This window comes from Lissotriton vulgaris, chromosome 7 (genome assembly GCF_964263255.1).
Source record: "Lissotriton vulgaris chromosome 7, aLisVul1.2, whole genome shotgun sequence".
In the NCBI taxonomy this organism is placed as follows: domain Eukaryota; kingdom Metazoa; phylum Chordata; class Amphibia; order Caudata; family Salamandridae; genus Lissotriton; species Lissotriton vulgaris.
The window spans coordinates 104,021,409-104,165,587 of NC_141695.1; the positions used below are offsets into that span (position 1 = coordinate 104,021,409).

Here is a 144,179-nt window from a genome sequence, read left to right on the forward strand (position 1 = left end):
GGATCCTTACCTGGATGATGTCAGTTCCCTTTAAATATAAGAGAAGGACAGACTGCTGTTTAGTGACGCCCGGGTTCTTTACAAGGTAGACGGAGGCTATGGGAACGTGATCTATGGGTAAGAATGAGAAGGCAGAGGAATCAACCTTCACAGAGGAAGGGTACTTCACAGCAAAATCCTGCAGCGGGTACCGTTTACTCAAAAAACGCGGAAAGGAACCCTTGTCAATCAATCAATCAATCAATCAAAGGCATTTATAGAGCGCACTACCTACCCGTAGGGTCTCAAGGTGCTAAAGGGGGGGGGGGTGCCGTTACTGCTCGAACACCCAGGTCTTGAGCTTCTTCCTGAAGGCGAGGTGGTCTTGGGTCAGGCGCAGGTCAGCCGGGAGGGAGTTCCAGGTCTTGGCGGCCAGGTAGGAGAAGGACCTTCCTCCTGTTGTCGCTCTACGGATGCGTGGGACGGCGGCGAGGGCGTGGCTGGCTGATCAGAGGTGGCGTTTGGGAGCGTAGAAGTTGATTCGGTTGTTGAGGTAGCTCGGGCCTTGATCGTGTAGGGCTTTGTGTGCGTGGGTGAGGAGCCGGAAGGTGATTCTTTTGTTGACGGGGAGCCAGTGCAGGTCTCTCAGGTGTCCGGAGATGTGGCTGTTTCGTGGGATGTCGAGGATGAGTCTGGCTGAGGCGTTCTGGATCCGCTGGAGTCTCTTCTGGAGCTTGGCGGTGGTTCCGGCGTAGAGGGCGTTGCCGTAGTCCAGTCGGCTGGTGACGAGGGCCTGGGTGACGGTCTTCCTGGTCTCCGTGGGGATCCACCAGAAGATCTTCCGAAGCATGCGCAGGATGTTGAAGCACGACGAGGAGACGGCGTTGACTTGCCTGGTCATGGAGAGGGAGGAGTCCAGGATGAAGCCCAGGTTGCGTGCGTGGTTCGTCGGTTTGGGTGCGGTGCCCAGGGCGGGGGGCCACAGGAGTCGTCCCAGGTGGAGGGAGAGGAGCCCAGGATGAGGACCTCCGTCTTGTCTGAGTTCAGTTTCAGGCGGCTGGCCGTCATCCACTCGGCTATCTCTTTCATCCCTTCGAGCAGGTTGGCTCTGGCGGCGGCGGGGTCGTTGGTCAGGGAGAGGATCAGCTGGGTGTCGTCGGCGTAGGAGATTATGTTGAGGTTGTGTTGGCGTGCGATGGCCGCGAGGGGGCTCATGTAGACGTTGAAGAGGGTAGGGCTCAGCGAGGATCCTTGAGGGACGCCGCAGATGACTTTGGTGGCCTCTGACTTGTACGGTGGTAGGCGGACTCTCTGCGTTCTTCCGTCGAGGAAGGAGACGATCCATTCCAGTGCCTTCTCCTGGATTCCGACGTTGCTGAGGCGCTGCACTAGGGTGCGGTGGCAGACCGTGTCGAAAGCTGCGGAGAGGTCAAGGAGGATGAGGGCCGCTGTTTCTCCGTTGTCCATCAGGGCTCAGATGTCGTCGGTGGCGGCAATGAGGGCGGTCTCGGTGCTGTGGTTGGCTCGGAAGCCGGACTGTGAGGGGTTGAGGGATCCGTTCGTCTCGAGGAAGGCGGCCAGCTGTTTGTTGACGGTCTTCTCGATGACTCTGGCGGGAAACGGGAGCAGCGAGATGGGGCGGTAGTTCTTGAGGTCGGTGGGGTCTGCTGTGGGTTTCTTGAGTAGAGCGTTGAGTTCGGCGTGCTTCCAGCTCTCGGGGAAGGTGGCGGTGTCAAAGGAGGTGTTGATAATGTCCCGCAGGTGGGGTGCGATGATAGCGTCGGCTTTGTTGAAGACGTGGTGAGGGCAGGGGTCGGTCGGAGATCCGGAGTGGATCATGCGGACGGTGTCTTCTGTGCTGATCGGAGTCCAGGCTCGGAGGGTGGTGGTGGGCGGCGTTGCTGTGGTCGTGGCGTGGGTCGGTTGAGTGCTGAAGCTGTTGTGTATGTCCGCGATCTTGTTGTGGAAGTAGAAGTCCACATCCTTCCATTCATTATCCAAGACCTTCAAAACAGAAGAATGAATAGGTAAGGAATCAGGCCCAGGACGCTGATATTGTGAAAACAAGTCATCTTCCAGAGGCAGAACAGATGCAGGAAATACCAAGTTCTCGCGAATGTGACCCAGCACCTCCTTCAGGTCGGCACCCTGCAGAAAGCGACCCCTGACATCAACGTCCTCTTCATTGTCAGAGTCAGCAGCAGCAGCGCCGTCAACCCTCGCCTTTTTATCAGGAGGAACAAGCACCTGACCCTGCAATGCAGCAGCCACAGCAGAATTAATCATCTGTTGCAATAATTCCATAGACAGCATCGTCACCCCTGAACCAGAAGCCTCATCTAAGGAACCAAGAGCAGGAAAATCGGAAGAACCATGCTCCATGACAGCCACACACGAGTGAACGAGTGTAAAGAATGCAGGCAATGAATAGAACAACATGCCCGGTAAAAAAGGTCCTGAGGTTGCTAGGCAACCGTACAAACCACCCCCTGCATGGCTCCAAACATCATAAAATATGCAGGAAGACTCGCGCGCACACGTAAATACAGCCACAGACCGTCGCGTGTGTCAGGAGCAACGGAGACCCGAAGGCACGCCTACCGCAGCCATCGAATCCCCACAGATGCGGCAGCAGGTAAACAAACGCGACCGGGAGTCTCCGGCCCTCATAGCAATCGCACCCGGCCGGCTCAGCAGGACGCGCGGCCGGCAAAGGGATCAAAAAACATTCAAAGAACTGGCATATCAGGACTCCAGGCGCCCCGCATTGCGAGCCCTAAAAACGACCCCAGCCGCAAATAAACACCAGGAAAGTCTGCTAGAGCAGGACATGAGGCGTGTAGGCAGAAGAAGGGGGAAAATGCAATTAAACCAATACAAATGCACCAATATACACACAAAAACACTACTTCCCCCAAACTTGATACCCAAGGACATAAGGGGCTGCTCAAGCAAGACCCCAGCCCCACTCACCTGTATACCAGGGAGACAGCACTCGGAACAGTGCAGAAACAAAAGAACAGGTCGTTCTGGTGTATTCTGTGTCCCTTTATGGGATTGGCTGGAGTCACTGGGGGCCACCTTGGAGGAGAGAGAGGGAGACTAGAAAAGAGAAATTTAAGCTTGGAATTTCTGGGGAGCCGGAGGCTCATGTGTAAGTACTGTGGCGAGGAAAACAGGACGAGGAGGTAATGTGCTATTACTGATCTGCAGAAAACAAGAAAATGTATTGGTTAATCTGACTCCTGGGTAATAAAAGTTCTGAATTTGTTCAAGCAGTTCGTTTTGAGCCTTGATACAGGTAATCAGAAATGTATAAGTGTTAAAGGACATACATTTTGTCTTCTTAATGTTCAGTTTGAACCCCTTCTCAGAACACAAAATTAGAAAATGATCCATAAGCGGGAGGCTTAGAGATGAGAAGTGTGTTATCCGAAAACACTAGTGTCAGATTTTTAAAAACACCAACTTTTAGAGCCTCATTGCTAGGGAAGTCTACGTAATGCACTAAATCATTTATGTATAATGTAAAAATTATTGGGGCCAATGCACATCCTTGGCAAACTCCTCTCCTTATTCTGAAGCAGTTAGACATCTTATCCCTGTTGAAATACCTTACTAGGGCATAATTTGTTTCATGTTTGTCTTATTAAGACAGATAAAATGGTGTCTAGAACACATCAGAGTTTGTGGCGAGGGATTAAGCCGAAAGTTGCTTTTAAGTGAACAAAAACCACATACAGATGGCCCTACTCCAGTATCACTGTTTCCTCCATTATATTCCACAGAAACGAAAAATCTGATTTATTGTGGTTATGTTCTGGTGAAAACCTGCTTGAACATCTGATAGGAATTTGAACTCAGTGGCAGGACAGGAGGGGGTGGAAGACCCCCCTCAGTAGACTTTGAAGGACGATCTACCCCGACATGTAAGAAATTGTGCCTTTCTGCACATTCCAATGCCTGACTTTCATTCACAGACAGAGGAGTCCGAGGTCAGGCAAAGGAAAATGGGACGTCCTAATAATACACCGCTTCAACTGAAGCTTCTCGCGCCTCTTTTAACGGATGGTGACGTAAAATGCAGCTGTTGGATCTGTGCAGGTTCAACGGGTTTTCAAAGATCGCGACCTGTGCGCTTCTCCTCCTCCCTTAATCTGCTTGCAACCTACTGGCTGGTCCCGTCCTCGCCCCGCCTCCCACTACTTATAGAAGCTACCGCGTTCGGCTCAGCCTTTCCTTGTATTTGTGCAAGAGTGGCACAGCGCGGAGGCGAGGGTTCACCCCCCCCCCCCCCTTTCTGCAATGAACCCCTTTACATTATTTCTAGAATGTTTATCCACGGTCAGCTTTCCCACCAGAGACCCCTTTATGCTAGGGTGACCAGGCGTCCCCGTTTTGCCAGGACAGTCCCAGTTTTTAACCAGCTGTACCAACACATTTCAGGAAACTTAGTTTACATCCCGGTTTTTAGAGAGGGTCGACTGAAAACTGCCAGGTTATTTTATGTTTTACAAAGCGGGGATAGTTAGCAGTTGTTTAAAGAAAGCAATTTAATTCACAGGCTAGCTTCTGGGCTTACAAATTGCATTATATGTATGTTCTTACTGCGCCTGTTCTCTGCTGAGGAGCGCTCTCTTCGCTTGAAGTAAAATTGTAGTCCTTTTTTGTGAAATGTCCCGGTTTTTGTCTTTAAAATTCTGGTCACCCTACTTTAGGCACACAGGCGCGACGACGTAGTGACACCGTCTTGGGCGCTTACGGAGAGCCCAGCACCCCAGTGTTCAGACTCTGCGCGTCAGCACCCTTGCCACAGAGCTCCCTCGGCGGGCATCCGACATGAGAGCTCCTGCACACTTGCGCATGCACATGGATGGGCAGCGGTGCGCGCTGGCACACACAGCCAGGGTCACTAACACTTTTTACATATATTCGAGTGCAACTGCCTGCCTCGTGCATGCTCGTCTGAGGGCACCAAAATGCTCGTCTGATCGCACGTTTAAGGGCAGTGCCCACTTGTCTACACTCTTCCCACGGGCACGAGAGCTCTTCGACGAGAGAGATGGCAGACAGCTCCACTCTGCCCGATTCCTTAAAGTTGCACCCCTGGTTTAGTGTATTATTTCTTTTAACGCTGGTAGGACTCTGCTGGGAATTGTTTTGGTTTTATCTTGGCGTTGCCATCATTCTCAGTTACAAATAAGCGAGCATTTGTTTTTAGTTTCTATCCGTGCGGTGCAAGCGAGTTACATCACCAGAGAGCAACGTGATAGGTACTAACCCCTGCCCCGTGTTCGGAGTGTATTGGAGGACGTGGAGTGGGGCGTGGAGTACTAGAAGTTTATAAGGAGGCGCTCGTATAACTCCGCAGCTTGCACTGGACGCGGTGCTCTGGGAGGGGGCGGGGCTATGAGCGCCTCGGGGTATTTTTTACTCGCAGCGTGGGTGGAAGAAACGCCCATATTACTTGGGATGCCAATTTGGGCACTTAAAATGTTCCATGGTAGCAGAACTTTTCCCCCCACGAGAGTTTTTACCCCAGAGGGTCCGGCACAAATCCGAGTCCACGTTTCACCCAGGGAAAGGATTACATCGCGTTGTCCGACAGCGCAGCTGCATCACCGGGCGCTACCGTCTCACATCTGCCGCCGCCCCGGGTGCTCTTGTGAACAGTGAGTCCCTCTCCCTGCTCGGCCATGGGGGCCCCCGAAGAAGACTCACTCCCTGGAGACCCGGAGCTTGCGACCTTGAGCGGGGCTTGCACTGAGGGGGCAAAGTCTGAAAGGAACCTTCACGCACTGCCAGGTAAGCCAAGGCCCTCCAGGCTCCAGGGCAAGTGGGAAGAAAAAACTGGTGGGAGGGAGGAGTCATAAAGGGGCGTGGTCGGTGACATTAAGCTGCGTGGCTTAACCCGGAAGCTAAACATTTGTTGTTAGCATAGTGTGCTGCCTGACTGGTATCTTGCTGCTTCCGACCTTGCATCCTGATATAATACAGCAAGTAACTTTACTGCTACAACAAGCTACAACTGTGGGCTTTCTCAATGGTTGTTAGTTAAATAATAATAAATAAGCAACAACTTTCTCATCCGCTTTCAGGCAATGTTTGAGCCTTCGCCTCAGATTTCGGCCACTCATTGTGGTCCGTTATAAACACTTTGAGGGCCTCTCTTCAAAATAGGCACTATACAAGAGTAATATGCTCCATGATAAAAAATATTCAGAAACACACCTTCCTGGAATTGGATAACACTCCAAGGGAATCACAGGGCAGGTACAACATGTGGAAAGGGCTTGGGAAGAGTCCCATTGGGAAAACCTTAGAGATGCAAGTCACAGCAAGGATGGTAACCTGTTCTGGTCACTGGTTAGAAAATCATCTGGGTGCAGCTCGAACCAAATTCCAAATCATATCACGGACAACGAATGGTTTGAACACTTCTCCAAACTCTATGGTGGGAATGACCTGCCGGAGCCCCTGGGCATTTGAGCGGTGCTCCGGTTGATGGTTCCGGGCGGCTCGCGCCAACTAGAGTTAATAATAAGGAGGTTCTTGCTGCAATAGCCAAAATAGTATCTGCGAAAGCCCCAGGATAGGACGCTGTGCCCGGTGACCTTTTTAAAGCTAATCCCGACGGTTGTGCAACGTATTTCGCCATCCTAATAAATGCATTGATGGCTGGTTCACCGGTCCCTAACTCTTGGAAGGCGGCTGAGGTGATTCCCATTTACAAGAAGGGCCCTAGGGAGAACCCTGCCAACTACCGCCGAATTAGCTTAATAGACGCTGGACAGAAATTGGTGGGCCGGGTTCTCCTTGAGAGGATCCTCTCGTGGGCCGAGGAACATAAGATCATTTCCCCTTACCAGGCTGGGTTTACGGCATACACAGGTACAACTGACCAAGCGTTCAGGTTGTTACTCCTCCACTGGAAAGTGGTTACCATTGGCAAAGGCGGTCTTTATTTGGCATTTATTGACTTGAAGACCGCCTTTGACCTGGTTCTTCGAGACTGCCTGTGGACTATATTGGAGGAGATGGGGATTCCGACTCCAATCTTAAACCTTTTGGCACGCATGCATGATGGTACCTATGCTCGTATTAGATGGGGCTCCCAGGGGCAAAAAACAGATAAGATTCCTGTGAAGCGTGGGGTACGACAGGGGTGCGTGCTAGCCCCAACACTTTTTTCTCTGTTTGTGAATGGTGTGGTCTCTTTCCTGCTTGAAATAGACGCAGACGCCCCGGTCCTGGCGGGCGATAAAGTGCCCACCTTACTTTTCGCAGACGACACCTTGTTGGTTTTGAAAACCCCTGTGGGCCTGCAAAAGTTGCTGAATCGCTTCAGTTTGTTTTTTGAACTTAGGGGCCTTGTCATTAACACCTCGAAAACTAAGCTCCTCTACTTTAATCCTAGTAAGTCCTCCAGGTCCACCCTCTTTCTTGATGGAGAACCATTGGAGCGTGTAAGAGAATTTGACTATCTGGGAATTAGAATTTCCCAAAACTTGAAGTGGCCGGCCCATATTGATAAAATGCTTCTGAACCATAAAAGAGTGGCTGGTGTCTTGGGGCGGGAACATCGTATGTCCACCTCTAAGCCCGTTGCCCCTGCCCTGGATATATATGCTGCTAAGGCTGTGGGCAGTGCTCTCTATGGTGCAGAGTTGTGGGGCTTTTAATGCATTTCCGGTCTCATCACTTCAGAGAATAAGTTCCTTAGAGAGTTGGTATCCCTCCCAATGGGCACCCCAATCAAACCATTATTGAGCGATCTGGGTCGCCGCTCCAGTCAGGATTTAGCCAGGCTACGACCGCTTTTATTTTGGGCTAGACTTTGGCGGACCCCTGAGCTTTCTAAGTATCTTGATGGTTTGATAGAGGTTATGAATCTTAATGGCTCCCACAAAGTCAGCTGGATTCATAACATTAAGAAGCTTTTGAACGACATCGGTTTGCCAATTAATTGGGAGCTTGGAGTTCCCCTATCTAAGCCTGAAATTAAGCGAGTCTATTGGAATTGGGTGGACAAGCAAGATCTAAGGGACCCAAACCAAGGAAGGCTGACTCAAGAGTTTAAAAGCATAAACCCAAGCCTTGCTTGGAGCCTTACTTGGATTTCATAAAAAAAAACAAGGGATAGATCACTGTTTATTCAGTTCAGGCTGGGAAACCTACCCTTACATGATCACACCTGTAAGGGGAAGCCTCCGTATCAAACCCAACCTGACTGCCCAATTTGTGAAGGCGTCACTGAATGCATCGCTCATGTTTTTTTTGTATGCCCAGCCTATGCAAAACCGAGACAGAAATGGCTAAAACCTGCCTGTCTATTGCTCGAAACAAGGAATTATTCCGTAGCTTTAAGAATACTTAAGACCGACACTAGCACATCTTTAGTCTGTGGGGTTGCAAATTTCTTAGCTGAGTATGGGCAATTCGAGCAAAAGCTATGAGATGACTTAGTTTTTACCTAAATGTTTAAACTCTCCAAAGCTGCTAATGTTTAATATGCCTCTTAACTTATTTATTGTAACACAAATGTTTTTACTGTAACTAACCCTGTAAAATGTAAGGTTTATGAATTGTGGTTCTTTTTTTAAAAAATTTGTATGTGCTTTTATGATATCTTGTGTGTATATCGAAATAAAGCTTTGGACATGTGGAATGTAAATATGAATTAAATCACTGACAACATTTTTACATTGATTTATCAGTCGTCAATGAGTGTTTTTAGCTCCAATGTAATGGGCACTGAATATATGGTCCGATAGGGACCTGTTTCAATGTCCACTTTTAATTACTACCAGTTCTTATACCTGGACAGACCCGGCACAATTTAAGCCCTGGCCAGTGGACGTGGCGGTAGAAAGTACTGGAAACATACTGAGTGCTTTTGATGAGATTGGAATCATGACTGGCAGATTTTGTTTTAGGCCAAAATATAACAGTTCTTGGCTATGCAAGAGCTATTGGCTTTGTCAATTGTGTTTTAGCCATGGTGTACACCAGTGTGGCTGCTGTTCTGCATGGCAAAAGTTGGTGGAGAAGCATAATGGAGTAGATTGTATGGATTAGAGTGGAGTGTGCGTTGGATTGGAGTGGATTACGTGGAAGTTGTGGTTTGAAATGTATTTATATTCTTACAAACACATTCATATCGCACTCCAAAACATACTCTTCTCCAGTTTAGCACACATTCGTGTATATGCTGGTTTGACATGCTTCATGCAAGCACGAGAAATAAATGCAGTTGCGCTACTTCGGACTAGTGCAATGATGTCCTCTGTGGCTGTCAAGAACTGATGCAGAGTTTGATTGCAGATCTGCACCCCAGCATGCGATGAGGAGAGAGGTGTCGGGGAATAAAGCCTTGTTGTTATCACCCTGATATCTTTTACAAATGCTGAGGGAAAGTGTCCTTCCAACGTTGACATGAGCCGCTGAAGAGATAGCCATAATAACATGATTGACGGGACGCAAAAGTGACCAATGGCAAAGAATGCTGCAACAAAAAAAGAAGAAAAACTACAAAAACACTATTGAGGGAGAAATGGGGGGGGGGGGTACCTCAAGCAAGCCTGGAGCATCGGACAGCCACTGCTTAAGTTGAATCTATCTGTACTTGGTCCAAGCCCCACAGCAAATATCAGAAATTATGTTTCGCCTGGGCTAGCCAATGATGAGGCTGTAAAAAAGGGCAACAATGAAGGCAACAAATGGTAAGTAAAGGACAGCTGAATATCTCCTCAGGCGACTCCTAAAATGTGTGGAAAAACTCATATTTTTGCTCTGCCTCAGCTAGACGGACTTCTGTTTGTTTTGTAGATCATGAGTGGACCGCCAGTGTGAGAAAAGCGCTGAAAGGAGTGACCCGATTCCACGCGGCGCTGGGGCTTGCCGCTGTGCTGTTCCTCGTCACAGCAGGTCTCGTAGTGTACATCATAGGTGAGTATCGATCGCTTCAGTTCATGGTTCGCCCTTGGTAGGCGGACATCGTTGATGTAGGACGTGCGACACCTAGCGGCCGTTGTCGTCTCTGCTCTCAGTTTATGGAATGGAAGTGTTTAATAAACATCGTGGCTGGACAATATTTGCAAATATGCAAAGTAAACCTACGTGTGTGCATTTTTTGTTGTTAATATTTTTTTCGAATAATAGCATAACGCACATTTTCTGTCTCATTCACCGAAAACAAAGCTTAATATTATACTGGCCTCCCATTAGAAGGACCCCTATCTTAAGTATTACAGAATACAAAAATACCTGTGAACTGAGATCGGAGCTGCTCCATTGATGGGGCTTGTAATGCATATATTTGCACTACGTGAGACGCGTTTTCACACATTTTCTTGTATTTCTGTAAGGGAATCCAACACATGTATATATTCCAGTGTTTTAATTTGAAAGTTGTTACTGTGTGCGAGAATGCAAAATCAGTCCGGTTACATTTTTCTTATTACACGGGTGACAAAATAGTACAAAATCACTTTACTGTAGCTTTGAAAGATACTTTGTGGTACTTGTGTCTCGGTTATCCCTTGTTTAAATGGCGTTTCTTAATTTTAATTGATATAAAAGCTGTTACATTTGGTTTCACAAACCCCTTTCTCCATCCTGTCCTTGTTCAAATATCTGTGATATCGCCAGGAGGCACCCTCCATTAGTTTACAGCAACAGGATGCTAAGGCTTGTTCAGTTGGATTCCGCCCCAGTGCGCAGGGCTCTCAGTACCTTCTGCCCCTTCCCCGCCTCCACGGTGCCGCTGCAGCACACACCTGTCTTTCATTTCACCCCAGACCTGGGGTAGAGGCTCTAAATTACAAAACGTGCCCGTGGCCATCTCAGTAATGGAGTGTTAGCTTTGGCTTGTGCACCTAACCCAGTTGAGTCAGGGTGCCTCTGGGGCCAACCACTCGGTTAACTCTCACACTGCAGTGCTTTCAGCACGTACTAACTCACACAGTTAGCGCAGGGGGCACGCGAGTGTGTAGAAGACGGACTCTCAGATAGTTGCACCAGAGCTGTGTGACCCTGGGCCCTTGCCCTAACGGGACCGGGATGCTACCGCGAGGGAGGTTGCACCCTGTAGTGTCCTTCGAGACATGTTCTAGTGTCTCGCCAGACACTGGTTTAAAACCACTCCTCCTATGGGAGTGGGCACACACACCCCACACCCATCCACCACCAGCGTCAAGAATGACGTGACCCGGCTAATAAATGGGCCCGGGTGCACATGCTCATGGCCAGTTAATGCACCATAATACCGAGTGTTCGTATCTGTCTCTCATCACCATTTGGGCTCTCATCACCATGTGGGCCTGAGGCCCAACATCACACTTGTGACGAGCAGTTCTATCCTGCGTGTGCAGCCGCGGTATTCCAGTGGGTGAAGGGGGAATGTGCATCCCTTTGGCGAGGGCAGACCTTGAAACAGGTGACTACGCCATCGAAGCCTTAGCAGGGCGAGTGAAGGGCCCCACAGTGAAGTTGAGGTAGCAGGAGTCCACCCCGCGTATGACAAGCCTGCTGCCCCCCGCCCCCGTATGACGAGTATGCAGCTCCTACCACAGACGTGAGGTAAAGCCCGGTTAACGCATAATGAGTGCGGGCGAGGCCGGACTGCTGAGATGCCAGCCGCCGCGCAAATTGCCACGAGGAAGAAGTGAGCCTGTCCTGCGATCATGCCACAGTGAGCCCGGGATGGCAACACGTGCTGGGCTGTCATGGAGCCCCGCAAAGTAAAGGGGAGCGGCCGTTGCTGACCGGAGAAACACCGGTGCACAGCAGTGTCCAGCGAGGACTGCAGGGACAAAGGCCGGCCACTGTGCAATCGAGCGGAGCGGGAGCCCAACCCGCCTTTGATCCGCCGCCAATGCCCTTGCATAAGGTGAGCCCTGGCTGCGGGACATCGGGGGCAGTGAAGAGAGCGTAACATGGGGAAATTAGGAAGTGGAGCAGTGTCCTGCTCCGTCAACTGCTTGACGAAGACCATCAGTGACAGTGCCCCATAACGGCAGCAGCTCCATCGGCCACATGCATCAACCTATTTAGGAAGTGCAAACAGTGCGAATCGGTAAATTCGGCGGTTTGCGATTCCTAAATAGGTTTTTGGGATGCATCAAACATTTTTGGAAAAATCGCTATTTTTAGCGAATTCCAAAAATGCGGTTGCTTTTAAGGAATTGCAAATTTGTGGTTCCTTAAAAGCAATGCATGATTACTTTTAAAATTGCGAATTCGCAATTAGGGGGTGCAAATTACCACGAGGGTGAACCTCGTGGTAATTTGCGAAAATGTATTAAAATGCTCAAAATTGCATTTTAAAACAGTCATGTTACAGACACACATGTCCATGGGACATGTGTGTGTGAAACATGCACTTCAAAATACATTTCAGGCGTGCAGGGGGGTCCTTTGGACCCCCCCCCCCGCACCCATGGAATGCATTAACATTTTGCAAATCGCTAATTGAAATTCGCAAAATGTCAATGCCTTCCCATTGATTCCTATGGCCCCATCGCCCATAGGAATCAATGGGAATTGCGAAATCGCAAATTAGAATTCGCATAATATTTGCGATTCGGTAAAAATTTGCGATTTTTACCGAATCGCAAATATTATCAGCCTGATTCATCAAGCCGAAATCGGCTCGCAAAGGGCCAGATTCTGAGAATCTGGCCCTTTGCGAGCTCTATTTTTGCATTTGGGATTCATCATCCCAAATGCAAAAATCGGTAATAGCGATGTCGCAATTTTGCGAGGAATTACATTTAAGGAATCTCTATTTGAGATTCCTTAAATGCAATTCATCATCCATTAAAAAATTGCGAATTTCGCAATTTCGGCCCGCTATTTACTGCGAGGTCAAACCTCATGGTAAATAGCGAAAGCTTAGAAAAATGCTTTTAATTTTTCTAAGTTGCATGTTGCACACACACATGTCCTTTGGACATGTGTGCGCGCAACACCTGTTTCAATTTGCATTTAAGGGGTGCTACAGGGTGTCCTTTGGACACCCCTGACACCCTTTAAATCGCTATCTTATTTGCGATTAGCTAATTGCCAATCGCAAATAAGGAATACTCCCCATTCATTCCTATGGGCCTTTTGGCCCATAGGAATGAATGGGGAGATATTCCTTATTTGCGATTAGCAATTTGCTAATCGCAAATAAGGATTGTGTAGGAATCGCAAATCTTTTTGCGATTCCTACTTGAATCCCGTTTTGCGAGTCTGTAATAGCGATTCCTTATGAATCGCTATTATAGACTCGCAAAACGGGTCTATGATGAATCAGGCTGTATGCGATTTAAATCATGCATCCCAATTTGCGATTCCTTATTTGCGATTCCCTAAAAATCGCAAATAAGGAATCGCAAAACCGGACTTTGATGCATGTGGCCGTTAATCCCCAATCCCCACGCAGCGTGTGAACTGCGAGGCTGCTGCGGTGGGGTGAAGTAAGGAAGCGACCGCGTCCTGCCAGCCGACGATCGGAGCACCGCAAGTGCAAGCTCTGCCCAGGCGGCCGTCAATGAAAAGTGCCGAAGCACACGAGGGCTGCCGGGCATGGGAATCATCGCAGCTGAGGCGCCCCCTTCAAATGTGCAAATCTAACCGCAGCATGCAGGGTGGCTGTGGAGCCACGAGGACCGCTGGTGCAGGGCACTGAGGCCCGGGAACGTCCAGTTGTGTCTGCAGTTCGGTGGGCATAGGGGCTGTAAAGAAGAAGACTCCACCCACCACGAGTTGCCTGCCCTGCATTCCTCTGTTCCCTCGAAACCCGCGAGTACAGGATAAACGGCAGCATCACGGAACCCAGCGTGGTTCCAGAAGGAAGGACAAGGACTGCAGACAGCTATATTTTGCCCTGCACTGCCATCTAGTGGCCGTTTTGCGCTACCGCGGTTAGGAAAAATCATATGAACAAGCATGCAAGCAAAGGGAACCCATTGCTGCAGCATGCAATAAGTTCCAGCCAAGAACGTTACCCATGTGTTAAAAACAAAATAAGTTAGAGAACACAACCAGTGCCAGCAGCACAAAACTGGTTCTTCTAGCACAACACAATTCAGGGACAATGTTGCAATAAAAAAAGAAAAGAAAGGCAACACTGGACAAGTGCACAAAGTGAGTGCACAAGAAAGCAGTTTAACAGGCAAGAAAAGTTTTTGTGGAGCCAATTGTCGCTTGCGAATTAATAATCAATCCCGGCAAGTCTCGACATACAGTGTATACAGATTAATATGTAAAATGAATTTCATGCAACACTGTTTAACAGGCTCCACAAAAACTTTTCTTGCCTGTTAAACTTCTTTCTTTACTTAACTTCTTTTCTTATTCTATGGTTTTTTCTATTTTTCGGGATAGGTACAGGATTGTGCCCTATCTAAATGTTCTTATGTGACCCTCTTTAGGTCAACTAAATTCTTATCTCTAAAATAAAATATTTCTCGCCCGGCTGGGTATGGAAGCTGAACTATAGTACTTATTGTGGTCTATAGATTTATTCACCTGTCTATTGCAACTCCTTAGGACCCCTGTTCCCTCTAATATAACATGGTGCATGTCACTGCCTCAGAAGAAGAAAAGTGGAAATTGTATTACCCAGAAGATCTGGACTCCCACAGGTGCGTCAAAGACAACAAGAGGAGAATCACAAGGACTCGTAGCACCACAACTCAAGAACACCTCCAAAGACACCAGACAGACACCAAGATGGACCGACGGCCCTGACGACAGCACCAAGGACAACCACACAAAAGCGGCAGCAAGTGAGAACTGAGTCTCATCACACCACTTCCCCAGGTGAGCGCCAATCGGCGTCTCTGGATACAGCCTCAAGGGAGAACTAAGAGTAAGCCACAGCGAGCGCAAACTGAGTCTCATCCCAATCCGTCCCCAGGTGAGCGTCAATCGGCGTCTCTGGATACAGCCTCAAGGGAGAACCAAGAGTAAGCCGCAGCGAGCGCAGACAGAGTATCATCCCATTATTTCCCCAGGTGAGTATAATTCGGCGTCCCTGGATACAGCCTCACGGGAGAGCTGAACACAAGCCACAGCAAACGCAATCCGTGTATCATCCCAACGCATCCCCAGATGATCATCCATCCCAGAGTGTCCGCAGTCTAAGTCAAACGTCATCCCTGATCCTGACTGCAGATGCCACGGGTGAAGCTCGGTATCAAGTGTCTTACCTCACACCGCCTCAAGACGGAGTCGGCGGTGACCCCAAGGCAGGCAAGAGAGGATCCACACACTAAGTGTCACGCCGTCACTGAAACTCAACCTCAGCAATGCGGAGGCACAGGGCTACCAAGTCCCCCCTGACATCCAACTCTCTCAGCACGTCACCACCACCTACCATCCGGAGTCACCACATGGCTGGCAACCGCCATCACGCCAGCCATCACCACATGCGTCAAACACCACTCCCAGAGTCTCGATGGACTGGAGTCACACACTGTTGCCACACCAGCTGAAAGAAGAGACCAGAGGCTACTTGTGAACCGGGCACACTGAACCACGGTAGCGAGAGCAAGCATCGGCCAAGACACCTCCAGCCAGAGGGTTGTGCATGCGACCAAGCAACAGCTCCTAGGTGGTCCTGCAGTTGCCCCAGTCGGCACACAAGTGGCCCCAGCGTAGCCTTCCTGCAGTCCCGCAGCAACCCCGGCAATGGGCCTCTCCAGTCGGGAGAGTGAAAAGAGACTGTGCCCCACCAGAGAAACGAACTCCTGAGGCGGAAGCCGGGAGAAAACTCTCGTTTTAAAAATATTTGTATTTACTGCATAAATTGCTTTTACCTGTTGCGCACTGCTCCCTGGGCACTCCCGCCCCCCCACCCCCCCCCCCTCTTGAGACCTGCTGGATATCCCCGCGCAGCTCGTGATAACGCTGCCGCGGGTTGGAACACAAAACTGCCGCCATTAGCCTCGCAAGCCCACAGGCCACGCCCACTGCCGGGAGGCCACGCCCCTACAAAATATGTGCATGTTTTGAACGCGCAGCGGGCGTGCCGCCACCGCGCCGAAGGTGCGCTAAAGGCAAGCCCGTCTGCGGCTGGCCGGGGCTAGGGGCCACCCCCCCAACAACCTCTCCTTCACTCACAAGAACAAATAGGCAATACAGCATTGATACCCTCTACCAGTTAAGGCACACCGATAAAACCAAATGCGGCCAAACATTCTATCCCTTGGAAATCCCCCATCAGTGCCCTCACTGCAAGACAGAGCTCTCCAGCCCTCTGCAGAAGGATGAGCTGCGGGAATACCAAATGCTGCTGCTAAACTGCAGATCCCTCCCCAAACAGTCTGGAGATTTCAATGCTGCTGGATGAGCTCATGCCAGACATAGTCTTCTTGACCGAAACATGGCTTCCGAACCCGACCTGGTCCAAGCACTCACACCAGGCAACCAGATTGCCCACCTGGACCGCGCCCAGGGAAAAGGCAGGGGGCTCGCCATAATCTATAAAGACGCTTACACCTGCCGGTGTACTTCAGAGCCCATCGCAGACTGTGAAAGTTTGCACTTTGTCATTAAATTCTCCCCCAACAAAAGCTTCACAGGCATCCTTATCTACCGCCCCCACCCCCCCCCACCCCCGGAGCGCCTAAACAGTTCCCCGCCGCACTACCTCATACCATGGCCGAACTAACCACCTCATCGGCGAATTTCACAGTATTAGGCAACCTTAATATACATTTCGACAACACACAGGACAATGTCGCCAACGAACTAATAGCTAGTCTAGCGGCAATCGAACTAGAACAGCTCGTTCCTTCCCACACCCATATAAAAGGCCTCTTACTAGATCCCGTGTTCAGCAACTGCACCCAACTAGCAGTTGGCACCCTTGCTCGCCTCCTATGGACTGACCACTTCCTCATTCCACTCACCTGGACCACACGCAAGTGCGCTCCATCCCTTCACTTCCCCCTTAGATGAAGGAACTGGTCCAAATTCTGTCTGGAAAAATGGGCTAGCGATCTCAACACAACCAAACCTGTACTCAACGGCGACCCCTCAAAAGGCAACATCGAGTTCAACAGCTGGATCACGAGCTCGCTGGACTCCGTACTACCCCTTGACACCACCGGATCAAAGAGACATCCTAAAACAGCCCCCTGGTACTCGGAAGAGCTCTGAGGAAAAAAACTTACCTGTAAGAGGCTAGAAAGGAAGTGGGGTCTAAACTACATGGCCACGGATAAAATTACATACAGAGAGGCCATTAGAGCCTATAAATCAGCAATAAAACTGACTCAATCAGCCTACTATGAGGGTAAAATAATGGCAGCCAAGTGCGAGCCCAAAGAAATGTACTGAACGGTAAAAAGTCTCACTACGCTCCCCCCCTCAACCGTTTACCCGGTTGAACCCCCACGATGTGACGACCTAGCTGAGTTCTTTTTTCTCAAGATAAATAACATCTACACATCCTTTCCGAACACTGGAGCAGAACCTTCCTCCAAAAACTCTTCCTCTGCGACAGAAACAGAGGTATCTCTCCACCCTAGCCTACCTCCCACAACTAGATTCAGTAACACTAGACTCGCTAATGCACCAAATAAATCCGGCTCACCCTGTGATCCTGCGCCACCAAACACACTGATCTCGGTTGGACAGGTAATTCTCCCCACATTACTGGAACTGCTGAACTCTTCGATAACAACCAGCACAGTCCCATTAACATGGAAACATGCCAGGGTACGTGCACTTCTAAAAAAAAAAACCTAATCTCGACCCTCGCAACCTCAATAACTATCAACCCATCTCACTACTCCCCTGGGCAAGCAAACTCCTCGAAAAGCATATTAATACTTGTCTAACTAAGTTTTTCGAGAGCAACCATCTGCTGGCTTCCAGCCCAAGCATGGTACTGAGATGGCCCTGGTAGCGGTTACAGAGGAGGTAAGGCTGATCTTAGATCAGGGAGGAGCAGTGGCAGTGATCCTCCTTGATCTGAGCACCACTTTTGACACAGTGAACCATCAAATCCTCCTCCACCGTCTACTAAGTCTGGGAATATCGGGAGAAGCCCTAGCTTGGCTTAAATCCTTTTTAAAAGACCGTACCTTCAGTGTCTTTGAAGGAGCCTCAGTCTCCTCAAGCAAGCCTTGGGGGTGCCACAAGGCTCCTCACTTTGCCCCACGCTTTTCAATGCATACATGAGGCCACTTTCTGAGATTGTTCGTCCGCATGGCATTACGATCGTTACCTATGCGGACGGCACTCAGCTAGTGGTCTCTCTTGCACATAATAACAGCCAGCAACCACAGACCAACCCGATTCCCTGTCTGGAGCAGGTAAAGAGCTGGATGACAAGCTCATGCCTAAAGCTTAACGAGGACAAGACAGAGCTGATGCTCCTCGGCCCTCTGGCCCCCCCCCCACCCTAGAGCTTCTGTGGCCCCCTAGCCTAGGCGATCTTCCTGCACCCAAAGACAACATTAAGAGTCTTGGAGTATGGCTAGACGAATCCCTGACATTTAACACGCAAGTCACCCTAGTGTCAGCAACCTGCTTCGGTCTGATTAGGCAGCTGAAAAAAATCCTACCACTCCTCCCTTTTGAGGCAAAACCGGTAGTTATCCAGGGCCTAATCCAGTCTCGTATAGACTATAGTAACGCCCTGTATTTGGGGTCCCCAGAATACTGCTTAAACAAACTTCAGCGGATCCAGAACTGCGCTGCACGCACCCTCCTCTGAATTCCCCGTAGAAACTCTATAGGGCCTGGTCTGAAATCTTTGCACTGGCTCCCTGTTAGGGAGAGAATCAAATTTAAGGCCATGTGCATCACCCGCCAAGCCTTCTGGAAATCTGGGACGGCGATCAATCACTCCTTGATCACCCCTACCATCCCAAAAAAGAACTCCACTCATCGAAAGCCTTTCTAACTGTTGTCCCACAGATACGAAGAGCCAGATCAGTAGGCCACTCCTTTTCCTATAGCGCATCCAAGTTATGTAACTCTCTCCCTCTTCATCTAAGATCCAACCCCAACCTGCTCACCTTTTGCAAACAACTGAAAACTTTCCTCTTCAACCAAAAAAAATCGAATTAAAATCACCCCACCAGCGATCCACCCCATCAGAAGTTTCTTCTACCTACCAGCGCCTGGACGCCTCAGGTCAACTGTTTCACGCTTTATAAAACTCCTTTTCATTTCATTCATTCACCGACGGCTCAGTGGTTACAGCCAAAAGGGTCCACAGAGACAAGTGATCAGGCACACCTCCACGAACCGTCACCATGAACTCCGTCCATGCTCATGACGCATCCCATTGAAAGAACTGTTTGAATTCACCACAGACCATCACCGACGTCAACAAAAGGGAAGTCATGTCGCCATGCAGTGGACGTCTCCAAGCCAGCGGTCGTGTCCTGAACTGTTCAGGTTAAACTACGAGTGCCAACCGGGAAGGTCCTGCTGCAGGCAGAGTCATCAGCCCACGTCTGGCGTCTTCCTGCCACCTGTCTCAGAAGACTGATGGACCCTGTGGTGTTTTAGTTAATTGTTTTGTCCCCACAGGGTGGATCAACATTTTGTTTGTTCTTTAATAAAGTTGGAAAGGAATGTAGTGTCCTGCGAGACATGTTCTAGTGTCTCACCAGGCACTGGTTTAAAACCACTCCCCCTATGGGAGTGGGCACACACACCCATCCACCACCAGCATCACAAATGACGTGACCCGGCAAATAAATGGGCCCGAGTGCACGTGCTCGTGGCCAGTTAATGCACCATAATACCGAGTGTTCGTATCTGTCTCTCATCACCATGTGGGCCTGAGGCCTAACATCACACACCCCAAGCCTGCTCACACCACAGGATGATATGATGGCTCCTGATGTGAAGATAGTGACAGTGCCGCCGCCCCTCCCAGAAGGTTCTTGTTTAGCGCTTGACCCCATGTCTTTTTGGCTTTACCCTATGCTCCAATAATGCAATCTTGGGCCCAAGTTAGAGGGATTTCCCCAGGCTAAGGAGGTATCTCCATATTTTAAAGAATATCAGCAAAAAAGAATTGTACCTATATTGATTTCACAATTTTTTACACCATTTCAACGATCTGAAGGTACACACCAAAGTGCACTTTACACTTTATAAATGTTGTTGCTTCTGTATTTGGTGTGCTTATAATTAAGCCTGGGCAGAGTCCGCGAAGTGCAAAAAAACACCACTGCGCTAAGCGGAGCTCTGCAAGCGACGGAGTTTCTTTACATAAATGGCTTTCGCAATGTTTTTCAGTGCCAGGTGTTTGTCCGCACTGTGCGATCATCGTGAACAGCACCATGCACAGCGCAAGTGGGTACTGCTTACTTTCTGCCGCTCGAGTAGATTTTTACTTGAGCAGCAGCTTTCTCAACGCGAGCAGTTGCGAGCACACACAATCACTCGCAATAAGAAATCTGACCGTCCGCGCTTTGAAATCTCACCGGGAGGTTGATTTCTCGTGCTAGCCAACTTGATGTTGACTATCGTGAATGAGGACAAATCTTGCCAGGAGTTGGATTTTCCTCACTTGCGCTCGCCAACTTGATGTTAATGAATGCTACACGGAGCAGAATTTTTCGGAACTCCACGAGCTCTGCGTAGTCCCGAAAATTCAGCGAGCAGAGTTGACAGCCCAGACCTAATAAGCCAATTCCTTGTGGGCCATTTTACAACACCTGCAAGGCTGAGTAGTGTGCCAGGTTTGATTGTAACATGCATCTTGGAAAGTCCATGCATCTTTAGTTTAAGGGCCCAACCCACCAAACTATCTCATCTGCTACATTTGGCAAAAGTTCATATGCAGGAATTAAATGGTTGCTGCAGCTGAACCCCTGAATCCAGCTGCCTGCCTGTTTTACTGTTCTTCCATTTCATGCACAAGTGTGTTCTCCCTGGACCCAGATTTCCCATTGCCAGGGCTCTTGTGTTCCGATCCCGCCCCTGAATCAGCCTCTCCTGGTGACCTAAGAGGGGATGTCACACGAGAAGGACTCCTGTGTATGAGTGTTCCCCCAGAGCTGTGCCCTTGTGTCTTGAGAAATTACCCGCATAGAATCTGCCTTGATCACCCCCATAGAGCCTGCTCTTGTGTTCTCAGCGCCACCTAGCAGTAATCTGCCTTTGTGTTCTGAGAGTACTGGCCCAGTGGTACCCTGCTTTGCCCTGGTGTCACCCTACACTTCTGTCTAGAGAGTACCATCAAAGAAGTAACCAACCATTTCCCCGAATGTAACCCAAAAGCAGCCTCTCCATTCTGTTTTCATCCATCACAGCTACCCAAGGTGAAAGACAATCTCCCATGCCAGGGGTGAAACTCAGATGAAAAATAGCCCCAGTCACAAAAATAAAAGTGTCCCTCATTGGATGAAACGACCCCTAAAGAACAGGCCAGAGTATGAGCAAAAAGGTTCTTTATTAGGACACGTATGCAGCGTAAGAATGTATTTACATTACAACATGTGATCAAAAATCCCGCCTCAATAATACAAATTCATAACATCCCTCTCCCCCACCCAACCAACAACCATTCGAACACCACCCCATTCATTCTATTTGCCTTCCTTCCCATGTGACCCACCATTGCTCCCCTATATTCCTTCTGCCAAGCGCTGCCCTGCAAGGTCCCAAATCCTTCCGGCCTAGCACGAGAAATTTCAATTCTGCCATCTGTCCTAAAGCCGACAATTCTAATTCACGGCAAACCAGCAAAAAAGCAGAAAAGCCAGCCCTACCCACATGCCTTCAAAAAATCGCTCAGACAAGGGCAATCACCAGTACCCTATCCCCTGTAACCTCAGCACATGACCTCTGTGGCCATGTGTTCCCAGAGAGCGTTGTTACTTCAACCCCCTTCCCTGAAGGCCTGTATTAGAGGGGTTTGGGGGGGGCAGCTGACCCCGGGGAGGTCCTCCCCGGGCGGTTTGGGGGGGCAGGGAGGTCTTGCAGTCTCCCGGGCATTTTTTGAGTTTGGGCTGGTTTTCCCTACTAGTTATAGCCCAAGTATAAATTCTGGTGACTCCGCCTCTCGGACACCATTTTAGGTTCGGTGACCTGGTGGCCGGGAGTTTGTCTTTGAGAGAATTTTTCCCCTCCCTCCCTATTTTTCATATTTTTTCGGTTTCCGTTTTATTTTTCTTCAATTTCTCCCCCCCTTTTTTATTCTCCTTAGCTTTTTTCCTTTTTTCAATTGGGGCGTTTTTCTGTTGGAACAGGTGGACATGGGCTCTGTTTTATGTTATACTTGTCGCTTGGAACAGGTGCGGTGCGGGGTTCAGTTGTTTTTTGTCAGGCTTGGTAAGTTTGTGGTTGTTTTTTTACTTGGTTGGCACATTCGGCAGGGGGAATTGGGAATGACGACTGTTTGGGATGGTTGTATAGGTTGGGGGACCAAGAGGGGTTTGAGGGCAAACAGTGGAGTTTGTTTTATGCTTTGGAAGGTTTGTAAAGTTGAAATGTTTATGCAGGGTTTTTGCATTGTTGGATTTGTAATGATGTAATGTTCGGGTGGGGCCGGGGTCAATGACGTGAAAGGGGTGGGAGCGGGCTGGGGGAAATTAAGGAAGTTATTATTTAGTGAGGTTTAGTTTTGGAAGGCATTGGCCGAGGTTTTAATTTGTTAATGTGCACCTGTTTCAATAAAAGTGGCCTTTTTCACACACATATACTTGTCTGGTGGTCTGCTCACTCCCCCCTCGCCCCTCCCTCCCAATGTATTTGTTTTGCAAGGTCTTGAAGACTGCATGGATTTGAACTTCCAGCAGTCAATGTCTGTTTTGATATCGGGTAAATTGACAGTAACAACTGGCCTAGCAGAGTATAAAACAGGCCCACAAACTAACCTATGAGACGAGCCCTCCTGACACTGCCTGCCAGATTGACCTATAGGACAGACTGACCCTGTCCACCCAAGAGAATTTGAGTACGCAGTCCTTGCCCACATTTTATAGCAGTGCTCACTGTATCCTCCCACAGATACTTATGGTTATATATTTTTTTTAATTCAATTAATGTTTTACCAGTTCTAAGGAGCCGGCCGTGCTCTGAGCAAATCCAGACCGAGGGTGATGCGGCTGCTGTTGGAAAGTGCGGTGAAGTGCTGCCCCCTTGCGGTGATGACTGGATCTGGTACCGGAACAAATGTTTCTATTTCTCTGAAGCTGAAGGAAACTGGACGGAGGCCAAAGACTCGTGCGCTGCACTGAACTCCACCCTGGTGATGATTGACACCCAGAAGGAACTGGTAAGAAACGTGGAACTCTGATGTATCTCCTACTTTCTTTAATCCAGGAAAGAAAGATCAACTTGGTGGCGGCAGGTGTGAGTGTGAAGAGCAGGTAATGCAGGGGAGATGGCGTCGCCTAATGGACAGAACTGTCGACCTTGGAGCTGGGGAACCAGGTTTGAGCCTCAGCATCGGCTTAGCTTTCTGTGATTATGGGCAAATCGGGTAATCTCCCGTGCCTACCAATAAATGAATGTGTCCTTGTGTAACGTAACTGGTGCTCATGTAAAGCACTTCAATACCTTCGGGTCGGGTTTGCGCTATATTAAACTGCAAATAAAAAAAAATATGACCCCCTGGAAGCAGGGTTGGATTGGGGATAAAAATTGGCCTGGGCACACTAAAAAAAAAAGTGGCCTACATTTGCATATTGCCTTTCCACAAAACACTGTTTCGGTGAAATTTTATTTGAACAAAAAAAAAATGTGCGGGTAAAAAAATGCAAGGATTATTTTACATTAGTGAAACACACCTGAAGATAAGTGAGGCCACTTTTGCCAAGGCACCCTACCCCCTCAATATGCATATATTAATGGACTGGCCCAGCAAGAGAAAGGGACTGACACCTCTGCCCGTTGATAAAAGGGAGGTAATGGACGCCCATCTGACTCCAGAAAGGCCACTCAGGCACCCACAGGGCCGCTGGTTGTATCTTAACAACGCAGAACCGCACAGATCCCCCCACCTCCTCCCCCCCCACACCCGGCAGCTCAAAAAGCAGCCCCTCAGGCATTGCCCAAGTGCCCCGTTACCAATCCGACCCGGCCTGGAAGCGTGTTCAGTGGTGTGTCTATGTGGCTGTGAAGAGAAAGAGGCACAAGGATGAGCAGTGACTGATGGAGAAGAGAAGGGGGACCCCCACCGTCTACTGCCAGCGAATTAAACGCAATGTATTTATCTTGTGTTGATTTTCAAAGCAAAACCTAGCAGTGGTGGAAACAAGAAGAAGAGTGCAAGGAGGCGAAGTGGAAGTATGAGGAGAGAAGCATTCTGTGGGTGGTGACAAATAAAATTTACAAGCACAAAAAAAAGTAAAATACAGAAAATCCAAAATAATGCGTAATCTGCACATCACTATCTTGACCTCATTTAGACAATTTCTCTGTCTCTCTGTTTCTAGAGCTATGTTAATGCAGCCCATTATAGGCAGACGCTTACATCTGCATCTGAAACACAATCTCTGCCCTCTCCTCCACTGGGCAGTTTAACATGTGACTGTCTTCTAAAAACAAATTCACACATGACATTTATTTCCCTTTTCATACAAGTCAAAGTCAGAAAGTGTTGTATAGCGCACAGATCACGTTATGTCTCAAGGCGCTTGCTGACCATTTCACTACCCGAGTCCTTTCTCATTTCATTTAGAGAACAGCCAGATTTTGAATTCCCTACAGAAACGTCAATTGTCTGGGATGGACGTGAGGTAGGGCGGGAGCTGTTCCAGAGGTGGGGGGCAAGATAAGAAAAAGAGGGGCCTCCGTTAGGCACAGTGCGAACCCGCAGAGGAATTAAGAGCGTTTTGTAGCTGGATCTCAGAGTTCTGGCGGGCTGGTATTTTATCAGTTACAAGTGAGATGCTGCTCCATTACCCGAGGTCATGAAGCATTCCTGACGTTTTAGCAAAGGCAAGTTGCATTCTTGGGCTTGTCGTTTGTCCTAGAATTAGCTGAAGGAGTTGCCCATGACTCTGGGTAGCCATGCTTTAAAATTTTACAGATGCTCTTCCCGTTGCACACATTCTGCTGGTTTCACATGCAAAACCGGAAGTGAGCTTGGCTTGTATATTGTCATGCATTAACACAAGCACTTGCAATGGCAATTATTTTAGCAGTTTTTGGTAGCAAAACACCTTACCACAATCTCCAGTAGTGCACAGGGCACTAAGGTTAATTCAAGAATAGGTCTGAGCAGCAAGTGAAGCGGCACAAAGTTTTCACACTCGGAACAGGTAGTACCAGTGCAAGCTTTCTTCCCTTACAGAAAATGCACAACTGGGGCTGTATTATACAACTGCCCCGGGGGCGCAACAGGCGTTTGCGCCCTCTTTGCGCGCCCCAGAGGCACATTGGTATTACAGAATGGGCCTTCTGTATTACTTATTGCACTGGCACACTTAAAGCACCAGCACTATCTTCAGAGGGCGTTCCCTCATTTGTATACATTTTACTTTATTGCACCGGGTGCTCCTTTTTTCAATGAAGGAAAATGCAACACATGTATAAAATGGCCCCTGGAGCATTCACAGTGCAAACAGCTCTCCCTCATAACAGCGCCGTAGACAGTGGCAGTGAAAAGGTTATTTCTTCATGGAGCAGTGCAGCAATGTGAGCATCCCGCTCACTGAACTGGTACCGCGTGAGGGGCAATAGTGCAAGCTTCCTCCTCACAGAATATGCACAAGTGGAACATATACAGCGCACACTTCTCCCTCCGTAACAGGCACCGAAGGCGATGGCAGGGAAAAGGTTACTTCTTTATACAACAATTGTAGCAGTGTAAGCATCCCACTCTCACAGAACTGGTACAGCTTGAGGGGCAACAGTGCACGCTTCCTCCTCACTAGAGGAGGAAACTTCAGTAGAAGAGCTCATTCTTCTTAGAATAGCAACAATATGGCGGCAGCAAAACCAGCTTTCCTCTCACACTGATAGGCAAACGTAGTGCAAGCTTCTCTTCCCTGCGGAATAGATCAAACACTGCAGCAGTGGAAGTGCAAGCTTCAGTCGCTTACAGAACGTGTACCGTCAAGGTATGAGTGACCAGTAGGTTACCCATAGGTGACTGGAGCAGGTTCTTCATCCTCAAAAGTGAGTGTATAGAGGTGGTTTAGGGAGTGAATACGCGAGCCCTGGCATCACTCTAGCTTCAGTCCTATGTCTGCGCATGTTCTGTCGCTTCTGCTTCCGGTGTGATATTCTATGCGATGTTTCTGTCGCATGCGGATGGTACTGCTGTAACTCCTGATGGCCCATCCTGTAGTCTTGCTTCTGTCTCGTCCTATAGATCCTCCTACTGCCATCCACTTGGACTTCTGTCAATGAAGGTTGATGTTTGATGCCCATTACATGCCAGGTGTGCTTTATAACATAGGATAGAGAAACTGATATTGACCCTTCAAGTTTTTTTTCACCCAAAACAAGTAGATGAAGTAAGACTAAAACCAGGAATGTTCAGGATGTGTGAAATTGAGAGACATCACTCTCACATCTTGCGCATCCCTGGTTTTAATCTTAATGAATCCAAATATTTTAGACATAAGCACTGTGAGTTCACACTATGTTATTGTTGCAGTTGATGCTTTTAGTACAGCGGCTTTGCCCGGACATGGGTCTCATGTTCACTCTGCCACAGGTCTCAAGCTATACCTCAATGCTCCAATTCCAGTCCTAACCTATCAGAGATTTAGTTCTTTCAAGGTAGACTCTTGTGTCCATTCTCACCCTTAATGTAGGCAATCAAAAAAACCCAAGTTGTGAACCTGGGGAGCGGGGACACACAGCAAGATGCCACCTTTAGAAAAGTGGAGGATCCTATAGATTTCTAATTTGTTCAAAGACCAATATATTTTTTTCGACAGATCTGGGGGCACCCTTCTCTTGACCTGTACAGTTGAGTATTACATTTGGCGATAGATGGATCTTTTTTGCACAATTAATTAAAATCATTATAATCAAAGCCCCCAGAACAGGGAGAGGAGTACACAGAATTAAAAATATAAAAGCAGTGACAAAAGAAACAATAGAGAAAAGTAACAAGCTTAAATCGATGCCTTAAAGTTATAAATAATGAGCGGCCAATACTACTGTAGTCTGAAAGACTCCCCTTTGTCCCTCTTCAGCCGCTGCTCGCAATCCAGGTGAGGGCCGGATTGGTTGAGAAGCTTTCCTAACACTGACAAAACTATTGCTTTAAAAGTGTGCACTTCAGTATGGAGAAGGATCAAAGACCTGGGGGGGTGAGATTGCAAACAGAACAGCTACAGATTCAATAAATTTCACAAAACGAGCTGCTAACTGAGTTGAATCACCCTTCAAACAGACTTCTATGGCACCTCAACAGGACCCAACATTTTAAAATATGCCATACCAGCCAAAGACTAAACACCCTTAGCGGGAGCAACTTATCATGATACAAAGTACGTGTTAATGATTTCTCTCCCTTTGCACAGAGGCAACATTGTCTGTCAGAGTCCTTCGTCTGTACCAATAGGATTTTAGTCCAAATCACATGCCCATTAGCTGAAGTTTCACGCTTGAGCTAAGGGACTGAGAGAGGTAGTATGGGAGGATCCCTGCCTCATACAACGTTCCGTTGATAATAGCGTCACTTCTTTGATCAGCAGTTTGGAAATCAGGGCCACCAGCTGGCCAGTTGTCCAGAGTTCACTTGCCTCTGGTGCCTCTAGGGCAGTGGTCTTCAAACTTGTTTATTCCACGCCCCCCCAGTGTAGAAAAACAATTTACCGCCCCCCCCCCCCTCAAAATATTTCACAATTATTTTTTTATCTGGCAATGTTTAAATATGTCAAGACTTATTTAAACATTGCAGCTAAGTTCTGTCACTGTTTTAGAAATGCAAACAAATACATGATTTCCAAACATATTATTCCGGTGAGGCAGGCCTTACTAATGTGCAAAAAAACCAGTGTGGTTATTCGAAATGGCAGTGTGGGTCTTGGAGAAAATTTGAAGTCCCTTAGCTTTTGACAACCCTCTCCCCCCCCCCCCGGCCAGGATTTAAATGACAAAGGATGTTAATGATGGCCCATTACAGGCTTGCTTACTGCTGCTCATTTTTTTAGGCTGAAAACAAAGCATATTGTTTCTTTTGGCCAGAGCCTGGCACCCCCCCTGGGATCACTTGAGGCCCCCCTAGGGGGGCCTGCCCCCCCAGTTTGAAGACCTCTGCTCTAGGGTGTGATGTAGGTGAGTGTCCCAGATTGTTACTGGATTGCTTATCATTTCCCAGATGATGCTTATTAGCGTATTATTCTTTTCCTGCTTGACTTTAAGGCGGTGGTGGAAAAAACTTTGCTTTTAGTATCCAGTCTAGCGAGGTTAAGCCAGACTCTTGTTGAATTTGGGAATGCGAGACACAATTTCGGAGCAAGAAAAATCTTCGATAACAGTGGGACTGTGCCCTGTTCAGCCAGTTGGCCAGTCTGTCTCTAAATGTCATTGCCCCTAAGGCGATAGTCTGGAGGAATTTGTATCCCATTACCTTCAAGAGAGGGCATGCATCTGGGTTCTTCAGTTATTTTTCCAGCTTGAGAATGTGCATTTGAGGGATTTTGGCACCACATATTAATGCCCATCGGGGGCAGAAAATGGCCTATGTGGTCCAGCCATACCCCAGATACTTAAAAGCATCAACCACTAAAATGGCCTTTCCCTTAATAAACCCCCACCCCCTTTTTTCAGTTTGCGAGAGACTATCACCACCTTCGTTTTCAGTACAATTATTTCCAGGTTGTTGTCAGGGAGATTTGGCATCAGCGTAATTCGAACTTTTCAGTCCCTTCGGACCCAAGATTTTGTTTAAATATCTGCATGTGTAATGGGTGTTCCACAGGGACAGTTTCCACATTGATGCCTCAAGTGCCATCAAACCACTCTCTGTCGTTTGGAGCCTACGGGCTCAACAACAACATTAATACCACCCAGTTCTGGGTGACTCATGGTGCCCTATTTTCAGTCCTGAGGAAGACCTGTCGCAAGCACTTGAACAACCTACTTTGTTTCTTGGGGGTCGAAGCGTCAACTGTTTCATTGTCACATGCCAGTTGGATCAACAGTGCTTTTTCACTGTGATATATTACTCCAAATCATGGCTATGTATTTATTTTTATCATTTAACTGTGTTGCTTAAAATAAACGTGTTTCACTGTGAATAATTAAGTGATGAATAGATTGTCACTACTTTCCCTTTACAATTTTCCAACCCACCCTTGATGCACAATACCTTTTCCATATCCTTTTCTCCCTGTAACGCGGGGCACTTGTTTGGTACAGCTTTTTGAGTAATTTGTGCTGAGTCATTTGCTGATTTACAAGCATTCAAATATGTTCAATGTGAATAAATAACATTGTTCTATATATCCATAGTGTATTAGTGTATTCATGCCTACTGAGTTCTAATTTTGTGTGTTCTCAAGAATTGTTCTACTGGGACCAATTCTTTACTGTCCTATTTCCTACCCAGGTCCTAGTGGCTTTATTGGGTTTACCCCTTTTTTGTAACATTGAAGCATATTAGGCTGGTTACAGTCAGGACCGATTGGATTGATGAAACTGCTTCTGACTTTGCTTCCACTTCTGTTATTGGAATTGGAATAGTAGTCTAATCCAGAACTATTCTGGGAGTTCCTTAGTTAGAGAAAAGAAGGATCATCTTGTGAACCTTCCTGCCTAGCATCATCAACTGCTTTCTGCGATTCCCAGAAGGGTTTACCACGTTCCCCCGTCACCCGCCATATCTTGTTTATCATCGTTTTTGCATTCTTCGGCTCATGTAAAAAACTCAACATAGGATATATATCATTTGAGGTCACATCATGGAGGCACTCCCAGTGATATCCCTATTCAAGATGTCACGGGGCCTTCTGAAATGTATCTTTGAATTGGATTGAGTTTGAGTTCCTCAAAGGCGCCCCACGGGTAAAACATTTTTCCAGAAGATAGAGGTGTTTCAGGAGTGAAAACTTGAGCATAAGCATTTAGCCTTGTGGCTGGCTTTGGGAATCCCAGGTCAGTGGAGTTTGCTGGACTGCCCTTCATATAACGGCTTAAGATGCAGGGCCTGATGTTGAACACTGACTGTTTGGCCAGCCTTTTTAGGGAGATTTGAGTACAAGTTGTTTGGAATATCTCCTTGGAGCAACTGCTTCATATTTTGTAATGGTACAAATTAGGTTAGCAGGAGTGTGGACAATGTAATTCCCATGGGTTGGTCATTATGGGGATTGAAATGAGTATTGCTTACCTTTCATAGGACTTTACTGTCCTAGCACCATCCCAGCACTATCACCTTCCATCTTTTTGACTATTAATCTTTCCTTCAGGAAGCTGCTACAAACACTGATGATGGCTTTAATTTACAAATATCGGCAATTGGCCTTTTTGATGAGTTTTTTTAAATTGGTTACTAAAGAAAACACAGATTTATGTGGGCATAGGGTTCTGTACATGTCTTACATCCGTGTTTCTTAACTTTGAACTTCTGTAGATCTCCACTTATTCATTACTGGAACATGGGGACCCCCCCCCCCACTTATTCACTGGAATCCGGGGACTCCCACTCGCACATTGCTGGCATCCAGGGACCCCAGGCGAAGTATAATCAATGAATTGGACCACTAAACAATACACAATGCATTTAAAAATGAGCAGTCATGAAACACATGCACAAATGATCAACTATTTTATTTAAAACATAAACCAAAACATATACATTTTAATTGGAAGGTTTGGAGCTTTTCTAACTTCAGTTGAGCCAGTCCTCTTCCATACTATATTCTGTGTGATGCATTTAGCCTGCTCCCACATATCAATCTGAGGATACTAACCTAATTTTTAGCCTCCAATTTCAATTTCCTTCACATTCAAAACCTTTTAAAGCCTTTCAATTTTGCTTCATTTACATACACGTAATTAATCGGTTAATATTTAATTCTCAAACCAGTTGGGAACCATCTGCATAGGCTTAATGGCCCCCAGGGTTTCTTGGACCACATAGTAAGAACAACTGTCCTAGATATTTGATCTAAATAGAAAATTAAAAAGGGAGCAACCAGGACCAGTGAATCTGTTTGCAAAGTTTTGTTCTAGGAGCACGCTTCTCTGCTGAATGTTGCATTTAACGCAGAGCACTGAGGTTGGTTTGACCACTTTTGTGTAAATTGGTTTCGGTAGCAGAGATAGCTAGTAATGAGGGTGTAGTAATTGTTACAGAATCAGAACATTTAGATGGAAGCAGAGGATTTATGTTATTTAGTGCTATTAATGTTTAAAATCCTTAAATAAATAGTGGATAAATGCATGCCAAAAACAATCCTTCATACTTTTTTGGGGGGCTCTTGGGGTCTTTGCTTGGAGAGTATAAGATAGGTTTTGGTCGTTGTTTTTGATGGTGCTTTGGACATTTTTTCAACAGGATAGTGAAGTAAAGTGTGAATTAAGGCGTTTGAGGCAAGTATTATGGTTTTCGTTGGTATCGCAGACTTCCTGGTACTATGTTTCTTGATGAGGGAGTTGCTCTTGTCCCGGTAAATTAGAGTCCTACATGCTTGGTCTAAACCAACTAATTTGCTTGTGTTTGGATTTCAAAGAGGATGCTCATCGTATCCTCTAACGCCACTTTTTCAGTTCTAGGTAAGCCTGGGCGGTGTTTGCAGAGTTCTGCTATGCGGAACTAAGCGAAGCGCAAAAATACTCCACCGCGCTACGCGGAGCTCTGCAAGCAGTGGAGTGCGTTAGAATAAATGCAGTTCGCGGTGATTTTCAGAGCTACATGCTGGTGTGCACTGTGAAATCATTGTGAACGGCATTATGCAAAGCACAATCGGGCGCTGCTTCCTTTCCGCTGCTCGAGTAGATGTTTACTCGAGCAGCAGCTTTCTCAACGCGTATGGTCGCGAGCATACGCCACCACTTGAAATGAGAAAGCTGACCGTCCGAGTTGAGAAATCCCACCAGGAGGTTGATTTTTCATGCTCGCCAACTTGATGTTGATGATCGCCAATGAGGAAAAATCCCACGAGGAGGTGGATTTTACTTGCTCGCGCGCATTGGCGAACGTCAGTTTTTTGGGACTCTATAAGCTCCACTTGATGCGGAGTGCGGAAAATTCCGCGTGTGGAGTTTACCGCACAGACTTCGTTTTAGGCCCTTTCACACAAGGATCCCCAACTATCAAAAGTCCTGGAGCTGAGGATAATGGATTTTTAACATGAATTTGTTTTTGTTTGTTTGCATTTGTTAGGCACGTCACACACCCTTTGACAGCACAGCTGAAGCCATCTACATTTTCTTGAGGTGGAGGAATATGTGCTGATCATACTTTAGAGTGATGTAAACACTCCATGCCACTCTGGTTTCTGATATTGCAAAAAAAAAAAGTGATTCACTATGGATAATACATGATGTTAAAAAGGAAGAATCTAGTCTAAGAAACATTATAACCAGATAATGTATTTATATACCAAGGCAAATGTTAAAGTAGGCACAGAACCTGAATTTTTTACTGCACATTTTGAACAAAGTGGATAACTCCACTCTAGACACTACGGCCTCCGTCTAAAATAGTAATTCCAACTACCTACATCTCTTATGCTCCCTGAGATTATGACTTTTGAACGACTTTTACTAAAAGATTTTGAAAACAAGAGTCCGGTATCAATTTATGCCACACAATATTAGCATTGATGAAAAAAGACCTTATGGGAGCTCACTGCTCACAACAGCATAGTGATCAAGACATGTGATAATGGTGATGGCACAGTCATTCAAGATGAAATATGATAATGACATTCTCCCCCAACTTAACAATGATCAACACTACGAGCTTCTCACTCAATACACAATTGAGAGAATTGTCAAGAAAGCAGAGGACAATATAGCTTAATTAGCAACAATGAATATCCTGTTTTTCAATAATAACAATCCCCAGACCCTGGTCTAATACACGTTGCCCAAAATTCACAAAAGCTTCATCTCACCCCAGGCAGATCCACACTATTGGGATGCGAATCCATAGTAGATAAATACTTGTTTTCCTTTTCTTTTCTCAGACCTGGTATTAACTACCACGACCTATGTAAAAGACGCTACACACTTCATCAATCTGATAGACGGAACATTTTGACCCTAACACAGAGTTCTTGGTAACATAATATATACAATTTTTGTATACCAACAGCCCCACATCAGGTCCCAACAAACTTTATCATCTCCTTCCTAGAAATAGTCCTGTCTCATAACTATTTCCTCTTTAACGGTAAGTGAAAAGAAGAGTGTTCACAGGTTTCAAGACAATATTTTTGGTAGGTTTATTGTCAATACAGCATCCCAGCACGGAGCAGCATCTTACATCACCAGTGCTCTCCAGTAACTGTCTATACTAGAATTCTTGTATGAAAACATTGTGTAACCTAACTAGGCAACAGTATCCACAGTAGAAATGCCAACTAAAGACATATCTACAGTAAGATTTGAAGACAGCGTAAGGACCATTCTAAGGATGCAGTTTTTGCCCCAAACTTTCCTATACTCTTTGTGGATAATATGGAGAGAATGCATGACCTCAATGTCACAAATCCTTACTTTACTAAAATATGTATGTGCAAAAGGTACATCGATGTCTTCCTCATATGGTCAGGTGAAAAATCAAAACTTACCTCTTTCTTCCATTGGTTTAACAACGTCAATTTGATATAAAATTCACATACCAGTGAAGTAACACTGAAATTGATTACTTGCATGTCACAGTCAAAGTACTAGATGAACACCTATACACTACACTGTTCCGTAAACCCACCGAGCGGAACATATGGTGTAATACATGAGCTCCCACCCTCTGAGAGATGGACTACCTTATTGTCAGTTCTGGCAAATTCGTCGCCATTACAGAATTAAGGGAGATTTCTTCAGAGAAGTCACCACACTATCGAAGAACTTGAAGACCGAGGATACCTTAAACACATAGTTAAATGTTAATTAAAGCGTGCACAGTACTCACATAGAGTACTATTACCAAAGTAAAGCTCGCCAATGACAAGGATCACATGTGTAACCACGTTCCATCCTATCAGCAATGAACTAACTAAAAGTATTAACAGACATTATGGCTCAGGGGTTAGAGGCAGCAGACCCGGAAGCTGAGATCAGTCCTCGACCAGGGTTCAATTCCCCGCCTCGGCGGGTCTTGGGCTCAAAAATTCCACGGACTCGATAATTCTCGTTCCGGTGCCTACTCGACTCACGGGTTCACACTCTGCGACTCTGGGCAATAGCTTGCTTAATCTCCACTACGGCCCCTCGCGGCGGGATGCCTGGCTTTCACCTTGTGGATACCCTGGGGTTATCTCACAGGGGAATACCAGGACGGGTTCCCAAGGCAAGCGCCTTGATGCCTTCGGGTGATACGTGCGCTATACAAATCGCAATACATTGGAATGCACTGTCAACTGCAAACATTGCACGGGAAACACCATTCTCCTTTAGAAGTGTGCGTAATATCAGACCATCTAGTAAGAGCACATAAACCCAAACACCTAGACCACACCATTGACCCTCTCCTTGGTCTTCCACCAGTTCTAGGACATTACAAATGCGGTAACTACATGACGTGAAGCTCAACCATAACACAAACACATTTGAATATGCAAATGTGCATCAAAGCCTTCTATTTTTCCCCAATTGTAATTCATGTAATGAAATGTATCGTATACTCTGCCCGTACGATCTAGCCCACATAGGCCAAACTACACAGAAGATAAAGACTAGGATATCCCAAATCAAAAGCAGGATCTGATGCACAGTTACAAAGGCACCACTTTGTCGAGCATTTCCTGAGCAATGGTCATACAGAAAATGACTTCTCATGGCAAGTGATTGATATCCTAAAACCAGAACCAAGAGGTGGTAACCATCAAAGGTTACTGAACAGAATGGAATGCAAATGGAAGACCAACAACTCTAATGGTTGCGATACTGCTTATCTGGATTTACGCCTATCACTTTTTGCAAGATGCTCTTTTCCCCCCAACTCCCTTTCTCTCCCTCCCTCCCTCCCACCCTCCCCTGCTTCTGTATACATATAAATGTGGGTGTATTTTATGTAATTCAAAAGAACAATCTATGTGTTTTCTTCCTTTTGCATGTAACTATTGTTTAGGTCCATAGCCAGACGTATGTTTGCATAAATTGTTCAGTTGCCGGACAGTGTTTTATACATCACAAAGAGTAGTACTCTATCCACAGACCCGGAATTATTCCTCTTTAAACACATTTTGACAAAGGTGTTAACACTATGCAACCCAGGTGAGTAAGTGGAGGTTCACCCAGTCTGCACTCCCTCCCATTGAGGTTACCCAATTCCTTGCACCTTATTTATAGGAGCACCTATGATAAGGCCACATACAATAGGGCCATAACTTTAAGTGTGGCCCTTTTTTTATCAGATCTAATAAATACTTTGGTATTACAGTGCATTCTAATCCAATTAATTCTGCTCTATACTACCCATACATTGCACACCTAGGTGCTTAGCCACAGTAAACTGCAGGTTTGCGGTCTAGCTCTCTTGGTCAGATATGAACATCGGGATCCTTATCAGGAAGGCCTCGGTGTTTACAGCGCCCTCACCATTCTTCCGATCGCCACACCTGAAGACTCCGTCCGGCCTTGACACTTGATGGGCAAAGACCAGTAGGCATTATAGCACTGGCCCATGAGTAAGTCTTTTCAATAGTCCATATTGATCAGTTTGAATTATTCATAATTTGATTAAATGCACCCTCTTTGACTAGAGAGACTCATCCTTCCCTGTGCCTCTTTCCCTTAGGTTTTAATACATTTTTTTGAGCCCTGATGTCGCCGCCTCTTTAAAGCCCCAATTGTTGTGCATACGTTCAGCGTTCCACCGGCTTAAGTAATATTCCTGTAACATACCATTGACATATGTTTTCACTCTATCGGATCCATTCCTAATGTCTCTGTCACTTTTTACTTTCTAGGTTTCCAGCTTAACTCTGGTTATAATATTGTGTGCCTTGGGACTGTTCAATTGTAAATCATACCCTTGCAAGTTTTGAAAGAGGAAAGCTCCCCTGCTGGACATCCTGTCCCTCTGCAGGTGAATTGAAGTAATTACTTTATAGGGCAGCTCTGGCCCTTCCACCTTAACCCTTCCCTATCCCTCCCACTCCACTCCCTTTTTCTCCTCCTACCCCCACCATCCCACTCTCCACCCTCTATTTCCCTTTCCGTTCCACGTCTATTCCGTAACTCCACAAGTTTGGCTAACCTCCTCATTTTTCCTTTCAGGAGCTTTGATGGCCCAATTCAAGGTGTCCTCCCTACCGGGACAAGCCTGGGTGTAGGTGTTATTCTAAATCTATTTACCAGGCAAGTCTGTCATTATCTTGCCCAAACCGATCCGGTTCTGATCCCAGTTTTTCTTATTTCTCTTAAATACTAGGTCCTCACACTACTTGTCCTGATGATAACCATCCAATCTTTAGAGGTTGAAACACCGTTGACTATATATAGATACTGATTCTTTGTTTACTGTATAAAAAAAACAAGGAGTCATACGTTGTTCTTGACTTTTCACTGCACGTTCTTTTCACTTAACTGTGAGCACTGGATCTTTTTTGATACTATTTGATATTCTTCAAAACAAAGTATGCAAGAAATTAATTGCAGACAAAAATACCGGTTTTGTCCCTACTTCAACATTTGCCATGGTGTATTATTTATCTAGGAATAATGTTCCTTATACCAAATTCTTCCTTGTTTACATGATTTATTATCCACCATGAACCATTATTTGTTGGTTGAAAGCTTTATTCGATATGCAAAGACATCTTACAAGCATAACATACATTATTTGTTTATGTTACAGTTTATAACCTCAGGTTCTCTAAAAGGGTTGGGGTCACCCTTCTTACTGACTATCTGGTTTATACAATGCCGATGATTTAGTGGCAAGACCAGTCTTGGTAGTGATTTGATGCACCCACAGTGCCTACTGTACCAGAGGAGGCCTGCATAAGAATAATTGACAATGATAATTATTCATAGTTGATAGAGAAGATATTTTTATTTTCTGTCCCCTGAAAATTCATGTTGTCTTTCTGAAGAAGTGGGTTTGGCAGCTATCATAATGTATATTCTTGCGTGTATGAATTTATCTAAGAATTGGTTCCATCTGACTGGTCAGGTTGCAAGAGAATCTCTAGCACTGAGTTAATCTTTGCAGCCCTTAAACAGCTCTCTCAATTTTCTTTCCAGTATGCATCGAGATTTGCCTTCTAGGAAGGGTACCTCTTTTATCTTGGCCACCCATCTGCTTGTCCACATTAGGTATCCTTCTTACGTCGGAATTTGTTCCCTTTTTGTAATTTTTGGGAAGTTTTGAAAAGAGGTTGGCCTTGCCCAAACTATCTGCTGTCTTCTGTTAATCACTCTGACAATTTGCATGAGAATGTAAGCAATTTATTTATGTTCCCAGGCCATTAAACTGTGTGGTGCTTTGACTGCTCATGGGAGAGTTGTTTAGGTTTTTTACTAGTTGCAAGTACTGTGGGAATCTTGCCCACCGTGTTTACACTCTCATCCCGAGTTACCCTGAATGGCATTTTCTACATTGATCAGTAATCAGAAGTTATGGAATTAACTTTTATTTTTTTTGCAAAATTAGTTTTGTACTGGTCACTGCATCTTTCTGTGAGTAAGAACTGCACATATCTGGGCTTGCTTCTAAGTTTGGATCAAACTCGTTAGTTACATTGAGATTAATCTTGGGTTTTTGTCAGTACCATGTCTTGTTTGTATTTTTGTTGTCATTTATTTTGGGAATTCCTGTCTCATTAGATCTTTTTAGGTCTCCTGTGCGTTGCAGCGCAAAGCGCTGCTCCGCCTCAGCAAGAGATTTTGTAGGAGAGCGCTTTCAGAAAAGGTCTTTAAGCCCCGCCCCTCATTTCCATTGGCCGGCTTCACCGTTTATGGTAAAAGGTGGCCTGCCATTGAAAATTAGGGTTTTCTGTTCACGCCCTTTGTCTCCGAGCTGGACTGGCTCGCCTGCTTTGTGTCTGACGTGAAGACATTTCTTGTTAGCTTGTTTATTTAACAAGCTGGTGAGAAATGTCTTCACAAGAGCCGTGAAGGAGCATGTACCAGGCGTCCTGCAACCACTCTGGCTTCACACCTGGAGCATGCGCAAGTCAGCTCTCTCATTGGTCTGTCGGCGTCCAGCATACAGAGGGCCCCACACAAGGAAGTGGCTATGTGTCTCAAAGGAGGATACTCTGAGAAGATGGGGCAGAGAACGCCGTGGAGTGGACCTGCAGGTCTGTGTTGAGAGACCCACTTTGTGAGACCCAGCTGCTCTGCAGGCAAAGACGGAAAACACCAGCTTGTTATATGCTCTGGAGATACCTCACTGATAATAGGAAATGTGCCAGGCACGGCCTTCCTCCAAAGGCCGGGACTCACAGATGGATAAAAACTGAAACAATTTCAAGAAAACTGGCTGTCAACAAGGCCGATGCTGCTGGGCACTGCACCAGCATGCGAGAATATTACAGGTCAAAGCTGGAAAGGCTTGAGGGGTGGTATTAGATACCCCTGCCACACCCACCACACACCTCTAGATGCCACAACATTCCTGGAGCAGGCAGGCCTTGCACACATCCCTCTATCACGGCTAGAAATGTTGATTTACCCACGCTATACACGAATGGCAGTGTGTGTGTTTGTGTGCATGTGTGCATGTGTCTGCGTGCCTCTTTGTCACGGACACAACAAAACATAGCATAACAATGCATACCATAACATAGCATAACAAAACAAAGCATAGCATAACTAAACAAAGCATAGCATTACAAAGCATAGCAAAACAAAGCATAACATAACAACACATGCAATAGCATAACAAAAAAAGCATAGCATAACTAAACATTACAATGTATAGCATAGCATCACAAAACACAACAAAACATGGCATAGCATCACAAAACACAAAAGCATAGCATAACAAAACAAAGCATAGCATAACAAAATAAAGCATAGCATAACAAAACAAAACGCAATAAAACATAGCATAACAAAACATACTATAAGAAAGCACAACAAAGCATAGCATAACGAAGCACAGCATAGCATAACAAAACAATGCATAGCATAGGAAAACACTACAAAACAGCATAGCCTAACAAAACTTAGCATAGCATAACAACACACACAAAAACATAGCATTAAAAAAATAGCATAGCAAAATATAGCATAGCATAACAAAACAAAGCACAGCATAACAAAGCATAGCTTAACAAAACAAAACATAGCATAAGAAAACATACCATAAAAAACACACCAAAGCATAGCATAACAAAGCAAAGCAAAACATAGTATAGCATAACAAAGCATAGCATAGCATCACAAAACATAGCACAGCATAAGAAAACATAGCATAACAAAACATTGCATAACAAAGCATAGCATAACAAAACACAAGACATAGCATAACAAAACATAGCTTTACAAAACATAGCAAAACACAAAATATAGCATAGGAAAACCGAGCATAGCATAGCAAAATACAACATAGCATAACAAAATGTAGCATAGCATAACAAAGCCTAGCAAAACAAAACATAGCATAACAGCATAGCATAAAAAAATTGCATAACAAAACACAACAAAACATATCATAGCATAACAAAACAAACCGTAGCAAAACAAAGCATAACATAACACAACAAAACATGCCATACCATACAATAACAAAACATAGCATAACATAGCATAACAAAGCATAGCAAAACAAAACATAGAATAGTATAACAAAATACAACATAGCATAACATAACCAATCATAACAAAACACAACAAAACATAGCATAGCAAAACGCAACAAAACAAAGCAGAGCATAGCATAACAACAGAATGAAGCATGACATAAAAAACACAGCATAACAAAACATAACATAGCATAAAAAAACCATAGCATACTATTACAAAACATAGCATAACAAAACACAAAAATAATAGCATAGCATAACATAGCATAGAATAACAAAACATAGCACGGCAAAACACAACATAGCATAGCATAACAAAACACAACACAACAGAGTAGCATAGCATAACAAAACACAAAACAGCATAGCATAACAAATAAAACCTAACAAAACATAGCATAGCACAACAAAATATAGCATTGCATAACAAAGCATAGCAAAACATAGCATAGCATAACAAAACATAGCATAACGCAACATAGCATAACAAAACATAGCATAACCTAACAAAACTATGGTAAACAGCATAGCATACCATAACAAAACACTACAAAACATAGCATAATATAACAAAACAAAACATAGCATAACAAACAAAACATAGCAAGGCAAAACGTAGCATAGCATAACAAAACATAGCATAGCATAACAACACACAACAAAACAAAGCATAAAAAAACATGGCATCGCATAACAAAACATAGCATAGCAAAACGCAACAAAGCATTGCATAACAAAACCGAGCATAGCATAGCAAAACACAGCATAGCATAACAAAACAACAAAACATAGCATAGCATAAAACATATAGCATAGCTTAACAAAATATAGCATAGCATAACAAGACATAGCATAACAAAGCATTGCACAGCAAAACAAAACAGCATAGCAAAACATAGCATAACAAAACACAACAAACAGCATAGCATAACAAAGCATAGCATAACATAGCATAGAAAAGAAAACATAGCATCACACAACAAAGCATAGCCTAACACAACAAAACATAGCATAACAAAACACAACATAACATAGCATAACGAAACACAACAAATTAGCGCGTAGCATAGCATTAAAAAAATAGCATAGCATAACAAAACACAACAAAGCATAGCATAACAAAACATAACATAGCAAAACACAACAAAACATAGCATAGCATAACAAAACATAGCATAACAAAGCGTAGCATAACAAAACATAGCATCGCATAACAAAACAAAATGTAGCATAGCAAAACACAACAAAGCATAGCATAACAAAACATGGCATAGCATAACAAAACAACTAAACAAAGCATAACAAAGCATAACATAACAGCATAACCTAGCATACCAAAACATAGCATAATAAAACACAACAACACATAGCATAACAAAGCATAGCATAGAAAAGAAAGCATAGTCAAGTCAAGTCAAAGAATTTATATAGCGCACTACATACCCAGAGGGTCTTAAGGCGCTTAGGGAGGGGAAGAGGATTACTTGTCAAATATCCACGTTTTAAGTTGCTTTCTGAATGCTAGGTGGTTCTGGGTAAGGCGAAGGTAAGTGGGGAGTGAGTTCCATGTTTTAGCAGCCAGGTATGAGAAGGATCTGCCTCCCATGGTTGTCTTGTTGATGCGAGGTACAGTGGCGAGGGCTTGGCTGGAAGAACGTAGTTGGCGGGAGGGGGTGTAGAAGGACAGTCGTGAGTTGAGGCATTCTGGTCCGATGTCGTAGAGTGATTTGTGTGCGTGGGTTAGCAGTCGGAAAGTGATCCTCTTATTGACGGGTAGCCAGTGGAGGTCTTTCAGGTGACCAGAAATGTGTTCGTTACGCGGGATGTCTAATATGATCCTGGCTGAGGCGTTTTGGATTCGTTGGAGTTTCTTCTGGAGTTTAGCGGTAGTATCTGCGTAGAGGGTGCTTCCGTAGTCCAGTCGGCTCGTGACCAGAGCATGGGTGACTGTTTTTCTGGTTTCGGTGGGGATCCAGCGAAATGTTTTTTTGAGCATGCGAAGAATGTTGAAGCAGGATGAGGATACGGCGCTGACTTGTCTGTTCATTGAAAGTGAAGAATCCAGGATAACGCCTAGGTTCCGTGCGTGTTCTTTCAGGATGGGTGCTTTTCCAAGGGCTTCCGGCCACCAAGAGTCGTCCCATGCAGAGGGGGATGTACCTAAGATGAGGACTTCTGTTTTATCTGAGGTCAGTTTCAGACGGCTGTGTTTCATCCATTCGGCAACTTCTTTCATTCCTTCGTGTAGGTTAGTTTTGGCGGTGCTGGGGTCATTGGTGAGAGATAGGATCAGTTGAGTGTCATCCGCGTAAGAGATGATGTTGAGGTTGTGTTGGCGTGCGATGGCCGCGAGGGGGCTCATGTATACGTTGAAGAGGGTGGGACTGAGTGAGGATCCTTGTGGTACGCCACAGATGACTTCAGTGGCCTCGGACTTGAATGGTGGAAGGCGGACTCTCTGGGTTCTTCCGGAGAGGAACGAGGTGATCCATTCAAGTGCTTTTCCTTGTATTCCGATGTTTCTGAGGCGTTGTAAAAGGGTGCTGTGGCAGACTGTGTCGAAGGCTGCAGAGAGGTCGAGGAGGATGAGGGCGACTGTGTCTCCATTGTCCAGTAGAGTTCGAATGTCGTCTGTTGCTGCGATGAGGGCGGTCTCAGTGCTGTGTTTTGCTCGGAAGCCAGATTGTGAGGAGTCGAGGGATTTGTTGGCTTCGAGGAAAGCGGCGAGCTGGTTGTTGACAGCTTTCTCGATGACTTTGGCCGGGAAAAGAAGGAGTGATATTGGGCGGTAATTTTTGAGTTCGGTGGGGTCCGCTGTGGGTTTTTTCAGAAGGGCGGTGAGTTCAGCGTGTTTCCAGCTTTCCGGGAAGGTGGCGGAGTTGAAGGAGCAGTTGATGACGTCTCGGAGGTGCGGTGCTATGACGGAGTCTGCTTTGTTGAAGATGTGGTGAGGACATGGGTCTGTGGGGGATCCTGAGTGGATGGAGTTCTTCAGGCGGATGGTGTCCTCAGTGGAGATTGGGTTCCAGTCGTTAAGGGTGTTCAAGGGGGGAGAATGTTCATCATATGGTTGGGTGGGTTGGTCTCCGGGTTGGTTGTCGAAGCTGTTGTGGATGTCTGCAATTTTGTTGTGGAAGAATGAGGCTAGGGAGTCGCAGAGGGCTTGAGAGGGGGTGATGTCGTTGGAGTTGGCCGAGGGATTGGTAAATTCCTTGACGATGTTGAAAAGTTCCTTGCTGTTGTGAGCGTTGTTGTCTAGTCGATTCTTGAATGCTGTTTTCTTGGCCTTTCGGATTAGTTGGTGGTGTGAGCGGGTGGCGTTTTTGAAGGCGTCCTTGGTGCAGTAATGCTGGGTTCCCAAGGCCTACACGCTCCGGAGATAACCCACTTACACTCAAGAACTGTTGGCACGGAAACTGTAAAAGGCAAAGAACAAGTTTATTAAGACCCCATGGGGTGGTGGTACACTCAAACAGCACCCTTCGGTAATGCAAGAGGTATCACACCGAACATCGGTGTGACCCCGTTTATATACAGTTTGGGGCAATAAAAGATAGGCGGCACAAGTTAAAACACATTTTTAGGGACATATATGGTCATGTTTTGGAATACTGCCAGCTCATTGGAGGGGGCACAACTCCGCTGGTCAGTTTGGTGCACATTCCTGAAGGTTTACGGGTCAGTGGGGACTGCGCATGCGTGGCTTGACCAGTACTAAAAATAACCTGTTGCTGGGCAGACAAGAGTGGTCAGTGGAACGGACAACGGACTAAAGGGCACGCCGGCCACGAGGCCGCTCATGGTCTAAGATGGCCGCCACAACATTCAAAATGGCGTTATCGTATATAGCCAAGTTAAGGTGGACAACGTGTAGGTTCAGCTAATCGCTAATGTGGCCGGGCCAATTACGACAGACGACCCTTTTAGCGTTTAGCTGAATCTACCTCATAATGAACATAATCAGGATGTTCGTCCTCGATGTCTATTAACATAATTTGTGTCACCTCTTTGTGCAGCATCATTTTGTCATGGGCAAGAGCTCGCCTTGATGGTAAACAAGCTGATAAACACATCGAACATAAGGTTGGGCCACATTGAATACATAGGCATATAAAAAACATTGCTCCCACAAGTATACAAAGAATTGTCAACAGTTTCCAGCCCCAAGTTGCAATCATAGACCAGAACCATCCCGAAAGTGTCCAAGTTCCATTGTCCGGGTGTATTTCAGCAGCTATTTTATGAAGCTTGGAAATAGCATCATACACAGATGGAGAATTGTCCGGAACATATACGCAACAGCTGCTTCCGATAATTCTACATGCCCCCCCACGATCAGCCAAAACAACGTCCAATACCATTCGATTTTGGAGGGTGACAATTCTGGAAATCTGTAGTTCCTCGGTAATATTCCCCAGAGCAATAGCAGTGTCATTCGCAACAGCCTCGACAACACGTGTCAATCGTCTGATTTTCCGGCTGTTCAGTGCGGCCCCCACAAAGGAGAATAGTCCCAGATTAAAATCCACATACTGTTGTAATGCAGTGTCCGTTTGGTCAATGTCCTCCAGGGCAACAGTTCGTTTAACCCTATTCAAAACGAAATCATGATACAATGTATAATCGTTGTGGTACATCGGGGGAGCAATGAATACAGGGGGTAACACAAACGATACGTAGCACGTGCCCAACCACCCCACTGGAAGCTGATGGTATCCCTTTGTTCCACAAATAAAGTATGTATTTCGTGATGCAACAAATGAAATGCCATTCGGGCTATCAAACGTGAGAGTAATGTTACATTCGCTTTTTCCCACTGCAATCGAGCCCTTATTTCTGATACATAAATCGGCTTTTGTAGCAATGACATTTATGACATGAGCACTAGATACATTAACGTTCCGCTGATTGCTGTATACACGTGGGGCAGATACATTGTCAGGCCTATACTCCTCCCATTCGAAACGAGTACCCTCAGCCCGGGGAAACCCATCCTTGTCATGGGAACATACCCTATTCAAACGGAAAAGCACCCCCCCTTTAGTTGGCCATCTCAGAGTAAAAAGGAGGGTGTACCAGGCGTTGCATGACCCATTATGTGAAAACGGGAGTGGAATAAGTGGGGTGCCCCCTCTCTTTTGGTGCCCAGGCAACATCCCACACACCCAGCAATTCGAGGTATTGGTCATATTATGTGTGTGGTGAAGGATCTGAATGAAGCTGTTATTTAAGTACGTTTGGCGATGGCGCTCTTCATGGAAAGGCAGTGTAAAATGAAAATGTTCAGACGGTGCCGGGGTAGTCGGCAGCAAATGTTCACGTACAGGCACCACAAGTTCGACTACCCAGGCTATAACAGCTATCACCACAATAGTCAAAACAAAGAGAAAGGCACCCAATATTTTTTTATCACGAGATGCCGTTGATGCCATAGTTCAAGAATGTTCGTGCAAAGTCTCAGATGGCACAAATTGTCATAAATTATTCACAAAGTCTCAGATACACGTACGTGTATACCTAAAAAAAGAAAAATGCGGTGCTGAACTCCGAGGTAGCCGTTGTTTTCTTCTCCGGGCCAAGACGGGTGTCGCTACTCTGGCAGAACTGATCCCCCCCCCTTGGAATTCCCGGTTTCCGTTTCACAAACCTGGAGCGGTAACCAACCAGTCATTAAAAAAAGGAACAAAAAATCTTCTTATCGTGGACGCAAGTCGTAGCGCTCTCTTCCGGTAGCAGATTGGTCCGGGAAGGCTCCCTCCACTTCGGCCAACATCACAGCTGGGCTCTTCTCTTTCTCCAAGATCTCCTTATAATCAGTCAACACAGCAGGAGTCACCAGATCCGGAGAGACACGGCGACAATGTGTCGAATGCACCCACCGCTTCCTGTTTGTCACTCGTACTGCGGTACGGGTCGCAAGGAGGACCTGCTCGGGGCCCTTCCACCTGGGCTCTAGACTGCTTGCTCTCTCAAACGAGCGGACCATTACATGGTCACCAGGACGAAGATCATGGCCCTCTCCAGTAGAGTTGTCAGGGAGCGCTTCTCGAACCTGTTGATGAATAGAGAGCAAATCATTTGTTAATCGTGCCAAATAATCATTCATCATAACACAAGGCACATCATGTATTAATCGCGGCTTGGGCACCCCCCAGATATTCATAGGGCGGCCAAACACCACCTCATAGGGCGTAAGGCCAGTTCGTGAGTGGGGTACTGATCTAAGAGATAATAGCGCTAGCGGCAAAGCATCTGGCCACTTCAACGATGTAGACGCCACAATTTTGGCCAGCTTAAGCTTCAGCGTGGCATTGTACCGCTCGACCAAACCTGCTGACTGAGGGTGGAATACAGCGTGGAACTTCTGCTGAATCCCTAACCCCTTCAGTACGTATTCCACAATCTTTCCAACAAAATGGGGCCCATTATCGCTCCACAAAAATTTGCAAACTCCAAAGCGAGGAAAGAATTCCTTAAGCAACACCTTAGCCATTGTCAAAGCCGTATTGTCTTTCGTGGGGTAGGCCTCAACCCATTTGCTAAAAGCACATACCACCACTAGGACGTACTTCAGGTTATTGCAGCGCTCGAGTTGGATGTAATCCATTTGAAGCACCTCAAACGGTGCAGAAGGTGGAACGAACCCTCCTTTCGGAGTATGAGTCCCCTTTCCAGGATTGTGTTGCAAACATACCAGGCAGGTCTGCACTACTCTCTTTGCAGTATTAGCAATCTCGGGATGTTCCCAAACTCGTGTTAAAAGCCGAGTGATTGCAAGAGCTCCGACATGAGCCAGTCCATGTGTCATCTGGACCATCGCCTGTAAGTAAGCCGCAGGCAATTTCCACTTCTCCATGTCTTTGCTTCTCCAACAACCCTCGTCATCTAGTACCCCATCTGCTGCCCAAGCCGCAAGTTCAGATTCTGTGGCTGATTTTTGAATATCCCGTATTTCTGCTCTAGCATCACTCCATCGCTCAGCCTGTGATTGTACCACGTACATGGGGGAGCTAGTTCGGGACATAGCCGTTTGCCTTGCTATGCTGTCTGCAAAGGCATTTCCTTGACCCACTTTATCCGTAATCTTTTTATGGGCACTGCACTTCACTATCGCAACTTTCTTAGGGCAAAGCAACGCATTTAGGAGATCACGCACTAGCTCTCCGTGCATAATGTGCTCTCCGTGTGATGTCAGAAACCCGCGTTCCCTCCAAAGCAGCCCGAAGTCATGGGCCACTCCAAAGGCATACCGGCTGTCCGTGTATATGTTCACACATAATCCGGCACTCAATTCGCAGGCTCTTGTTAAAGCTATCAGCTCTGCTGCCTGAGCCGATTTTTGTGGTATCCTAGCTGTTTCTACCACTGTCTTAAGCGTCGTGATCGCATATGCTGCGGAAGTCGTACCATCTGGCAGCCTTAAACACGATCCATCAACCCACAGTTCCCCATCCACATCTGGAAGTGGCACATCCTGTAAATCGACACGACCCTTTGTCTGTTCCTCGGTCAGGAAAACACAGTCATGATGTTTTTCTTCCTGACCCTCCTCGGCCGGATAGGGCAATAAAGTGGCGGGGTTCAAAGTAGCGCATCTTTTCAGTGTAATATGTGGCGCTAAGAGTGTTAGCTCATATCCTGTTAGCCTTGCACTCGTAAGGTATTGAGTCTTTGTTTGGTTTAACAGGGCATCTACTGCGTGAGGGACTAACACCAACAATTTGTGTGATAACACTATGCCCTCACTCTGCCGTATGGCTACTGCTGTTGCTGCTACCGCTCGAAAACACCCAGGCAACCCTCGTGCTACAGGATCCAAAATGGCAGAGAAGTATGCACATGGTCTCTGCTTATCCCCGTGTAATTGCACTAACACTGACAACGCGCACCCATCATTCTCGTGCACGTACAATGTGAAAAGTTTCGTGTAGTCTGGTGTACCTAACACGGGTGCGGAACAAAGGGCCTGCCTCAACTGCTCAAAAGCTTTCTGACATTCATCTGTCCACTCAAGAGGCATCGGTGTAGCTTTGGACAGTAATGCTAGCAAGGGTTTTATGATATGTGAAAAACCCATGATCCATTGTCTACAAAAGGACGTTCACCCTATGAAGGCACGCACATCTCTCTGCGTGCGGGGGACTGGTGTGTCTAAAATTGCTTGAATTCGATCAGATGTTAATGCACGCCCCTCCTTAGACAACAGATGACCGAGGTAGGTCACCTGGGGTCTGCAATATTGGAGCTTTTTCTTGGAAACCTTGTGATTGTGCTGTGCCAAAAAGGAAAGCAACGCAAGCGTACTCTGTTCACATTGCGCATAGGAGTCAGCGGCAAGCAGAAGGTCATCCACGTACTGTATGAGCGCAACGCCAGACTGCAATTTAAAGGAATCTAGTTGCCGTTTCAAAGCCTGGCTGTAGATGCTAGGGCTTTCAGTATATCCTTGGGGAACACGACAAAATCTATACGATTTATTATTGAGTGTAAAACCAAACAGGTATCTGCTATCAGGGTGAACAGGGATGGAAAAGAACGCATTCTTTAAGTCAATAACGCTAAAGGTGGTGGCCGTCGGTGGAACCAGGGTAAGCAAGGTCGTAATATCAGACACCACCGGGTATTGGGGAATGACAATTTTGTTTATCTCACGCAAATCAATAATAAATCGATAGATCTTGCCATCTGAGTCTCTCTTAAGAATCGGTAGAATAGGGCTGTTACAAACATTATAAGGGACCTCCTCCACCACCCCTGCAGAAATCAAATCCTGAACAATATGTGTCAATGCAATTTCACCTTCTCTCGAAATCTTATACTGTGGCACTCGTGGTAGAGGGGCCCCCTCCTTAACAGTAATGTGTATTGGTGGAATACGCATCTCACCCACATCCGTATCTGAGGTCGCCCACAACGTGTGCGGTAGAGAGGCCAAAGCAGGGATGTCTAGAATGGCATAAAATCTGTCAGGGTCAGGGTAATTGTCATTCAGAATAACCCGCACTCCCTCTGGAGCGCAACGTATTGTCGCTCGAAAATATTTAAGCAAATCAATGCCCAGGATATTGTCTGGGGTATGGGGAGATAACAAAAATTGGCCAAAACTAAAGTATTTGTCAATGCATAGTGCAAGGGGCTTGGACAATGGGCTGGGGGAGGGTGTGCCATCAAACCCTACACACGTAATCATTTCGCCAGACAGGGGAGCCCTCGGAACCAAGTTTTTCGACAGAGCGCTACGAGTAGCCCCTGTGTCGACTAGAAATTGATCAGTAGAACCCAAAATACCCGCTGTTACATATGGACCTTGCTGATCTACCGGCACTTCAACTGATTTCTTACCCCATCCTACGCAATCCTATGCATGCACATAATCCTGGTGTTCTACATTCTCTCCTTCCGAAATCTGATATTGATTCCGTCTATCAAACGTATTTCGTTCGTCCTGGCCACGGCCCCTCTCCTCAACCTGTCTACGATCACCTCCGCCACCTCTCGTTCCCGTATAACCTCCTCTTGACCTTCCACTTCCTCGACCACGCTGACTACGCTGCTCACGAAGTACCGGACAATCTTCGGCCCAATGCCCGAACTCCTTACAATAAGCACACTGATCCTCCGCAATGTCCGTACGACCATACGATGCGTTTCCTCCACCTCGTCTACCTCTATCATTCCCTCTACCCTGTGTTCCCCGAACCTGCGCCAACATCACCTTCGTTTTCAATTCCTTCGCCTTTTTCTCTACACTTTCTTTAGCCTCCACTTCCTGCCGCTCATAATACTGAGCCATAGTTAACAAGGACGCAGGGGTCGCCGTGGCCCAGGAACTCTCACTCGACTTCAATCGCTTTGCAATCTCCGGTAGGAGATTAGCTACATACTTATCTACAAACAAATGCCGACCCGTATCGTCAGTTAAAGATTGACCACTGTAATCATGAAACGCCTCCTCGAAGCGTGTAAAGAAATCTGAGACCGTTTCATCGGGTTTCTGCTTGCACGACGTTAACATAGTCCAATCAATCTTTTTGGAGGGAACGAGCGTTTTTAATTTATTTAAGATAGCTGCCGGAAGGTCTAGAATTAACTGACAAGGCTTACATGCTGGTTCTCTATCCAAATCTGCAGCATTTATGTCTTTCCATGTCCCCCCCAATATCGTTTCATCATTATTTTTACGAATTTGCCTCTACATATCAGGTGGTAAAATTAGTCCAAAAAACAAATCTATATCCACAAGAGTCATCACACAAGACGATATAGCCCCCTCCACCCCCTCATAAAATGCCGCTGGATTCTTCCGAAGATCAGGTAAAGAATTTTTCAATGCCATGACATCTGCTCTATTCCATCGCGTGTATACCCAATTATACACAAAATACCCTTTCGCATCCTTCGACAATTTATCATCATCCGTACCTTCCCCTTTTGGTGGAACATACAAAGGCGCGGCTTCACGCATAGGCATAACATGCAATGCAGAACTCTTATCTGAACCACGGAGAGAACACTCCTTAGCCCGCCCGTTATTCTCCGAATCGGACTCCTTTTGCCTCCGTTTCCGCTCCTCCCGCAATTGGGTTGTCTCATCCCGCAGCTTGATCAATTGCTTGAACAGGTCGTCAACATCTGAAAGATCAAAATCACCTTTAGCTAAATTCTCACGATACACTGACAACACTTTAGGCTCTAGCGTATCAGAAAGTTCACGATATGCGTTTACAACTTCATCCGCCAGACTGGACAGAAAATACATTAATTCAAGATCCGACCACCCTTTCTTTTCTGTTAACAACTGCTCCTGAGTAACACAATGCTTATTCACTTTACGAGCCCAACTGCGTAAATGAGCGGACCTCTCCGCAGTAAACCTGAGAGCCGATACCCCCTTCTGGCTCAACTGATCCTGTCCATCATCCTCGGAATCCGCAGCCGGAGCCGTCGGCGAAACGTACGGAGGCGGTGACCGATCTAACAAAGAAAAATCATCAATTTCATTATTAAGGACAGGATAAAGTGGTCGGCGAATAGGAAATTGACCAGTCATTTGCAATTTACGTTCCCGTTCCTCCCTTTCTTTCTTCTCCTGAGCCTCCTTTTCCTCAAGCTGTAAAGCCTTATCCCGAGCAGCCTTGCGCTGCTCTTTGTCCGCCAAGGCAACCTCACGCTTCATTCGCTCACGCGCCGCTTTCTCCCACATTCGCACGCAATCAAACATATTTTGTCTAGACCTGCGTTGAAACAGACATTGCTCTACAAATTGTATTTTACTCAAATCATAGGACCCGTGAAGAGGCCACTGCAATTCAGGATCGGCCTTAGTGTATTTATGCCATAATTTACTGTACATAATAGGGGGAAGGCCAAATTTTATGTACATCTCCCTATTTGGTGTTCCCTCTGGGGGAGCCGGCTGTGATTCCGCTAACCTAATTGAGGTACCTTCTCCAAGACAACACATTCCTCGGAGTGTGCTAAAAACAGGCATGTTCAAAAAGTATCACGAAAACGTGACACCGGACAAAATGGCACTTACAGTTCTTCGCACGGTTGTGCCGCTCAAAGGAAAAAACAAAGTTAGAGAAACATCTCTACATGCCTGCCTATGTGAAGTGCACTACACATATAAGTTCAAAGTTCACAAATTCACAATGTTAGCTAACTCAAATCGAAAGACGTAGATCGTAGGACTTCGGCAAGCGTCCGAGGACTACCTTACCGATCACAAAGCACAGATTTCCAGTAAGCGTCCGAAGACTACCTTACCGAACACAAACCATAGGACCTCAGTAAGCGTCCGAAGACTACCTTACCGATCACAAAGCTTACCCAAATTCCCAAATGTCCAGATTCCAAATGCCAAGGTCTTGTAAGCCAAATCAGCCAAACGGCACTTTCTCAGCGATGCAGACACTTCGAAAACTCAGTCGGAGACCGGCGCCACCTGGAAGGTCAGATCGGAAGGAAAGGAAAAAACACCGTGGCAGCCAAGACTCGGGTCACTCGTGGCAGCGCGCGCCCATGGCGGGTTTCCAAGCCTTCGTCACGACCTCTCCTTCGGGCATCCGAGTCGCCGATGAGTCCCTTCGTGGTCGCCAATTGCAGTAATGCTGGGTTCCCAAGGCCTACACGCTCCAGAGATAACCCACTTACACTCAAGAACTGTTGGCACGGAAACTGTAAAAGGCAAAGAACAAGTTTATTAAGACCCCATGGGGTGGTGGTACACTCAAACAGCACCCTTCGGTAATGCAAGAGGTATCACACCGAACATCGGTGTGACCCCGTTTATATACAGTTTGGGGCAATAAAAGATAGGCGGCACAAGTTAAAACACATTTTTAGGGACATATATGGTCATGTTTTGGAATACTGCCAGCTCATTGGAGGGGGCACAACTCCGCTGGTCAGTTTGGTGCACATTCCTGAAGGTTTACGGGTCAGTGGGGACTGCGCATGCGTGGCTTGACCAGTACTAAAAATAGCCTGTTGCTGGGCAGACAAGAGTGGTCAGTGGAACGGACAATGGACTAAAGGGCACGCCGGCCACGAGGCCGCTCATGGTCTAAGATGGCCGCCACAACATTCAAAATGGCGTTATCGTATATAGCCAAGTTAAGGTGGACAACGTGTAGGTTCAGCTAATCGCTAATGCGGCCGGGCCAATTACGACATTGGTGCTAGTGGTTGGGTCTTTTTTCCAGGCCTTTTCAAGGGAGCGGCAGAGTTTCTTGGACTTCTTAAGATCATCGTTGAACCATGAGGCCTTCTTGCTGCCAGGTTTGCTTTGACGTTTTTTCAGTGGTGCTAAGGTGTCGGTGGTGTTGGATAACCATAGGGTGAAGTTGGCGGCGGCTTGGTCTGGGTTAGAAGAGTGGGCTGGGGTGTTTAGAAGGAGCGATGAGGAGATCTGGTCGATGGTGATTTTGTTCCAGTTTCTTTGCAGAGTTGGTTGGAGGTGGTTGATGGGTTTCGGCTTGTTGTAGGTGAAGTGGACGCAGCTGTGGTCAGTCCAGAGGAGATCCGTAGTATGGCTGAAGGAGACATGATTGCTGGAGGTGAAGATGGGGTCGAGTGTGTGACCTGCGATGTGGGTGGGGGAAGTGACCAGTTGTTTAAGTCCGAGGTTGGCGAGGTTGTCCAAGAGGGTGGTGGTGTTGCGGTCGTTGGTCTTTTCAAGGTGAAAGTTGAGGTCTCCCAGAAGGATGTAATCTTTGGAGGGGAGCGCGTGTGGAGTGATGAAGTCCGTGATGTCTTCACTGAATTTTGCACGGGGTCCTGGTGGTCTGTAGAGGAGGGTGCCTCTGAGTGTGGTCTTGGGGTCGATGTGGATCTGGAAGTGAAGGTGTTCAGAGTTGGCGAGATTGACGTCTAAGCTGGTAGAGATGTGGATTGATTTTTTATGGACGATAGCGATTCCTCCTCCTGTGTGGCCGGTACGGTCCTTGCGTGTGATCTTATAATCTTCAGGGATGGCAATGGTGATGTCTGGGGCGGAGGAAGCGTTCTTCCATGTTTCTGTTAGGAAGGCGACGTCTGGAGAGATGGTGTCTAGTAGATTCCATAGGTCAATGGCGTGCCTGTGGACCGAACGGGTGTTGAGAAGGATGCATTGAAGGAGATTAGGGTCGGGAATCTGTGGTGTGGTCGTCGCGGAGATGTTGTCGGTGCCGATAAATTTGCAGGAGTAGCAAGAGAAAGGTCCATGGGTGTGTCCAGGAGCGGCTTGGACGCAGTTGGGGGCGCGACCGGGGTTTAGGGCTAGGAGGGCGGCGGCATCGTAGGTAATGCGAGAGGGCTGGGCAGCGCGAGGGGCAGGGGGTCTGGCGCTGGGCGCGGTACAGGCGCGGACGGGCGTAGACGGGCTTACCTTTGGCGCACCTTCGGCGTGGACGTAGCGCGTGGACGCTGCGCGTGGGACCATCTGGCTTAAATGGTTGTACGAGGGGGCGGAGCGTGGGAGGGTCAGCTGGGAGGCGGGATCAGAGAGGCGGGTCAGGGGAGAGGAAAACACAAAATGGAGGGCAAAAGTGAAACTAAAAGCAGCAGCGAGGGCACAGCACAATGATCGTCAACAGGCAGCTAAAGGCACACAATTCCACCACAATACCTCTGCCAAAGCGCCACTTAGAGACTACTAACGTTGAAGCACAACGCAGCAATGAGGTGCACGTAATTAACACAGAGCGCCAAATTAGATTCAACAACTAGGGTTCTAAAGCGCCAATCAGCTACAAAGCGCTAATGTTGAAGATAGGATACACGCGGTAAACTTTAAAGGCTGTGTGTCACAGAGCGAGATGCGGAAAATACAATAACAACATGCACAAATCAATTAATGGCAAAGAAGAATTTAAAGCGCTGCGCGAGTAATAGCTTCTGAACGCGATAGCGTTTGTTAATGGCAACGATACCAGGCGCAGTCAGGGGAGCTCGGGTGCACAGGGCTTCCGCTGCGGTGCAGGTGATGTCAATAAAGATTCTGGCAGGAGAGCGAGGGGAGCGACCGTTCAGGAAGGAATCCCGGCATAGCCTAACACAACAAAACATAGCATAACAAAACAGAACATAACTTAGCATAGAATAGCAAATCACAACAAAGCAGAAATTAGCATGGCATAACAAAACACAACAAAACATAGCAGAGCATAACAAAACACAACAAAGCATAGCATAACAAAACATAGCATAGCATAGCAAAACACAACAAAAAATAGCATAACAAAACAAAACATAGCATTGCATAACAAAGCATAGCATACCAAAACAGAGCATAGCATAGCAAAACAAAACATAGCATAGCAAAACACAACAAAGCATAGCATAACAAAACAATAAAACATGACACAGCATAACAAAACAACAAAACATAGCATAGCATAACAAAACACAACAAAACAGCATAGCAAATCAAAACATAGCATACCAAAACACAACAAAACATAGCATTTCAAAGCCTAGTATAACAAAACATAGCATATCATAACGAAACAAAACAGCATGGCCTAACAAAACAGCATAGCATAACAAAACAAAACTTAGCATGGCATAGTAAAGCATATCATAGCAAAATAGAACATAGCATAACAAAACATAGCATAGCATAACAAAGCATAGCATGACAAAACAACATAAAGCATAGCATAACAAAGCATAGCATAACAAAACATAGCAATTCACAACACAACAAAGCATAGCATTACAAAGCATAGCATAGCAAAACATATCATAATAAAACATAGCATAACAAAGTATAGCATAGCAAAACAAAATAAAGGATAGCATAACAAATCCTAGCATAGCAAAACATAGCATAGCATAACAAAATATAGCAAAGCATAACAAAACACAAAACATAGCATAAATTAGCATAGAAAAGAAAAGATAGCATAGAAAAGAAAAGAAATTGTAGCATAGCAAAACAAAACAACGCATAGCCTAATACAACAAAACATAGCATAACAAAACTTAGCATAGCATATCAAAGCATAGCATTGCAAAACAAAACAGCATAGCATAATAAAGCATAGCATAACAACACATAGCAAAACACAACAAAGCATAGCATAACAAAACACAACATAGCATAACAAAGCACAACCAAACATAGCATAGCATAACAAATACAACAAAACATAGCTTAGCATAGCATAACATAACAAAACAGCATAGCAATACAAAACATGGCAAAGCATTAAATAGCATAGCAAAACATAGGATAGCGTAACAAAACACAACAAAACACAGAAAAATAGCAAAGCATAACAAAACTTTACATAGCAAAACAAAGCATAGCATTGCAAAACATAAAATAGCATAACAAAGCATAGCATAACAAAACACAACAAAACATAGCATAGCTTAACAAAACATAGCATAACAAAACAAAGCATAGCATAACATAGCATAGCAAAACATAACATAACAAAACACAACATAGCATAGCAAAACACAACAAAACAGCCTAACAAAACATAGCATAAAAACAAATCATAGAACAGCAAAAAAAGTAGCATAAAAAATGAAAACATAGCATAACAAAACATAGAATAACCTAACACAACAAAATATAGCTTGGCATAACAAAACAAAACATAGCATAACAAAACATAGCATAGCATCACAAAACATAGCATAAAAAAGCACAGCAAAACACAACAAAACAGCATAACATAGCAAAGTATAACAAAACACAACATAGCATAACCAAACACAACAAAACATAACATACCATAACAAACACAACAAACCCTAGCATAACCAAACATAGCATAGCATAACAAAACAAATCATAGCATAGCAAAACACAACATAGCAGCATAAGAAAACACAGCATTGCATAAGAAACCCACAGCATTGCATACCAAAACACAGCATAGCATAACGAAACACAGCATAGCATAACAAAACAAAGCATAGCATAACACAACACAAAACAATATCATATAGCGGAACAAAGCATATCAATGCATAGCAAATCATAACAAAACATAGCATAACAAAACACAACAAAACATAGCATAGCACTACAAAGCATTGCATAGCATAACAAAACATAGCCTAACAAAACATAGCATAGCATAACAAAGCACAGCATAACAAAACATAGCATACCAAAGCACAACAAAACATAGCACAGTATAACAAAACATAGCATAACAAAACATAGCATATCATAACAAAACATAGCAAAACAAAGCTTAGCATAGCATAATAAAACATAGCATAACAAAACATAGCATAGCATAACAAAACACAATAAAACCTAGCATAGCAAAACATAGCATAGCATAACAAAACATAGCATAACAAAACATATCATATCATAGCATAAGAAAGCACAGCATAACAAAACATAGCATACCAAAACACAACAAAACATAGCACAGTATAACAAAACATAGCATAACAAAGCATAGCAAAACAAAATCCAACAAAACATAGAATAGCATAACAAAACATAGCAAAACAAAGCATAACATAACAAAACATAGCAGAGCATAACACAGCATAGCATAACAAAGAATAGCATATCATAACAAAATATATCATAGCAAAACAAAGTATAGCACAGCAAAACAAAACATAGCATAGCATAACAAAGCATAGCATAACAAAACACAATAAATCATAGCACAGCGTAACACAACAAAACACAGCCTAGCATCACAAAACAGAATAGCATAACAAAGCATAACATAACAAAACACAACATAGCATAACAAAACACAGCATAGCATAACAAAACACAACAAAACATAGCATAACAAAACATAGCAGAGCATAACAAAACATAGCATAGCATAAAAACACAACAAAACAGCATAGCATAGCACAAAAAGCATAGCATAACAAAACATAGCATAGCATCACAAAACATAGCATAGCATAACAAAGCATAGCATAGCATAACACAACATAGCATACAAAAGCATAGCATACAAAACACAACAAAACATAGCATAACAAAACAGCATAACAAAATACAACAAAACAGCATAACATAACAAAACACAGAACAGCAAAACAGAACAAAACAGCATTGCATAACAAAACACAAATAAATAGCATAACAAGACATAGCATAGGAAAACACAACAAAACATAGCATATCATAACAAAACACTACAAAACATAGCATAGGTTAGCAAAAGACAACAAAACATAGCATAACAAAAAACAATAAAACATTACAAGACATACCAAGGCATATCACAACAAAGCATAGCGGAGAAAAACATGGCATAGCATAACAAAACATACCATAGCATTACAAAACACAACGTAGCATAGCATAACAAAACACCATAGCATAAACAACTCAACAAAACATAGCATAGCATAACAAAACAGCATATCACAATAAAACACAACAAAGCATAGCATAGCATAGCATAACAAAGCATAGCATAGCAAAACACAACAAAGCATAACAAAACATAGCATATCATAAGGAAACATAGCATATCAAAACAAAATGATGTAAATAATTAATTTACTCTCTTAATTTCTATGCAGGTAAGTACTTAATCAATAATAACTCAATCGAAATGAAGGAAAACAGAGTCCGTGGTGTAAGAGTTTCTAAGGGTTTTATTCCTCATAAAGGAATCAGGATATCATGTTCTGACCACCACACAGGATGTCAGAAGGGATAGATGAGCGCGCCAACGTTTATTGACAATACATAGCTTATATACTTGATTTACATCATAATGTTCAATGTAAGAGGCGTAACAGCTGAGAGAAGACAAGATAACAGTATACACGTGGTGCTAGTACATCATCAAGAGGCGTAAGCTAGGCGTAACTAGGCGTGTGTGCTAGAAACGTCACTGATAGGTGACGCAAGTGGGTGGCACCAAGGGGTGGTGCTAACAGAATGTTGCAATGTCAGCGGAAATCGGAAGCTTGGATGCGTGCGCAGCTGCATGACGTGTGATAGACGGGGTGCAGGGGACTTGACATTTACACTGACGGGAAGAGACAGAAGTCTGGCATGTCAGATCAACTTGTACTTCTATCATATCTGATATCTGATGTTTAGGAACTAAGCTATCTGGGCAGAAAGGTCTCTAGAGCAGAAGCTATTCTATACTTGCTGTGAGTGCGTGTATAAGCGCCTGAGTGTCTGTATGAGAAGCGTGGGGGCATGGGGCCTTCCATGGAAGCATGGCAACAGAGGCTATGAATTACTTGCATAAAGACAGGTCGGCCCTTTAGCCCTGTAGCTGAGGAAGGATGTTTACTGAAGCTAGCAGGCTGGAATGTATCTTCGGGGAGGAAAACAGATAACTCGAAGGTTATAGTCAATCTTGGCAGGCAGCAGGCTGAGCTGAGCACGGAGGGCCGCGCTAGAAGTAAGTCAGAGTTCACGGGTACGGGGGCTGCTTGGGCAGAGGCCCTCGCAGTCAGAAGCCAGAAAAGAGGCTCGGTGGCAGAGATTCAGGGCCTACTTTCAGCCAGGCTGAAAAACGTAGGAGTACACTTCAAAAAGACGTTGGCATAGCATACTTAGGAACGGACCATCAAACCCATTCATGGTGGGTCTGAAAGAGGACAAGTTAACGTTGGACGCAAATGTATTTGCGTCTTCATAGCTGGTACAGGAGGGAAGTTACATGCACTTTTAACTCGTACATGGAGTCGGTGGGGTACTCGCTAGGGAACACAACATGACCATAGAATTTATATTACCTCATTCCCTCCTTGTTCCCTACGGACCCTTCATGATATGTCGATCCTCATAAATCGATCAGTTTGTTCTTGTAACATTATATGTTCGTCTTTCTTTCTTTGACTGTTTGAGAGGCAACTGGAATGCTCAATGCAGGATGTGGCACACAGTCCACATATCGCTGGCCCACACTGCAGGCACAGGCAACAACTGAATACTATAACAAGACCAATGCCTAGGAAGGATAAGATCTTCCATCCCCAAGCCGTTAACGTAGTCCAGAACCAACCGGACCAAGTCCAGGTGCCTGGATTCTGATGTATCTGATTTGCAATTTTATGTAAACGGGTGATAGCTTGATAGACAGATGGTGCGTTTTGTGGAATGAAAACACAGCAACTTGACCCGATGACCTTACAAGCTCCACCTCTATCTGCCAAGATGACGTCAATCACAAGACGATTTTGAAGGACAACAGTCCGTATAGCAGACTGCTCCTCTGTTAAGTTACCTAGAGCGGAGGCAGTTTCGTTCACTACTGCTTCAAGTGTTCTCGTTAATCTGCGTATTAACTTACTGTTTTGGACAGGTCCTAGGAAGAAAAAGAATCCTTTATTGAAATCAGTGTACTGTTCCCATGCCGTTTCTGTGTAGTCGACAAGGGGAATATCTCTTTTGGGTCTAGTCGGTGCTAGATTCGTATTTCTATGGTAATCAGGAGGAGCTAGAAAAACAGGTGGCAGAAGGAATGCAATGTAACAGGTACCATCCCAGTCTGGAGGCAAACGTATGTATGCGGTATGACCACAAACAAAATAGGAATGACTGATAGCTTTAAAGGACGATTTACCATGGTCACTGAACTCGACCACAGTAGTGCATTTACTATGACCTACGTGTACTGAACCTTTCTTGCTAACACATAATTCACCTGTGACTGGTAGTACTAACATATGGGGCAAAACTGGAGCAGTTTCAGATTCAACAGTGAGGATCATAAGGCTAATTGTGTAATTACCTAATCCATATACTTCATTTTCTAGATCAGTTCCTATTCGAGTGGGAAGTCCTTCTTGATCAGGATAACAGACGTTGAGCAGGACTAAGTTCAAGTTTCCCCAAACCCAGCCCCCATCGAAAACAGCAATATCAGGATCTAAAGAATTAATTATTTTAAACCATGCTCCACAGGAGCCATTGTGAGTGAATGGGTACGGAAAGAGAGGCAGAGCTCCCTTGTAATTCTGGTAGGGAGGGAGTCGGCCACATATCCAACAGTCTGTAGCATTATTTGTCTGATGGGAATGTTGTAACATACTAATGAATGTATTGTTGCGCAGCGCGAGTCTGTAAGAGAGTTCATGTGCAGGAAGTTCACTAAAAGTGTGTTCAGCAGAGACATTTGTAAGCAGATTGTTCACGCCTGAAAATAGGCCAGTACATAGGAAGCAGAATGCTGGCAATAATAATTAGAATACTCAGAATAAACATGATAATTAGTGTCACTATGCAGTGACTACGGAGTGATTTGCAATATGTTCTTCTCTTTTCCTCTCTCTCTCTAACTCGATCTAGGGGATACATGTCAGAAACTATTTAACCGATTCACCTAAGGGAGGACTTAAACAATTAAACTGTCTGACTTGCTAGATCGAAGCTTCATTCGGTAAAGTTCTTGAGGAGTCTTTTCTCTTTTAGGCACAGTAACGTCTTGTGCTTCAACACAGTCTTTGGTGGGGGTGGACGAGTCAGAGTCCTGTTTCAGTCCGTTTTTTAGTTCATTGCATAGTTTGATGTGACTCGTGTGGACCCACCCCTTTCTCCCCTCGATTTTCACGGCGGTCCTAGTGGTAAGCAGAACGGTCTTTGGAGACTTCCAGCGGGGCTCCAGCGGACTTTTCCGGTCGAAATTCCGGACGACTACCAGGTCACCTGGGCGGACCTCATGCGCCTTTACATCGGTGTTGTCAGGGAAGGCTGCGGCAACCTGTGAACGACATGATTGGAGTGCAGACATCAAGGAGGCAAGGTAATCTGTCAACATGTTACAATCAATATCAGTGATCTTTTTCGGAACGGGCGTCCCCCACATATTCGGTGGTCTGCCAAAGACCACTTCGTACGGGGATAGCCCTGATCTCGAGTGGGCGACCATCCTCATGTAGAATAGTGCCACGGGCAGGGCGACTATCCAGTCGACCCCTTTTTCCTGACAGATCTTGGCAAGACGGATTTTTAGTGTCTGATTATGCCTTTCTACAAGGCCAGCTGCTTCGGGATGTCGGACACAGTGGAACCTCCACTGATATCCTAGCAAGAGGGAAACTTGTCTCATCAGCTCGGACGAGAACGGCTGTCCGTTGTCTGAATACACGACACGGGGCAAACCGTACCGTGGGAAGAATTCACGAACCAACTGTCTGGCAGTGGTCGGAGCAGTGTAGTCTGGGACTGGGTATGCTTCGGTCCAGCGGGACAGAGCACAAACAATTACAAGGACATACTTAAATCCTCTACAGCTATTCATCTGGATATAATCCATCTGGAGGACTTCAAAAGGGTGATCGGGAGGATGAAATCCACCTTGCTCAACAGGGACACTTTTACCTGGATTGAACTGACAACAGATCATGCAAGTACGCACTTTCTGTTTTGCTGCTGCTCGTAAGTGTTTGTTGTACCAGAGATTCTGTAAACTGTCTAACATGGCTTTCTCTCCAAGATGGGCAGGACTATGTGCTGTATTTATCATGACTTGAACCATTGAGTCGGGGAGAAACCATATAGATTTTCCCTTCGTCACCCAACCTTGATCTGTCTGAATCCCTCCTAGTTCAGTCCATTTCTTTATCTCCTCTGGAGTAGCATGTGTCTGGATATCAATTACATCTAGGGCGGGATCTCTAACTGCCATACACTGGGTCTGGACTATTGTCTTTGTCACATCAGTAGTCTGGGTGTGAGTCAGTGCTGTATGTTTTGCTGTCTGGTCTGCCAGGTCGTTACCCTGGGAAACGGAATCTGTGACTTTGGTATGTGCCTTACATTTCATGACTGATATGCCCGAGGGCAAATGTATTGCTTCTAACAGTGCTTGAATGAGGGGGCCATGTTGTATCTTGGCCCCATGGGAAGTCAGAAAACCTCGTTCTTGCCAGAGGACTCCGAAGTCGTGTACAACTCCGAAGGCATAGCGGGAATCTGTGTATATGTTAACATTTCTGTTCTTGGCTAGAATACAGGCTCGGGTCAGAGCGATGAGCTCTGCTGCTTGAGCAGACAGGGTGTCAATACGATGTGTTTCTTTAATTTCAGTTTCAGTGGTCACGGCGTACGCGGCCACTAATTCTCCTGTACTTGTTCTCATGCATGAACCGTCCACATAAAGTGTCAGGTCTGGATTTGTCAATGGGACATCTGTTAAGTCTCGTCTAGGCTTAGTTACTGCATTAATTATTTCTATACAATCATGCGGAGCTGGATCTGTCATAACTGTAGGTAACAGTGTTGCGGGGTTCAGGATGCTGCAACGTCTGATTTCTATGTGTGGCTGGAATAGTGTTAATTCATAACCTGTCAGTCGTGCTATAGTTAAGTGTTGAGTCTGGGTTCTGTTTAACAAAACCTCTACAGAATGTGGTACTTGAACTGTTAACTGATGACCTAAAACAATTGAATCACTTTGTCTTATTGCTAACGCTGTTGCTGCTACTGACTTTAAGCACGCAGGGAGTGCTTGAGCTACTGAATCCAATGTACTAGAAAAATAAGCACAAGGCTTATGTGAACCTGCTTGGTCTTGAGTGAGGACAGACAACGCTGTACCATCACGTTCTGTAACAAAAAGTGTAAACGGTTTGCTGTAACATGGTGTCGCTAAAACTGGTGCTTGGCATAGAACTTTCTTTAATTCTTCAAAAGCTTGTGTGTGTTCCTGAGTCCAAGGGAGGACAGTCGAAGTCGCTGCCTCCTGTGTCGTTAACTGGATGAGTGGTTTAGCTAAGAATGCATACTGGGGAATCCATTGTCTGCAGTACGAGGTGAGGCCTATGAAGGCCCGCACTTCCTTTTGTGTCTTGGGTTGCGGCATGTTCACAATTAACTGAATGCGATCGGGAGTGAGCTGTCTCCCCACTTTGGACAGCAAGTGACCCAAGTACACAACTTGCTGAACACAGAATTGTAGCTTCGAAGGAGACACCTTGTGTCCCTTGTCGGCCAGGAAATGTAAAACTGTCAGTGATGCTTTTTCACATTCGGGCTCACTTCGTGCGGTGATCAGCAGATCATCGACGTATTGTAGTAAAGCGGTGTTAACTGGCATTTGAATACAATCTAGTTGTCTTTTCAGTGCTTGACTATAGATGCTGGGGCTTTCTGTGAATCCTTGAGGTGCGCGCGAAAATTTGAAACTGCGTCCATTTAAACAGAATCCGAAGAGATATTGGCTCTCTGGATCAATAGGCACGCTGAAGAAGGCGTTCTTGAGATCAATTACAGTAAAGAACGTTGCTTCTGAATCAATAGCAGTCAAGAGAGATGATATATCGGGGACCACAGGATACTGTGGGATAATGCATTTATTCAATTCTCGGAGATCAATCACCAGCCGATATACTGGCGGTGCATTGGGATCAGTACGTTTAAGAATCGGAATGATGGGTGAGTTACAGATATTGGAGTCGGTCTCGACGACCACTCCTTGGGCAATGAGCTCTTCAATGATTTTCAGTAAAGCCGCTACAGCATCGGGTGGTAACTTGTATTGTCTGATTCTGGGTAATACAACACCTGCCTTGAGGGTAACGCGGTATGGTGTAATGTGCATACATCCTACATCAGTTGGGCCTTTTGCCCACAAGTAATCAGGTACATTTTTCAATCTGACGTCAAACTCACGAAGGACGTAATGACCCTTGAAATCCCGCAGAAAGAGTCTAACCCCCTCCGGGGAGCAGCATATTATAGCCCCTAGAGCCTTCAGTGTTTTAATTCCTAACAGATTCTCCGGACATGATTTTGTTAGTAACAGGTCTGTAACGCGTGATAACGGACCCACAGCCAGGGGAACTGGTTCTGATACTTCATTTACAATAGGCTGTCCTGAAAACCCAAGGGAAACATTTTGTGAGCCTGAGAGGGGTGCCCCTGGAACTTCGTCATGACTTATTGTAGTGCGACTTGCCCCTGTGTCAATTAAAAACTTTCTATCTTTCCCCAATACTTGACTGTGTACATAAGGACCTTCTTGATCTACAGGAATCTCGATAAGAGGCAAGCCACCTTCCCTCTCTAGGCTGTTTCATGTATATCGGGAATATTCGGGGTAAGCAGACTGGGCATACTGGTACATCTGTTGTGAGACTTGCTGAGTTGCAGCAATGGGCTGTGGCTGTGGTACTGCTACGGTCTGTGCTGTCTGTGCAGATGCATGCATGGGCTGTGTATTCTGTGTAGACTGATGCTGGTTATGGTCTTGTCTAGGCGGATGCGGTCTCTCTTTAGTTTTACCTGTCGCTATGTTATGTTTCAGAACTGCACATTCGTGTACGTAGTGACCTGGCTGCTTGCAATAATTGCATGTCCCTTTAACAGGAGCTGCAGTGTGACTTGTCTGGGTCGTACCTTTTCTGTGACTGTCGGATGGGACCGTCTGGGCTACTAACATTTTCATTTTCGTGTCTTTCATGCGCTTCTGTTCCTGATCTTGTTCTTCCCTAATTCTATTCTGGTGATATTGTAACATTTGTAACATCTGGGATGGCGTATTTGCTTGCCATGTACTCTCGACTTTATACACTCTATTTTTAACTAACGGTAGGGAATTCTCGACTAACTTTGATACAAAAAGATGTGGGTACGACTCGCTACTTGGCTGGAGGCCACTATTGATAATAAAACATTTCTCGAATCTTGAATAAAAGTCGCTAGTATCTTCATCATGTTTCTGTTTACAGGACGAGATTGCATCCCAATCCTCCTTTCTAGTTGTCAATAATCTGGGCAGGACCTGTACTATTAAACCTGGTAATGCTTTAGTTTTGTCCCCAAGGCCTAACCCTGGAACCCGCTTCTTCTCTTCGTCTTCTATTTCTGCCCAGGCAATCTTTGCGTCTCCCACCTCCCAGTCCTTTTCCTTTAATTTCTCGAATATACCCGTAGGCAATAATACTTTCAACATTTTCATGATATCATCATATGTGTAGTCCCCCATCAGTAACATGTCTTTGAGCTCTCTATGAAAACCTGCAGGGTCTTTATCATGGCACGGTACTAATTTCTTCATTTCTAACAGTTCTAACTTAGTCAGAGGCGTGTGTACATACACGCGTTTCAAAATTTTATCCTCACCCATAACAGGGTGCACTTCTCGCAAGGGGTTCTGACTTTCTATACCACTCCCGCACTGCATATGGTACATTTTTCTTTCTGGAGGTGGGGCGGGGACATATTCAGGACTTACAAAAGTATCATATCTGCGTCGTTGTTCTAGAATTATTTGAACTAATTTAGTGCTTAGGCCTCTCCATCTATCCATCAGTAGTGCTTCTAGTGTCTCATGTAAGGGACCTGGATCGGAATAATGTTTTCTGTATTTGATGAGAAGGTGTTGAATCATATATATACCTGCTAATTTCTGTTCGTCGGGGGAGAGGTTCAGAAATGTCTGTGCTACGGTGTCATCATTATATATGTCTGCATTTTCGGCCCATGATACCGCTGATCGGGCTAATTCTTGTTCATCCATAGAATTGAGTACATGGTACCCAACTCGATCTCGAAGCCGTTTATCAGTTTCCTGGAACTGATGTTCAGCAGAATTCGGATTCGTTAAGGCAGAGAAGAAAACTCTCTTGCTTTCTGGACGGATACCCTTCCTAAGATAAGTTCCCTTACCTACATATGCTATAGTGCTTGTAGTCGGTTCTAGTTCTTCAGATTCTTCTTCCTCCTCGGAGGGAGCCTTTTCTTTCTCTTTCTCGTGTACTGCTATCACTGCTTTCTTAATCTTTTTATACATGGCCTCTATGCAATTTTGTCTGTCATGTTTTCCGTCGGCTATATTTTGACCCCACTTGTTCAATGCATCTAATTCACTCTGCTCTGTTCCGGGCCTGTCTCGTTCTCTTATTAGACAATTTATGAAAAATCGTAGTATCAGTGCTTGCATGGTAACTTTCTGTTTCTCCAGGGCATCCTTAATACTGTCGGGGTCCTTTCCCGTTTGAACGAACTCATATATTCTATCTAGGTGCTCCTTCATTCCTGCATAACATAACAAACTATCAGTAGCAGATCTTAACCGTAAAGACGCTAATACCATTAAGTCGTCCTGTCCAGGTTCTGGATCGTATCTACAAACTGACATATTTTCTTTTAGTGCATCAAGACGGGATGAATTAGAAGAACGGGGGGATCTGTGCGTAAGAGGACTCTGCAGACCTCTGAGATTTAATCTGTGAGTCGGTGGCGGGGTCTGGAGACCCGCGGTCGCACCTTCTGAAGCGGAAGCTTGGGCATTATCTCTGTGTGTAGTCAGTATCTGAATTTGTCTTTTAGTAGGATCTGATTGAAGTGGTTTCGGCAGATCAGTTTTAGGTGAGGGAAGTGGCGGGGCTGGCGGAACGGAACTAGTCTTTTTCGGTGTCGGCTGAGAGTGATCTTGGGGGGCAGTACCACCCCCGGCCCTGTCAGTAGGCAGGGCACGAACAGGCAGATTGGTGTAAGCTGGCGCTACATCTTCGAGATATGAATTTAGGAATATGTCTTTAGTAGTCTTATGCATTACTTTAGTTGGAACTAATGGTGACGGCAAATTTTTCGGTATTTCTGAAATGGCGTCAGGGGTACCATCGGCCAAAAGATACATGTTGTTCACTTTGCCATTTAGGATACGATCTATTTGTTCTACTTTTACTCGAATTCCCTCAGTAACTAATTCGTTTTCTTGGGCCTTTTCTGATTCTTTAAGCCTGTCTTCTCTACGGAGTGCTCTATCAGCACGCTTACGTGATTCCTTACGCCAAAATTCTATGGCGTCTTTCTGAGATTGTCTAGCTTTCTTTTTCCGTAATATTTCTTCTACCTTTATGATGCACTCGGCATCCCATGTTCCGTTAACTGGCCATCGGTATCTTTCCTCTAGGTGCTTGGTATAATCTGTCCATAACTCTAGATACAAGATGGCGTCTATGCCATGCTTATTATACATGAAATTACCTGGAGTGTCCCTAGGGGGGATTGGAATCTCTTCCTCTAACATCCCTTTCCTAGTTCCTATCTGCTTTAATTTGTTAAAAAACGGCATTGTGCCTACTTGATACTGAAATGCTTGATCCTAAATACTTAATTAGCATGTAACTATTTAAACAAGAAAACACAATAATGCACAAAAACAATCACATTCATACCACGACATTAATCACATGAAACATTTAAAGACATAGCTAACTTCCCCCTACTCTGAATGTACCGCTCAACGATACAGATACACTGCTGTAACAGTGCAGAAATTCGGAATACTTTATATACTGCTAAACAGTACAGATACACTGCCTAAAAACAGTGCAGACCGGACTTGCGTACCCAAACCCGTCTAGATACGACCCAGCAATGGTACTCACCGGGAAGCACGGAAAACAGAAGGCCTCGGAAAACTCGACTGGACTCGACTCGGAACTTCGGAAAACTTCGGAAAACTTCGGAAAACTTCGGAAAACTTCGGAAAACTGGTGGGCCTCTTCACACCTCGGACCTTGCTTCCTTCGGCTGGGCTCTGGTCGGGATCCTCCGCACTCCTCACCGCCTCGTCTGGGCACTGATCGCAGTCTTCGTCACCTCCGTGTGTCAGAGGGGAATGCAGGAAATCCTGCCAGTACACGTGTTGTCCGTCTAACTGATGGCAGGGGACACGGATTGCAACGCACCTTCCGGCGCGTGAGGTGGGGGAGGGGTCCCTGTTCGGGCGCCAAAATGATGTAAATAATTAATTTACTCTCTTAATTTCTATGCAGGTAAGTACTTAATCAATAATAACTCAATCGAAATGAAGGAAAACAGAGTCCGTGGTGTAAGAGTTTCTAAGGGTTTTATTCCTCATAAAGGAATCAGGATATCATGTTCTGACCACCACACAGGATGTCAGAAGGGATAGATGAGCGCGCCAACGTTTATTGACAATACATAGCTTATATACTTGATTTACATCATAATGTTCAATGTAAGAGGCGTAACAGCTGAGAGAAGACAAGATAACAGTATACACGTGGTGCTAGTACATCATCAAGAGGCGTAAGCTAGGCGTAACTAGGCGTGTGTGCTAGAAACGTCACTGATAGGTGACGCAAGTGGGTGGCACCAAGGGGTGGTGCTAACAGAATGTTGCAATGTCAGCGGAAATCGGAAGCTTGGATGCGTGCGCAGCTGCATGACGTGTGATAGACGGGGTGCAGGGGACTTGACATTTACACTGACGGGAAGAGACAGAAGTCTGGCATGTCAGATCAACTTGTACTTCTATCATATCTGATATCTGATGTTTAGGAACTAAGCTATCTGGGCAGAAAGGTCTCTAGAGCAGAAGCTATTCTATACTTGCTGTGAGTGCGTGTATAAGCGCCTGAGTGTCTGTATGAGAAGCGTGGGGGCATGGGGCCTTCCATGGAAGCATGGCAACAGAGGCTATGAATTACTTGCATAAAGACAGGTCGGCCCTTTAGCCCTGTAGCTGAGGAAGGATGTTTACTGAAGCTAGCAGGCTGGAATGTATCTTCGGGGAGGAAAACAGATAACTCGAAGGTTATAGTCAATCTTGGCAGGCAGCAGGCTGAGCTGAGCACGGAGGGCCGCGCTAGAAGTAAGTCAGAGTTCACGGGTACGGGGGCTGCTTGGGCAGAGGCCCTCGCAGTCAGAAGCCAGAAAAGAGGCTCGGTGGCAGAGATTCAGGGCCTACTTTCAGCCAGGCTGAAAAACGTAGGAGTACACTTCAAAAAGACGTTGGCATAGCATACTTAGGAACGGACCATCAAACCCATTCATGGTGGGTCTGAAAGAGGACAAGTTAACGTTGGACGCAAATGTATTTGCGTCTTCATAGCTGGTACAGGAGGGAAGTTACATGCACTTTTAACTCGTACATGGAGTCGGTGGGGTACTCGCTAGGGAACACAACATGACCATAGAATTTATATTACCTCATTCCCTCCTTGTTCCCTACGGACCCTTCATGATATGTCGATCCTCATAAATCGATCAGTTTGTTCTTGTAACATTATATGTTCGTCTTTCTTTCTTTGACTGTTTGAGAGGCAACTGGAATGCTCAATGCAGGATGTGGCACACAGTCCACATATCGCTGGCCCACACTGCAGGCACAGGCAACAACTGAATACTATAACAAGACCAATGCCTAGGAAGGATAAGATCTTCCATCCCCAAGCCGTTAACGTAGTCCAGAACCAACCGGACCAAGTCCAGGTGCCTGGATTCTGATGTATCTGATTTGCAATTTTATGTAAACGGGTGATAGCTTGATAGACAGATGGTGCGTTTTGTGGAATGAAAACACAGCAACTTGACCCGATGACCTTACAAGCTCCACCTCTATCTGCCAAGATGACGTCAATCACAAGACGATTTTGAAGGACAACAGTCCGTATAGCAGACTGCTCCTCTGTTAAGTTACCTAGAGCGGAGGCAGTTTCGTTCACTACTGCTTCAAGTGTTCTCGTTAATCTGCGTATTAACTTACTGTTTTGGACAGGTCCTAGGAAGAAAAAGAATCCTTTATTGAAATCAGTGTACTGTTCCCATGCCGTTTCTGTGTAGTCGACAAGGGGAATATCTCTTTTGGGTCTAGTCGGTGCTAGATTCGTATTTCTATGGTAATCAGGAGGAGCTAGAAAAACAGGTGGCAGAAGGAATGCAATGTAACAGGTACCATCCCAGTCTGGAGGCAAACGTATGTATGCGGTATGACCACAAACAAAATAGGAATGACTGATAGCTTTAAAGGACGATTTACCATGGTCACTGAACTCGACCACAGTAGTGCATTTACTATGACCTACGTGTACTGAACCTTTCTTGCTAACACATAATTCACCTGTGACTGGTAGTACTAACATATGGGGCAAAACTGGAGCAGTTTCAGATTCAACAGTGAGGATCATAAGGCTAATTGTGTAATTACCTAATCCATATACTTCATTTTCTAGATCAGTTCCTATTCGAGTGGGAAGTCCTTCTTGATCAGGATAACAGACGTTGAGCAGGACTAAGTTCAAGTTTCCCCAAACCCAGCCCCCATCGAAAACAGCAATATCAGGATCTAAAGAATTAATTATTTTAAACCATGCTCCACAGGAGCCATTGTGAGTGAATGGGTACGGAAAGAGAGGCAGAGCTCCCTTGTAATTCTGGTAGGGAGGGAGTCGGCCACATATCCAACAGTCTGTAGCATTATTTGTCTGATGGGAATGTTGTAACATACTAATGAATGTATTGTTGCGCAGCGCGAGTCTGTAAGAGAGTTCATGTGCAGGAAGTTCACTAAAAGTGTGTTCAGCAGAGACATTTGTAAGCAGATTGTTCACGCCTGAAAATAGGCCAGTACATAGGAAGCAGAATGCTGGCAATAATAATTAGAATACTCAGAATAAACATGATAATTAGTGTCACTATGCAGTGACTACGGAGTGATTTGCAATATGTTCTTCTCTTTTCCTCTCTCTCTCTAACTCGATCTAGGGGATACATGTCAGAAACTATTTAACCGATTCACCTAAGGGAGGACTTAAACAATTAAACTGTCTGACTTGCTAGATCGAAGCTTCATTCGGTAAAGTTCTTGAGGAGTCTTTTCTCTTTTAGGCACAGTAACGTCTTGTGCTTCAACACAGTCTTTGGTGGGGGTGGACGAGTCAGAGTCCTGTTTCAGTCCGTTTTTTAGTTCATTGCATAGTTTGATGTGACTCGTGTGGACCCACCCCTTTCTCCCCTCGATTTTCACGGCGGTCCTAGTGGTAAGCAGAACGGTCTTTGGAGACTTCCAGCGGGGCTCCAGCGGACTTTTCCGGTCGAAATTCCGGACGACTACCAGGTCACCTGGGCGGACCTCATGCGCCTTTACATCGGTGTTGTCAGGGAAGGCTGCGGCAACCTGTGAACGACATGATTGGAGTGCAGACATCAAGGAGGCAAGGTAATCTGTCAACATGTTACAATCAATATCAGTGATCTTTTTCGGAACGGGCGTCCCCCACATATTCGGTGGTCTGCCAAAGACCACTTCGTACGGGGATAGCCCTGATCTCGAGTGGGCGACCATCCTCATGTAGAATAGTGCCACGGGCAGGGCGACTATCCAGTCGACCCCTTTTTCCTGACAGATCTTGGCAAGACGGATTTTTAGTGTCTGATTATGCCTTTCTACAAGGCCAGCTGCTTCGGGATGTCGGACACAGTGGAACCTCCACTGATATCCTAGCAAGAGGGAAACTTGTCTCATCAGCTCGGACGAGAACGGCTGTCCGTTGTCTGAATACACGACACGGGGCAAACCGTACCGTGGGAAGAATTCACGAACCAACTGTCTGGCAGTGGTCGGAGCAGTGTAGTCTGGGACTGGGTATGCTTCGGTCCAGCGGGACAGAGCACAAACAATTACAAGGACATACTTAAATCCTCTACAGCTATTCATCTGGATATAATCCATCTGGAGGACTTCAAAAGGGTGATCGGGAGGATGAAATCCACCTTGCTCAACAGGGACACTTTTACCTGGATTGAACTGACAACAGATCATGCAAGTACGCACTTTCTGTTTTGCTGCTGCTCGTAAGTGTTTGTTGTACCAGAGATTCTGTAAACTGTCTAACATGGCTTTCTCTCCAAGATGGGCAGGACTATGTGCTGTATTTATCATGACTTGAACCATTGAGTCGGGGAGAAACCATATAGATTTTCCCTTCGTCACCCAACCTTGATCTGTCTGAATCCCTCCTAGTTCAGTCCATTTCTTTATCTCCTCTGGAGTAGCATGTGTCTGGATATCAATTACATCTAGGGCGGGATCTCTAACTGCCATACACTGGGTCTGGACTATTGTCTTTGTCACATCAGTAGTCTGGGTGTGAGTCAGTGCTGTATGTTTTGCTGTCTGGTCTGCCAGGTCGTTACCCTGGGAAACGGAATCTGTGACTTTGGTATGTGCCTTACATTTCATGACTGATATGCCCGAGGGCAAATGTATTGCTTCTAACAGTGCTTGAATGAGGGGGCCATGTTGTATCTTGGCCCCATGGGAAGTCAGAAAACCTCGTTCTTGCCAGAGGACTCCGAAGTCGTGTACAACTCCGAAGGCATAGCGGGAATCTGTGTATATGTTAACATTTCTGTTCTTGGCTAGAATACAGGCTCGGGTCAGAGCGATGAGCTCTGCTGCTTGAGCAGACAGGGTGTCAATACGATGTGTTTCTTTAATTTCAGTTTCAGTGGTCACGGCGTACGCGGCCACTAATTCTCCTGTACTTGTTCTCATGCATGAACCGTCCACATAAAGTGTCAGGTCTGGATTTGTCAATGGGACATCTGTTAAGTCTCGTCTAGGCTTAGTTACTGCATTAATTATTTCTATACAATCATGCGGAGCTGGATCTGTCATAACTGTAGGTAACAGTGTTGCGGGGTTCAGGATGCTGCAACGTCTGATTTCTATGTGTGGCTGGAATAGTGTTAATTCATAACCTGTCAGTCGTGCTATAGTTAAGTGTTGAGTCTGGGTTCTGTTTAACAAAACCTCTACAGAATGTGGTACTTGAACTGTTAACTGATGACCTAAAACAATTGAATCACTTTGTCTTATTGCTAACGCTGTTGCTGCTACTGACTTTAAGCACGCAGGGAGTGCTTGAGCTACTGAATCCAATGTACTAGAAAAATAAGCACAAGGCTTATGTGAACCTGCTTGGTCTTGAGTGAGGACAGACAACGCTGTACCATCACGTTCTGTAACAAAAAGTGTAAACGGTTTGCTGTAACATGGTGTCGCTAAAACTGGTGCTTGGCATAGAACTTTCTTTAATTCTTCAAAAGCTTGTGTGTGTTCCTGAGTCCAAGGGAGGACAGTCGAAGTCGCTGCCTCCTGTGTCGTTAACTGGATGAGTGGTTTAGCTAAGAATGCATACTGGGGAATCCATTGTCTGCAGTACGAGGTGAGGCCTATGAAGGCCCGCACTTCCTTTTGTGTCTTGGGTTGCGGCATGTTCACAATTAACTGAATGCGATCGGGAGTGAGCTGTCTCCCCACTTTGGACAGCAAGTGACCCAAGTACACAACTTGCTGAACACAGAATTGTAGCTTCGAAGGAGACACCTTGTGTCCCTTGTCGGCCAGGAAATGTAAAACTGTCAGTGATGCTTTTTCACATTCGGGCTCACTTCGTGCGGTGATCAGCAGATCATCGACGTATTGTAGTAAAGCGGTGTTAACTGGCATTTGAATACAATCTAGTTGTCTTTTCAGTGCTTGACTATAGATGCTGGGGCTTTCTGTGAATCCTTGAGGTGCGCGCGAAAATTTGAAACTGCGTCCATTTAAACAGAATCCGAAGAGATATTGGCTCTCTGGATCAATAGGCACGCTGAAGAAGGCGTTCTTGAGATCAATTACAGTAAAGAACGTTGCTTCTGAATCAATAGCAGTCAAGAGAGATGATATATCGGGGACCACAGGATACTGTGGGATAATGCATTTATTCAATTCTCGGAGATCAATCACCAGCCGATATACTGGCGGTGCATTGGGATCAGTACGTTTAAGAATCGGAATGATGGGTGAGTTACAGATATTGGAGTCGGTCTCGACGACCACTCCTTGGGCAATGAGCTCTTCAATGATTTTCAGTAAAGCCGCTACAGCATCGGGTGGTAACTTGTATTGTCTGATTCTGGGTAATACAACACCTGCCTTGAGGGTAACGCGGTATGGTGTAATGTGCATACATCCTACATCAGTTGGGCCTTTTGCCCACAAGTAATCAGGTACATTTTTCAATCTGACGTCAAACTCACGAAGGACGTAATGACCCTTGAAATCCCGCAGAAAGAGTCTAACCCCCTCCGGGGAGCAGCATATTATAGCCCCTAGAGCCTTCAGTGTTTTAATTCCTAACAGATTCTCCGGACATGATTTTGTTAGTAACAGGTCTGTAACGCGTGATAACGGACCCACAGCCAGGGGAACTGGTTCTGATACTTCATTTACAATAGGCTGTCCTGAAAACCCAAGGGAAACATTTTGTGAGCCTGAGAGGGGTGCCCCTGGAACTTCGTCATGACTTATTGTAGTGCGACTTGCCCCTGTGTCAATTAAAAACTTTCTATCTTTCCCCAATACTTGACTGTGTACATAAGGACCTTCTTGATCTACAGGAATCTCGATAAGAGGCAAGCCACCTTCCCTCTCTAGGCTGTTTCATGTATATCGGGAATATTCGGGGTAAGCAGACTGGGCATACTGGTACATCTGTTGTGAGACTTGCTGAGTTGCAGCAATGGGCTGTGGCTGTGGTACTGCTACGGTCTGTGCTGTCTGTGCAGATGCATGCATGGGCTGTGTATTCTGTGTAGACTGATGCTGGTTATGGTCTTGTCTAGGCGGATGCGGTCTCTCTTTAGTTTTACCTGTCGCTATGTTATGTTTCAGAACTGCACATTCGTGTACGTAGTGACCTGGCTGCTTGCAATAATTGCATGTCCCTTTAACAGGAGCTGCAGTGTGACTTGTCTGGGTCGTACCTTTTCTGTGACTGTCGGATGGGACCGTCTGGGCTACTAACATTTTCATTTTCGTGTCTTTCATGCGCTTCTGTTCCTGATCTTGTTCTTCCCTAATTCTATTCTGGTGATATTGTAACATTTGTAACATCTGGGATGGCGTATTTGCTTGCCATGTACTCTCGACTTTATACACTCTATTTTTAACTAACGGTAGGGAATTCTCGACTAACTTTGATACAAAAAGATGTGGGTACGACTCGCTACTTGGCTGGAGGCCACTATTGATAATAAAACATTTCTCGAATCTTGAATAAAAGTCGCTAGTATCTTCATCATGTTTCTGTTTACAGGACGAGATTGCATCCCAATCCTCCTTTCTAGTTGTCAATAATCTGGGCAGGACCTGTACTATTAAACCTGGTAATGCTTTAGTTTTGTCCCCAAGGCCTAACCCTGGAACCCGCTTCTTCTCTTCGTCTTCTATTTCTGCCCAGGCAATCTTTGCGTCTCCCACCTCCCAGTCCTTTTCCTTTAATTTCTCGAATATACCCGTAGGCAATAATACTTTCAACATTTTCATGATATCATCATATGTGTAGTCCCCCATCAGTAACATGTCTTTGAGCTCTCTATGAAAACCTGCAGGGTCTTTATCATGGCACGGTACTAATTTCTTCATTTCTAACAGTTCTAACTTAGTCAGAGGCGTGTGTACATACACGCGTTTCAAAATTTTATCCTCACCCATAACAGGGTGCACTTCTCGCAAGGGGTTCTGACTTTCTATACCACTCCCGCACTGCATATGGTACATTTTTCTTTCTGGAGGTGGGGCGGGGACATATTCAGGACTTACAAAAGTATCATATCTGCGTCGTTGTTCTAGAATTATTTGAACTAATTTAGTGCTTAGGCCTCTCCATCTATCCATCAGTAGTGCTTCTAGTGTCTCATGTAAGGGACCTGGATCGGAATAATGTTTTCTGTATTTGATGAGAAGGTGTTGAATCATATATATACCTGCTAATTTCTGTTCGTCGGGGGAGAGGTTCAGAAATGTCTGTGCTACGGTGTCATCATTATATATGTCTGCATTTTCGGCCCATGATACCGCTGATCGGGCTAATTCTTGTTCATCCATAGAATTGAGTACATGGTACCCAACTCGATCTCGAAGCCGTTTATCAGTTTCCTGGAACTGATGTTCAGCAGAATTCGGATTCGTTAAGGCAGAGAAGAAAACTCTCTTGCTTTCTGGACGGATACCCTTCCTAAGATAAGTTCCCTTACCTACATATGCTATAGTGCTTGTAGTCGGTTCTAGTTCTTCAGATTCTTCTTCCTCCTCGGAGGGAGCCTTTTCTTTCTCTTTCTCGTGTACTGCTATCACTGCTTTCTTAATCTTTTTATACATGGCCTCTATGCAATTTTGTCTGTCATGTTTTCCGTCGGCTATATTTTGACCCCACTTGTTCAATGCATCTAATTCACTCTGCTCTGTTCCGGGCCTGTCTCGTTCTCTTATTAGACAATTTATGAAAAATCGTAGTATCAGTGCTTGCATGGTAACTTTCTGTTTCTCCAGGGCATCCTTAATACTGTCGGGGTCCTTTCCCGTTTGAACGAACTCATATATTCTATCTAGGTGCTCCTTCATTCCTGCATAACATAACAAACTATCAGTAGCAGATCTTAACCGTAAAGACGCTAATACCATTAAGTCGTCCTGTCCAGGTTCTGGATCGTATCTACAAACTGACATATTTTCTTTTAGTGCATCAAGACGGGATGAATTAGAAGAACGGGGGGATCTGTGCGTAAGAGGACTCTGCAGACCTCTGAGATTTAATCTGTGAGTCGGTGGCGGGGTCTGGAGACCCGCGGTCGCACCTTCTGAAGCGGAAGCTTGGGCATTATCTCTGTGTGTAGTCAGTATCTGAATTTGTCTTTTAGTAGGATCTGATTGAAGTGGTTTCGGCAGATCAGTTTTAGGTGAGGGAAGTGGCGGGGCTGGCGGAACGGAACTAGTCTTTTTCGGTGTCGGCTGAGAGTGATCTTGGGGGGCAGTACCACCCCCGGCCCTGTCAGTAGGCAGGGCACGAACAGGCAGATTGGTGTAAGCTGGCGCTACATCTTCGAGATATGAATTTAGGAATATGTCTTTAGTAGTCTTATGCATTACTTTAGTTGGAACTAATGGTGACGGCAAATTTTTCGGTATTTCTGAAATGGCGTCAGGGGTACCATCGGCCAAAAGATACATGTTGTTCACTTTGCCATTTAGGATACGATCTATTTGTTCTACTTTTACTCGAATTCCCTCAGTAACTAATTCGTTTTCTTGGGCCTTTTCTGATTCTTTAAGCCTGTCTTCTCTACGGAGTGCTCTATCAGCACGCTTACGTGATTCCTTACGCCAAAATTCTATGGCGTCTTTCTGAGATTGTCTAGCTTTCTTTTTCCGTAATATTTCTTCTACCTTTATGATGCACTCGGCATCCCATGTTCCGTTAACTGGCCATCGGTATCTTTCCTCTAGGTGCTTGGTATAATCTGTCCATAACTCTAGATACAAGATGGCGTCTATGCCATGCTTATTATACATGAAATTACCTGGAGTGTCCCTAGGGGGGATTGGAATCTCTTCCTCTAACATCCCTTTCCTAGTTCCTATCTGCTTTAATTTGTTAAAAAACGGCATTGTGCCTACTTGATACTGAAATGCTTGATCCTAAATACTTAATTAGCATGTAACTATTTAAACAAGAAAACACAATAATGCACAAAAACAATCACATTCATACCACGACATTAATCACATGAAACATTTAAAGACATAGCTAACTTCCCCCTACTCTGAATGTACCGCTCAACGATACAGATACACTGCTGTAACAGTGCAGAAATTCGGAATACTTTATATACTGCTAAACAGTACAGATACACTGCCTAAAAACAGTGCAGACCGGACTTGCGTACCCAAACCCGTCTAGATACGACCCAGCAATGGTACTCACCGGGAAGCACGGAAAACAGAAGGCCTCGGAAAACTCGACTGGACTCGACTCGGAACTTCGGAAAACTTCGGAAAACTTCGGAAAACTTCGGAAAACTTCGGAAAACTGGTGGGCCTCTTCACACCTCGGACCTTGCTTCCTTCGGCTGGGCTCTGGTCGGGATCCTCCGCACTCCTCACCGCCTCGTCTGGGCACTGATCGCAGTCTTCGTCACCTCCGTGTGTCAGAGGGGAATGCAGGAAATCCTGCCAGTACACGTGTTGTCCGTCTAACTGATGGCAGGGGACACGGATTGCAACGCACCTTCCGGCGCGTGAGGTGGGGGAGGGGTCCCTGTTCGGGCGCCAAAATGATGTAAATAATTAATTTACTCTCTTAATTTCTATGCAGGTAAGTACTTAATCAATAATAACTCAATCGAAATGAAGGAAAACAGAGTCCGTGGTGTAAGAGTTTCTAAGGGTTTTATTCCTCATAAAGGAATCAGGATATCATGTTCTGACCACCACACAGGATGTCAGAAGGGATAGATGAGCGCGCCAACGTTTATTGACAATACATAGCTTATATACTTGATTTACATCATAATGTTCAATGTAAGAGGCGTAACAGCTGAGAGAAGACAAGATAACAGTATACACGTGGTGCTAGTACATCATCAAGAGGCGTAAGCTAGGCGTAACTAGGCGTGTGTGCTAGAAACGTCACTGATAGGTGACGCAAGTGGGTGGCACCAAGGGGTGGTGCTAACAGAATGTTGCAATGTCAGCGGAAATCGGAAGCTTGGATGCGTGCGCAGCTGCATGACGTGTGATAGACGGGGTGCAGGGGACTTGACATTTACACTGACGGGAAGAGACAGAAGTCTGGCATGTCAGATCAACTTGTACTTCTATCATATCTGATATCTGATGTTTAGGAACTAAGCTATCTGGGCAGAAAGGTCTCTAGAGCAGAAGCTATTCTATACTTGCTGTGAGTGCGTGTATAAGCGCCTGAGTGTCTGTATGAGAAGCGTGGGGGCATGGGGCCTTCCATGGAAGCATGGCAACAGAGGCTATGAATTACTTGCATAAAGACAGGTCGGCCCTTTAGCCCTGTAGCTGAGGAAGGATGTTTACTGAAGCTAGCAGGCTGGAATGTATCTTCGGGGAGGAAAACAGATAACTCGAAGGTTATAGTCAATCTTGGCAGGCAGCAGGCTGAGCTGAGCACGGAGGGCCGCGCTAGAAGTAAGTCAGAGTTCACGGGTACGGGGGCTGCTTGGGCAGAGGCCCTCGCAGTCAGAAGCCAGAAAAGAGGCTCGGTGGCAGAGATTCAGGGCCTACTTTCAGCCAGGCTGAAAAACGTAGGAGTACACTTCAAAAAGACGTTGGCATAGCATACTTAGGAACGGACCATCAAACCCATTCATGGTGGGTCTGAAAGAGGACAAGTTAACGTTGGACGCAAATGTATTTGCGTCTTCATAGCTGGTACAGGAGGGAAGTTACATGCACTTTTAACTCGTACATGGAGTCGGTGGGGTACTCGCTAGGGAACACAACATGACCATAGAATTTATATTACCTCAATAGCATAACAAAACACAACAAAACATAGCATAACAAAACATAGCAGAGCATAACAAAACATAGCATAGCATAAAAACACAACAAAACAGCATAGCATAGCACAAAAAGCATAGCATAACAAAACATAGCATAGCATCACAAAACATAGCATAGCATAACAAAGCATAGCATAGCATAACACAACATAGCATACAAAAGCATAGCATACAAAACACAACAAAACATAGCATAACAAAACAGCATAACAAAATACAACAAAACAGCATAACATAACAAAACACAGAACAGCAAAACAGAACAAAACAGCATTGCATAACAAAACACAAATAAATAGCATAACAAGACATAGCATAGGAAAACACAACAAAACATAGCATATCATAACAAAACACTACAAAACATAGCATAGGTTAGCAAAAGACAACAAAACATAGCATAACAAAAAACAATAAAACATTACAAGACATACCAAGGCATATCACAACAAAGCATAGCGGAGAAAAACATGGCATAGCATAACAAAACATACCATAGCATTACAAAACACAACGTAGCATAGCATAACAAAACACCATAGCATAAACAACTCAACAAAACATAGCATAGCATAACAAAACAGCATATCACAATAAAACACAACAAAGCATAGCATAGCATAGCATAACAAAGCATAGCATAGCAAAACACAACAAAGCATAACAAAACATAGCATATCATAAGGAAACATAGCATATCAAAACAAAGCATAGCATAACAAAGTATAGCATAGCAAAACATTGCATAGCATAACAAAACACAACAAAACAGCATAGCATAACAAAACAAAGCATAGCATAACAAAGCATAGCGTAGCAAAACAGTATAGCATAACAAAACATAGCATAACAAAACAGCATAGCATAACAAAACAGCATAGCATCACAAAAATATGCATAGGAAAACATTACAAAACATAGCATACCAAGACATATCATAGCATCACAAAACACAACAAAACAGCATAGCATAACAAAACACTCAAAACATAGCATAACAAAACACACAAAACATAGCTTAACAAAACATAGCATAACAAAGCATAGCCTAACAACACAAAACAGCATAACAAAACAAAATATAGCATATCAAAACATAGCATATAAAAACACAACAAAACAGAGCGTAGCATAACAAAACACTACAAAATATAGCATAGCATAACAAAAGACAACACATAGCGTATCAAAGCGTAGCATAGCAAACATAGCACAGCATAACAGAACACAACAAAACAGCATAGCATAACACAACAAAACAGCATAACATACCACAACAAAAAGCATAGCATAATACAACAAAACAGCATAGCATAACAACAAAGCATAGCATATCATAACAAAACATAGCATAGCATAACAAAACATAGCATAACAAAACAAAGCATAGCAAAACAAAACAGCATAACACAATACAACAAAGCATAGCATAACATATTATAGCATAACATTTCAAAGCATAACAAAACATAGCATAGCATAATACAGCAAAGTCTAGCATAGCATAACAAAACAAAGCCTAGCTTAACAAAGAATAGTACAACAAAACATAGCATAATGTAGAATAACAAAACATAGGATAGCATAACAAAAACAACAAAACAGAATAGCATAACAAAACATAACAAAACATAGCATAGCATAACAAAACATAGTATAGCATAACAAAACACAGCAAAGGATAACAAAACAGAGAATAACAAAGCATAGCATAACAAAACATAGCGTAACAAAGCATAGCATAACAAAACATAGCATAGCATAACAAAACACAACAAAACATAGCATTGCGTAGCATAGCATAACATAACATAAGAAAACATAGTAGAAACTCATAGTAGCGGGCTAGCGAGCTTTAACGGGCAGTGACTATAAGTATCTTTGTCAACCCAGAAGCAGTCACTCGGTCACCTTTGCTCTTCTATTGCAATGGCTTTGTTTATTAAACAGTGCCCATATTTATACTGTTTGCACATGTGCAGATTTAAGGGCTCACAAAACTTTGATGAATCGAAGTTCACAACTGAGGCTAAGTTTGCGCTATATAAAACCCCAAGGATAAATAAAAAACATTGCCATTTACAATGTGAATAGCTCCAACCAATACAAGACCTATTGCAAAGTACGAAACATTGCCATTTACAATGCCAATAGCTCCAGCTACAACAAATGCAAGTCCTATTGCATTTCCAATGCTTTTTCCCTGTAGATGTCATGGTGATTAAATCTACAGGCTTGTTTTATTAATTTCTTAGGTCACCCTACTGACAGTTTTTTTTTGGGAGATGACATATACTATTTTTAATTTTTCTTTGCTTTTTATAGTACCATATGATACGAGAGAGGGCATTGGGTCAGCCCACCCAACCATTCGTTGTCCTGTATTTTCCATGCTTCACCACAGCTTGAAAAGGGCTCTGTCTAGAGTACCAGGCATTTCCGAAACTGTTAACCTTGTTCCATTGATTTTGGTAATGTGGCTTCAAGTAGGTCAATAGATGTGACATGGCATGTAGCTTGTAACTGAGTTGAAAGTTTGCTTGTTCTTAAATTTCTTTGTTTTTCTGATACATTGTGTTAACCCCTTCGCCGCGGCGCAAATATCACCGTGGGGCGGGGGGCATGGCACAGCGGTGCTCATAACGGCTCCCGGCTGTAATGAGTCACAGTAGGTGTGTGCTCCTGAGGGTTGGGAGCCGTCATAACTCCGCCCACTGATTAGTTTGCCTGCAACGTTCGAATGGCTCTCTGCCGTCATGAGCACACGCCCACGTGACCCATGACCACCGGGAGACGTCATGAGCAGCGAACAGGTTAACTGCTGCTGATTTATGCGCTACCTGGTCACCATTGCTCATTCTTCTTAGATCACAACGTACCAGACAGCAGGTTTGATAAAGACATCTTGTAGCTTTCAGAAAGTTAACCTGGGAATACTTTCTGCTCTTTGATTATCATTGGCTTTGCAACTGACCCTCTCCGGCTATCCATTTGCTGGCATTATTTGCTTTAGGCTCTCCAGGTTCAGTTCGTCAAATCTTGTTCTTAACTCATCACATTTGCTGTGCATTCAAAGACAGAAGTCAAATGTCAGGCGCTGTCGTCCAAGGGCGCTTGTTTTACTTATATTTATTTTTCTAACTTCAAAGTGAGAGGATTTATGTGACAATCCTACTGAATACTGGGTGTAGAAAAGTGTTTTTTTCCAGCACAGTGCAACATTTAAATAAACTGAGTAAGTATTTCAAAATACATTTGTCCTACCTCGTTTTATATAACAGTTCTAGCGCTGACCTTTTACCTAGTTATGTGCTGTATAAATGTTGTGTGGTTTTCTTTGAAACTAGCCTCATTTATTATGCATAAGGATTCTTAGTATCATATCTTGATCCTTTGCAGCTGTCGTACATAACAAGTAGCATACTCTGTATAATAACTCTGTATAAAAGTCACTGCTATCATCTTCCTTGGACTACAGATCTACTTTGCGTAATTGCAATTATTGATTCAGGTTGATTTACATCATTGCAACCTTAACATGTTGATCTAGGAAGACGCCCTGAGGGTACCTCTTTGGTGTAAAAGAACCACACCTTCACTGGGTAACCAGAGGAGACTCTTCCATGCTGACACTGGGTCCCACATGCTGAAACTTAAACACAGCGGTATGACATCCCTTGCGGGGTGTCCAACTCGATACCAAGACTGGGTCCTTCATTCACTCCCATCAGGTAATGGGGTTGGCTCTTTTGTAGGGGATTCTTGGCTTCACACCCATGTACATGCTTTACACTTACATACATGTTAGGTACATTTAGGTACACTTAGATAGGGTCGGCATCGTTGGAGTACTGTTTTTATAAATGCCTGCATATATTCATTGCTTTAGTGCCATCGTAGAATATATATCTACTGTTTACGCTTTTGGTGCTTGTAATCTCTTAGGTATGCTTCTGTCTACTGATTGTTGCAGCAAATATGTTTTATAGGGGAATGACGCTGGATCAGTAAATGCTTATTGAAAATGCCCTCAACGTTTATTCTGTGTATCTCTCTGAGACTAAATAAGCACGAGTGACAGAGCAAAAGGTACTGTGCTGATTCCACAATCACTGAGGGGTCAGGGTTGTCATGGTACATGGTTGACAGAAACTATACGCTCCTTGGTAAAGTAATGGGGCTTGTCGTGGTACTGTGGGCTAGCAGGTCTATAGGCTGACATATCCTGTTTGGGTGTCCGGAATCAGTCTTGACACTTTGTCAACTACACAACAATAGCAAAATTATGAATGCTCAAAGGAAGCAATTTTTTTTGTAATTTCTAAAGTGTGTTGGAAATCAATACTTCATTATGATCAAACCGAAACATTAAACTAGGTGATGCAATTCCCACACATTTTCTTCTGTGTACTGTATAGTTTTAATAGTAAAACTGTATGCCTGTGCAAATGTAATGGTCCTTTCAATTGAAGATGTGTCGTCCATAATTGCAGTGTGCTATCACAGCATGAATAATCCATCCTATGCCACTTCGCTCTACTCTGCACCACTCAACACCACTGCACCTTACTCCTCATCGCTCCACTTTGCAGCACTCCAGGCAAATGCACTCTGAACCACTCCACTCTACACCACTTCACTCTACGCCTATCTACTCTACCCTGTACCACTGCACTCTATGCCATAGCAATCTACACCACACCAGTCTAAGCCAGACCAATCTACTCTTGATAACGCCACTCGATGCCACTCTGAAACACTTCACTCTATGCCTATGCACTCAATGACAATACACTCTATGCAATGCACTTTACTCTGTAACACTCAACTGTATCCCACTGCAGTCTACGCCACTTACCTGTAGGCTCCTCTAACCTACTCTATACTACTGCACTATGCACCACTTTAGACTACACCATTACACTCTGCCACGAGACTCTACCCAGTACCACTTCACTCTAGTCTCAAACAATCTATTCTACTCCACTCTGCGCCACTCCGCTCTACTCTTAACCACTGCACTCCACGCCAGTGCACTCTAGACAACTGCACTCGGTCACCGCACTCTAGTCTGCATCACTGTACTCTATGCTACTCTACACCACTGCACTCTACTTTGCACCACTCTATGCTACTGTACTCTATGCCACTGCACTCTTTGCCACTCAACTCTACTCTGGCTCACTGCCTTCCGCATCACTCTACTCTGCCACTCCACTCAGTACACCACACTAATCTACGTCACTGCATTGTATGACACTGCATTGTTTACTGCTGTATTCAATGCCACTGCATTCCACGCCACTATACTCTGCAAAACTTTGCGCCAATGTACTCTACACCAGTCCACTTTACTCTATACCACTACATTGTATGCTACTCTACGCAAATCCACACAGTGGCACACAAATACAGAACACTCTGCTACTCCTCTGTACAGCATTCTACTCCACTTTTTGCCATTCCAGTCTACGACCCTCAACGCAACTCTCCGCTATGCCACTAACTTTTAGCCATCCTGAACAGCAGCCACGCTGGTGAACGACATGGCTAAAACACATTGGCTAAGCCAATGCTTGTTTCCTTGCTGTCTTCGTAATATGTTTGTGATATTTTCATAAGTGCGCTCGTGTAGTGTCTTCTACAAAAAACCTTGGCAAACACAGCAGGCTTGGCTTATAACTGCAAATGCAAGCCAGAACTATTTATTGACTTTGCCAATACTAGTTAAATGTGTTAAAAATATATTTTAGATTTTCCTTACATTTTTATCTAATTACTTTGAGAGTAACCTTTCCAAACCTTCTCCTTCATTTCCCTTCCTGTGCTTTTTCCTTGTTTGGAGCATTACACAAATCTTGGGTTTTATTTCTGTCCACTTAATGGAGTTAACTGGTATTTCCCCTCGTACCACCCCCTTTTTTTTTTTTTACAACTCAGTGCTTTTATTTTGTATTTTGATTTTCTATAAACCTAATCGTTAATATTTATTTAACTTCAGATTGTGTTTATCTTTTAATTTAATTACCCCAAGATTGTCGCAGTAGGAATAAAAACTTTAAATGCTTGTTAGACCCGCTTTATTTGAGTTGTCTACCTGATATTTACAGCTGTTTTACCTGTTAAAAAAAAACGAAATCTAGACGTTGTGATGTAGTGATCACATAAATTCTCCTAGTGGCTTCTTTCTAGGATTGCATTCACAACATAATCTTTGTTTATGGTTATAAGCTGCTACATCTACATAGCAAGGTGGCATCCCTACAGTAATGTAGAAATTAACTTATACATTTACCACCAACTTTACACTCTTATGGCAAATGCATATCAAATAAGTAGACAGTTATGTGAACCAAATTATCCAGTTTTTTAGCCAGCATCTAACATTTTGTATGAATCAAGTTGATCAAATGAGTGCGTCAAGCAATGAATGTTGACATTCAGGTTGTGTCCTTGTTTTTCTCTTCTCTGGTCGCAACAGTCTCCTAAATGTATTTTAATTCATTTTGGAAATATCTCTGTCAGTCTGCACTCTGCCATTCACAAACTATTGTGCCTAACCCTAATCTGGGCATTTCTGTTTGTCCTTCTTTTTTGTTTTGCTTGCAGGATTTCATGATGCGTTACAAAGGGATACGCGATCGGTGGGTTGGTCTGCAGAGGGACATTGATCAACCATGGATATGGGTCGATGGCACCGAATTCAGCAACTGGTAAGTCCTCAGTCTTTTCCTTAACTCACTCTCTGACATGTTTAAGCCACTAATGCGAATATGAATATGGGGGAGAAGCACACCTATTTAATGAATTTTGAATATTGAGTATTTTTAACTTTTATTTTACGAAAATATTCATATGCGTGCAACAGTGCTAGCTCGTTTGTCCTCACGTGCCTGAAACTGAACCTTCCTACCTCGAGTGAAATCACACCCGACCACTGTGCACTGTTGCAAAACTATTTTAGTTTTATTTTTCAATTCTGATTTAACTTTCTCTTTCCAAAATCAAATGTAACATACGTCAAAGTCAATACATTGTATTCATCATTCTGAATTATTGACTATTTACATATTTGAACTCATTTAGCAGCAGAATTATTAATATGAGCAAATTAACTGAAGGCAAGCATAACAGATTTTGCAGACATATATACTCTTAATAAATTTTTTCAATTGAATGCCCGATGCATTTTCGAGCCGACATGGCTCTTCTTCCGGGGCCTGAAACCTAAACAAATGAGACATGTGTGTTAAATGAAAACAGTCCGGCAGATGAGGGGCCAAAAGTTGTATGGTTAAATATGTTATAGTGCTCAAACTCAAGGGTTGTGTGTTAAAAGTGGTGACAGAACCTCCACTGATTTACATGTGGTTCATGGAACTAACAATGGAGCTCGTGATGATGCTCAGTGTTGCTCTAAAACACGGGAAATAAACAATGTTGACCAACATCAAGACCTATGAAGAAACAAATATACACCAAAAAACTGAAACCTCTAAAAACTGCACTCGCCCTCTGTGAACTCACTGGTGGGTGAGTGCAGTTTTTGCATCGGGCATTCAATTGAAAAAATGTATTAAGAGTATATATGTCTGCAAAATCTGTTATGCTTGCCTTCAGTTAATTTTCTCATATTATTAATTCTGCTGTTAAATGAGTTCAAATATGTAAATAGTCAATAATTCAGAATGATGAATACAATGTATTGACTTTGTATATGTTACATTTGATTTTGGAATGAGAAAGTTAAATCAGAATTGAAAAATAAAACTAAAATAGTTTTGCAACAGTGCACAGTGGTCGGGTGTGATTTCACTCGAGGTAGGAAGGTTAAGCCACTAATGCCACACAATGAATTGACAACTGAAACTACCTTTGTTGTGCTATTTAGGACTCAAATTACAAGCTTTCTGATGGCCAAGTCAGCAGTTACAGGTGGATTGCCTGCAAGATAGCTAGCAGTAGCCGTCTTCCTTTCAGAGATTAGGGCTGCCTTTTGATAGAAAATCGACTTAACTATGCTTGGGGGGAAGGCAGAGGTCATCGGTGACCCTTTTGCCCCAAAGCACCTGTTTATCTCACCTAGTGCCCAAGACCAATGAGCCTGTGACATAATCATGGAAGGGTGTGTCATTGCCAGAACCCTTTTCTGATGGCCACTGGGCAAGCAGGAGCTCCTTGGCCCAAACATGGTGGTTAAGGCCTCTTACTCATTATGTTCCGGGGCAAAATGTACTATGGATCCTGAGCAACAGGCCAATAACCTCTTCAGCACTTGACTCTCAGTGGTAGCACAGTCCTTTGGTTCTGGGCTTTTTGGGGAGGAGGTAGGTTTAGGGCGAACACAGGCTCACAAATTAACATACGTTTAGCAACAACAATAAATGAATGACCAACTAAGTGTTTGCTTTTATAAAAAGTAGTACTTATGCACAAAGAAAAATAGAGTACACACTAAATGCTCCAGTGTCTCTCACTTTCAACTACAGATTTCTGTATTCCACATTTACTTGAGGCAACATCCAGGTTAGACCCCTGCTATAGAGAACAGCTTTTAGCAGTCTCAGTGGTCTTTCAGAATCAAATGTTCCAGTGCCTTTGTCGCTCCTGTCAGAAAGGACACCCCTATAAAGGCAATGTGATTTGAGGGGCAGTCTTACCTCTGTTGTTGCAGTAACTGTCTGTGTGCGATGGCAGACCTGGGGTACCGCTCTAGTTCAGATGACAAGGTAGCTGCTCTGAGCTCATCACTGCATATGATATACAGGAAACATCCTCCGCTTCCTCTTTGTGTCCCCCCCCCCAACCTGGCATGCAGAAGTAGAGTTCCGTGCAGTCTTTAAGTCACAGCGCTGCACTAGGGCAACAACCGTGACAAATTCACTACGGTCCCCATCTATTATCTGGTGGTCATGAATAATGCATGTAGGCAGGCAGCATGATCAGTGTGGCAGTCCTGACAGACCAGAATCTCACATTCAGCCCCAGGATCCTCTCGGCAGGATCTCCACTGGACCTTGTTCCCTCCACGCAATCTCCATCTGACTGGGTCTGCTATTGTCAGGTCAGGCTTTAGCTGGTGATTCAGTTAAGTGTTCTTGATTTTCCTGCGTAAAGTCACCTCACCTGGCAGGGAGACTGTCAGACCCTCAATCCCCAGTACTGGTCACAACCTGCAGAACTCATGCTGACCTCTAAGCTGATGTATAGCATCAGTTTGACAATGTGGGAGTCTTACTCTCCCCTCTTAATCTATTTCCTTATACACATGTGATTTAGTGTTGGTCTTTAAAGTTCATGTTCTTGGAATTGCCCACTTCGACCTCCCTCCCCTCACTATGAAACCTACTTTCCACCTCTCTAGCTCTAGAGTGCTTTCTATCGCAGAAGGAGTTTCTCCAGATGTGATAGCCCCAAACATAGGCCATTGGTTGATTAGAGGATCGCATCGGATTTCAGCCTCAGTGAAATGTGTATCAAAGGGTTACAAAAGCCTCCATCTCTACTCTTTACAATTCACTTATCAGCCGTATCTCCTTCTTTGCCCAGTGGCCTCTTTTGAAATCAAAGATCCCCTTTTGAAGGGTACTGAAGAGCCTGGCTCTTCTTCCTCCAGTGTGTGATTCCCACCCAGCTCTCAGGAATGCAGCAATCCGTAAATCTGTCTTCTGGGATCTGGTACTCCTCCAGCAAGCCCTAGGTCTCCCAAAATGGAACCAATGTATTGTGCCATTCATAGGCACACATACATCCCTATGTGCACAGGCAACCAGGTGCACTGGCTGGCACTACATAAAAACCAATGCAGGCCAAGGTTAAATTAAGCAAACAGCAGTGAAAGTTATATGGGTTGGCAAGTATACACCACTATAAAAAACCTGTTCGCTCGATGGATTACAATTACTGAAAACATGCTATGCTGCCACCACCGCACTTGTGTTGCATAACTCCATGTAAAGACAGTAGCCTTTCACCACCTGATGGTAATGCATTTGGTACCCGTCCCAGTCCTTAACAAGACCGCAGTGCACAAGGCAGGCCTAAGTCATGGCGCGACACATAATCCATGTTCAACCATGGCCCAAAAGATTGTTGCCAAGGTTACAGATATCACTGCAGCTGGGACACTCTGGGGAGGTGTACATGTGCCTTACCATGAAGGGACGTTTCCATCCCAACAATTGAATCATACCTATACCAATTCTCTGTGATGGTCGTCTGGGTGCACTACTTAAGTGTTACTCTACATGCTCAAGCCTTCTCTTTTAACTAAACCAATGAGTGGTCCAGCTAAAAACCACATTCACTCCAAACACCATCACATACTCCCATATCTTTCTGACAGGCTCTTCCTACACTCATGTCCACTCCCTGTGCTGGACAACTTGAAACAATGCTAATATTCTGAAATATGATTTGTTGGCACCATATGATCCCCAGTGGGAAGTGGAATGGTCTCTTCTGGATAATGCCCATGAATGTTCCTCTTGCTTTTGCCCTGTCCCTGTTTGCTCCTCCCTATGCTTCTTCTTTCCCCTTGGGCACTTTGAAGAGGCCTTTGGGCTTCAAGCGGTGGCTCACAACTCATCAGTAGATATCTACAACACAGTTGATCAAATTGTGATGCCAGCAGCCAACTATCATCAATAAGAGAAAATCCCCTTTCAGTCCTGGAGTCTTTGGGTCTATTCCTGCCTTTGGCACTTGAATAAAAGAATATTGTTCTTCTGGGTAAAACGCTTCATGCTTTGAATTGTAACTATGTAATTCAAATTCTGTAACGTGTGATTCAGGAACAAAAAGGTCCCTTATCGATTCTGCTTTCTTTTCCCAAATGTTAAGTTTCCACGCACACACATGGGGTGCTGTAGTTAGACAAGATTAAGATACTTCTGCACCAATTAAAAGATTCAGTTTGATGCTCTCCACTGCGCCTTGCAACTAGGTTGGTGCATTATGACATGCATATAAAATTAGAACTGGAAAATGTTTATCATAAACCAGCTTTGGCAAAGTCATCAGCTCTGGGCTGAACGTTGGAATACATCTGTGCAGGAATGTTATGTGCACGAATTACAACATTCAAACCAGCCCCATTGCCTATATTTAATGGATACATAAGCAGACAAAGCTTCTCTCGCAAATACATAAACGCTATAAGCAGACCGGCACAAGCTAGAGACGCTCATAATTTGCATTCTGATGACGTTTCTAACGAGCTTTAGATTGTAGTTTTTATGCCCTGCATGTGATAGTTTGATATGTTAGTGTCTTGAGGCCATGGTAAGATATCGTTTGATTTAAACAAATAAACAAAACTAGATTCGCACAGGTCCAAAACGCATGCACACATGAGGAACTCTAAACATATGACCTGCTACAGTAATATAGTTAATTACTGTTGCAATGGATGCAACGCTTATTACAAAATAAGTGGGTAGGCAGCTACAATTCGAAAGAGGTGGGAGTTCTCAGAAAAGCCTTGGCATGCCCTTTTCATCCTAAAGCAAGCATTGCCCAATAGGACTGATTTATGAATCAAAGTGCCTTTTGTGCTAGGCTTAAGTAATCAGTAAGTCCCCGTACATCCATCCACCTACTCATTCTTGTATTTGCCTTCTGACACAAACACAATAAACCACACACAAACTCGACAACTTATGCAAGATAAATTAAAGGAATAGAAGTACAAGAAAGAAAACTTGCTAACTCCTAAACGCGACAACGTATGCTTGCAATAACAAAACTGAACATAGCAGTCCATCTTACAATGGTATTGTACATAGTCTATCTATGTTTTAAAGTGAAAGCATGGGTGCCACATTTAGAAGCAACATATTGGCCACCTTGGAATGGTAAAACAATGGTACCCTGCGGTATCGGTTTTCTGGCTTAGAGGAAGTGGCTGCATAGGATGCGGCTCACTGCAGATAAAATGAGCAGCAAGCAGGTGACCAGTAATCACTGCCTGCAGAGTTGCAGCATCGTCTCAAACAATAACATAAAAAGTGGAGAGGCAATGAAAAGGGAAAGTGAAAAAGTACAGTCCTTTTCAGGTGGATGTACACATGTAATCGGTAAATGCCATCAGTCACAGTGTGAGAGGGCCGTTCACTGATACAGAATGAACCATGCAGTTTGCTGTCATGGAAGCAGAGTGTAAATGTTACTCAGTCGGTCCCTCTGAGTATCTAAATTGATGTTTATTTACATATGTGTATACAGATGAGTTTGTATGTAATATCTCTTTTTTTTAATTGTAAGTTCCTTGCAGACAGTTAGGAAGAAATTGCAACAAGAAATATTTCAGAGCTAATACTCTCCCCATAGGGCTTCACGGGCTGTAACCAACACCAACATAATTCCCTAATAAAGTAATCTGTGACTTTTCATGTAACAAAATACCTGTCTGTAGGCTTCAATACAGAGAAATAACACTTAAATGTCCACTCATTTTACCATTATTTTCACAAGAAATATGTCTAGCCTAATGAGTTTCCCCACAATATTTCATTATAAACAGATCAAACCTATGGGAACAGACATTTTATTTCCTAGTGAACTAACTAAGGTCACCTGTACAGAGTGTAAGCTTTCCAACAAGGCAACTATAGGCATAGCCTTAAATTTTCATAGCATACACAATTTGAGCTGGCAAAGAAAAATATAATCTCCTAAATGGGCCTAACAAGGATTCTGACATTATAAATCTTCAGTACCCACGGATGTCCAAGGGGGTAACCAGCACCAAAATCCTTGCCAATTAGGCTAATAGCTGTGATGAACCAGAGGGTGGCATTGATGTACCAGAGGGTGGCATGGGTGAAAGAGAGGGTGGCAGGGGTGAAACAGAGAGTGCTGGGAACCTGTGATGATGAACCAGACGTAGAAACAACATAATCGCGACCGTTGCGAGCCGACATGTAAGTTCGCAATTGCGAACTGGTACAAAACCCTCGCGAACTGGCAGAAATCCTTGCGAACACAAAAAAAATCTGCAAATTTGCGAGAATTCGTGGATTTTGCGGATTGCGAGTTCGCAAATTCGCAAAATTTGCGAACGCCAGATTCGCAAAATTCGCCCATGCTTACTCATCACCCCACCTTGGACATAACTGTTCAGTCTGGGCTCTGAACCAAATGAATTGCAAATGTTTTTCTGTTCCTTTAAACGAAAATTGTTTTTTCCCTTTTTTTCAAATGACTTGTGCAAAGCATATTTCATAGAGAGAAATTTCCCAGACAGAGCTGTGTTTTTTTTTCATGATGCTTGTAACGCTGTGTCTGCTCGCTGTTTTGATAATGTATCGCAGTGGTTGCTCGGTTCAGTCCGGCACAGTGCTCTTCCTGCCCCCATGGGACAGATCTCTTTCCAGCCTTCTCCAAGGACTGCGATAACGTGCTGGGACATCCCAGGCTCCCTACGCTAATCAGGTTACAAATAGTGCACTGTTAGCTCTGAAGCTTGCTTATCCCAATCAATCACATGATACATATAGCTTAAAAGGCAATAATTTTCAGTCTGTGTGGCTGACTTCCTAATGCATTTATATCTGTATTGCTGCACTAAGCACATTACACAGATAGTAGAGGGTGCAACTGACTGCATGTGAGGCTGCACCTCACGCACATATTTTACAGCATTTTAGTTTTAGAAAAATGGGCACGTATGCTTGGAGCAGTGGGCGGCATGACCTTGGCTATACCGAATAAGCAGCTACCTATGTGCTTAAGTGACATCTCTTTATTAATGTAATAACTGCACTTTCACAATTGCTTTATTAAACTTCCTGTTTTCTCAAATTTGCTTGAAAATGCACCATTTGTCCACTCTTTTTTTCAAAATTTTCTCGGGGGGGGTGTAACCCCCCCGAGCCCTCAGTAGGTTGGTCTAGCTCACTTGCTGAGCTCGCCCTCCACAGTGCAATACAACAGTCATTTTACGCCACACCACTTTCAAATGTCACTAGCCGCCACTGAAATATAGGTGTCAAATAATGGCCTAAATATATCGCTATTTGTTACCTAACAAAGTGGGTTATGTTGGAGTCCTCGATTGGCCAGTCAGCGTGTAGTAAAGCTTTTTAAACACATCTCTCCAATTGATATTGACTGGTTAGCCATTGTTGACAGGTTTATAATAATCCATTCATATTGGTGGTATAACAATTTCATATTTGGAAGACCCAGGAGTGGTCCCTGTCCTGTAGAATTGTGAATGAGTTAAACTCTGGGGAAAACTATCTCCTTAAACTCCATGAGCCCAAAATTTGCAACAAAATGAGATCAGTAAACTATTTTCAATATTTTTGTTCTGACCTTGATGCGTCACGGTCACTAACATATATAAAGCTATGAATGTAAATGTGTGGCCCTCACAAAAAATGGTTTGGTTGGATTTTGATGGGGACTGGTCATGTTTTATTTGTGTGTGGGGTGGGACTAGTCCCATACAACAAGGAGGCAACAAACAGAGAAATGATGGGGAAGAATGGAGCAAAGTTGATTGGCACACCGAATACTCCAGGGAAAATAGGAAGGGGTAAGAGGAGCAATGAGGAGCTAACAGGGGTCAGTGAAATAGCAAGCAGGGGTTTTATTAGAAACAAAAAGTATGCTTCTAAACAGTCGCTAATGTTTAGGCTATATTATCATATATTCTCAGATAAATCACCCATGCAGGATCGGAGACGTGTTAACCTCCAGATCATATGAGGAATTGAGTCCCTACAGATAACCGATTGATAACAAGTAAACCGGTCTAGTCAATTAAATATGCCTCCAGTCTCAGAGTGCTTGAAAAAGGCTGTATGATGTTGTTTGCTTTCTAGCACACAACACAATTTAAATTTCTAAAAATTAATTGTGCTGATATTTCAGAATATATCAGAATTAGAATAGTACAAATGAAGCACATTTTTTAGTAATTCTGAAGTGTGGTGGAAACAAATATTTTAAACAAATCATTACTCTAGTTGATATTTCCACACAATATCGTTTGTGTGTTGTATTATTTCATCAGTAGAACGGTATTTATGTGTAAACGTAATGGGTATTTCAATTAAAGATGTGTTGTCTGTAATGACAGTCTGCTACAACACCATGCATATTCCACTCTATTCGTCACCACTCCACACTGCCACTCCACTCGACTACACACTGTGTGCATGCTACTCTACACCACTCCACTCTTCACTCTATTCCTGTCTACTGTACACTAATCTACTCTGCCAACACACTGTACCCCACACTACTATACTATGCACCAATCCACTCATGGCCACTGCTCTCTACACCACTCCATGCCACTCTAATCCGAAAGATTGCACTCCATGCCACTGCACACTACTCTGTACCACTCCACTCTATGCAGTGTATTCTATGCCAATCCACTCTACCCACTGTAATCTACTCTGCACTCTACTCTACCGTGCTCCACTCTGAAATCTACTCTACGCCACTGCACTCAGCACTACTTCATTTTTCTCTGACCCACATGCTCTCTACTCTGCATCACTGCAATCTATGCCAATGCTTTCTACACTACTTCATTCAAAACCAATTCACTCTACACCAGTCTACTCTGCAGCACTGTTTTCTACACCACTATTCTGTGCGTCATTGTACTCCACGTCACTGCACTCCACACCACTCTATTCTACTCTGCACTACTGTACTCTACACCACTGCTGTCTATGCCACTCTACTCTGCACCACTGCACTCAAGCCCACTCTACTATATACCACTGCACTCTACAACAGTCTATTCGGCAGACTGCCATCTCTGCCACTGAACTCTGCTGCACCAATCTACGCCACTCTACACCACACTACTTCACTTCTATGCTAATGCAGAAAGCACCACTTTACTCAAAGCCACTGCACTCTACTCCACTACTCCCCACCACTGCACTCTAGGCCAGTATACTCTCCTCTGCAACACTCTATGCCACTTGCACACTAAGCCACTTTATTTTACTCTGTGCCACTCTTCTCTGATACACTGCACTCTAAAGTGCACTGCTCAGCACTGTGCCACTCTACGCAATGCACTCTACACCACTGCTCATTGCACCACTGCACTCTAACACTCTATGTCACTGCACTCTACACCACTCTAGTTTACATTTCTACACTACCCTGTACCACTCCAGTCTACCTTGAACCACTGTGCGCCACGTCACTCTAAGTCACTCCACTCTACCCCACTTTAATCAAAAGCAATGCACTCTAAATCACTGCACTCTACGCCACTGTACTTTACGCCACTTCACTCTAGGCTAGTCTCCTCCATCTTACAATACAATACTCCATTCTACTCCTCTCCATGCCTCTTTATAACACTACTCCACGATGCTCTACGTAGCTCCCTCTATGCTACTCTACTCCACTCCATACAGCTCCACTTCATGCCGTTCCACTCTGTCAGTCTACTCTACGCAACACCGTCCACACTCTGCTCTACACGACACTCCATGCCACTCACTCTAATCAACTCTACACCCTTCCACTCCAAAATACTCTACTCCCTCCACACTTCTCCATACCACTCAACTCTCTTCTACGCCCCTTCTACAACACTCCACTTAACAACACTCAACTGTATACCTCTCTATTTTACTCCACTAACTTTTACCGATGCTGAACAGCAGCCACACTGGTGTACAGCATGACTGAAACATTGACAAAACCAATGGCTCCTGCATAAGAGAGGCCTATTGGCTTTGCCAGTGTTTTATTTTCATTGTCACTTTGCTGGTATTACAATCATCTTTTTTTTGTTATGTTTTTGTCTCGCCCAAGTTCCTTTTCCTTGCAACCTCTCAGTTGCTATTCCTGGTTCCCCCATGATCCCCTTGTCTATTTGCTGCCCAAACCCTCCTGCCCTCCATTGTCAGCTGGCTTCTCCACGTCCTCACTCCTGCCCTCCTTTGTCCTCTTGGTGCTCCAGCGCTGCCTTTACTCCATTGACAGCTGGCTTCCAAAGCTTCTCCACCCGCTCTCCGTTGTCAACTTGTTTCCCCAGCCCCTCCTGGCTACCCTTCTGTTAGCATGCTTCCCCAGCCCTGATCTGCCCGTGCTCCGTTATCAGCTTGCCACTCCATTCCCTCTTGCTATCCTCTGATGTCACCTTGTGGCTTCAGCCTCTTCCCTGCCCTGCATTGTCTACTCCTTCCCCAGCTGTGCTGGTCAGGTCATAGAACGTTTTAAATTTTAGTTTTTTAGCCATGCTGCGTAGTACAAGCTGGCTAAGAACCACTGCCAACATCAGTAGCTCGTGTAGGTGAGACCTATTGTCTTGACCAATGCTTGTTCAATTAAGTAGCTGTGCAGTTCTGCTGCAAAATGTTACATAAACAGGACTAGAGGCTAACTAGACTGAGACCTGGTCCCACGTCACTTATATTAACCATCAGTAAGTAAATCCAGTCCTCTGTCCAGTGACTAGCTTTCCAGGCTCCATGTCTAAGGATGGTGCACTTGTATGTTGTTTTTTCCATATTATATTGTATTTTAAATATCAATAGAGTGTAAGCCCTTAACTAGCATTTATACTGCACCAAACGGAAACTTGCTGAAAATTGAAGTCTGAAATTATTTTCTTTGTTGTAGGTTTGCAGTAGAAGATTACTCGGAATGTGCCTACCTAAATCATGTGAAGGTTAAGAGTGCGGAATGTTACAGCATACGCAACTGGATCTGCACCAAAGTGTCCGTATACAAACAAACGCACAAAAAAAGATCCTTAACCTAACAGCATTTTTGCTAGTGGCATTGAGAGAATGTGTAGCACTCACAGGGCCGGCTTTAGGGCAGTGCGACTGGTACGGTGGCACCGGGCACCAACCTGTGGGGGGGGTGCTGTGGCGCATGCGGAGGGTGTTGTAGCAGGAGGAGAAGATGGCGTTTACCAGTTTGGACATGGAGAGGGAGGAGTTCAGGGTGAGTCCTAGGTTGCGTGCATGGTCGGTGGGTGTTGGCACTGTTCCCATTGTGGTTGGCCACCAGGAGTCGTCCCAGGCTGAAGGGGTGGGTCCGAGGATGAGGACCTCCATCTGGTCCGAGTTCAACTTTAGACTGCTGCTCCTCATCCAGTCGGAGACGGCCTTCATTCCCTCGTGGAGGTTGGTTTTGGCGGTGTGTGGGTCCTTGGTGAGGGAGAGGATTAGCTGGGTGTCGTCGGCATAGGAGATGATGTTGAGGTCGTGATGGCGGGCCACTTGTGCGAGGGGGGCCATGTAGACGTTGAACAGCATCTGGCTGAGGGATGCACCCTAGGGGATGCCGCAGATGGTGTCGGTGGGTTCGGATAGGAAGGGTGGCAGGCGGACTCTCTGGGATCTGCCTGAGAGGAAGGATGAGGTCCAGTCAAGGACCTTCTCTTGGATTCCGGCTTCTAGGAGGCGTGGCTTTGGGGCGCAATGGCATACCGCTTCGAATGCGGCTGACAGGTCCAGGAGGATGAGGGCTGATGTTTCGCCGTTGTCTAGTTGGCGCCTGATGTTGTCTGTGGCGGCAATGAGGGCTGTCTCGGTGCTGTGTTTACGTCTGAATCCAGACTGGGACGGGTCCAAGATGTTGTTGTCTTCCAGGTGGCGGGCCAATTGCATGTTGACGATTTTCTTGATGACCTTTGCCGGGAACAGGAGCAAGTAGATGGGCCGGTAGCTCTAGAGGTCCTTGGGGTCCGCTTTGGGCTTCTTGAGGAGGGCGTTGATTTCGGCGTGCTTCCAGCTTTCCTGGAATGTTGCTGTTTCGAAGGAGATGTTGATGACCTTCCGCAGTTGGGGTGTGATGGCTGCGTCTCCTTTGTTGAATATGTGGTGTGGACACAGGTCTGACGGAGATCCTGAGTGGATGGAGTTCATGACCTTGCGTGTCTCGTCGTCTTTGACGTTGGACCAGGAGGTCAGGCGGTTGGCTCTGGTGGTGTTCACAGGGGAGGTGTCGTCTGGCATAGTCGGGGCGGTCGTGGTGTTGAAGCTGTTGTGGATGTCAGCAATCTTCCGGTGGAAGAAGCTGTGAGTTGCACAGTTCTTATGAGGACTGGATGTCGTTGGCGCTGGGGTTGGAGAGTTCCTTTACAATGCTGAAGAGCTCTTTGCTGTTGTGTGCGTAGTTGTCCAGGCGGTTTTTGAAGGAGGATCTCTTGGCTAGTCTGATGAGGTGGTGATGTCTGCATGTGGCGTCCTGAAGGCGGTAGGGAGAGAATCCGAAGAGGTTGTCATGGGATGTGGGGGTGCCAAAAGTGATTGTCGCACAGGGCGCCATCAGCACTAAAGCCGGCCTTGAGCACGCATTTATCTACAGTTATTTGTGCAGTTATTTGTGACTCTGCCGTTCCCAAAAAGCTACCTGTACAGAGTCGGGGAATCTCACAAGTTGCACTGTTCTGATGAGACTCAAGAAAGTCGAAATAAGTGTGCTGCTTTTCATGCCTACATTCATTTTATATTGCCACTTTATAGACTCGACCAACTTAAGAAAACTGTTGTGTATTTTCCATTACTTTCAGAGGAGTGAGAGCGAATTTCAGCAACTAAAGTTTCACATCTATTTAAGTGCATAAATTAGTTTTAAACACCGATACTGAGTGCTACATATCGGTTGGTAAATTCCCTGAACCCAAGATATGGACCTGAGCAGCAGTCCAGGGCATAAAATGTAGGAGAGGACCTGTACCTAGCGGTGAAGCCTGAGGCAGAAGGGATATGCGGATACTAGAACATTGCACCCACTGAGTGTAGAACTATCTAAATTAAAAAGAGAGAAACAAAGTCACACATCAGAATGTTGGGGCCAAAGGCTTATACCAGCCAATATAAGACCTCAGGCTCTCCATTGTCTTCAGTAGAGCTCTCAATGTGCTAATATAGCCTTTTAGCCCGCCTTAACAAGCTCTACCAACCATTAAAGGCCTGCTTGAGTGTTCAGCTCAGACTTTTAACAAGAGAGCCGGTCTTCAATGGCCCGCCTAACCAATTTCAATGACTTGAATCACAAAATAATTATCAGAAATACGTATATATCAAAATACTGAAAATATTTTATTAAATTTACAAACCAATAAGTACAGAAATCACTAAATCAATTTGACTGGAAGATTAGAACTTTTTAAAATGTGCTTTTATTTCTAAAAGACTAAGCTATATGGTATATGGTAGACTCCTGCATAGCACTTTGACTTTTTTCTGCCCTTTGTTGACTCATTCCACAGATTTAATTGGGGCCTCCAATTGCCCACCTCGATTTTTTGCTATACGTACACTGCATCCATGAATCAATGTAAGGATAGCAGCTTTATTTTTATAATGCAGTTTCAAATTCATTCATGTTTACAGAGCCTTTTTTAAAAGTGATATATTTCATTTTACTTTAAACGGTAAGGAATTTTGTTCATTCACTGACAGTGGCGACTTCTATTTAATCTGAGTTCAGAAGCGAGGTGCAGAGCCATTTGATTTATGCTTTGAGTTGTGTGTGTGCTCGACTTCTCTTAAACAATGCCGGCAACCGCTTTTTACAGGTAAAGATGTCAACGTGCTTTAATGATGAATGTTTGTTTGTATGTAGAATTCATTGTAAATCAAAAGTGCTTGTGTGGCTTTAATTTTAAATCCAGTAAATGGAAAAGAAAGGACCTTTTCTATTCATTGGTACTGGGTGAGGCCACCAGGAGTCAGCCATCTTGTGGTCCGAGCACCCCACCAATGGCAGGGTGATGGACTACGGACATTTGATGCACGCGGAGGGGCTGTGTCCCCACCCCCGCCATCCTCCGTCCTGCTCTGATGTGGTGAGAAGATTGCATCCGCACCTGATTTGCCAGCGGTATCTTGGAAGACAGAACACATCTGGATGTTACAGATCTGCAGTGGCGGTTTGTCCTGAAGATGTGGCTTGTCTTAAAGAAAAACACACTTTGCCACGGTGGGGCACTCATGGAAGTTTGGAGCCATCTTTAATTATGAGCGGTGAGTTAGAGTCTAGCTGCCTAAGTACTTGTTCTAAGCTGGCCCCAGTGTTCATCTTTTGCTCCAAGGTGCTGTGCACACCGGTGGAGACGAAGGCTGGGGCGAGGGGTAAGTCTTTGGGTTCCTGCCTTCGTGGACTTTAGCACATGCTCCCTGGGGTAACCGTATCCTTTGCTGCTGCAGCTGAACGATCTGTAGCTGGACTGCTGTGTCTTGAGGGTCAGCCTTCTGCACATAGGTGTACGTTTAACATTTGAGAGTTGTCTAGAGGACAGACGTTTTCATTGCAGCCACCCTGGACAGAGGTTTTCCTCGCGAGTGACTCTTGCCAGAGTGAGACCCCTGTTGTGTTTCACCCCCTCCACTGTTATGGGAAACTATCAGCAGCGCGGGGGTTAATTTTGAGTGACATAATCCCGGAACCTTTTTTCAATGATGTTCATATCAGCAGGTAAGGCTGATGGGGGCCTTACCTGCTTGTCGGGGAGTCACTGGTGCACGAGAGCCCGCGTCCTCTGATTGTGACTATCTTCTTAAACGGTGCCTGCCTTTCTTTTCATACAACTGGGACTAACAGACTGTGACGCTGCACCGAGCAGCACAGGAGGTCTTGAGAATCCGTGTGCACGAAGAATGCACACATCTGAACCTTCTGCTACATTGTGCATTCAAAAGAGGCGGATGCAGCTCTGGTGTTGTTTAATGCTGCTGTTGTGTTCTCTGCTAAAAACACACAATCCTGAGGCTCCTGAAGAACTTTAAGAGTAATGACAGCGGTGCATGGGGTCATATCTTCACTTATTACTGTATTTATTTTTTATACAATATCAATAAAGTATTTAATTTTTTTTATAAAAAAATAAAACAACATTTAATGGACATTCTTTTATTATGAGTGATGTATATAATAACACAAGAAGGGTTTGTGGTGTAAGTATTGGCCCAGATTTACAAAACTCACACATCGCAGCGCAGCACCCAAAGTTGCTGTGTTGCATGAGTGGGAAGGAGAAGGACAGCGCCATATTTACAGAGATGCGACCCTCTCCTCCTCTCGTCATAGCACCCGCGCACAATCCTGAGACTCCTGAAGACTTGAAGAGTAATAGCTGCAGTGCAGAGTAATGATCATGCGGGGTCATTTCATAAAATCTATTGCTACCATGCGTTAGTTTTAAAATCTAAAAAAATGGTTTTAATTTTTTTAAATCCAGTATCATTTAGCAGACATTCTGTTATGACTTCTATATGTTCGGATGTATACGAAAAGGCAAGCAGGAGCTGCAATGCAAATGTTGAGAGTATTGCATATCAGTGTATCTTCCGCCGTATTGCAAATTCATAAAGATCCACCCCCCAAAATGTAGTGCTATATGTTCGGGGTGAACTTGGGTTCATCTCTGTCGGCACTGTCCAGGTCTTATTTGACCTGGCACTTCTACATGAATATCCTTGAAAGTTTACTGCTGCCTGCCTCGCTCACAAAGACTTGTATGAAGTTCAGTACATTATATTTAGATATTCTTAACTCGGGCTCATATTTCACCCATTTCAATATCACGCACCAGGAACTCACACTTGTGTATGTCTTAATGGCCACACAGGGCTGAAAACAGCTGCTGAAAGTCCTATCATCCCAGTGTGAAAATGATCACATTTGCCCACCACTTCTGGCTGGCACCTAATAATTAGGTGGTTTGATAATCCTCCACACCCATTCCGGTTCGACCGCGGGCTAGTTTCTAGGCTGCTGGAATTTACAGAAGAACCGAGAGAAAGCTCTTACTAAGATTTAAAATGTTTTTGGAGCAAACATTAATAAGCTGGCCTACAGACACGCACTAAAGTTGGTCAAGTCAATAGAAACACTAAAGTTGGGCGAGTCAATATATGGATAAATGAGAGTTTTGTGGGCATGGCTCTTGCTGCTAGATCCATCTTTGAATTTTAGGCCACATACACATATCCTGGCAGGGTCAAATCCGCCTTAAGACATTGTTTCCTTGAGGACTACTTGAGGTTCCAGACACTTCAGACCTGTTCATTACAGTACTATCTCACCTCGTGCTTAAATCCATAGAAATCTGGGTTTAAAAATTGTGTGTCTTCTGTATCCTAATAGAAGCCAATTACCTCTCATCCCCACAATACTTTGTCACCTGTGTCAGGTAAGGAGAAACAGAAACCACAAATATCACTGTATTCAAGGTCAAATGCAAGAAAACAAATAATGGCGCCCATACATTCAGAGTTTTGCAATGGGCCTATATCTTAAGCGGCCACAAACAATTATCCAGTTCTTTAATCAAGAAGTTTATGGCCATGTTGACCAATCTCCAAGACTGGAGCAGAGTGTCTCCTCTAATGTGGCTCCTTCAAGATCCAGTATACGTACTCGGTTAGATCTGCCCGACAGTGCCTGCATTGACTCACTAATTTAGAGGACCTGTGTTTAGATTGCATTTGCGCTTCAATTGTCTGCTTGTTACTGTGGGCACACCATTGCTTCTGCGCCCCGCTACCCACCACAATATGTAAATAAATAAGTCTGTCTCCCCAACCCGATTTGCACTTCCCTCTTAGCCGCCATTACTACAGTTGTTGTTGTTGTTGTTGTTGTGCCCGGAGCCCGCCCCCTACACCACGCACCCGCCTCCCAGCTGCTCCTCCCTCGCCCCTCCCCTTCCACTATCCATGTATGTCAGATGCTATTGCGCGCAGCGATAACGCGCAGCGGTCGCGCCCCATGCGCGCCGAAGGTGCGCCAAAGGTAAGCCCGTCTACGCCCGTCCGCGCCTGGACTGCGCCCAGCGCCAGACCCCCTGGCCCCCGTCCCACCCACCCCACCCGCATTACATACGACGCCTCTACCCTCTCAGCCCTAAACCCCGGTCGACTCCCCAACTGCGCCCAAGCAGCTCCTGGACACACCCATGGACCCTTCACATGCAACTCCTGCACGTATGACAGCACCAAGACCAACTCCTCATCCACTAACACCAAACAGAGATCTGACCCCAACCACCTAAAATGCATCCTGCTTAACACCCGCTCGGTCCACAGACATGCCATCGACCTTTGGAATCTACTAGACACCATCTCCCCGGACGTCGCCTTCCTAACAGAAACATAGATGAACGCCTCCTCAGCCCCAGACATCACCATTGCCATCCCGGAAGGCTACAAGATTATCCGTAAGGACCGCACCCAGCAAACAGGAGGAGGCATCGCCATCGTCCATAAGAATTCCATCCGCATCTCAACCAGCTCAGACGTCAACCTTGCTAACGCCTAACACCTTCACTTCCAGATCCACACCGACCCCAACACCACACTCAGAGGCACCCTCCTCTACAGGCCACCAGGACCCCGTGCACAATTCAGTGAAGACATCACTGACTTTATCACCCCACACGCCCTCCCCTCCGAGGACTACATTCTATTGGGAGACCTCAATTTCCACCTGGAAAAGAGCAATGACAGCAACGCCACCACCCTTCTGGACAATCTCGCCAACCTCGGACTCAAACAACTTGTTAATACCCCCACTCACCACGCAGGTCACACACTCGACCCTATCTTCACCTCCAGCAAACATATCTCCTTCAGTCACACCACAGTTCTCCATTGGACGGACCACAGCTGCGTTCACTTTGTCTACAAACAGGCCACAACCCATAACCATCCTCAACCTACTCTGCGAAGAAACTGGAACAAAATCACCATTGACCAGATCTCCTCATCGCTTCTTCAAAACACCCCTGCCCACTCTACGAACCCCAACCAAGCAGCCATCAACCTCACTCAATGGCTAACCAATAGTGCCGACAACCTAGCACCTTTGAAAAAACATCAAATCAAACTAGGCAGCAAAAACGCCCCCTGTTTCAACGATGATCTTAAGAAATCCAAGAAACTCTGTTGATCCCTTGAGAAGGCCTGGAAAAAAGACCCAAACACCAGCACCAGGGACGCCTTCAAAAACGCCACCCGTATACACCACCAACTGATCCGAACTGCCAAGAAAGCCGCATTCAAAGACCGGCTAGACAACAACGCCCACAACAGCAAGGAATTATTCAACATCGTCAAAGAGTTTAGCAACCCTACTGCCAACTCCAACGACATCACTCCCTCTCAAACACTTTGCGACTCCCTAGCTTCGTTTTTCCACGTCAAAATCGCAGACATCCACAACAGCTTCGACAACCAACCCGGAGACCAACACACCCAACCTTCTGCCGTACCTTCACCCCCCTCGAACATCCTTAATAATTGGAACCCTATCTCCACTGAGGACACCATCCGCCTGATGAACTCCATCCACTCAGGATCCCCAAAAGACCCTTGCCCTCACCACATCTTCAACAAAGCAGACTCCATCATCGCACCCCACCTCCGAGACGTCATCAACTGCTCCCTCAACTCCGCCACCTTCCCGGAAAGCTGGAAACACGCCGAACTCAGCGTCCTTCTGAAAAAACCCACAGCTGACCCCACCGAACTCAAAAATTACCGCCCCATCTCACTCCTTCCATTCCCGGCCAAAGTCATCGAGAAAGCTGTCAACAACCAGCTCGCCGCCTTCCTCGAAACCAACAAATCCCTCGACTCCTCACAGTCCGGCTTCCGAGCCAAACACAGCACTGAGACCGCACTCATCGCAGCAACAGACGACATTCGAATTCTACTGGACAATGGAGACACAGTCGCCCTCATCCTCCTCGACCTCTCCGCAGCCTTCGACACAGTCTGTCATAGCACCCTGTTACAACGCCTCAGAAACATCGGAATCCAAGGAAAAGCTCTGGAATGGATCACCTTGTTCCTTGCCGGAAGAACTCAGAGAGTCCGCCTCCCACCGTTCAAGTCAGAAGCCTCTAAAGTCATCTGTGGCGTGCCTCAAGGATCTTCACTCAGCCCCACCCTCTTCAACGTATACATGAGCCCCCTCGCGACCATCGCACGCCAACACAACCTCAACATCATCTCCTACGCCGATGACACTCAACTGATCCTCTCACTCACCAACGACCCTGACACCGCCAAAACCAACCTACATGAAGGAATGAAAGAAGTTGCCGAGTGGATGAAGCAGAGCCGTCTGAAACTGAATTCAGACAAAACAGAAGTCCTTATCTTAGGCACCTCCCCCTCCGCCTGGGACGACTCTTGGTGGCCAGAGGCTCTTGGAAAAGCACCATCCCGACAGACCACGCACGGAACCTGTGCGTCATCCTGGACCAATCACTCTCGATGACCAGACAAGTCAACGCCGTCTCATCATCTTGCTTCAACATTCTTTGCATGCTCAAAAAGACATTTCGCTGGATCCCCCCCGAAACTAGAAAAACAGTCACCACGCACTGGTTACAAGCCGCCTGGACTACGGAAACACCCTATACGCCGGTACCACCGCTAAACTTCAGAAAAAACTCCAACGCATCCAGAACGCATCAGCTAGACTCAGACTAGACATCCCGCGTAAAGACCACATTTCTGGTCACCTGAAAGATCTCCACTGGCTCCCCGTCAATAAGAGGATAACATTCCGCCTCCTAACCCACGCACACAAAGCACTCTACGAACTTGGACCCGAATGCCTCAACACACGACTTTCCTTCTACACCCCCTCCCGCCAGTTACGCTCTTCCAACCAAGCCCTGGCTGCTGTTCCTCGCATCAACAAAACCACCATGGGAGGAAGATCCTTCTCTTACCTAGCGGCCAAAACCTGGAACTCACTTCCCATTCACCTTCGCCTCACTCAGAACCACCTAGCATTCAGAAAGCAACTTAAATCTTGGATATTCGACATGTAATCCCCCCTTCTTCAAGCGCCTTGAGACCCTCTGGGTATGTAGCGCGCTATATAAATTATTGAATTGAATTGAATTGAATTGAATTCTTCCAAGTGGCATTGTTTTCTCTGAAACCTGGTTAATCCAGACTCTGACTCCAAGAGTACTGAGCTCACCTAAACTCAAAGATTGGTTCCAACTCAAAAACCTCTTCCAGCTCTTGAAGAACCACATGCACTTGTAAATCTGGCTTCTTCATTTTGTTTCGAGAGTATTCAGCAGTGCTTAATTTGAGCCAGTGGTTGCAGGTGGAGCTCACCTGCACTCATTTAAGGGACTGCCACTTATTCTTCTGCCACAGACTTTGATCCAGAGCGATAAAACCACACAGGGGGTAAGGGGTGGGAGGCAAGGAGGATGTGAAAGATAGGAAAACCTGGACAAAGGGGAAAATGGTGCTGAGAAAGAACCTGCATGAGTGAAAATAGAGGCAGGGCATATCTGGTGGCAGATAAGACATGAGGTGGAGTCAAGGCTACTCATTAAATGCAAGAATTCTGCTGTTGTCATTGGCTAGTAAAGGTGTCTATTAAGGGAGCAGCGTTTTGTTGTGTATAATGCAAGGGAATAGTATTGTGCCAACAAATAATGACTGGAATGCTGAATGAATCAAACATTCACCCCCAGTCAAGTTAACTAGGTTAAATCCATCATTCATTTGCTCACCATGCCACATCAGGTTGGACCCAACCATATACAAATCAGTCTTGGCCCTGTTCTTCATGGGAACTGTCCAGCCCGAACTGTCAGGCCAAGTCCTCTCTGGACTGGAAACCAGCATCCTGGGAGGGGTTTCGTTGTAACACCCCTCTCAGCCAGGTTAGCTTGAATCCAGTGGGTCTGGGGTGGTGAAGTGAGCAAAAACTGTGATGGATTTAACCCAGATCTATTAGTGACTGGGTGAGTGTCGTAAATGTTTTGTTGCAGGGATTCTGCCCAAGAAGAGATCTATGTGTATGATTATGGGACCTTAGTGCACAGGGACAGAGTCATCCTACCACCTTAGTGCCCATGAGCCCAGGACCAACCAGCTATAGTGTCTCACTTGCCCTTCTACTCACTCACAGAGAAACAAGTGATTCGCCACCCCAGAACACAGCACTCCTGAATCTCTCGAGACTTGCGGTTGCAAGACAAACCCTTTCGCTCGCACCCTTGTACCTGTCCACAATAAAATCTGACAGAGACATGAAACAGTTAAAAATATTTATTTGAAATAACATGCAGTATATGTGCCACAACAAGAAGAAAAATGCATAATACAAATAATGTCAGCATAGCAGCTAGTCCATATATCATGAAAGGAGATGTCATCATAAAAAAGATAATAGAGCCTAACCAGCCTCCCCGTGCTAAGAAGCAGTATTATGATATATTAGAAGATCTCTGGGGTTTGTCTGCAGACCTCATAACTCAGGCTATAGATGACAGTTCTACATCATAGGTGCTGTCTTGCTCTTCTACCTGGAAAGGTCCCTCTCCAAGTGTGTGCTCTATGCATGTATCACAACAATATCAAAGTACAAGTTCCAAACAACAGGTGCATTGGAATGTTTTATCTAGGTGCTAGGGACTGACCAGAACAGAGGAACAAATGGAATTGTTTTTCAACCTTGCACATCATGTTCAGACTAAATCCCCGGAACTGGCAGAAAGTGAACAAAATGTGCGCAAAACTGAGCACTGTCTGCAAAGCTCATACTAACTTAGAGAAAAATGACAATGTTCCATTTGGGCCACGTGACACCACTAACCCCCTCCCCCGGGTCAAGTTGGCAGTTCCTGGCAAATTCAGAAATCAGATCTAAGCAGAGACAAAGTCAGATGTGGAAAAAAAGAAAATTCTAATCACAAGGTGGAGAAAGCCAAAAAAAAAGTATTTTATTTTTTGAAGAGGAAAGCGAACAATCAGAATACTAGGCCTTCACAGTGCTTCTTAGTCCATTACTACTGTGTATCTTTGGAGTAAAAAATATCACAGGGAAAAATGGAATCCCATGCGTTCCAATAGGCCATCCGTACCTTCCATCGTAAAAAGATATGCCATCCAATTAAGCAAAACAAACAAACGTGCTTCTCATATCCAGAAGTTAGCTGGAGCATTTCAGGGCAACCTTTGTGAAATTCGATGAAACTCCCTTCCAAGAGGCGATGTGCAGGAGCACAGGTGTTCAAGCCTGCTAACACTCCAAGTGTAGGATCATACACAAGGTGCCTACCCATAGAACCGTCCTGATCATGGGCCTTCAACGGACCCATCAGAAGTTCATAATCCAGGGCAGTGTGTGATGTATTGGAGAGGCAGACATCCAGGCACCGGAGGAATTGGAACACAGGTTGTATGCACATGAAGTAGGCATACTGGAAGGTGAGCAAGTAGTCGATGATAAACGCTTCCAATAGCATCAAACCAAAAAGTTGGGGCATCTGTTCATGGGAAATCCGCAGCTGTTCCCAGCTGCAGCACCACAGATCGAGCAGCACTTACGGAGCAGTAATAGAAGTACCAGTACGCCACAAATCAAGAGGAGCAGCAAAGGAAATCCTCCGAAGGCGTTGGATAAAATAGAATGAATAAAGGCCATTATTACTCCAAGAACAGTCTGAAAGGACGAGACATGGGTGGCTACCACAAGTTTCAAAAAGTGGGCAAGGCCTTCAGTATCGGATGCATTAAATATTTGGTGAATTAATTCTTCAAAATGTAGGGGAGATTTGTATTCAAAAGTGAGTGTATCTTACTTGCGGTTCTCGCCACCTGCAATCCAAAGGTCTCAGGGGCTGATGTGAGAGCGACATCTTGTTGAAACAATAGGGCTTTGAGTCTGCTTAGCTTATTGAAATCTGTTTTCAAAGTTGGAATGGAAGGCCATGATGAACTATCTACAATCCCATGTGGGGGTGAAAAACAACATTGCTACAACATGTAACTTGTTATGAAACTGTTCAAAATATGGAATGCCTTCCTGCAAGCCACAGCAATTCTGGTTATTCAAAATAGGAGAACTGCCATTTGAAAGCAAATTTAGGGTGGGAATAATAGTGGGAACCAGAGTCCCTTTTAAAAAAACAAACACCAAATTAGGTGCCAAAATGTTACAAGCGCTGTGCAGTTTAACTTATTTACAGACAAGGGAATGTCGTACTGTAAAATCACAATCTCCGCCTGTGAGGTAAACCTCCTTATCTACTCATTGACAACGAAACGCAAAGGGTAGTGACCATAGTTCATGAATAAAACTACACCCAAGGCGTTTATATCTACCCATCAGGATAATGTTTCATGCATGCCGTGAACTGGAAAAGAGAGATGGGCAGTGAAATAACCCCATATATTAGCCACACCGCAGAATTTGTTTCCGCTGCTGAAAACGGCAAGTGTTCAAGTTGTTCAATGTGTAACATTGTGTATGCTGCATCCTTCATTGACATTAGTTTCTGTTTATCTGTCAAATTAAATGGTAAAAATAGTGCAGAAGTATTCAAACAATCCCATGGCACTTTCCCACTTTTGAGTGTTTGCAATGTCCAACTAAATTGCCTAACAGAGCGTTACTGATTTTGGCCAAGATATAATAAAGACACGTCATTCTGAACAGTGTCAATTACAGATGATACAATATTATCTAAAGTACATATACAAGAAGACCGTGTGTTAATTCTGTTATCAACCAGGGCTAGTATTTTTTCAAGATTATCTTGATCAATTTGTCATAGTCGCCATCTGCGACAGTTTCCAAAACTCATTATAAGCTGCATAGGCAAAACGTTTGGTTCTAGGTGTTTTAGGACCTAAAAGGAAATCTGCCACTTCGATGTCACCGGACAAAAGAGAAAAGTGTTGTTTCACAGATGACAAAGTGGAATGGTCTAACCATTTTTGACACAATTTACCAATTGAATACATAGTAACAGTGTGAGGATGTGGGAAATATGGATCACGTCTGCTTGACGTAAATCCCGTAGAGGCATTAGAAAAACGTAACTGAAGTTACCAACCTAAAGAAACAATATTGGAAAAATTAATTACAAGTACTATTTGGAAACATTTCAGCTAAGGTTTCTAATGTATAGTTAGTATGTGTCTTCCATGCATCATAGGCAGATAAAGACAGTGTTGAGCGACCATTACATTTTTTAGTAGTGACCAAACCAAAACATGCTGTTTTTTGAACCATCAGTTGAGACGGTCTCAAACATGCACAATGCAGTGATTCTATGCCCTGTACCTGTCAAATCAGTTGTGTATTTCCAGTTAGGAGTGAGTGGAGGAGTGTGGCTCAATGGTTAGAGCGGCAGACCTTGATGCAGAGTTCTGGCCAGGGACCAGGGTTCGATTCCCGCCTCGGCGGGTCTCTGGCTCATAAATTCCGCTGACTGGATATTCTCGCCTCAGTGCCTATTCTAATCATGGGTCCCACGCTGCAACTCTGGGCAATAGCTTGCTTAGCCTCCACAACGGCCCCCTACAGCGCTGGGGATGCCTGGTTGCACCCCGGGGATGCCCAGGAGTGGACATTTCACGGGGAAAAGCCAGGACGGGTTCCCTAGCGGTATGAGTACAGCGCCAGGACACACTGCTTGCCGGGGTATCAGTGCGCTTTACAAATACGTCTACATTTACAAATACGTCTACATTTATCATAACCCTTCAGGGACAGATCAGATATAAAGGTAGAAGAATAGACCAATTTAGAATGGGCTCTTAGTCAAATTTAGTTTATAAAAACATGATCTCAGATCAGACAGATTGTAACCTGAAAAATATATAAATTTACTTCATTGAGTCTGAGGTCTGTAGGAACTGTGTCGGCCTATGTTCACATTGAGAATATTTAAAAAATGGTCTCTGTGTGTTAGTTCTGTGTAAAGAATGATGGCCATAATGTTAATAACATAATAAATCAGCATAATTTGTGGAATTTAAATACAAATCTAAAGTATCAAAAGCAGTATAATATTTTAAGTCCGAAAACAATTAATAAGCAGTGTTCATATCCCAATCATCTGAGTGTATCCCAGACTTACCATCACCCAAAGAAGCTTGGAATGCATATGATATCTGTAAGGTGTCCGTCGGTCCATAGACTTCGAATGATACTTTATCCCAAACAATGCGATCAACAATTGGGAATGCTGAAATGATAACTGGAGATTGATCCCTTTTCATTTTTTGGGAAGAAATGTGAGGGGCCAGTCCACCATCCACCAAGTGCACAGCAGAGCATTTGGGTAAGTAATGGGCATTTATTAATAGGAAAAAACTGCCATGAAAACAAACACATAAAGAGGAACACCATTGTAAGCAACATCTAGACGTATGTCCATGGGGGAACAAGGTCAATTCTTTTAAACTAGGAGATGAAAATGCAAATCCATATGGGTGTCTCTGCTTCTGATGACGAGGAGGAAGAAGCATCAGAAGAGAAGTTATCTTGGTCCATGTAGTATCCACTGGAACCCAGAATAAATAATGGGGGTTGATCTGCATTGGATTGGGGAAAAGTTACACGGTCAGGTATATCAACTTGAACTTCAAGCAGTGGGGACTCATAATTATGTGCCAAAGTGATAGACGTCGAAGGTAAAACAGACAAGTCAATGGAAGACTCCATCTCCCCTTCAGGCTGTTGAGAAGTGGCAGGGAAGAGCGCTTCATTGGTCGCATCAAAACATCCAGTCGGGAAATGCTTGTAGGCATGCTTTTGATTATCAGCCATATGGTGTAACTTGACATGTTTTTTGGAAATAAATCAATTCTCCTTGCGAGCAGGCAGCGGAGGCAAAATCACAGTACGAGTACCTTTCAATCCAAGAACTGGGACAATACACTATAAGAATGCCCAAACACTTTTGTGTTCTCCACTTTTTCTCAGACCAGATCTCCAACTTTAGGAAGTCAGCCAGTAACAGGAATCCTCATGCTGCAGCCGTGGAAGAGGGCAAATGGTCTTTCGCATGTGTATCACAAGTCTTTACATAGCACAATGGCTATCCATGTCAAACGTTGCGGCAGCGGCCACAATGTCTAGACCATCGAGATCTAGCAAAAACATTTTAATGCCAAAGAGTATTTTGTATGGGGTCCGCCCACCCATAGATTTTATAGGGAGATTATCAAGTGTACGTGTACTCTAGCTGTTAAAGATTGCGCTCCTCAACAGAATTGTCCCCAGGCCAATATGGAGACGAGAATTGCACTAGCACCCCCAGAGAACTCATTGCATCTCAGTAAGCCTTAAAGGCAAAAGCTGGACCTTGGTTGGAATGGAAGGTGCCACAGGCAAATGTCCCTAAAAATTCATGCACATCCTTTATAACAGGTTGAGCGTCAGGACTGCTTTTGTTGAAATGAAAATCCTTATTTCTATGCTTGCGCAATGCTTATATTTAAAGTTAGCATTCGCAGCACCATTTTATGGTTGGCGGCATTGTTGTACTATGATTGGAACTAATGTCCGACTTTTTCAAAAACAGCTACTGGTACGTTCCGTCTCCTTAAGGTTAGGCCTTGTTCTTATTAGCACATACCTTTCTCACTAGATAGAGGCTTTCTCCCACCCATCTAGCACCGGGCACAGACATAATGACCTTCAGAAAGAGACAGTGTGCGCCCGGTCTCAGAATCAAAACTTATCCTTCTAAACCCCTTTGTTTTAGCTGCACCTGCCTGGAAAATTCCATTCAGGGCAATGCTTTATGGGTTCTGAATTGTACATAATGTATCTCTATGTTTGCTGATGCCAGTCTTTCTGCAGCACTCCTAATTGACTAGGCAGATCGAGCCCCACTCAAGTGTACCTGAATAAACATATCTTGGTTTGTATTCTCTACTGTCTGACCGTGTAGTGTAGTTCCTATATTCCCAATAGGCTCTGCGCATTGGAATAACATAAACAGTAGTTTAGACATAGGACTGAGGTCGACTAGGTCTCTACTGAATATGCTAGACTTAATTAGGTATGCCAGCGAGCTCAGAGGTCACTAGAAACTTTCTCGAATGAACAGGGAGGAGTTAACTTCCCTGATTAGACAAGAAGGGATTAGTTTCTGACAACCGCATAAACATGACAACTTTGCTCCCTCCAGAATAAGGAGTATATCTCCAGAGTCGTGTGAAAACAATAGATAGCTATTTCACTCAGTTAATCGTGCATGCTTAGTTTCACCAGAGTGCAGAGAAATAGAGAGACAGGCGTTTTCAATAAAAGGTGTTATTTATTGAGCAGTCTTCTTTCTCATGCAAGAGAAATGAATTGCCACAATTGCAATACTTATCATAAAGTAAAGTGTGTACAGTAAAAGGAGTATTATGAAATAATACTGTAAAAGCATTGATATGGTTTCTGAGTCATATGATACTTAAAACGGATAAAATATATACAATACATACAAAGATAAAAGTTGACTAAACATACTCAACTGGTGCTTCTAAAATACGCCTAACCCGGTGTACCTAACCTAAGCCTAGTACGTGGGAAGGAGTAAGTGAGCTGCTGTTTAAGTTAAGTTAGTTTTGCCAAGAATCTGAATCAAGAATTCTCTAAGGATCTAATCAGCTCCGTAACTTGGTTTTAGAATGAAGGAGGTCTTGTATCTCGTTCTCAGGACTCGATCTCCCAGCAACCTGCAAGGGTGACTGGAAACACTGGAGCTGGATTTTTTCGGCAGGAGAAAAGACAGCGTCTCTCTCAGTGCGTCAAATGGGAGGGACGGCTTTCTTCGGTACTCGCATCAGCTGGGCTTTGGGTAAGTAAATAGCCGCTCTGCTCCAAACCACCGTGTGTTGCTTAAGGCAAATGCTGGTATATTTATACCTGGAAGGTGCCGTATTTGACGTAAGGTTGGACATAAGACGTCACTAAGAACTGTCACTAAGAACTGGCAGTTCTTTCAGGACTCTCAGGAGTTCTAGGACAAATCAAAACAAAAGCATGGGGAATTCCCGAGCTGCTGGAGGTTTGGTTTGTTTAAAGAACGCGTTGTACTTTCTAGGAGTCTAGGGAAGAAGCCTTGCTGTATTTGGACTGCATTGGCTATGACTAAATATGGATATGATTCTTATGCCTTTATAAGGATATGATTTGTTATAACCACATAAGGGCATAAATCGGGAATATTTAATTAGGGTCCTAGATACATTCACAACACCCACTCCACGTATAATGTCCATCATTACTAAATACTAAGCAATATATAAACATATAAGTATGCATGTGTTTTCCAGCCCACCCCAAAATACATCAAATGAATTTGAAATGGTATAGATACACGAAAATGAGTATTATACTGTACGCTTTCAAGCAGTGGTATCATTCAGATAAAATTTTGTTCATTTAGAATGTTGACTGAATGAATAACGAAAATTACATTCATGAAATGGCTCTTAATACAGAAGAAAAAGGTCGAGACCATTTCATCACATATTTATACAAGATTGTACATGTGCTAGAGGCTGATTCAAAATATTGTCTCTAGAGTCTCTAAAAATAGAAGTCTGTTCTCTAAGAATAGTTCTACTTTAAGCAGAGTACCTTGTGCCAAAAAAGGGTAAATATTTTGAATGTTGGGAAAAATAATTTCGCTTTCATGGGAAAAAATAGTTCCAAATGATTTCAGTAGTGTTGTTTATAAAAACTGAAGGCCGAATTCGGAGTTCAAGGAACGCTGTGTGCTCGCTATTTCAAATATTATTCTCCTTGTTAGGGGAGAACATTACTTCAGATAGGCCGGCAAAAAATGCGTCTACAACAGTAGGGGAAAGTTGGGCCAACTCAGAAAAAGTTGAAATAATGCATATATCTGATGCATTGCCATCATCGGTGTTTAGATCAGCAATGGTCACGGAAGGTTGTACCTGTGTGGTGCCGCTTTCAACTCGTACTTCACCGCCACCTAATCGTAATGGTGAAGTCTCAAAGAATGCCGTCATCAGAATAGGTAGCCGCTGGGAACAACACGTTGCATGAGTCGTTACCGGACCGAGCAAAGCATTGATATCCATTGGTACTACTGATGGTAGTGTAAGACAGAGGTCCGACACGCATTCTTCTCCGCATAGCAGACATCGAAGCACAGGTAAGATGCAATTTTGCCAGATTGGTCTGAATGAAAGAAACCAGGTAGTATTCAGATCTCTTAGCCTGGCCAATCCGAGGACTTTAGTGATACGTTCTCGGTATCGTATTGCTAGGATTGTTTCTTCCATCGTAGCCTGAGTTTTGTTTGTGACTTGGCTTGCCATATCGGAGCAGAAGGAACAAAAATAAAATTCCTGCTACGAGTCCCAAAATAAGAGGCAGGCCACCGAAAAAGGAATGCACAAAATTCGGGAAGATGCCCAGAACTGTTTCAAAGGGTGCTAACAGTCCTGAAAAAATTGTCATAAATATATGTGCGATGCCACTGGTATCTGACATGTTTAAGATTTGGCTTAACATTTCTACGAAATGCACGGGGCAATTTGTCGATATTAGGGTATGTATCTCTGCCGCTGTCCTTGCAACTTGCAGGTCATACATCTCTTTGGACGAGGTTAAAGGCACAGTTGTTTGTAAAAGAATAGACTTCATTCTTCTTAAAGTATCAATTCGAATAGAAGAGATATTCACAGAAGGCTATATTGCCGCCTCCATGTCTGGGTTGCTGTTTGGATACAATACTTGCATACAACAAATGACCCTGGAAGTAACGCTCACAAGATAGGCTTTTCCTGGCATCGTGCCGGAACAGCTGTGGTCACTTATTATAACGTAGCTACCGTTGGAAAGTTGTGTGAAAAAGGGCTCTATCTGTGTAGCAGGGGTGCCGTGCAGATGATATGAAAGGTTGTTTGATGAACCCTCGCAGGCTCCATGCAAGTAAATACCTTCACATAGAAGTGTACAGCTTAGTGATTTTTTACAATTGTTACCACTAAGAAATACCTCTTTTTTCCCTTCACTATAACATCTATGTGTATAAGGTAAATTCCAGGTTGACTTGATGTATCCTTTACCCAACCTTTCATACAGGCCTGCTGGTATATACTTTTGGCAGTAATGAAACTGAAAAGTTGTTATCGGGATTGTAATGGTGCCATGTATTATCCATTCAATGACAGGTCTTTCTGACATTGTCAATGGTAATCTTTCTAGTTTTTCAATGCTCAGCACCGTATAGTCTGCTCCTTTTTGTGCCAACAAGATTTGTCTATCAGTAAGGTTAAAGATAGAAAATAATGACATTGTGTTGATTAGACGCCATGGCACGTAGCCTTAACAGAGGTTTTGTAACGTCTAGCCTAGCTGTACAATAGAACGTAATTGGGATTGACCATGTTGTAACATTAGCATAACCTGTTCTATTATATCAATAGCAGATGATACAGTGCTGTCCAGTGAATAAATTCTGGAGGACAGAGTCGTTAACACATTCTCCACTACAGAAAGTGACTTTTCCAAATTAATACGATCAATTTCTTGTATTTTTTCAGCAGTTTCAATTTGTGTTCATTTCCAAGCTTCATTGTAAGCTGCCTATATGAAACGTTTTTGACGCTGTTTGTGAGGTCCCATTATGAAATCTCGCAAGTCAGCACCTTCTTTAAGTAAAGTTAAGTGCTGCTTAATTTTGGGAAGTGTGGATCTCTGTAGCCAGTCGAGGCATAGTTTTCCTACACTATATGTTGTAACTATACCTGGATGTTGTCTCTGGGAATATCTCGGGTCTGGCCTGTTCTGTTTGAACCCCTGTATTTTATTCAGGAATCTATCTTGACAGTTATTAGTGTCTGTGGGCCAGATCAACCATTTGTTCCAATCAGGAATTGTTCTGTTTTGTTTTAAAATATAGGACACATCTAACCCCTCATCTGTAGTGGTGTTTCTATCAGGCAAAGGCTTTAGTATAGACGGGTTGTTTAACTCTTTTATCTTGGCTAGGCCAAGACAGGTTGTTTGTTGAATGCTGTCATTCAGGAATTATTTGTTCTGGGATCATGCAGGCTCCAAATAATGATTCTAAACCTTGTACCTGCCACTCTTTTGTACCCCAGATGGTTTTTGTCTCAATGTTGTTTTTCCAAAATTCAAAACCAAATGTAGACATTTTTTCATAAAATTTTTCAGAATAAATCAATTTAGTATTTGTCAACATGTTTTTCACTCCCGTCTTATTCATTAATTTAAAATAAAACGTTTCTGGATGATTTGTGTAATTAAACCCTGAGAAGTATGGACATTTCTCATAAAATGTTTTTGAAATGCCTTTTGTTGGAGTTGGACAATGTTCCCACTGATTATAACTGAAAACATTTCTAGGATTAGCAGATTTATGAAGATAATGATGCCCAAAGTGATTGAAGCAATACATTTCTTCATAATTCGATGAACCCTGTAAATAATCATGTTCTGTAAATTTTGCTGACATTTCTAAATCTGACATCATATTATTAATATTTTCAAAGTCCCAATCATCAGAGAAAGAACTAGGTGATACAAAGTCACTTAAAGAGATCTTGAATTGGTGTGGATATTTCAAGAGCTCAACCGGGCCATAGATTTCATAGTCAGTTTTGTCCCAGGCTATACCACCAGGTATAGGGATGGCTGTGATGTTCACGGATTATAGTTCTCTTTTTTCGATGGGAGAAGATCTGTGTGGTTTCAGGACCAAGTTGATGTTCTGACTTGCTGTGTCCATTGTACTATATTTTCCATCAATAAATCTACCCAAACTTAAAACCAAGATGAGCCACAGAAGGAGGAAAAGTACACCTAACACCATCCATAATTTAGTCCATGGTGAAATTAGATATGTTTCTCTCAGTTGATGAAAGAGCTCCATTGATCTTTGGATTTTCTTTTGTTACATTTGTATAGTCGGAGGCTACATCATTGTAGACTGGTGTTTCTTGACGAACTGTTGCAATTTGGGTTTCAAGAGGCACAAGTTCCATGGCTTTGTTGCATAGTCCTTTTTTGCAAATGTGATTAGTCTCTCAGTTTGAACCTCTTGGATTGTAGCAAGATTTGGTCTTCTGCTATTTCTTGGGAGTCCAATGGGCATACTACTTATTATTGACCACATAGTTGTGGTTTCACCTGGTCGATTGATACAACTCGGTTCTCCATTTTACCAGCAAGGGGCGGTAGTACTACTGATCTTGTTCCGCTGACAGCTAAGACAGGTACTGCTTTTCTGTAAGAAGTCCCAAATTCCTTCTTCACCGCGATCTTTTCTCTGACCAGATCCCCAATCTTTGGAATCCAGACAGGTCTTGCTGGGACAGGTGGTTTTTCTTCAGTGGTCGTTGGCTTTAGCTTTTCGTTACTTAGACTTTTTCTTGTTTCATTTAAGTCCTGTAAAACAGCCAAACGATCTTTGATAACAAAGGTTTTTGTTTCACCACTGAAGTCTGACAATCCAAATCCTGAATGATCATTCTAGTACCAAACAAAAGTTTGTATGGACTGATACCTCCTAGAGAATTTCTTGGCATGTTATTAAGACTACGTTTGACACTTATTAGATGTTTGACCCACCCGTCACCCGAACCTAATACCCTCGCTGTTATAGATTGCTTTATGTCACGGTTTCTTCTCTCCACTACCGCATTTCCCTCGGGATGGAATGGACTAGAGTACCGCAATGCAATGCCCATGGTGGCCATGGCCTCCTTGTGAGCCCGAGAGCTAAACGCAGGATCCTGGTCAGAATATAGCATGCCAATTGCGTATGTGCCGATAAAGACTCGCTAATCTTTTAGAACAGTTCTGGCGTCAGCCGAGCGCTGGGGCCACATCCAAATGAATCTCGTCTTAATAATTATGGGATTGCATTCTTCCGTCTGGATGTCTGTGTATAGATAGCCTGATGCTGTCTAATAGAGGTGTCTGGGCAGGTGTCTGGTCCGGTTCACAACTGTGATCTCTGTTGCAGTCTTGACAATTCATTGCAAAGTTATAAATTTGCCTGCTCATCCCCGGCCACCAGTATTTTGATTGTAATTCAATTAGAGATTTCAGGATCTCTTGGTGCCTCAGACCTAATCCCATGTGTGCTTCTTGTATCAAGAAGATTCTCCGGTTCGTGTTTGGAATTACTCTATCCCCCACTCCAGGGATTTGAGCAAACGGAATGGAGTTCGCATCAATTATGTATGTATTTCTGAGTGGATGGTTTAGATGTAACGCCGCATAATTGCCTTCCATTGAGGCTTTTACTGCTAGTAGTTTTCGCCGTCTATTTGTTTTTTAGAACGCTTTTTTGTGGCTACGGAAGCCGGTTGACCAGCTGCCGCCGTGGCTCTGTCAGCCAATGAATTCCCTGCAACGTGAACGCCATCACGTTGAAGACTCTGCGTATGTATCACGTGAGTCTTTCGTAGTTCTTTCTGTAAAAGAACTACTTGTTCCCATAGCTTTTTATGTTTTATTGTGGCACCTGTCTCATCTTTGTAACCGTTTTTTATCCAGGTCTGCATGGAATTATTGTAAGACCGGACGCAGTAATGCGAATCAGTCAGTCAGTCAGTCAAATTAACTTTATTCGATTTGATAAAATCATACAAAGTACATAAAAACATTATTATTTACAGTTAAAAAAGAATTAAACAATTTCATTTATCAGCGAGTTAATTTGAATAAATAAATGCATTTAAAATATTTAAAAGACCCGTTATATACATCAGTTTTCCAAATTCATGCTCCTTCTGGCTCTGGTTGCTGCCACCAGGAAATTGGCCATGGCAAAAGTAATGCAGATGTTGCCCAATGATTGTAAATATAGCATTGCTGGTCTCACCTGGGAGAAGCCAGCTTCTCTTAGAACTGGTAGCAGGTATTTTTTTCTTTGGGCGGAGAAGAAATCACAAAACATAACAAAATGTAAACTGTCTTGAACAGAAAAATTGTCACAGGTGCAAGGTGGTGCTAGCTCCGGATTCATCCATTTGTTAAAATTACCCAAATAAAAGTGAATGATGTTGAATCTGAATCTTGTTAACAAGAATCTGTGAAAAGGGTTTGTGACGAAACATAAATAAGGCTCGATTGCAAGTGACTGGAGAGTTAAGTAGTGCGTTCGGACAGAGGGTTTAAATAATTCAACTTCTTCTCGCAACATGTATGCCCTAGACATAAACTGTTTTTTTATGAAACTCACATCCTGCTTTGTGATACACGAGGGAGAGGTGAAGGTGAAGCTTAAGATGGCCATGGATGTTCTAGTGACCGCTAGGCTTTTTGCACGTATCTGTGGGCCCCAGGTACCCCTGCTGTCAAAAAGGACTCCCAGATATGGAAACACGGGGACTCCTGATACTATCTCCCCTTTACAGAAAAAGGTTTTTATTCCTCTCTTGGCCCTTTTCCCTTGTCTACCTACGACCATAGTGTGCGATTTGGAGGCATTAACCCTCAGGTCCAACCGGTCCATAAAGGTCCCAAATGCATCTAGCAGTTTTTGAAGGCATACCCCTGTGCGTGCTATTAGTACAGCGGCGTCCGCGTATAGGAGAGCAGGGATCTTAACTTCTCCTACACGCGGAACGTCACTAGCTGCCCCAATTAAGTGTTTGCCTAAGTCATTTATATAGATGGTAAACAACAGGGGGGCCAGTATGCATCCTTGCCTAACGCCACGAAGGGATCTAAAGCGTGACGTGCATCTTCCCTCTTTGGTTACTCTTACAGCAGCAAATAGGTCCTGATGCATAGATGCTATAAACGCCACCAGGTCTACATCAATTCCCATGTTAATTAGAATCTCCCATAGCTTAGACCTGTTGACCAAGTCGAAGGCCGAGGAGAGGTCCATAAATGCTAGATACAAGGACCCCTCCTTAGCCACCGTGTACTTGGCAATCAAGAGGTGGAGATTTGAGCACTGTTCTATCGTGCCCCTTTTTTCCCTGAAGCCATACTGTATATCAGCCAGACCCCCACACTCCTCCAGGCTATCTCTTAGTCTGTCTAAAAGGACTCTGCCCAGGATCTTGATAGCAGAGTCCAGTAGGGAGATAGGACGGTAGCACCCTGGATCGTCCCTTCGCCCCTTTTTAAATATAGGCACTATGGTGGAAGTGGCCCACGTGTTTGGGGGGGGAGAAGTATTTGCGGCTGTGAACACATTGGCCAGGATGCCAGCCCAGAGTTTGGGGGAATGTAGATAAAAGTCAGCTGGCACCCCATCTGGGCCAGGGGCTTTGTTCCTAGTTGTTGCGCAGATTGCTTTTTCCACTTCCCCGCTGTTAAACTGTAGAGGAGTGGCCACCAAACTTACGCAGTTTTGTAAGTGCGGCCGGTCCCCCGACTCACCATAAACAGAACTGAAATGGGCTAGCCACTTCTCATCTGGTATTACGCAGTCAGTGTCTGCATTGGGAGATTCTGAGAAATAAGGGTGGTTTACTACAGCCCAGAATTGCCTACTGTCCCGCAAGATGTTAATGTCGGTTAGTTGTTCCCAAGCCTCCTGCTTGATGCTATCCCTTCTAGATTTCGTGGCAAACCTGTACTCTTTTCTCAGCGTTGAGACCAGAGCCCTATCCCTAGGTTGAGCTTTAAGGGCAGCTTTTAAAGCTCTAAGGGCCTTACTGCATGCAGAGTCAAACCATTTGTGTGGCTTTGGTTCTCCCCTGCCCCTTGGTGCCGTAAGGTTCTCACCCACGGTGTGGCATATTGATTGAAATGCGGCCATAGTATCATTGCCTGGGAAGGTCGGGTCTTGGCAGATTTTAATCTGCTCTTCGATCTCTTGACCGATGTTTCGATAAAAATCGTCTGCCACCACATTCCCCCACTTCAAACGCCTGCCTTGATCTGTAGGGCGAAGGATATAGCCCTGTTTAGGCTGCCCTGGCATGGGTCCCAACGCTCCCCCCCAGCGGATCGATAAAAAAACAGGGTTATGGTCGCTAAAAGGGGAAAATACAGTGCGATAGGAGATGATACAATCAAGAATGGCAGAGGTCACAAAAATATAATCAATAACAGAACCCATGGGAGAGCCCTTGTACGTTGGTGCTCTAGATACCCCCTCTCCTGCTGTAAATTTAAGAAGGTTATAGTTGGCCAGGAAGACCTCCAGTTCCTCTCCAGGCCTGGTGTGTTCGAAGTGTGGACCCACCTGGTCCCAAGTCTCCACAGCTCCCTGCCTGGGACAGCCGGAGTTACAGGGGTGAATGTTAAAATCTCCCATTAGCACTATTTCATAGCTGGTAGAGGAATTTTGGATAAATGTGTTTAGAAATGTGTCCAGTTGGGTGATGTTATTACCCCCAAATTCTTTGTTGACAGAGTTGTAGAAATTGATAAACAAAATACTTTTAGATGAGCAGCTTTGCCTTTCTACAATTAGACAGTTTTGGGAGTCATAGTCAATTTGTTTAAGTGGACCCGTGAGGTCAAGGGAAAAGAGGGTCAAGAGGCCTCCCCTCGCTCTGCCTGCAGTGCTGGGGCTGGCCGCGACTGAGAAGCCTACAAAACCGTCCAGCCACAAACTAGATGACAAGTCCCATGTTTCTTGCAGAGCGATGACGTCGTGTTCTGATACAAAGGTGACCCATTCGCTGTCGCTCATTTTTGAGCTAATTCCGGCAATGTTCCAGCTAATTATTTTGCAACCATTTTCATCCTTCGGCACTGCCAAGGAGGCCCTTGCGACCTCACTAGGTGTGGTAGCTCCATCTGATGCTAGTCAGTCCATGTCATCCAGGCCCGACAGGGGAGAGAACTGGTTTGTTAAGCTTATACATGTCCCCTCGACCAGAGATACTGCCTGGGTGGCCTGTTGAGACAAAGTGGGAGGGATGGGAACGGACGCTGCTGAGTGGCTTGAGAGAGGGGCGTGTGTGTTTATGCGGGCCGTTGCTAACCTTTTATCCTTCCATCTGGCCTGGTAATTGATAGCGTAGAGATGGAGGTTGGTAGAAAAAGCCCAAAGGGACCGGTCTTAGACGATCCCTCCAAGAGATTTTTGAGCCGTCCCAGAAGAGTCTGTCGGCCACGTCCGCCCTGCAGAAGTTAACGACCACACAGTCGCCACGCGTTGATTTGGGTTGTTTCCCAATCCATCCCACCCTTCTTGCGTGGATGATCAACTCCGCTATATTATCGCCACTACATGTGTTGCCACTCCAATTCTTGACTTTGGTGATCAGGTCCTCCGTAGATTCCCTGTCCCCTTCCCCAAGTGGGTCTACTCCAATAAACACTGTAACCAAAGGTGATGCTTCCGGTGGGAGGTGGAGTTTATATGTACTTGGCACTGCCTTTTTTCTGCTTGGTTGGCTGTTATCTAATGGGGCTAGTGTGGCAGAGGCCCCACACGGATTGTTCGTCAGTGCTGTCGGGGGTAGTATATTGTGTTCACATATCCTGTTGTCGTTGGTTGGATTACTGCCTACAGGGTCCATCGGCGCTATTGGCCCCTCAGTGACCCTTATTGTGCTCGTCTGATCAGGCCTAACCCCATTACTTGGATTATGATTAGTGGGAAGTGCTTGCATAATTCTGTCCAGAAGTGAACATTTCTTCAGAAGACCTTCAAGGCAGGTATTGAGAGTATCTACAATGTCCTTTGCGATCCCCACCAGCAAGGGTTCAATCCTCGCCACAAATAGTTCTTCTAGTTTGTCCTCCAGCATAGTTGATCTATCTTCACGGGGCGGCAGAATATTTACTTTTTTCCCTCTTTTGCGTGAGCTAGGTCTGGTGACTGACTGGTTTAAAGCACTGGGAGGTGGGACAGATGGTCCCAGTTGAGAAACCGAGGATGGTTGTACACTGGGGGGGCAGTTAGCTATTACCACATGCGGTTCTAATGGAACGTTGGCAGGGGCGCCGGGAGAGTGGGATATTACAACCTCTGCCAGCGAGGTGGGTGAAGTGTTCAGAGCAGTTAATGCGGTGGCCAGCTCTTGCTCCACATCTGCTATCTCCTTTGTTAGAGCCCCCACAGCCGAGGAGAGGTATGACATAATGGTGTTGGAGTGCTTAGGAATTTTGGCATTTTTACCCCCCTCCTCCGCATTCGTCTGTTTCTTCCTCTTACCCATGTTGTCTGGTGGATGTTAGCGACGTGGCCCGGCCCGGCCTCCTTCGGCCCCGGACGGCCACAGACGGCCCGCCCTCTGCCCGGGCTCCGCCCGGCGTCGCCCGCACGCGTCCCGCGACGCGGAGGGAGCGTCTGCTGTTATGTAGCGCCACCAGGCGCGCTTGCTCTGTGTGCCCGGAAGTTGGCGCTATGCTCACTGGGAGCTGTAGTCTCCAGCCGCTTGATGGCGCTGATGCGGCGAGACTGCAGCGTTCCCAACCCAGGAGCTGGCGCTGTGACCGGTGTCCGTTCTGGCGGTTCTGGCGGTGGTGAGGTAAGCTCCTCACTGACCTTGTCCCCTTAGTCCCTTGTCCCCCCCTTGATGCTTCATCCAGGATCTGTCAATTTGTGTGCAGGTTCCTCTGTCGCCAACTGCGCTGATGTTTTCCTGAATACTGTAGCTCAATATTTCTGCTATTATTGAAGATTTACAGCATTAGCTTCTTTCTTGATGGTCATTTCAAACATTCAAGGCTTGTTTTCTTAGTAATGTGCTTACTTCTGGGCTTCACTCCATCTGCAGCAATAACGCTCTCCTGGCCCCAGGATGGCAGCTGTCCCCGCCGGGGCTGCAGCAGGGTCTGGTTTGCTGTAGTACCGAGGCCGCCCAGCTCCAGAGGGCCTCCCAGCTCCGCGGGGGCCTCTCAGCTCGGACTGGAAACCAATTCAAACACTTTGGGGCGCACGAGCCCTTCCTTGCACCCCGGCCCGAATCGTACACTATTAGTGTCGGGAATTCGCGATCGGCATTTTCAAGCGCCATCTTTAAAAGATCGTATTTCAGCTCGCTGAGCTGTACAGTTTCTGAGTGATTCAGTTATAGTGACCATTGGTCTAAATTTACCTAAGCGCCAGCGACCTTTAACAATCGCGCACGCAGCATTGTAAATTTGTTTTTGAACAACGTAGTGTTGTGCAAATCTGTCCGTGTAGATTACACAGGTGTACTGTTCGAGAGGCAGAATTTCGATTGACAGAGGGCATTCATATTCGTATTCCTGATCTTCTAGTTTTTTCATTTTCGGATCAAAAGCGTGTTTCACGTCTTCTGTAGCAAGAGAATTTTCCCATTGTATCCATTTTGGATCTAGAGCTATAGCATTTGGAATGCCTGGTCTTGTTACTGCCTCAAGGGCCGATACTGCTGTTGAAACAGATATTTTCTTCCCTTGGGCTAGGGCTCTTTCTTTTGCTACAGCAGTTTGAACCAAAGTCAGAATTTTTTCAGTAGAACTGAATTTCATTTCGGCTTAGGTGTACAAGTGTGATTTATAAGCTATTGGTACAGTTTCTCCCTCATTAGAGGTCAGGTATGTGAATCCGCATCTTCCTGGGATGACTGATTACAAGGTTGCATTCGTTTGCGCGTGTTTGCAGTTTTGTTTTAGTTAACATGTCTGTTTGTAATGATCTTAAAATTTCTGTGTGTTTTTGAGTCCAATTAATTGGTTTAAAATCAGGTTTTATTAATTCGTAGAGGGGTTTAACCCTCTCTGCATAATTTAGAATGTATGTTCTTCTGAAATTCAGGAAACCTAGAATTGATTGTAAGTTTTTCAGCGTTTTTGGAGCTTGGAGTACTGCACACTTCTCTAAGAAGTTGTCTGCTAGGCTTTTGCCTTCACTTTTGCCTTCACTTTATAATTCATATCCTTAAAATAGGACAGTTAGATGGGCAATTCGTGATTTTTTTAAAGTTAAAATTGTACCCTTCAGATGCGAACCCAAGTATGATGGTGTTCACTCTTTTCAAGTGAGTCTCGAGGTCATCGTCTATAAGATAGATGTCATCGACATAAAATAATGCCTCATCATCATATATTTGTAGTAACTCTGTTACCCTGGCTGAAAATAATCCTGGGCTGTTCTTGAATCCCTGTGGGAGGCGACAAAATTGTTTTTGGGTCCCCATGCTGGAGAAAGCGGTCAAATATCTGCTTTCAGGTGCTATGTTTTGACAGAAGAAACCATTTGAAATATCTAATGCCATTTTATATTTTTGCGCACAATGTTATTCATTAGTGCTGCACTGTGTGAGTTTTGTACTGCAAAAGTTTTACAGCAGGAGTTTAGGTGTCTGTAGTCCAAAACTAGACGATATGAATTGTCTGGCTTGGAGACAGGAAACAGAGGATTGTCCATTTGTGAGGTGCATGTTCCAATCACCCCCTGATATTCAAGTTGATCTAAAATTTCTCTTACTTGTTTCTTAGCTTCTTGCTTAACAGGATACTGCCTTTGTGCAGTAGGTTGATTTTTTAACTGGATTTTATGGTGAGGAGAATCCTCATCCCACCCTACATGATTTTTATATAATGCAGGGGCTTGGGCCACTGCTCATTTTCTAGCAAATGTGTATTTTTTGTGAATTGGAAGGTGATTTGAGAAGGCAGGCATAATCATTTCTTCGCCATGTGGGCACTCCCTGACAAACTCTGGTGGCCAGTCTTTTTTTGCTAGAAGGATATCATAGCCTTTAGAAAGATTCTCCCAAAAGAGAACTTTTATTTTCCTAGTTTTATCTCCCTCTATACGTAATGTTATTTCATATAGTTTATGGGGCACGCTAACCCGAGTGTCTGCAGTTTCCACTTGAATGTATTCATTCGTGTCCACTGTCTCCAGAAGATTCATCAGGATCTTGCGATCTATGGTCACTTCTGCTGCGCTGTCCAGCAAAGTCTGGGCCCACTCTCCGTTTTTCAGTTGTGTGCTCAGAATTCTCGGCATGTTTTATTTTAATACTGGCTACCTTTTTTCTGGGAAATTGTTTTTTTTTTACTTTGTTGAGCAGGTTCCTTGACTTTGGACTTGACGTGCTCTTCTTTATGTTCTGACCGTCCTCTTCTTTACGATTTCTGTGAGGAAATCTGAAAAGATCGAGAGGGACTTGTATCAATATCTTGATATCTGTCAAGTTTTTTCAAATTGTCCCTATTCCTAAGGTTGTATCTTTTTTCAGAGGGCTCCCGTTGTGCAGACTTGCCCCCCCTCCCTTCTGGAGATCTATTTCTTCGTTGGGGAGACCTTCCTCTGGACTGAAATTGTTTTTCTCTGGAGTGGTTTGTTTATTACCCTCCCACTTCTTCTTTTGAGTAATTAAATTATTTTTAATGAAAATTTTTTTCAGGATTTTTAATTATTTGGGGTTTTACTGGTTTACCACCCAAGCTATCTCTTCCTAATTCTACATAGGATGTTTCAATTATTCTAGCAAGTTCAAAAGGTTGTTCTGCTATATCTGTCTCTTTCAATTTTTGGCGGATCGCCACAGATGTTGCTTCTCCTTTTATGTTGGCTAATAATATAGCTGAGACCTGCTTAAAGTCTTTTAGTAATTTCATACCCAGAATTAAAGCAGGTTCTGGACCGTATTCATTTTGAATCTGTCCTAGTACGTCTGGTATAACCGCCATAGACGGAAGACCATGTGTTTTTGTGTAGATAGAAGCAAAGACTGTGCCCCAAGTGTCACAGTCCTCCACATGTGGTGCGATCCCCATTGGGAGACAGATAGTCAGAATTCTGTGATTTTCGTGAGGGGTAGTATCTGGAAATACTGTCTCTATTTGAGTGATTTTTTGAGCTAACCAGAATGGAATTTGGTCCCGTTTTGTGGGTGTTTTACCAAGATATGATTGTATATTCTGTGGTGTAATTTTATTTGTGTTCCCCAGTTGAGGGGTGTTTTGTGGAATTTTCATTGCAGGTTGGACTGTTGAAGTCCGCATGACATATTGGACCAATTGTCTATGTATTTTAATTAGTTGTTTTAACTGAGCTAAAAGTTCTCTGGCGGACATTGTTTCAATGTTGGGGTGTGGTGTGTAGCTGGCTAGAACCGGCCATGTGGCTCCTGGTCTACCTAGTGGACCGAGCCTGGTAATGTGATTTTGATGTTTTAGGGCGCCATTAAACCAGAGCAGGTGCTCTTGGTATGTTAGTGGAATTTCAACTTCCTCGAAAGGAGAGTATTCCTCTGGAGATTCCGCTATTTTGTAGTAGTGGAACTCATGTGTTACAGCGTGTGCTGCCGGAAAATTTATCCAGGAATAGAATACCTCTTTCTGCCGATATTCATGTGCCTCTACCACAAATATGACTGTACTCCATTTTCTATAAGTTTTATAGTTATGTTTTTTCTTACATTGACCGGGATGATTATTGCATCCGGGTCATTATCTTCATTAAACCCTGTAACTTCTGCACCCGGTTGATTCGCATCTACTGCGGCTCCACCGGTTTCGTTGTTGTCGCCGTGATTTGACATTGTTTAATGAAAGTTTTGCAGAGCAAGTTTTGAGGAAACAAAGATTAGGTGCACAATTATTTGGAACACTGTATCCTTCAACGTTGACTAAACCAAAAACTAATTCATAGGAATCTCTTCCTACTAAGTTCTGGCAGATATTAACTTTTCACCCACTCCAGACGTCTATTGGAGTTTTTACGGGAAAAAGGGGTCTGTGTGAAAAGCACAACTGAGTTACTCTAGTATCTTGCGTTAGATTATCACCTTACCAAACGTTGGGCGCCATGTAGTGCAGTTCCTATATTCCCAATAGGCTCTGTGCCTGAAAACAATAGATAGCTATTTCACTCAGTTAATCGTGCATGCTTAGTTTCACCAGAGTGCAGAGAAATAGAGAGACAGGCGTTTTCAATAAAAGGTGTTATTTATTGAGCAGTCTTCATTCTCATGCAAGAGAAATGAATTGCCACAATTGCAATACTTATCATAAAGTAAAGTGCGTACAGTAAAATGAGTATTATTAATTAATACTATAAAAGCATTGATATGGTTTCTGAGTCATATGATACTTAAAACGGATAAAATATATACAATACATACAAAGATAAAAGTTGACTAAACGCACTCAACTGGTGCTTCTAAAATACGCCTACCCCGAAGTACCTAACCTAAGCATAGTATGTGGGAAGGAGTAAGTGAGCTGCTGTTTAAGTTAAGTTAAAATTAGTTTTGCCAAGAATCTGAATCAAGAATTCTCTAAGGATCTAATCAGCTCTGTACCTTGGTTTTAGAATGAAGGAGGTCTTGTATCTCGTTCTCAGGACTCGATCTCCCAGCAACCCGGAAAGGTGACTGGAAACACTGGAGCTGGATTTTCTCGACAGTAGAAAAGACAGCGTCTCTCTCAGTGCGTCAAATGGGAGGGACGGCTTCCTTCAGCGCTCGCATCAGCTGGGCTTTGGTTAAGTAGATAGCCGCTCTGCTCCAAACCACTGTGTGTTGCTTAAGGCAAATGCTGGTATATTTATACCTGGAAGGTGCCGTGTTTGACGTAAGGTTGGACATAAGACGTCACTAAGAACTGGCAGTTCTTTCAGGACTCTCAGGAGTTCAAAGACAAATCAAAACAAAAGCAGGGGGAATTCCCGGGCTGCTGGAGGTTTGGTGTGTTTAAAGAACGCGTTGTACTTTCTAGGAGTCTAGGGAAGTAGCCTTGCCGTATTTGGACTGCATTGGCTATGACTAAATATGGATATGATTCTTATGCCTTTATAAGGATATGATTTGTTATACCCACATAAGGGCATAAATCGGGAATATTTAATTAGGGTCCTAGATACATTCACAACAACCGACTCTTCATTTGATATTGGGAAGGCCGAGAGATGGTCATGAGTTACCCGGGTGACCCTAAACGGGTCACCTCCTTCAGTTGGTGCCCAAACAGGGACTCCTTCAGTTGAGTGACCCATTCCCCTCCGAGGATGGGTGGGGAGGACATGGCTATTGTCAAGTTGGACAGATGGATCAGGAATCCCTGTATGAGAGAGTTTTTGCACTCGCAGCTCCCCCTTCTGTCCCACCGGACGGTGCCTCGCACAGTGGTCATCCCGACTGGACTCCTGAACGACGAAACCCTTGGATCTGACCATTTGGTCTGAAAAGTCGGCAGTGGAGAATACATTTGTTTGACCTGCATATACCAGGTGAGTTTGTTTCGGTTCTTTGTGATATGGTACCATTTTGTTTTGCATTTTGTACTGTTTAAGAGCCGTGTTTTGAATTAGTATTGGGAACAGTCTAAGGACTGCCTTTTGGATAACAACATTTGCAAATGTTTTGCCAGGCCTAGAATGGTCAATTTGGCTTCTTTTTGAAAATGCCTGGGTTTAGTCGACTCTGGTTTCTTGTTGTTGCTGTTGTTCCGCAGATGCTCGATTTGAAGAAAGTCAGCCGGCACCTCCAGTAGGCAATCCTAATTTTCATATGTATGTGAAACATGGACTTGGCCCTATTATGTTTAGTACATGATGGCACAAATACACGAGGGCAAAGTTGCAATGGCCGTTGACGGACACTTTGGCTGAACAAAAAATTGGGTTCTTACAGGAAAAGTTGTGTGCAAAACGGAGTAGGCAGTCAATTTTTAATTCTCTTCGAACGTGGTGGAAAGAAGCTAAGCAGAGATGATTGAGGATGGAAAAAGAGGCACGTAAGGGGAGAATGCAAACATTGACTCAGAAAGCTGTAGCGCATAATAGAGAAAAACAAGAAATAGGGATTGAAGGTGAAGTTAGGAGGTTTTGATTATAAGTTGGTAAGTCTTATGTGGCCCAAGAAGAAATGGATACTTTCATGGAGGAGTTATTACATACTAGACCCCCACCCCCGTATGCCTCACAAAAGATATACCCTACTGTCCCATTCCTCTCACAGCCGCCTATTACTGTTGCTTCTACTGTCTCTGTTCCTGTATCTGCTGCTGCTTTTTCGACTGTTATGGCATCAACTCCATCTCTTCTTTCTCTTCTTTCTACTCCCTTGGCGTCCGTACCCACTGTGACTGCTAGCACCCCACTCTCACCAATTGCCTCAGCATCCTTCTCGCTAGTTTATTTGAGTGCTGTAATGCCTGTGCGCGGGTTTGGAGACAGAGATTGGATGAAGTTTAAACAGCGTATGGTCCGTATGTGCAGTCTGGGGATGCAAAGAAACAAATGGTGGCTAACCAGACTGTGCAATGGGCCCAGAACCCCATTTACAGTGTGGAAGATGTGTGGAATGTGATGAAAAACTACAAGCCCTTTGTATAACAACATGCCCTTAAGCACATGTCTGCTACTCTGATCAGTATTTGGGAGCAGTGTTTCAAAGATGCAGCACCACAGATTTTATATGATATTAAGGATTGTGTATATGTTAGTAATATGGAGCTTGGCCAATTTTTTGGCAGTATTTTGACATTGATTGCTTATCGGGGTAGGCGATTGGAGCCCCACTTTAGTATCTCAGTTACCGATGTGAGAGGTTCATCCTATGTATCATCCAGAGATTCCAGAGTTAAAAAATCAAGGTGGCGATGTAGTTAGACCAGGTGTAGTGGAGTGGGTTTATACTCTGTGGAAGAGGAGTGAGGTTTGGTCTCTTAAAAGTCAGTTGCTTGATCCTAGAAAAAATCCTTTTACCTATTATAAAGAATTGACTGACGCTGCTTCCTCAACAATAATGACACTTTCTGATGTCAAACTATTTTTGGTCTTCTTGTTCCGGTTGATATTTGGAGACAGGTTCACATTCAAGACCATCTTCCGGAGTTGGGTGGTATGTGGGATCAAATGAAAGCATTGGTCCAGGAAAGAAAGCCAGGAGATAAACCTCGAGCAGAAATTTTAGTGTTGCCAGGCTACATTATTACCTATATGCATTCTCTTATCCTGACAAGAAAAGTAGATTGGGATAAGTTGTCGGCTTGTCGACAGAAGGATGAGTGGGTCCAAGTTTTTTCACTCGCTTCAAGGGTACATTTTTGGATTATAGTGGGCAGGATTTATCTATTGAGGGAGGTATGAGGTTGTTTGTCAACAAGTTTGTTTCTAATTTACTTTCCGAGATTTCGATTATATTGCAAGTTTCCAAAAGCACCTGGTCCACATCTTCCTCTTCTGGTATTTTGAATATAGCTCAGTATTATGAGCACAGGGACAATGAGGATAAGGAAAGGACAGAGAAGAAACATAAGGATTTGAAGACAAAGGTTTAGTTGCAGCAGGCATCCAGAGGGAATAGTAGAGGTCATGGTGGTTTGGCCTGACAGCTCCCACGCACTAGTAGGCAGTCAGGCACTATGCCTCTGCAACCAAATCAATGTGCGTACTCTAAAGAGGAGGGGCACTGGTGTAGCGAGTGTCCCGTGTTATTGCAGAAGGAAGCGGCCCCCAGAAGACGAGGTTCTCATGGACGGGGTTGCGGAGCTGGCGGGCTGATAGGTCTCAGAATGCTGCAGTCTCGCAGGGTCGTTCTGATAATAATTATTTTGATGACTCTCAGGCGGCCAGTACTATCATGATGACTATGACACAGGTGTGGTGACAGGAATGTCTTACAGCTAAGACAGCCAGGGACAGAGTGAGGGACCATTTTCGATACCTGTAGATCAACGCGGTCCTTACGTTACTGCGGATGTGCAAGGCTAAGGAATTTTCGGAGGATACAGTTGCAATAAATAGTTCTATTTCTCGTTCTCTGGTCCCTGGGGTGGCTCTGTCTGGCCATAATAATGTTTTGGTAGTGGTTTCTGGTGTACCAGTTGTAAGCCCCATTTCCATTTCCATTTCCTCTTGCACTGGCTATTGGTCCTTTCACTGTGGATTCGCTCTTCTTACTGACAGCTAATTGTGGAGAACATTTGATGGGTTTAGATATATTGAAGAAACTTCATGCTACGATTTATTGTCCCTCAGAAGGTATTTACATGACAATGGGTCTCGATGTGGTACATGCTAAACAGTATATGTCCAAAGATGTGCCCCTTCTTGTTGAATTTAAATATGTGACGCCCAAATGGTGGGCTACTGGCGATATGGATGTCGGATTATTGCAGATATCACCGGTTTCGATCCAAGTTAAAGACAATGCTATTCTGTCTCATATTCCCCAGTATAAAATACCGTAGGCAAGAGAGCAAGCCTTATTTCACATTGTACAGGACCTGATTAAGAAGGGAGTTATTGAAGAGACTTCTACTAATAATTGTAATAGTCCTAATAATACAATTCTTAAAAGGGCGCCTCCAGGTTCCTCTAATGACCATGCTGATGTTTATCATTTTGTGATTGATTTGTGCGAAGTTAATAAAATAGTGGTTCCCCAGTTTCCTGTGGTCCCTGACATTACTACTCTTTTGACAATGATTCCTTCCACTGCTAAATTATTTTCTGTCATTGACTTAAAAAACACATTCTTCAGTGTTCTGGTTCATCCAGATAGAAGATATTTGTTCGGTTTCACACTAGCCAGCAGAAGTTTTAGATTCTGTTGAGCTACTCAAGGCTACAGAGAGCCCGAGTATCTATAATTAAGGTCTAAAAATCCAACTGAGTTTGCTTTCGCTTTCTGCAGGTAATGTATTGGTTCAGTACATTGACAACCTTCTCATCGCCTCTGAAACCGAACAAGGTTGCAGGGATAGTACAGTTACATTGTTATTTCTCTCGGCACAGCATGGACATAAAGTGTCTCTTTCCGAATTTCAGTATTGTCGACAGGAGGTCACCTACTTAGGTCACCTACTGTCGAAGGAGGGTAGGAGATTGTCCCCTGAGCACAGTGGTACCATTGTTAAGATGCCTATCCCATATGCCCAGAAAGATGTGCGAGCTTTCATAGAATCACTTCATACTGTCGACAGTGGATACCTAACTACTCCTTATTAACCAAACCTTTGCTTGCATTAGCAACTAAAGATGAAAATGAGCCCCTGCCTTGGACAACTGAATGTTAGCAGTCTTTTGAGCAATTAAAGGTTGTGCTTTGCTAGGCTCCTGTGCTTGGCACACCCAACTATGGCAAGCCGTTTCTGCTGTATGTACACGAGACAGCTGGTTGTGCTCTTTCTGTTGTAACACAAGCTTTTGGTGATAAGCAACGGCCGTGTGCTTATTTCTCTGCTATTCATGACCCAGTTGTAAGAGCCCTCCCGAGCTGTCTAAGAGCGGTTGCGGCTGTGGCCGTCTCGATAAGACAATCGTCTGGAATCGTGCTCAATACTGATTTCACAGTCATGGTACCTCATGCTGTTGATACACTTTTGAATAAGACTAAGACGTAGCACCTTACCAGTGCATGTCTAACTGGCTGTGAATTAACATTGTTTGCCAAACACATTACGATGAAAAGATGTACCTACTCTGAACCCGGCCACGTTACTGCCCCTCCCTTCTGAAAATGATGAAACAGAGAAACATGATTGTATCTTCCGGATGGAAGAAGAGACAAATGGTTGGGTAGACTTGACTGATGTTCCCTTATCTGACCCCCAAGGGGAACTATATGTCGATGGCTCTAGTTTTAAGTTACCTGATAGCACTACTACCGCTGCTTGTGCTATCAACACATTGCATACAGTCGTAGAGACCTCACAAGTCCCTTATCAGTCACCACAAGCAGCTGAGTTAGCTGCCCTGGTTGTTAATATTTATTCTGACAGCCAGTATGCCTTTGGATTAGCGCACACTTTTGGGCGACTCTGGGCTGAGAGAGGGTTCCTTACTTCCCATGGAACAAAGAACCAACACAGTCACCTCATATTGAGGCTGTTTGTCTGCTTTGACACTCCCTAAGAAGTTGGCAATAGTGAAGCGTAGCACCCACAGGAAAATTACTGATGATGTAGGTAGAGGAAATGCTTTTGCTGACCAGACAGCTAAGGAAACAGCACAGACTAAAATGAAGAGAATGTTTATGGCAGGTCCCTCTAGGTGGGTGCCTGAAGTCACCATGTTTGAGGACACACTTGAGAATGTGAAAGCGATACAAGGTGAGGCCACAGTAGAAGAATTAGAAATATGAACAGAAAGTACAGCACGTTTGGATGAAGATGTATGGTCGACAGATAAGTCAGGGAAATGGAGATGGATGTTGCCAGATGCCTATATTCTCCCTGTTGTTGCAATGGCCCATGGCCCAGCCCATAATAGCGCTAAGGGTATCTGCAAGTTGTTAGACCCCGTATGGCAGAATGATAATATTCTGGAAACAGCTGCTCATTTGGAGAAATACTGTATAGTGTGCATGAGGCACAATCCTGGAAAAGGTACCCCTACACCACCAGGAAATTATCCCCCACCCACTTTCCCCTTTGAGGTCCTTCAGATGGACTACATAGAATTAGACAGGTGTAATAACTTAAAGTATGTGTTGGTGGTTGTCTGTTCATTCACTAAATGGGTTGAGGCTTATCCCACTAAAGACAATAAAGCTGTCACAACCGCAAAGGTACTCCTGAAGGAGTTCTTTCCTTGTTTCAGCTTGCCCCGTTTGAACTAGAGTGACAATGGAAGTCATTTTAATGCCAAGGTAATTCAGTTAATATGTGATGGTTTGATTATCAAACAAATATTTCATGCTGCCAATCACCCCCAGTCAGTAGGATTAGTTGAGAAGTAAAATGGTTCTCTCAAGTTAAAATTGGCTAAGATTCAGGACACAACAGGGTTACAGTGGCCTAATGGTGTACAATTTGCTCTTTCATAAACAAGAACAACAGGGTTACAGTGGCTTGATGGTGTACAATTTTCTCTTTTGTAAACAAGAACAACTCCACATTCTGGGACAGGATTGTCTCTGTACTAGGTCATGTTTGGATTCCCAGCAAATGTCTAGGGCGTCCCGCATCCTTGTTGGTTTTCTGATTTTGAGTACCGGTTATTGATTGACTACCTTGCTCAGTTAACTGAAAGTTTTCTTTTTATTCATCAACAGGTCCGTGAGTCCCTACCACCTACGCCGGAGGGACCCAGACACGATAGTCAGCCTGGGAATTATGTTTTGATTAAAAATCTCCAATGGAAGAAGAGCATGTAGCCCCTCTGGAAGCGACCTGAGTTGGTGCTCCTATCCACCCACACCATTGTGAATGTCGCTGGCCAAAAGAACTGGATACATGCGTCGCATTGCCGCAAGGTACCCCTGCCCTTGGCCTACGGCCAATGGGTGAGGGATGGTATGGTGGATTCTGAGTTCGAGTAGGTGCCTCGGTTCGTCCCCTTCGGCGACACCAACCTATCTTGGACACACACCGAGGCAGAGAATAATGAAGTGCTGAATGCAGCAGTTCCACCGGAAATACTAGTTGTTTAGGAACCTCTTTTCCCTGACCCATCTGTGTCTGGGGCTGCCAGTTACAATTTGTGTTCTCGGTTGAGGAACAGTGCACAAAAAGAAAAGTCAGATTAGACAGAGATGGACTGTGTAAGTCTGGTGTACTTTCCTAAGGTATAAATGGTGTTAGTTTAGGGAGATACGAGACTTGTGCACTGTTCCGAACATTGGACAGGATACATCAATAGGGTATCCCTTTGGGGTACTTTAACCTGATTGACGTGGGAAAAGCATGAGTTTAGGACAGATCAATCTCCACCGCTGGTGCTCCAGAGCATCAACGTATCGATGAGCGAAAGGAGCCTGTACCAGCGAGGCTCTGACGGACACTGGGTACGCTTATCCTTACTATTGCATCCCCCCCTTTCTTCATTATGCATCCCTTTGGTTTCCTAGTTAATTAGAAGGAACAGTCATTTGCACCACAGCGTGTAGTCAGGGGTTGGTCCAGAAAGAGTAAAGTAATTTGTACACTGATTGTTCTCATTGCAGTAGCAGCAGTAGTTGGAATATCCTGGTTTATGGAGGACAAATATCCTGTAGATTCCTTGGTGGGTACCGTACCTGTTCCAACAAGCACTTTTTTGTTACTCTTGCCCCACACAAAGAAGCACATAGGCAGTCCTACACAGGCAATGTGTTTATGCGAATGTTGCATCATGCTCATAATGTGTCTAATACAACAAATTGCTGGGTTGCTCTCTTCAGTCACTCATAAGAGTAACAACGTGTTGTCCATGCGACTCTCATATATGGGTAGCTGCGAGGGTTGGTGTGAATTGTTTCGGCTGGTGTACTACTAATCACAATATCCTTCTTTAAGTCTGACCACCACTGATTCTTTCACTGTGCATGAATACTTACGCTTTTACAACAGGTTTACCCATATATGACCGGCGGGGCAGGTACTTTAGAGACACTATCCCCAAAGTCATGTAGGAACACATACCTTAAAATAAAGAATGAGGAGTGGTTTCGGATGGAGATGGCTGATTCCAAATGGTTTAATGTTTCTGAGTATTTTCAAGGTTTCCGAGTTTGAAATATTACCAAAGATAAGCCAATAACTATCAGTGGTTAATACTACAGCTAGGTTTTGTGTTCAGGGGACTGGTGGAATAAAGGTGGGGGAGAGTAAGTGTGATTTTACCTAAAAACTGAATACGACTAGGTGTCTGCCCCTGATCCTACCTCTTAATGTATATTTTGTCTGTGGGTCACAAGCTCATGTTTGGCTCCAGAGAGGGTGGTCAGGCGCCTGTTATTTTTCTTTCCTTTTTCCCCCTGTATAAGTTGCCACGTCTGGTTTTCACAGAACTCATCGGTTGCAACATAGAGGTACATTCTTGAACCGAGCAAAAAGCGTTGTTGACACTAAGGCCACATGGCTAATAGCCTTCAAATTCACCAGTTAACGAGAATTGTTGAAGCAGTTATCAATACAACAGCTGGGATAATGACAAATGTCACTGCTGAGCTCCAGGCTACAAGATTAGTCACTTTGCAGAACCAGATGGTGTTAGACGTCATCCTTGCAGACTGGGGTGGGGCCTGTCGCATCATAGGCAGCAGCTGTTGCATTTACATACCTAATCACCCTCCCAATATTTATTCCGCCATACGAAAGCTACATAGACTGTCAGCTGAAATACATCAAGAGACAGGTGATTGGACAATTTTGGGGTGGTTTTGGAATGCGTTAACATCCTGGGGTTGGAAGATTCTCACTTTCTTAGCTGGGATTGCTGGTATTTTTCTCACATGTTGTCTCTGCATACAATGTCTCCCAGCTTGTTTTTCCTATTGTGCTAATGCTCTTACCCCCAAACATAATATGTTGATTCATGACACCAATGCTGTGATTATGATGCAAAAGGACATTGATGCTTTGATGCAGATTGATGAAGGAATGTTTGAGGATACATCTTCCCTTGTAGTCTCCGTTCTTGATACTGAATGTATGGATAGTTCTTAATACTGCTATATGTTTCCTTGCCCTCAGAATGTTATGTTCTTTTTGAATGCAACATACAACAGTTAGCTTCTGCTGAAAGGATGGTCTGTTGAAATGAAAATGCTTATTTCTCTGCTTGGGTAACTGTTATCTGTAAAGGTAGCATTCGCAGCATCATTTTATGTTTAGCTGCCAATGTGTACTATGATCGAAACTAATGTCTGCCTTTTCCAGAAACGGCTCCTGGTATGTTCTGTCTCATCAAGGTTGGACCTTGCTTGCCAATGAATACACTGTTCTTATTAGCGCACACCTTTCCCACTAGATAGAGGCTTTCTCCCACCCATCTAGCACCGGGGCAGACAGAATGGCCTTCAGAAAGAAATAGTGTGTGCCCAGTCTCAGAATTGAAACGCATCCTTCTGTACCCCTTTGTTTTAGCTGCATCTGCCTGGAAGATTCCATTGTGGGGGGACCTTTATGGTTTTTAAATTGTACATAATGTATCTCTGTTTGCTGAGACCAGTCCTTCTACAGCACTCCTAAGCGACTGGGCAGATCAGGCTCCACTCGAGTGTACCTGAATAAACATATCTTGGTTTGTATTCTCTACTGTCTGACCAACTCTTCATTTGGTATTGGGAAGGCGTCGTGGTCGTGAGTCACCCGGATGACCCTAATGGTTCACGTTGCGGCCAAACCCAGAGGAATCTAGTGCATGCATCCAATGCAACCAAGATATGTTTAAATGCAGTGTCAGAAGTCAAAGGACCACAGTGATCAAGATCAACACAACCAAATGGCTGGTTTGAAATGTAAAGCGGAGTATGTGGTGGGCTTGCCACTGTACTAGGCTTAATTTGCTGATAAATTTCACAAGAAACAACAAATTTACGAGCTTGCTGATATAAACCACACCACCAAAAACGTTGCTGCAAAAGAGGAATTGTTGCTGTTCCTCTGCCACGCCTTCATGATCGACAATGATTAAAGAAAGTCTCCGGTCCTCGTTGGGAATCAACCAATCACCAACGGACGGAATATTAGCTAATTGGACTTGATCGGAGGACAAGTGATATATGTAACATGAAGGGAAACCTTGGGCAAATTCCGTCCCCTCCTGAGTTGCAGTGATAGCCGCCAGAATATCATCATCAATTTTATTCATAGACCTAATCACTGGTGCTACTGAACAAGTGTCCACTGCTGATTTGGCTGCCTCCTCAGTCAACGAATTACCAACAGCGTGTAGTCCCACACGCTGATGTCCTAATGTATGAATAACGTGTGAGTGGCAAACATTCCTTAAGAACTGCCACTCAAACCCAAAACGTTTTGTGCTTTATTACGCTAAATTTAGAATCATGGTAATCATTTTATGACCAGAAGAACAAGTTGTCATTGAAGGATTGTACACAGTAAAAAGAATCGCACACTACAAGTGTAGGAACTTCAGGATCAGCAAATCCTAGAGCTAAAACCAAAGCATGTAACTCGGCCAATTAAGCTGTACAATCCCCTACGAATTGAGGGGCAGATTTACAAGCCCTTTGTAAATGCGTTTACAAAGGGTTAAATTCGGAGTTGTCAGCAAACAATTTGGGTATAAGGAAGGAAAATCCTTCCCAGTGTTGTCAAACAGAGGGTCCGAATTAACAAGACTAAGACAAATACTATTGTCTTTTCCCATTTTTCTCCAATTCCACACTAGGTGGTTTTATTGTACATTGTGTGTATTTTTAACTATAATTGCAAATGGATTCATATGTTTTTTATTGAAATAAAATGTATATTTTTACATAAATATTGTTTTTTTCTTTGGTAAGTGTTCCCCGAGTAACATGTTGATATTTGAGTGAGTGATGCAGACTGAGTGAGATAGGTCTTTGAATTCCTTTGAATCTTAGATAACTTGATCTCCCATTGGGAAAATATTTGTCTTTACTTGACAGTATACTGGTGCTCGATTTCCCTTTGGGTAATAACGAGCCCCTCTCTTTGGATTAAAACACTTCGACAGTTTCCATCCCCCAATGCAGAAATCAAATATACCGTTTGGGCAGTTTCTGCGGCTCCACAGGATCTGCACAAATGTTGCAGACTATGACATCAGGGCCAATGAAATGAAGACCAAATTCTTAGCACGTGGCTACCCTAAGAGATTGGTAAGTGACTCCTACAAACGAGCACATTACTTTGACAGACAACACCTCCTCATCCCCAGCATTAAGGAACCCAACTCCAGGTTGGTGTTTGTCACTAGACACTCCACCCTCAATTAGAAGATCCGCCATGTTATCAATTCGAATTGGCACATACTGAATGCTGTAAAAACGAAAGATACACATCTTCCCAAGCCACTCTTTGCCTATAGGAAGCAGGGCCGGACTAGGAACCGGAACCGGCCCTGGCAAAGTGCTCGGCCGGCCCCCCTCCCCCCTCCGGGAGGAGAGGGGAGGGGGGGAGAGGTGTACGCGCTCAGTGACAGGGCCGTTTTCGGCCGTTTTTGTTACGGGGCCGTTTTTGCAGCATAACGGCCCTGTAACAGAAACGGCCCCAGGGGCCCAAAACCGGCCCCCAACCATGCGGCCCACCGGGGAATTGCCCGGTGCCCTAAACGGCCAGTTCGGGCCTGATAGGAAGAGTAAACACCTCAAAGATTTAGTTGTGCAATCTCGTATGACAAATGTTAATAGTTTCCACACTTCTACTACATGTCAAACATCTATCATAGGCCAGAAATTCCCCACGGGTAATTTCAAATGCCTATCCTGCACAGCATGCCAATTTGTTAACATCAATATCCTGCTACAAAGTCTGACGAATTGTAAGACCACTAACATCATATATCTACTCCTGTGTCCTTGTAATCAAGGGTATGCGAGAGAAACTTCCCACACCATGGCTACCAGATTATTGGAACATAGATCAGCGATCCGGACAGGTAAGACTCAGGCACCCCTAGAACAGCACTTTATGGACCAACAACATACCTCGGACGAGATACGCTGGCTCATCATGGAAAGAATTTGCACTAACATCAGTCCACAGAGTACCAACATAAGGAAGTGTAGAGAGGTATTCTGGATATTTACTCTCAATACATACCTTCACGGCATGAACAATGAGATACCCTGGGATCAGGTTATCAAGCATAATCCAGGTTAAACCGCTTCAGTGGTTTTAGTTGAGTTTCTCTTCCGAGACATCTGCTGCATCTCCACCTAGAACATGACAATATCTGTTTAGCCCCACTAAATACCCCTGCCTAGGGCTCCAGTCCATGTATCTGGTAACTTTATTCTTCATTTAGTTTCATTTTTTCTCATCCATAGTTTCTTCTGCCATGTAGTATAATTTTTCATGCTTTTTTTGTACCTACATGGTACTATTTATACTCTCGTCACATTACATTGCATACTCCGTAGATGCATTACGTAGAGACAACACGTGACTCTATCCTTGTTCTTATGTCACGTGTACATTGGACATCCCTTTTGACACATTACGCTCATATTGCCATGTACTCTACACATGAAACATACTTAGCGACCATCAGTACTCACCAGCATGGTGTACCCGGCAAGTATTGTTTCTATTTTTCACCCTATTAAACCAGATTGCTGTTTCCCGTGTGTACATCATCATTGGACACTTCAATATGGCGCCTATCGCGTTTTTACGCTAAGTCCACTTTTTATTTTTGTGCTTAAATCGCATTTACATCCTGTGTCAACATCGGACACCTGATGCTCCTGATAGCGCGCCAAATTCACGAGCAGCAGCCTTTAGACCGACATAAATACCGCCCCCGAGCAGCAACCTCACGGCAACCGTTCTCCACCGGAGCAGAGGGCTGCCGAGCTGACCACCGTTGAAATGTCATATCCTGGCGCCGGCGTCCCTTATCTGTTGGACTGAGCACCTTGGTAGGTAAGCCTTTCCCCACCACTGCAGGCCGATACTTAGTTTTTTTTTCCGTGTATATTTCTCTCTTTATTCCTATTATGGCCGCTATGTCTCTTACCACTTTCGTCATTTTCATATCCTTTAGCCTGTGCACCCCATTATCAGTCACTACCTCTGCCTGCATTTTGACTGCGACTAATTTATCAACGAGATTTTCGTTGGCCGGAGTCATACAGGTAAACAGCACCTTCCATTATAGAAGACATATAGCTGCTCTGCGTTGAACTTACTATCATGTATTTTAGCCTCCCATTAGTATCCCATGCCATATATATTATTGCAGGTATCTTAGAGCAGTCCCTTTTGTCCACGGAATTCGGACCTTTGAGTTGGTTTTATCTACTCTTGCAGAGACTCCAGAATACTCAGCGGTAAGCCCCTAAGACCCTATTTTGGGAGATCTTTTGTTCTATTCCGTTTTTACCACTGTTTAACAGACAGTAGGGACACCTTTTGGGCTTCATCTATGGTCCCTTTGTTTTCCCTATATTTAGAGATTACCGGGACCCGGCCGCAGGGCTTTTTCACCTTTCGCCCTGATTCATTGCCTCTATTTATAGGTAATGGGTCGCTTTTTTCATCCGCTCTTTCCTAGCTGCGACTTAGACCTTCACATAGTGGCCCCTAAAGGCGCGTACCATACACCCAATCAATCATAGTTTGGATATGTTCCTTACTGGGCTAGCATCTCAGTCAGCCTCAATTTTCTTTCTGTGACATTTCTTTATCTTCTCCATATCTTCCTAGAAACTTTTTTTACAATTCTACCAAGTATTGACCAGCTCTACGATTGCCTGATTCTGTGGGACATTACTTAAGGTACTATTGATATTCGACTCTACCATATGTTCTCTTTCCCTTTAAACGACTTGGGATACACATTATTTGTATTTCTCCTTTTTCCTCCTTTGTTGTTGTTAATACTTATAACATTTCCGTTCATTTTTTAAGGGTCTGATACTCACTTCTGTTTAGTTTTAGTTTAAGATACCGTCAGGTGGTGGCTCTTCATCTATCTCACGCAAATTTCTGCCCTTTTTTCTTTTTGAGATTTCCACATGATAGGCTTGCGACAAATGTCTTTTATCCTAAGGTAGCATTGTGGTATATTTATTCTCTTTTTTGTATATAATGTGTAGGACCTCCATTTATTTAATATGTGACACGAATTGTTAATACATGCATCCGATTACTTCTCATTTCAATTTTCAGGTCACACCTCTGTCTCTGAAAACATGGCTTCCTGATGAAGGCACATAGCCGAAACGCCTGTAGGAAACCATTCCCTAGCCATGCTCCAATTCACTACAACTTATTATTTTTGAATTGTACTGTGACTATTGATAGTCTGATCTGATATTCATTGACATGTTGTAGTACTATTATTCCATGTATGAATGTTTTAATTATTGTGTATTTATTGTATTTAACATATATTTGTACCTAACATATATTTATATTTAGAAATATTCTTTTTCAATGAAAAATAACTTTGTGAAATTATTACTTTTATGTATTATTGATGACATTTACTTTCTGGCATTCGTGAGTTAACAATTTCGTTTAGGTCCACTGTATTTATTTTGTTTCTAAATGTTCATATTTACATAAGGATTATTTTCCCTGATTTAGGAACTTATTTCAGGGGTACCCCTCTTTTTGCTCCCACCAACGGGGATCACGCTTAAATGGCTATTGGGGTTGGGGCTGCAGCATAGAATGCAAAGGAATTACATGCTCAAGTGAATCTGTGTCCCAACCTGCCTGATTTCGATGTAATGCAGGAGCATGGGCAAGTGCCCACTCCGATGCATAAGCAAGTTTCATTTCTTCTGGGACAT

At 44.5% G+C, this 144,179-nt stretch overlaps 1 protein-coding gene across 2 annotated transcripts; it reads left to right on the forward strand.

The window, feature by feature from the left end:
• Positions 1 to 5,461: 5,461 nt before the first annotated feature.
• On the forward strand, positions 5,462 to 99,699 carry LOC147700913 (C-type lectin domain family 2 member D-like). Of its 2 annotated transcripts, XM_086929770.1 has the most exons (6): positions 5,462 to 5,784; positions 9,808 to 9,927; positions 23,004 to 23,224; positions 82,922 to 83,102; positions 85,981 to 86,084; positions 96,985 to 99,699. In XM_086929770.1, the coding sequence occupies exons 1-5, from the start codon at positions 5,676 to 5,678 to the stop codon at positions 86,040 to 86,042; spliced, it is 693 nt and encodes a 230-aa protein (XP_086785896.1). In that variant the 5' UTR covers positions 5,462 to 5,675; the 3' UTR covers positions 86,043 to 86,084; positions 96,985 to 99,699. The 2 variants fall into 2 exon arrangements, with proteins under 2 accessions (XP_086785896.1, XP_086785895.1); XM_086929769.1 differs by lacking the exon at positions 82,922 to 83,102 and having other exon boundaries at positions 96,985 to 97,265.
• The last annotated feature ends 44,480 nt before the right edge of the window (positions 99,700 to 144,179 follow it).

What these genes read in the sequence shown, in the direction of transcription:
- LOC147700913 (XM_086929769.1), top strand. Translation starts at nt 5,676, where the DNA reads ATGGGGGCCCCCGAAGAAGACTCACTCCCTGGAGACCCGGAGCTTGCG. An exon ending in TTGACACCCAGAAGGAACTG is followed by an intron (nt 23,225 to 85,980) that starts GTAAGAAACGTG and finishes TTTTGCTTGCAG; the next exon opens with GATTTCATGATGCGTTACAA. An exon ending in GGCACCGAATTCAGCAACTG is followed by an intron (nt 86,085 to 96,984) that starts GTAAGTCCTCAG and finishes TCTTTGTTGTAG; the next exon opens with GTTTGCAGTAGAAGATTACT.